Genomic DNA, 130,002 nt, shown 5'->3' on the forward strand with positions numbered 1-130,002 from the left:
TAACAGGTCAGAAGTTTGAGCCTGTGTGAGGGAGTGAGCCTGCCAAATGCAGATGCTTTGTTGCATCAATATGACTTGATATCATTCAGAATTTTCAGTCTCCAGCCGTTCTGTGCTTTTCAGATTTCTGCTTAAGCAAGTAGCAGTAGACAAAATTGTTCCTCTGAGTGTGAAGAAGCTGGGCTTGTTCACCCTGGAGAAGGCTAAGGGGCAAATGTCTAGTGGAGGATCAGTAGAGAGAGCAGAGACAGACACATCTCCGTGGTACACAGCAAAGGAACAACAGGTTGTGGGATCAAGTTGCAACAGGGAAAAATCCAAGTAGATAGAAGGAAAAAATACTTAATGTAGGAGTGGCTGGACACTGGCACAAGTTCCCAGAGAGGTGGTGGAGCACTGATTCTTGGAGATGCTCAAAACTAACATAGCCTTGAGCAACCTCCTGTAACACTGGGCAGGGGCTTGGACTAGAGCCCCTCAGAAGTTCCTCCCACCCTCCCTTCTGCTGTGCTTTTATGTTTGAAGGCTTCTCCTGGCTAAAGGTTGGCTCTGGGTTGCTGACAGAGCCATGTGCAGTGAGGTTTCTCCTGGAATCCCCTGCTCAGTTCTGCCTGCAGCCTACTGCTGCCTCTGCTCTTACTCTTCCTGTCACTTCCCTTACTCCTTATAGACAGGAGGCCATGATTTCATTTTGTTCAAGCTTTTTCTCTGGATTCACTCAGGCAAGCTGCTGTGAGATAAATATCTCTGCCCCACAAGAGCTGTTGTTCTAACTCTTGTTTTATTTTACATTCCCTTTAGGCTGAAGTTGATTCCATTGATGCTCTGGAAAAATACAGAGGAAAAAGCGAGCCTGTCTTTCTGCTTTATGCAGTGAGTGGAAATATTGTTACAGTAGTTGCAGTGCAGTAAATATCACTTGACAGTGGGAACAACTGTCCTTTGAGGGATATTCTTTTTCTTTCATATATGACTGCAGAATTCAGTTTGCTCTGTATCTGCTGGTGATCAAGTGCTTATCATGGATAAGAATATACAGCCAGACTTTAAATATCAGCTTTGCCACCAAGAAACAAGACAATGTAGTTTGAGTTTTTTATAACCAAAGAAAAAAGATTGAGAGATTAAGATGTGACTGAAGTCAAACAGTTCAAACTGCACAGGTGGGTGAAAGGCAGACATTGTACACAGTGACAGGAACTGCTCTAGCTAGGGATTAGCAAGCTTTTTCTTTTACTTGGAGGGAGGCTGATGGCCCTTTCTTCCTGCATGGGAGAGTATCATTTACACCAGGCATCTCTGTAACTTACTGAAAGATGTATGTGTCTGCATGGCCTTTTGGCTGTCTGAGCCCCTGTGAGCAGTGTTTATACTGTGTTACCACCTGGACATGTGTGTTGCTCTCTGGGGTCTCCACATTCAGCCTCCTGCTACTGCAGGACCTCACTCCTCTCATAAACTTACTGATTTGCTCTTTGCACCTTTTAGGGAGGAAAATTAGTAGCTGTTGTAAGAGGAGCAAATGCACCACTGCTACAGAAGACCATCCTGGAACAGCTGGCAATGGAAAAGAAGGTTTTAGAACATGGAGGAGAGCGTGTGGTGGTAATCTGTCACTAAACCCTTAAATACCTGTAGATGTGTGTGCTGGAGGAAAGCTTCAGCTCCCCAGTGCCAGCTCTAAAGCAGAGTTAATTCCTCACAAAAATCCTGTCCTTCTGTCTGCACTGGCTCTGAGATGTGATTATTGTGCTGCTTGAGTGTCCACAAACCTGTGGAGCCTGCCTAGTTGGAAGAAGCTGAAAAGGGCGATTGTGGTTCTCAGAACTTACCCAGCTCTGCAGGATGAAATGAAAACTCTACTGTTGACTACTGTGGCATTTCTCAGGCTGTGGTGGGAGATGGTTTGTTGCAGTCTTAGTCATTTGTGTTTCTTGGTGAGACTCATCCTGTGGATTTCTTCTTGGAGCCTCTCTGGAGCTCTGTTCATCTTTATCACTAATCTATAGCTGCAAGGACCTGCTGCCTGTACTCACAGGGATCAGGCATTCTGCCTTTCAGCAGCTCTGTAGTACACTGGTGGTGCAGCCTGTATTGCCTGCTGTAAAGCCCATGGCTATGGCATGACAAATGGAATTAAAATGACTTTTTCTGTTTGTAACCTGCTAATCTTAAAGCATCTTCCAAGCACAGATGATGGTGTATTGGTAGCTGCAAACTGCCTCCACTGAACAGCTCTCTCTGGTGATGTTGGCTGCCTGTTTCTGTGAATGCTTTTTCCTCGGCTTCTGCTAGCCAACTGTTTCACTGCTCAGAAAGTGACCCCGGACAGGTGAATCCTCTGCTCTCGTGGCTGGGCTGAGTCTGGCCCTCAAGACAGCAGTTCTGGCTCCTGCTCAGGGGAAAGTAGGCACCTGCCTGGCTGGCAGATGCTCACCTACAGGGTAAGAGGATGCTCATTGCTCATCCCCTTGCTCTTGCTGCTAGGTACAAGACAGAGTCTTCAAAGAGGAGGGAAACATGGCTGCTCTTCAGGAAGAACAACAGAAAGGCCAAACAGGTAAGGCAGGCACAGCTCTTTGTGCCCTTAGTATGTGCTTCTGCTGAAGCTGGAGCCCTGAACGATTCAGCTGCTGCTAGTTGGACACCCAATGAGGCTGTTCCTCCCCATGGGCTCTTCCCAGTCTGTGACAGGACAGTGTCACCCTGAACCTCTGTATGTAAACACAAACTCTTGTCTTGAATAACTGAAATAGCTGCAACTACCATCCACTTTTCCAGGTGGTTTTCAAAAGAGACTGCAGACACTTGGGCACCAAACCTTATTACACCAGCTCTTGCCTTGCCTAAAATTAGCCATGTATTACCCATTCTAACCTACAGTGCCACTTTTTCACGGCTTCGCTGGGATGCAGCTGCAGCCTGGCACTGGACAGCCCAAACCCCCCCGGGCTGGGCATCGCACCGACCCGCACTGGGCTTCAACTCAGGCGCGGTGGGTCAGGGAGGGCGGTGCTGCGCGTGATCTGCCCGTCTCATTTCTTTACCCGTATCCTCCCCCGGAGGCTGAGGCACGCGGCGGTCTCCGGCTGCCCCTCGCAGATGCATCTCCCGTTAACCACGAGCCGCTTGGCCCCGCGCTCTCGCTGTCCCTCGGCGCGCCGCGGCCCCTTTAAGGCCGGCGCGGGGGCGTGGCCGCGGCGCGCCTGCGCGAGGCAGCCAGCGGTGCCCGCGGGTTCGAGTCCCGGCGCTGCCGGCCCGTGCGGCCCAGCGGCGCGGCCATGGAGCTCGAGCCCGAGCCGGGAGCCGAGCCCGAGCCGTGCCCGGAGCCGCCCGCACACCACTTGAGCGTGGCGGAACTCGACCGTGAGCTGGACTCCCGCAGCGAGCTGGTGCGTCGCCCCTTTCCGCGCGGGCGCGGCCGCCTCCGGCCCCGGGGCGGCGGGCAGGGCCGGGCCGGGCTGGGCCGCTCCGCTCCGGGGTGCGAGCCCCCGGTGCAGTGGTGAGGGAGGAGCAGCGCGACTCCGCCGTGCCCCGGCACTTGGGGCACGGGGGTTGCCGGGCCGGGCCCGCGCCGTGCTGAACTCTTGCCCAAGTGGCGCGTAGGCAGGTGCTGAGGGCGGGCACAGGCAGGCAGCGGGCACGGCTGTGCGGTGCGCTTGCAGAGCAGGGGCTGCAGAGTGTAAAGCAGCCCCTGCCGCAGCCGAGCCCGGCTGCCCAGCGGTGTCTGTGGGGGCGGACGCGGTGGGCTGTGCGGCAGGGGCTGGGCCGCCTGGCCTCAGCGGCCGGCGCTCGGCAGCGCGAGTCGCGGTAAAAGTATCTGTTTCCAAATAAAACCCGTTTTGTTTCCCAGTTAGTAAGCATTCAGAAAAACAGTTGTTGTGCATTGACCATTTTACTTAGAGAAGTGTGGGCAGCAGGTCCACAAAGGGTCTCCTTCCCTTCTGCTCTGCCCTGTGAGGCCTCAGCTGGAGTCCTGTGTCCAGGTCTGGGCTGCCCAGCTCCAGAGGGACAGGGAGCTGCTGCAGAGAGGCCAGGGCAGGGCCACCGCCATGCTGAGGGGATGGATCGTGTGTGTGAGGGGAAAGGCTGCAGAACCTGAGGGGGGACTTCACTTACAAGTGCCTAAACAGTGTGGGTGTCAGGAGGATGGGGTGCCACTTGTTTCTGTAGCGTCCAGTGACAGGACTGGGGGTAATGGACATAAGGTGACACACAAACAGTTCTACTGGAACACAAGGAGAAGCGCCTTTGGTGCTGAGGTGAGGGAGCCCTGGCCCAGGCTGCCCAGGGAGGCTGTGGAGGTTTCCAAACCCGTTTTGACACATTCCTGTGCCCCCTGATGGAGGGGAACCTGCAGGGGGCTGGGCTCTGCAGGGCCCTTCTACACTCCACCATTCCAGGATCTGTACTTCCATATTGGAAAGGCATCTGGTAGCTTTGGAAGTTAAAAGGTGTATGAAGTTTCAGGTCTGAGTACAGATCAGAGAGCTATTTTATACTGAATGCCTTTTGTGGCTTGCCTTGCTGGATTTCAGAGAACATATTTTCAGTGGGAGAAATTGTATTCTGGGTATGGTGGTATGAAGAGCTGCTGCTTCTTCAGTTAGAAAAGAGTTTGGTAGCTGGCATAGGCAGCTTGAACTCAGTCTATTGTTGTTGATTTACAGATCGATGACAAAGAATTTGATATTCCTCAAGTTGATACTCCTCCGACACTGGAGAGCATCTTAAATGAGGTGAGTGATTCACTGGACATGCAGCCAGCTCCAGTGCAGGGAGGAGCTAAGGTGGGAGGCAGCACATACTACCATGGCCCCTCTCATACTGTGTTTTTCCCAGCATATAAAATGATATAACTTCATAATTTCCTGATACTGATGACTGACAAAGTGTGTGCTCAGTTGAGTAATTGCAGTAGAATCTGTATTATGGTTTCAATCAAGATGTCCACAGCTGAAGCATAAAGAATATAAAGAGTTTCCAACAAATTTAGGCACATTCTCCTGTGGATTTGGACAGTCAGCTGAAGACTGCAGTCACTTAAACATGAGGGCCATCAAACAACTTGCTGAGTTTTTTAGCTAAAAATAAATGCAGAGAATCCTGGGCATCTCTTCAGTTGTCAGAGGAGATGAGGGCTAGATTCTTCACAGCTTAATTTATATTGTCTATTTCATTTAGCTCTCTGGCAGGAGCAGTGAGCTGTCTTGGTGTCTGGTGTTGCCTGTAGTACCTTGCAGGGCAGAACAGACTTTGCCACTCATTCAGTGCATTTTTTACAATGGCCACAGGAGTGCACAGTTCTCAGAAAGAACCAGAAGGACGTGGAAGTAAAGATAAACTTCAAGGAAACAAACTACTTAACAAACTGAGGAAATTGGTGATTGTGCTTCCCAGGAAGACATTATAAAGGGAAAAGGAGCTTGGGAGAGGTGACAGTTGTTTCAAAAAGCTGCATTAAAGATACAGGTGTAAAGTGTCCCAAACAGGTGCAGTCTAGGAACTAGAAGAATAGTTGAAGGGGTGGTGTATAGAGCCATGTCCCTCTTTCTGCTGGTCCTGTGGGTGATAAGGGCAGAGAATTTGGGTGCTACCAAACTGTAAGGACATAATGCAATCACATCCACGTCAGGGGAGCAGAATCCAAGTCTTAAAACTTCAATGGTAACCACCAAGTTCAGTGCAGACAAACACAAAGTCTTACTCCAGGGCTATTTATCTCGGTACCTACAGGATGGGAATGACTGGTAAAGCATATTCTGATGAGGATTTTAGTGGAAAACAGCCTGACTGAGCCAAAAAAGGTGTATAGCTGCACTGGTAAAAGAGCCACTGAATGGGCTCAAATTGCAGCTTGTGACAGGTAAGGAGCACCTGCTGAATCCTCTGCATGTTTGGCATTCAGTATTGTGTTTGTGCTCTTCTGTGCCTCAAGAGCAACATGGACTGTATTGGTTTTGAAAGACATTAGGGAGAAGGGGCGTTTAGAAGATACTGTTAAATTACTTTCAGGTTAAGCCTGAGAGGAGAGAGAGAGAGCTATCACCAGCAGAAGTGCCCAGAGAAGAGCAAAATTAACTCTCACAGCAGCCAGAGGGACTGCTGGACTCTTAGCCACCACTTGCTGAAGTAGGTGATTGCAATTCTAGGCCGTCTCTTGGCAATCAGAGACTTTTGAGAACAGCTTAGCTAAAAGTCTGTTAAAGTTTGATGGAGTAGATAGTATCTGGGAAAGAAAGATTAGTTTGATGGCTTTCTCTCCAGCCCACTTCTGTGGATATTGTGAATTCTGGAAAGTGGTTCTTAGACAGAATCAGTCTGGGAAAAGAATCTGTAGCTGTGTTTTTCACACATGTGACTGTCTTGTCCTCTCCCTCTTGATTCTCCTGCTATATTGATGCTGTTTTGCAAACTTTTCAGTTCCAGTGTTGTGTGTTTGAATGTTTGGTGACTTGTGGTCATTCTCTTCCTTCAGACTGATGATGAAGAAGAGTCTTTTGTTTTGGAGGATCCCTTTCTCTTGAACATCGATAACACAGACACACACTCCTATGACACTTCTTCTGTAGCAAGCTCTGACAGCGGGGACCGGACACACCTGAAAAGGTACTGCAGGACTCGTGCCCTGGGAGGTTAAGTGACTTTTGAAGGTCTGTTAAAAACCAGTTCTGCTCTTTTAAGTGGGTGGAAGGACAATCAGAGCTAAGAACAGTTGAAACTTCATGAGGCACAGTCCTGCTGCCTGGTCTGCAAGCTTTGCTGTGAGCATGCACTTTCACTGTCACTTGGGTAGGAACCTTTTAATTGCATGTGTGGATTTTGTCACCTGCTGTTATATCCCAGTGCTGGAGTCCCAAGGGGATGCTGTGGGGACTCTGGTGAAGCTGCTTTTGATAGAACAGTGTTATTCCTGCCAAATCAAGTAGGCAAAGGTGGGATTTGGTTCTGCACTGGGGTGAGCCTGTTTGAGCAATACACAGATTTTACAGGAGATGGAGCATTGGACATTGCTCTGAATTTTGATGGAATCTTTAAAGCACTGAACCATGATGGTTTTAAAGAAAATCTTTCAAAGGTGTGTCTGATGATTTCTAGAGCCTGCAAGCAGCTGGTGGTTATTTTTAAAAGGCAAGTGAACTGCTGTCCCTCCTGGAAATGGAATGCTAATCTTGACATTTAAAAGCAGCCTGGAATGTGATAATTAGCTGTAATAGTGAAGACTTGGCTCATTACTCATGGATGGACTGATCCAATGTCCTGAGCCACTCCCATGAAGTTGAGATTGTTGAGCAGTTGTATGGGATATAAACATTCTTAGGTGACATGGTTTCTGATGGTGCACTACCTCACTGTTCCTTTTCTTTTCAAGGAAGATGCTTTGTACTAAGGGAAGTGTTACCCAAAATGGCTTTAAAGTCTTCCAGTACAGAGTGGGCAGAAAAACCTGGAAGGGTGTCAGGAGGATGGAGCCAGGCTCTTCTCAGTGATGTCCAGTGATAGGACAAGGGGCAGTAGGTATAAGCTGGAACATAGAAGGTTCCAAAGAGACACAAGGAAAATCTTCTTCCCTGTTGAGGTGAGGGAGCACTGGCAGGGGCTGCCCAGATGGGCTGTGGAGTCTCCCCCTCTGGAGACATTCAACCCCAGCTGGATGAGTCCCTGTGTGCTCTACTCTAGGTGGTCCTGCTCTGGCAGGGTGATCTTTTGAGGCCCCTTCCAACCCTTGAGATTCTGTGACCCTGTGAATTTGTTGGAAGAACTGATTTGTTGGGGTTTTTTTTCTTTCCTGGGACTTGAGTTAAACCCCAGTTTTGCCCTGGCACAGTGATGCACGTCAGGCTTTGCTAATCACCTCCTGCCTGTTTCATTCTGTGTAGGTAGGCCCCAGGTTTAAGAATGGAAGCTGCATGAGTTAAGAGTGCATGCAGAATTTACCTGCTGGTTTAACTGTGGGTTAGGCAAAGTTCCAAACTTTTCTTCTGCTCTAATGCATTTGCTTTGTTTCTTATTTCCTCAGGAAGAAAAAACTTCACGATTCTCTCTCACTCCATGGATCAGTGATACGGCTCTCGCTTCTGAAAGGGATTTCTGCCCAAATAGTATCTGCAGCAGTAAGTTTCTTTATCTCCTAGTTGCATCTATTAAGAACAATTTGAACCTTTTCTGATGTGGAGGAACATGTGTGTGATCTCCTCCCTACCCCTACCATTAGTTCTGGATAATAGTAGCATGTTTGGTACATAAACTACTCTGTAGCCAGTAGTGAATAAAGTATTAACTGACTTAGTGCAGCAGCAGTATGGTGGGTCCTTTTAACCCTGGTTTGTGTTGCTGGGTGCTGTTAAACTTGGTGGCAAATGTTAGCATAAAATGCCAAGCAGTGCTGTTCTGCTTGCTTGAAGATGCTGGAAAGAGGTTTGCTTGGTGCCTGTGGCAGACACAGTACAGAGTCATTGTCCCAAGCTGAGCAAGAAGCAGATTGCAGGTTCCTCAGGCAGAAGTACAATAGAGCTTCTCTGTAGATCCTTCTGCCAGGGTAAAGCTGAGAGTCCAAGATCAGGGCTGAGTTGGTGATGTGTAAAGGGTATGTTTTGTGAAGCATGTGAGGTTGGCTTGTTAGAGGACAAGTGACTCTCCTGGTAGTGCTGTGTGAGGGCTTTGTGTCCAGGGGTGTGTGCAGGCAGCAGAGGGAGCAGGCTCTGCTCTCAGTCTCTGCTTTGCACACAGAATACTGAAAACTAAGATCAGGCCATTTTAAGAAGAAAACAGTAAATTTGGATGAAATTACAGGATATTCTGCTTTCACTCCATTTCTTTCCACTTTCTCATCCCTTCTGAGTATTTCTAGGCAGCGATTCCCCCAGCACTCGCTGTCCTGGTGGGACTACAAACGTGCACCTTGCATCGTTTTTTCTGCCTGTTGTAGTTCCATTTGAGACATGCACAGAGCTGAGAGTTGAGTCTCTCTTACTCATGACTTGTCCTGTTTCTCTAGGATAAAGTGGATGCTGGCTTGCCCACAGCAATTGTAAGTACTCCAACAACTTTCAAGCACTCTGTAGTTAATTTCCATGCAGATTTGTTAAAGCAGTAGTTTACAGCAGCTGATAAATGCATATTTCTTCTCACCTTCACTAAGAATTTTTAAACATGAAGAATGGGAGAAGCAGCAGTAAAGATTTAGCTCCTGGGGGCAGAGTTCAACTTCTCTTTCACTGCCCAGCTGCCCCTCTGCTGATCAAGCCCCCATCTCTTCCCCTTTAATGTCATCAGCAGCACTTGTTAGTTGAGCACCTAACCTTTCCCTCTGAGGTAAGTGTTCAGCTATTGAACACACTGAATTTCCCTAGCTATTTCTTCTTTGCCGGTTATTGCTTTGGCTCCCGACGATTTATCAAAGCAACTCAAACTCAAATGCTGATGAAGTGATGGGTTCAAAATCTCTATGGCTCTGATGTAACTGAAATATGATCTTAAAATACAGCATGTCAGTAAAAGCCTGTCTGAACTCCTGCTTAGCCATTTGCATGAAACTACTTGAAGTCAAGCATGCTGATTAAAGCACATCAGAAATGAAGCTGACTGTAGTTAGAAAAACATTTTAAGGAAGTGAAATAGAGCAAGTGTTTGTTCTGCCCTTGTGAAATGAGTTTCAATGTTTTATGAAGAAACTAAAGATGTACTTGGTCACTTTGGCTGTAGTGGCAGCAATCTGTAAGGAATTGTACCTTTTGTGTGAACAAGAGGGAGGGGAAAAAATGTTGCCACATCTAAGGCAAAATGTTGTACAGCAAAACTGGAAACACACTGTGATTGATGTGCAGATAGGATAAAAAACTCTGCTTACATACCCCAGACATTGTTTATAATTTGACTTACACTTGTTAAGAAACAAAAAGTAGAACACCATTAATGCATCTGCAGCACAGTGTGATTTCCAGTAAGTTTTATTTAACTGGGTGCAGGTTTGCAGGTGCAGCAGAACCTTGCAGCTCTGTTCAGTTCCTCATGGCAGGTCTCTTGGCTGTCTGTGAACTGTCTCTTCAGGGGACCAGTGCTGCCTAACATTGTAGAAGAGTTAAAATGTGAGTGTAGCAGCTCTGTGAGAAAACCCCTCTGAATGTTTATGCTCAGCTGCCACACCAAAAGGATGAGTCTGCGTTTATGGAGAAGAAATTTCACTGTGGGCACCACTCTGAGCATTTGCATTTCAAAGAGCAGGGGAGAAGGCAGCCCTCTGAACTTGAGAAGATCTATGTGATGGTTGTTCAGGTGTAATACTTCTTTAGCTTTCACAGAGGAATTGCTTGTCTCTTATGGTTATCTCCATAAACTTCTAAAGCTTAAGTGATGGGTTTGTGACTGGTGGTGTGACTTTTCAATCTTTCTGCATGACTGTTCCAGGCAGCATCAAATCTGATAGCAGTGGGGACTTCCCATGGGCTAGCACTGATATTTGGTAAGTTAAAAATGAAGTTTTGATTATTTTTTGCATCTTAGTGATCTTAAAAAAACCCCAAACACAAGCAAAAAAACCCCAGTTTGAATGAGAACATCTTCTGCATTAGAACTAATTGGAATTAATTCTGAATTAGAATTTCTTCTAATGTGTTTTGTTTGGCTAAAGGTGATTTCCTTTCAGTAAATAAAGCATAAGTAATACTTCAGTTGCACTTATTCATGTATTTCATGTACTTTGTTGGGAGTTGGCACATTGATGTTGAGAAACTCAGCTACATGGCAATTGTCTGAGGAGTTTAAATCTAAAATACTGGCTTTTTTCATTGAGAAGAAACCAGAACAACCAATACACCCATCATGTCTAGCTGCAGGCTTGCATCATAGGTTTTTCCTTCCCTTACACCAGTCACCTTTGTGTCTCCTCATTCTGTTATTCTTTCTTTCCCCTTATCACCAGACTTCCTTCCAAGTGTATCTATGGTTGTGCCTGTGTTTATCCAGTTCACCAGCAGGGTGAGAACAGATCTTGAACTGTTCCCACACACGTTGAGTTTTTGTGCATTTTGTCTGTGCAGCACTAAATTCTTTCCAACTGGAGACATTTCATTATATTCTCTCCTTTTCTTTTGAAGTTGACTGAAATGATTCATGAGAACAAACATTACAGGGGACAGGGTACAGCTGAAAGGTGGGAGAGAACGAGGCAGCTTAAGACTCACCTCCCTGATTATTTAGACATTAAATTACTTGATGCTATTTGCTTCATTCAGTATTGAAACCATTACAGATTGTGCCTGATTTGACTCTAAATAACTTCTCAGCTGCTACTGTCAACACAGGATCTTACTGAGTTTTTGGTAGTAGATCTTGGTGGGTCTTCTGAAGTTTGCCTGCTGTGTGGAGATCTCCAGTATCACTGCCATGGAACATGTTTTTACTCTGATTTTTCTGTTGCTTAGCTTGTACACTGACACCATGAAGTCAGTAAGCTTTTAAACAAGAAGCTATTCTCTGCAGGCATTGTCATAGAGATTATTTCTAGCATTTTCTGCTCCAGAAGGGGCTCTAGGACTTTCTATAAACATGCAGAGAAGGACAGTCATTCTTACCTCTGTTGTGGTTATTTTTACATCAAGTCCCACTTAGGAGGATGGACCACTGAATGTCCAAGGTGCTCTGGTGTTTCAACTGCTGTGTTTTGTAAGGTTTGTTTGCTTGTTTTGCTCAGTGTAAGTGTGTTTAAGCAAAGTTTTCTTTGTTACACTATTGATTCCTTTGGACCAACACGTTTACTTTTACCTTGGCCGTGGTCTTTGCAAAGCTGTGTGGTCTGTAGTGATTCAGCTCACAGGAGGCTTAGCACACCACCAGCTTTCCACTCTTTGGCCTTTATTAAGATAAATGTCAGTGCTTTGAAGAACTTAGTGGTGAAAAGAGCCTTTAAAGCTTTGTGATCTATTGAAACATATAAAGTAATTGCTTATAGAGCCACGTACTGGCCTGTATTATCACAAGCACATTCAGGTTGAGTCAATTTATTACTCCTCTCTTTATTGCTTTATTACTGTGATTACTCAATTGTGCTCTGCTGAGGTGACATCTGAAGTACTGTGTCTGGTTTGGGGCTGCTCAGTACAAGATAGACATCCATGTACTTCAGTGAGCTCAGTGGAGGGCAGTCACCAGGATGATTACAGGGCTGAGGGAAGTGATACATGAGGAGAGGTTGAGAGAACTGAGTTCTCCTCTGTATGGAGAGAAGGTGGCTAAGGGGAAATAATGTTGCTATCTCATACTACCCAATGGAAAGGAGCAGTGCAGAGAGACTGGAACCCTTCACCAAGCTCTGTGGCATTAGGTAAAAGGCAGTGGACCCAGGTTGCAACATGGGAAGCTCTGATTAAATTTTTCCCTATGAGGGTGCTGAAGCATTAGATGAGGGTTGAAAGAAGTGGTGTAATCTCTCTTCTTGGGGATATTACAAACCCAGCAAGGCACTGAGCAAGCAGATCTTGTTGACCTTGTTTACAGCAGCAGAACTGGGCCAGGGACCTCCACAGCTCACACAAAACTTATTGAGTGAGTCTGTGCTGTAATTTAAAGGTGAGGAGGAATGTCTGCTGACTTTGTGTAAAGATAGGGGCACAAAAGCTTCCTGGACACTGTGCTAAATTCTTTCAGTTCTATAACTTAAACTTGGGTGTTGACCCCAGTGCTCTTGGATCTGTCTGCAAAGAGAGAAATCCTGTGGGTTATGGCTGTATAAGGCCTTCTTGTGTGCAGAGAGAGGATTAGTGTTCTGGCTTCGCTTGATTCTGTAATTGAAACCAGTTTATGTCTGTAGACTGATCCATTTCTATACTTTTATGAAAGCATTTTTCTGCTAGCTGTGTTAATTAGGATGAGCAGTTCTGTAAGCTCTGTGCATGGTTCATACCGTGCAAGGGAAACATCACCTTTTGTAGCCTACAACAACGTAGATCCATTTTCTCTTTGAATGTTGCTTATGTTCAGTTTTCTCTGAATACCTGTATGTCACTAGCAAGTTTTTTAACCCTTAGTTTTCATATTATAACTCTATGTTACTGTTTTGTTTGTCTCTTCTCATGAAGTCCACCCATACCTCTTGACTTGTGTGCTTTGTATTTTTAGGGAAGCCTTGGGTAGCTTTGATTCTGCTTTTCTTGAATACTTCTGTTGGCTCTTGACAAATTATCTGGGCACAATTCTTCTTTTTCTCATGGATTAGAGTTGGATTAGATGCTAACCCTTTGACATCCTGCAAGTATTGCAGAAACACTGGTAGGAAGGGATGTCTGGAGGCCTCTCGTCACCCTGTTTGGTGCAGGACTGTCACCAACAGCTGTGTCAGGGCAGCCTTGGCATTGTCTAACTGGCTGAAGATGAGCCAGCAGTGTGCTCAGGTGGCCAAGAAGGCCAATGGCATCCTGGCTTGTATCAGGAATAGTGTGACCAGCAGGGCCAAGGAAGTGATTGTCCCAATATACTCAACACTGGTGAGGCTGCAGCTCGAGGGCTGTGTTCAGTGCTGGGCCCCTCACTCACTGCCAGAGGGACACTGAGGGGCTGGAGTGCGGCCAGAGCTGGGGAAGGGGCTGGAGCACAAGGGTGCTGAGGGAATGAAGATGTTAAGCTTGGAGAAGAGGAGGCTGAGGGGAGACATGAGCACTGTCTGACACTCCCTGACGGGAGGCTGCAGTGAGGTGGGGGTCAGTCTCTTGTCCCGAGTAAGGAGTGGCAGGACAAGAGGGAACAGCCTCAAGCCCAGGGGAGGTTTAGATTGGAGCTGAGGAAGAACTTTTTCCCTGAGAGGGTTCTTAAGCACTGGAATGGGCTGCCCAGGGAGGTGGTGGAGTCCCCATCCCTGGAGATATTTAAAAGATGCATGGCTGAGGTGCTGAGGTGTACAGTTTAGTTTAGGTGGACTTGCCAGTGAGAGGGGAGGGGTTGAACTCGATAAGCTTAAAGGTCTTTTCCAACCATAATGATTCTATGAAATCTTGAAGGACCCTCCCAGATGGAAAATACAGCCCAACAGCAACCATGCCTGCCCACACTGGTCTGGTAACCTGCTCCAAGCTACATGATCCTGCAGGGGGAACAAAAAATTCCTAACAGCCCATCTGAAGCCCTCAGTCTGCTATTTCTGCTGTGTGCCACTTGTTACATGATCTGATGTTACTGAGAGGAGTTTGGTGCTTTCATTTTTTTTACCTATCTTTCAGGTAGTTTGTCTTCTATTTGATGCTTTGTTACCACAATTTTTGTGCCTTGGGAATACACCCCTTAGCTTGTTTCTAATGAAACTTATGGCTAGGGTCCTGAGTCTTTGTTGAGGTGTGCAGGTAGTATGATACCTTGAGAGAACAGGTACCTAAAGACAACTTTACAACTAGATTTTGGAGACCATTGTCCTTGGTTGATTTTTGAAATCAGATGGGAGTTGATTGGCTGGCTGGAGGCAACTGTTGAGAACAGTTTTACCAGTTGTGTCACTGGCAACTTCCAGTTTTATTTTCTTCCAGATTCCTTTTTCTTTTGTCTTCATTGCAATGAAGTCCAAATTCATGAACTTGTTTCTCTTCAGTGATTCCATATACTTTTTAAACCACTTGGTTCTAAGGCACAAGCAATCACAGCATCACTTGACTGAGGAAGGGGAAATGTTAACAAGAGGAAACACTGTCAGCAAAATCTGAAAGACTTCTCTGTCTTTGAAGATTGTCACATGTATGCTGTCCATTATTCCACTCCTTTCTTTTATATTGATTTCTGCCTTTTTCTTTCCTCTTTTGGCCCTTTCTGTGTGGACTGAAAAGGAAAAGGTACAGTAACACTGCATTGTGCATGTACCCTGCATGAACAACTCCTGCCTTGCCCAGTTTGCATGTTTCCTATGACAGGTTTAAGATGCTAGAGTAAGGCAGCACGTGCTGCAGTACCCAGACAGTGGATGATGCTACTGGCCAGTCTGGGAACTGGGTATTGGTACTGAATGCATGTGCCTACCACACTTCCTCATTCTTCAGGCAAGAACAGCAGAGGAACAGGGAAATGTACTATATCTAATGTTTTAGGGCAGCAGGTCTATAGCTGTTTGCAAAAGCATCCTTTCGGGGCATCTTCCATGAGATAACCATCTATTTCTGCTTGAGAGCTGTCAGGTGGGAGCACTATGAGGAAGGAACCCAGTTCAAAGACCCACAACCCTGAAACTCTGTAAACCCCATGCAAGCAGACAGCATCTTCTGAAAGCCCTGCTCCTGCACTAGTTTGTGCAGCTGAGGAGTGGGCAGTGGGTCTCTGATGGCATGGCCACAGATCCTCTGACTGAATCTCTGTTTTGAGAAATCATTTTAGTGGCTGAGGGCAGGGGGTGGGGAGGGGCATGGTTCAGCATGCCCTGGTTTAGAGGAGATGGTGTCTGCAGCCTCTCTCAGTAGCTCACCATCTTTTGTCCTGATCCCCAGGCCCAAGAGGGATCTGCCTCTCCTGGGAGAGCCTTTACTGGCACTGTGCCTCATGGAGGTGGGAGGAAAGACCTCTTTGTAATTGAGTAATCCTGCAGGGAAGAAAGCAGACCTTTCAAACTCAGGAAAATCATGGCTTAAGGAAGAGATCTTGATGAAAACCCGGTGATCTGAGAATGAGTAACTTCTGCAGTGCTATGCTTGTTCCTTTGTTCTGGAAAGGGACTTACTTCATATTCACAAACTGGTTTTTGTTTCTCATTTGTAGGGCTGTATTGAAGTGCCATTTCATTTTGAGCTCAGACTTTGAGAGCAACACAAATGGTCACTTACAGATAAAGAATTGCTTTGTGAAAACAGAGAAGTTAAAACCACTTTTTGGACAATTGATGTCCACCTTTGTTTCAGGCATTTGGAGAAAAAGCTTCTTATTCTTAAACCTAAATGTGCCTTAATTCAAAGCTAATAATATCAGTCTGGAAAATCATCAGGTCAGCTTTTAGAACCTTTGGCTTTTACTCTACTAATGGATTAATAGGAACTCATTGATTTGGGCATTTTGCTTTGCTTGGGAAGCAATTTTGTCCATCTTATTCATAGTTAGCTTACAAAAACATAGATCTTACCTAATGATTCCTCCTTATGTGTCATCATCTCACTGGCTAGACAAGTACTGGCATGGGTTCTTCTGGAGTTAGCTTTCCAAGTGATCATTTCTCAACAGTGCATCAGTGGCAAACAATGGGCAGTTCCTTCTTAGGAAGGAATAGCTTGAATCATATAAAGCCTTGAATTTTAGGGTGGGGATCTTGTCTACTTTGAATTGACCTTGTGAGTGAGGGAAGGAGAAAATGGATTTGAAAATTCCTGTGGGTATACAGAGGAAGATGTAAAGCTGGATGGGAAATAGTGATTCTAAAGCTGCTGCCCTTTTCAGAGGAAGCTATGGAAGATTTTCCTTCTCATGTCTTACAGGGAGCATGTTATTGACTGACTTATCGATGGGTTTAAGCTGAAGTGGAAGGAGCAGAATGCAAATTGTCTTTAATAGCAAGAGCTGCAGTATTCACCTTAGATTTAAACATATTTCTATGGTTAGCAGATGGTCTTTGTAAATCAACTGTATTTCCAGACCCCTGGAACAGGACTTATTTCTCTGAGACTCAAAGGACACCATTTGGACAATAGCTTTCTGGGCAGCTTGCTTCCCAGCTGCAGCTCTGTGCTCTCTGAGCTTCCACCAAAACATCCCATGATTGTTCTTCTTTGTCCTGGTCTGATCTGTGCCACATACTCCCCCATCACAGGGATGCAAAGGTGTTTTCTAATAGCATGGCAAAGGAACATTATTTTCATCACATGGCTTCTACTGTCATCTTATCCTGGTAAGGAGAGTTGTGTGCAGAGCAATAGCCTTAGCTGTGAAGTGTTCCCAGTGCCTAGTGCTTGGTAACAGAAGTGGTGGCTGAAGCACCCTGACTGGCACTTGAAGCAGGAGATGCTGTGGAGTCAGACTGACCTTCAGGAAGGCTGTGCCATGTACTTGAGGGACACATGCAATGATTTGCAAGTTGCTTTTCTGATTTCTCACTGGAGTGATACTGAAATAGTTTTGCTTCCACGTTGCCCTCACGCACTGAATGCTGGCAGCCATTCACAGTATAGTCATTGAGTTGTGTACATCCCCTGTTTCAACACCAGTGTCAAGGAACATACAATTCAGAGACCTGTTTGCACAGTAACTTGTGTGACTGGCCTCACTTTCAGAGCTGCTTCTATAAATGTAGGTTCAGCCCCTTCAAACCCTCACATTTTCTTTGGCTTTTAGAAGGTTTCATCCTGAACAATGTCCCATTGATTTGGAAAGCCAAAGAGAAGTAGTGTTTTACACAGTTTCTGATGATTTCACTGGGAAAAAGAATCTCTGTCTACTGAACATCCCTTCCAGTAGAAAGAGCACCTTTATGAAGGGTTTTTAAGTGTGAATGAGCAAATGTCAGTTCTCATTTGAAAATGCAGCTCCCCGTTTCTGTGTTTGGCATAAGCCAGACTGCAGAGGGAGAACAGGGAGATGCTTCCCTCTTCATGCAGCACCAGGTGGTGTTCTGGCAGGCACAGCAGAGCACAAGTCCATGAAGAACATGGAGCCTTTTCCAGGACTGATTGGGCTGCTGGTCACCTGATAAAGAGGTGGTGGTTTCCACTGATATGGTTAACTGAAGGCACTTTTCCTCCCACAGATTTCGAGAGCAGCACTCTTCAACATTCACAGGAATCCAGCGTCTTTGAGCACCCCTAACATACAGTGTCCTCTTGCCTACTGTTGTCATGGCTTAGATCAAAACTGACAGCTCTCAGTTGTTCTGAGGAGCTGTTCTGAGCTTGCTTTGTGCATTTGCAAGACAGAGCTTGACCTTTCTGTCTCTCTCAGACCTCATTTCAGTTGGTGTGCAGTAAAAATGGTGTTTGTAATGCCTTCTCTGCATCCCTGCCCCTCTGCTACTAGGAAAAGGAGCTTTATCAAGGTAGATGCAGGAAAACAAGGAATGGAGTGGAAAAACTATTAGGCCCTAGCCTCTTTCATCTCACCCTAAACAGCACTTTAGAGTAATCCATGAGTTTGGGTACTCATTTTGTTCCTGTGTGTTTTGTTTTCCCTGTGAGTGTTTATTCACGCCAGTAGAATTTGAAAGGTGACTTCCACTGTGTGTGTGCTCAGGCATCAATCTGTGCAGACTGATGAGTGCATCACTTCCTATTGGAGAAGAAATGAGAGCTGTATCCATGCTCTGTTTCACATCTAGCACATTCCAACTTGGAGAAATGTGTCCCATGCCTTGGGCAGTTCCTCTGGAGGGGTTCTGATGCCCAGCTGCTGTCTGGTCCCCTGGATCCTGTCCTTTCCTTGTTCAAGGTCAAGGTCCTTCCCACAGTGTTATTGTGGTGCTTCTGATGTATTTCAAATCTCTAATCTCTGTTCCAACAGCTCTTTCAAAACATCTTTTCTTCCTCCCCCCACTCAAAAGCAGAGAGAGGTGGAAAAAGCAGATCTATAACACCTGTGTCCTTAGCTTTCAAGAGCAAGGCACCAAAGAGAGGCAGAGGGTTATTATTCATAATGCCTGATGTGTGACATCTTACAAAGCAAGTGTTAGTCTCTCATGGTGGAAATACACAAGAACCTTGCACAGACAGAGGTGCTTGGTGTCTGTGTGGGCAGAGGGGGCATGGCCAGACAGCAGCCCTGACCCCTAGGAGGTTGTGTGGGTATTGGCATCTCTTGTGCAGCAGCCTGAGTCTCAGGAAGGGAAGCTCTGTCAGTGTGGTGATCGTTACTGTCTAAAGTAAGAGCTGGAACTCATCACTGTTAATTTACTTTTACAGGTTCATTTTCCCTTCACCTTCTGAACTTTAGCAACAAACCCAGGGGATAGAAGTTAGGTGAAATTACATTTAGCAAGAAGCCTCTGTTGGAGATTTGTAGTTCATGTTCAGATTGACGTACAGACGTGTGAGGCTCAGAAGACAGAATACGTTTTTTGTCATCCTTGCTGTAACTTAAGCTCTGCTGCACAATAGTGAAAGGAGAGCTAGATACTGCATTGTTTTTTCTAGTAGTTTCTTCTTAAGTTAGTTAGTAATACCTCTGCATTTCCACATTTCCTCTGCCTGTTTTGTACTTTTAAAAATGACTTTGGTATTTCCCTGCAAGACAGTGTCCCACTCTCAATGTTCACCATAGATAACACACGCTCTCATCTTGTAAATTCTTCCAAGAACTGTAAGCCTATCAGTCATTAATGTACCCCAAGTGAATTGTGTATGTAAACAATTGCATGGTGTCAACTTTAATCATTGCTTTTTGATTTCTTTCTAATTGTCCTGCCCTAGATCAAAACCAGGCTCTTCGGCTGTGTCTGGGCAGCACTGCAGTTGGGGCCCAGTATGGGGCAATCTCTGCTCTCAGCATCAACAATGACTGCTCGAGGCTCCTGTGTGGGTTTGCAAAAGGACAGGTAATTCCCATGGGGTGGGGTGGTCCTGTGCCAATAGCTCTGAGCCAAGCACACTCAAATGCCTAGCTGTTTGTTAGTTTGTTTTGTGCTGAGAAGCAGTGTGCATGGCTTCATCTGCCCAGAGCTTTTTTTGGGCAGCCAGTTCCTGCATCCAGGGAGCTCACTGGGATTGTTTGGGGTAGGTTTCTGTGGAGGAAATCAGTAATGCAGAATATGATGAAGGATTTGATTAATCATTGCTCATTGTGACATCAGTCCTGCTTCTGATCAAATGAAATGTGCAACAGGGCACAAGGACCATCTGAGTCTTCCCAGGTCACTTTGTGAGATCTGTGCTTTATGATTAAAGATAGTTTTTGCTGTGGTAATGACTTGAAATTCTTGAAACCCATCTCTGGCCCCAGAGTTCATTTTTGCTAATACCTTGCTAGTGGTGTATGATGGAACCAGTATAGCTTGTCAGTGAAAGGGAAGAAGGGCTTGAGTCTGTTGTTGTAGTTTTACGCTCTTCTCAGAAATCTAAAGTGAACAAACTAAAACTAAACTAACATGGAGAGAAGTTAACTTGGTAAAATTTAGAGGCCCACATGATACAAAGAAAGCTACTTTTTTTCCCAGTTTAATTTCCCTTTGCTCTTTTGGCTTTCACCTTCATTCCAGGTAAAACACACTCCAGTGCCTGTGACAGGGCTAAATGACAGGCTGCTCCAGACCATGCTTCAGCTTAAATACAGATTCTATCCATACAGAGCAGTGGCTGTTTTTAAGTGGTAACTCAGATAAAATATTTTGGAGCAGCAGTTCATAGAATTATGTAATGGTAGGGTTGGAAGGGACCTTTAGAGATCATCTAGTCCAACCCCCCTGCAGAAGCAGGGTCACCTAGATCAGGTCACACAGGAACGTGTCCAGGTGGGTCCTGAAGAGCTCCAAGGAAGGAGCCTCCACACCCTCCCTGTGCAGCCTGTGCCAGGGCTCCCTCACTCCAACACTGAAGGAGTTTTTTCTGATGTTTAAATGGAACTTTTTGTGCTCCAGCTTCATCCCATCACCCCTTGTCCTGTTGCTGGATACTGTAAAGTGCTGCCCCAACCTCCTGACACCCACCATTTAGATATTTGTAAATGTTAATAAGATCTCCCCTCAGTCTCCTCTTCTCCAGACTAAACAGCCCCAGTTCCCGCAGCCTTTCCTCGTATGAAAGATGTTCCATCCCCTGATCATCTTGGTGGCCCTGTGCTGACTCTCTCCAGCAGTTCCCTGTCCCTCTTGAGCTGGGGAGCCCAGAACTGGACATAGGACTCCAGATGAGGCCTCAGCAGGGCAGAGTAGAGGAGCAGAACCTCCCTTGACCTGCTGCCCACAGTCTTCTTGATGCATCCCAGGATGCCATTGGCTTCTTGGCCACGAGGGCACGTTGCTGGCTCATGGCCAGTTCATTATCAACCAGAACTCCCAGGTCTGTCTCTGCAGAGCTGCTTTCCAGCAGGTCAATCCCCAGCCTGTCCTGGTGCAACTTCTGAAGCATCTGCCCTACAGAGCTTTGATAGATGAATTATGGAACCATAGAAAACAGTATTTCCAATAAAAAGTTGGTAATATCAGCTCTTCTGGGTTAAATGTTGCTGAGTTATGCAGTAAGTACTCTGGGGCTTCCTGCTGCTCATTTGAGAAATTGCCTGAACCGAATATCCACGCACAAGCCAAGCTCTGTGTTCCTACCTGGCCTTTCACGCTGAGCAAACACGGGAAGAGTGGCAAGGGTCATGGTAGCTGTGGAGGTACTTGAGTTTTGCTAACAGGGATTAGTCAACTTTTCACTGATTCTATGAGAAAATCATCGAACCACTTGGAACAGTGTTGTGAAGTAGCAGAGTTGGCTGATGATCTTCCACTGTGTCATCAGGCAGGTAGCTGTGAGGTGAGGAGGTTCAGGCACGTGGTGTGAGCTTGCCAACAGGATGATTCAGAGTTGTGAAGGTAACACTGATGCTGTCAGTGAGAATGTAAGCAAAGGAGTCAACTCTAAGAACAGCGCAGGAACAAATTTCACATGTCTTTGATACAAAGGCACTACTAACCCAGGATGGTATGGGAATATAGAAGTGTATTGATGTACTACAACACAAGGTGATGGAGGCAACCCCTTGGCAGCACATGAGTACTGAGAACAGTCTCCTTGCAGATCACAATGTGGGACCTGGCCAGTGGGAAACTGCTCCGATCAATAACAGATGCTCACCCACCAGGAACAGCCATTTTGCACATCAAGGTAACAAACACTACTTGTGTACTACTTTTGTTTGTGTCTTTAAAACACACTTGTGTTCAGTCAGCTGTGTTGACTCTCCTTGTGTAGTACTGGTAGACACACAGGTGAGGGCAGCAGCCTAGAAGCTGGATGGTGATGGTGTCCAGAGGTGTGGAAAAGGAGCAGAAATTCTATTTAAAAAAGGAACTGAGTATTTGGAGAGCTGAACTAACAGTATCAGCTAGGAACTGTACTATAGCAAACAGCAGTTGTCTCTTATAACTCCTCTCTCTGGTGTCTATGAGTAACTGGTTGCTAGAATACGTCTCAAACTTGCAGTGCCTCGAGCTGAATGTGTGACTTGCCAGCTTGAAAAGACTCTGAAGTGTGGAAGGTGGCTTCCATCAGCAGTTTTTCAAACAAACTTTTTGGAACTGTTTGGGTTGAGAGAGAAATAACCTGTGGGTTCTCACTCAGCATAGTGGTGTTGTCACAGAGAAACTTGCATGTCATTTTGTGGATGCTTTTGTTTTATGTGGATGTATCCTGTCAGAGCATAATGCTCCTTGGCAGCCTGGTCAGAGCAGTGACTTTGCATCACCCAAACTCTTTCTTCTCCTTTCTCAGACGTTGCTGAGGCATCCCAGACCCCTACAGTGTCACACATGGAACTAGTGTAGCAAGTCTGATGGGATGTGTTGCTCAAGGACAGGTTTTCATGTACTGGTTGGTCTAACCAAAACTGTTCTGTGGGCATGAAAATGTCCCCTTGTGCTTCATCTTCCACACTGTCGTGGTTTGGCCCAGCTAGCACAGCAGCACCACAGTCTCTCACTCAGTGCCCCCATTCACCCCCACCCTTGTTAGGATGGCAGAGGCCCCAGGGAAATGGCAGTAAAAAGATAAGCAAGGTTGTTGTGGATTGAGACAAGGGCAGGGAGGGCTGGCTGCCAATTACAGTTCTGGGCAAAACAGACTCCAGTGCTCGACTTAGAGAGGAAAGTAGGAAAGGTTATTCCATTACCTACAAGAAACAGAATAGAATAAAAGCAAAAGAGAGCACGATGATGAGAAAATTACACCCAGCACTTTAAGATCTCCCTCCCCCATCCCTCCTTTCTTCCCAGGCCCAGCTCACTGCTCCCCAGATCTCTCCCTCCTCCCCCCTCAGCAGCTGAGGAGGGCAGGGAATGGGGGATGTGGTCAGTCTCTCACAGATGGGCTCTGCCACTGGCATTCTTCCCCTGCTCCAACATGGGGTTCCTCCCCCAGGACACAGTCCTTAATAAACGTCTCTGGTGTGGGTTGTTCCCAGCAGCTGCAGCTTCTGCCCATACAGGGTCCCTCACACAGGACAGTCCTTGGTGAATATCTCTGGCAGTTTCTGTGAATATGGATCCCTCCCATGAGACACAACCTCCTCTGGCCATAGTCACTGCCCCTGATGCAGGGTCTTTAGCAAAATGCAAACAAATCTCAGCTTCACCAGTTCTCTCCATAGAATGCAGGGGAGTCTGCTCCAGCACACCTCCTCCTCACTGACCTTGGAGTCCACATGGTTGCTTGTCTCTCTCTTCCCACTCCTTGCACCACCAACAACCAGAGAAGAAGGAAGAAACAGGAAGAAACCTCCTCTTCTGGCTTCTTCTTACAAAGTGATGGTGGAGGCGTCTCATTGGCTCAGCCCCAGCAGTGGGTCTGGCTCAGAGCTGGGGACAGTTTTGAGCAGCTTCTTACAGGAGCCATCTTTACAGCCCCTTCCCCCTTACCAGAAATGGCTCTCATGTCAAGCTATGACACACACTCCTTGTCTCCCTTCTTTGCCTTGTGCATAAAGATGAGTATTCCCCTAGGCCAGGCCTTCTGCTCCTGGTGGCTCCCTTCTCTAGCTAGCACATAACCCCATGGCAGTACCAGCACTGACTAGTACTCAGACACTGCTATACAGCCCATGTGCTTGTGCTGCTAGATTCTGAACTGTGAATTCCTCCAGAAGGTACCTGAGCTGTGGCTGTCACCCTTTCTTATCTGAACTGTTTGGTATCAGTAGTAGTTCTGGATGTTTCTGATTTTGGGACTGCAGCCCGTTCACTAGCCCTGACTTCATCTCACGGGCTTGAGGAGACTGTGGACTGTTCTTGTGGGAACAGGTTTTTGTATGCTGCAGTTCTGAGGTGGAATGGAAAGGGATTTTATAATGTAATAGAACTTTGGTAACAAAAGTCTAGCAACAGGGTTTACAGGAGGGGTGAAGATGAGACACAAACCCCTGCTCTTCTTACACATCATAAAAAAGCAGTAAATGTCTCAACTCTGTTTAAGATGTCTTTCTGGTGGGTACAATGCTTGTACTTTTATGTGCTGTCAGCAATGCTGTAGCATACATTTTTCTGGCTTTTTTTTTTGGTAGCTTATCTCTTAGTGCCCCTTCTAATCTAATTTTCTGCTCAGTTTACAGATGACCCAACGCTTGCAATTTGCAACGACAGCGGAGGCTCCGTGTTTGAACTGTCATTTAAGTAAGGCAATAACTCTTAAGTGCTCATAGAAAGTACAAGAAGCTAATGCTGAGTCCTAGTTTCTAAAACCTATAAGCAAAAAAACCCCTCATTGGAACCAATAAAGCTCTCATTTGATGTTATGATGTAATTTAGGGCTTCTGTACAATTTCACAGCTGAAGCAAGATGCTGTCGGGCAGCCTAATAGTCAAAGAAGAGCCTGAGTTATCAGTGAGGAACACTGAGGGATCATTGTATTGTCCAGCATCTTGGCATTCCTCCTGGGCTCTTGAGACTTGTCATAAAAGTGCTGCCTCTTGGTTTTCCTTGTTTAATTAGTGAGAGCTGCCCTGCAGTAACTGCTCATTTTCTTCTTGACCTCTTCCAGAGGAGGAAGAGCTGACAGTCCGAGTCTGATCACTTTACTGTTAGATAAGTTCTTGAGGGATTCTTGTCTGTATCTGAGCAGCTGCATGGAACTGCTTCCATTGACACCCTAGAAGTGATACCTGGAGCTGTGCAAGGGACTTTTTGAAAGCAGTGTTTAGGAAGGATCGTTCTTGAGGTTTCATAAGCTTGTTGGGCTTGTCTCTTCTTGCTGGCTGGCCACCAAGCTGCTTTCTTTTCACAGGAGGGTTATGGGAGTGAGAACGTGTGAATCTCGATGTCTCTTCAGTGGGTCAAAGGGGGAAGTTTGCTGTATTGAACCATTACATGCAAAAGTTGAGCTGAGAGACCATCCTATCACCCAGTATTCACTGCTGGCCATGGCCTCCTTAACAAAGGTAACTCAGTGCTTGCAGAAGGCTTTGTGTGACAAGTCACAGAGAAGTCTTCTGGTATGCACTCTTACATTTCATTTTGCCTCTTTGTTTTTTCTTGAAGATACTGGTTATTGGCCTGAAGCCATCTCTGAAAGTGTGGATGACCTTCCCTTATGGTCGTGTGAGTAATGAAGCTCAAGAGCTGCTTTTTGGGTAATGGCTACAAACAGTTCCTAGTGTGAAGGGAATGAGATTAGGACTGAGTGTTTGGCTATCAGCATGCAGCACACTCTGCATCGTGGCACTGCAGTGGTAATCTGTTGGTCTGATGTGTGCAGAGTGTGGGCTGAGAGAATGTGGAAAGACTGCTTTCAGCTGTACCTGTGTGAAGATACTGAGCTTCTCCAATAAGCAGGAGGAAGGGAGGAATGCAGGAGCCTCTCAGCTTCTTGTCTTCTCTGCTGGAGCCTGGACGAAACCACAGATGGGATGCTGATCAGGGTGGGGCCATTGCTTTACATAAGGACCATATAATAGAACCCTTAATTGTAGGAACAGAAGGAAAGTAGAATTAGAGCACTAAGCAGCAGTCTCCTAAACACTTAAGTGTTCACTTTCACTAGTCTTGGAAAAGCAGCTGGGGGAAGATGTGGGAAATGTTGGACTAGAAGGCTGGAGATAAGGCTGCTAGCAAACTACACTTTATGGTAGTCCATCAATCCATGTGAGGCTGGATCTGTGTTAGGAAGAGAATGTTAGGACATGTTAGGACACAGGTTTTTATCTCACTGGCCATCTGCTTTGCCAGGAGACACAAGTTGCCCCTAAAGAGCACAAGCACCAAAGACCACAAGCTGCTGCTCAGCTGCCAGCAGACCAGGAAATTGCTCCACAGCCTGTGTGTACATGGCAAAGTCCATGAGCAGCAGCTGATATATGTCCTGGAACTGAGGTTCTGCCTTGTATGCCTTAAATATGGGCTGTGTTTTTCGTCTAACAGATGGACCCTTCTAGTGTCCCTCTTCTGGCCTGGCACTTTGTGGCTGTACAGAACTCTGTGAACCCCATGCTCGCATTTTGCCGAGGAGACGTCGTTCATTTTCTTCTGGTAAGCCTTGGATGGTTCCTGCTGCTTTTCAGATAGTCATGTCTGATTGGCATGTTCAGTTGTCTGAGCCTTTGTCTCGGTGGGAGTATGATATCTGTGCATGCTGGGGATTCTGCAGCCAGCTTGGGAAAACAAACCTTCAGCAAGCAGTGAGTGCCCTTCCTGAGAATCTGGAGGCATGAGCTTTATGTCTTCCAGAAGTGTGGATTTGCAGCTTGTCTCATTTCTGATGGAGGCAGAAGAATGTGGATTGTTTTCAGGGAGATGACATGAATTTGAGGCACTATTTTATTTTTTGCTTCAAATCTGGAAGATGCTGGTGATGCCCTCAGGGAAGAGAGAGGTTGAGCTAAGGAAAGACCGTGAGTTTTTAAGTCAGCCTTGTCCAATTTCTTTTTTAGGTGAAGAGAGATGATAGTGGTGCAATACATGTCACTAAGCAGAGACAGCTTCATCTGCACTATGACCTCATCAACTTTACTGTAAGTCTCAATACTATAGAATGGTGAATTATTCTTTCTCTTTCTTGTAAATGTATCTCAATAGCTCTTAGTTCTATACTACTGTCTATACCATAAGAAGTGGTTGTGTTTATCTGGGGCTAACTAACTGCAAGTGGCCTTAAACTTGGGTCTCTGTGGAAAACCACCACAAGTGAAGCAGCAGATAGTAGCTAAAGGATAAAAAATGAGTAGTATGGGTGCAACAATACTGCCCTTATTGGGGAAGGAGGAGTAGCCTTGATGAGGAAATATTTTCAAGAGCCAGAAACATCTAACAGGGAAGATTTTTATTCTGTATCCTCACTAAAGATAATGCAAACTGTAATTGGCTCAGTAAAATTCCAGCATTTCCATGAGTGCTTGGTAAAGCACCATCATTGTTTGGTGCTTTCAAAACCCAAGAGGTTGTCTGGCTCTAAAACACACTTCCAGAATACAGTGACTAAAACATGAAAGGCCAAAATAGCAAGATGGATATCCACATCAGCTGGAGCTTGAAGTTTGTGAACAAAGGTGCTTGGCTGTTCAAAAACAAACAAACCCAAAAGATAGTGTACAAATAGCCATAAAAAAGACTTTTTGTTTGCAGGGTTTTGGACGTAAAAATAGAAGAATATGAAGAACAGGCTTTGAGTTAGACTTAATTCTCTCTTTTAATGCCCATATTTACCTAAGAGATTTGAGAAGAGCTGTTATAGTAGTCTTGTTTTTGAGACCTTTAGGTAGAAAGTGCCAGAGCATAAATAATGCACTAAGAGGACAGAAACTTTGGAGCATTGCCATTTGTCTACAGGGATTTCCTGTCAAGAAGGCTCCTTGTATTTTTCTCAGTGTTAAAGCTGGTATTCCAGAAGAAGCCTTCTTACCTTCACATGGGTGCTGTTGTGAAGTGACTGTGACAGAGCTACCCAAGAATTGGTAGCTGGGGGTCTGGCCAAAGCCTGTTTAGTTGGCCTCTCATGGCATATGCACTGCTGAAATCTTTTTCAGTGGATAAACTCCCGGACAGCAGTGCTTCTGGACAGTGTGGAGAAGCTGCATGTTATAGATCGTCAGACTCAGGAGGAGCTGGAGACAATAGAGATCTCAGAAGTGCAGCTGGTCTACAACAGCAGCCACTTCAAGTCCTTGGCTACGGGAGGCAACGTCAGCGAAGCCCTGGTAGGCACAAATGACCTGCTGTGTTACCTGACTCTTTCAGCTCTGCTGGAGCTTTGGAAAAAAGCCTTTTTGAAGCATCTCAGACACTTTACGTGGGGTTGATGCAACCACCTAACAAACAGCTCATGTTTCCTTCCATGCACTGATGTTTTTAGGAGCTGCTATTGAATTGCCAAGCTCTGTACAAGAAAAAGGCTGATTGAGAGATTCCTGTAGGCTTTTCTCCTGTGCCACAAATAGACTGCTGTAGCAGTGCCTGGGCAGTACATGCATTCCCTGTCCTCATTTCATAGACTGTCATGCAAGGTTAGATAGGTTGAAGGTGTTGAGGTGAAGAGCTTAAGGTACCTATGCTTGCAGGTGCTACACTTCCTTCTTATTTGAAGTGAAAAACCCAAGCCATTCATGCTAGTGGAAGTCCCAACACTTCCAACATGTCTCCTGCTTTTTCCTCTTTGGATTGTTTGGCTTTTCTTAAATGTTGACTTTGATGCTTATTATTGGATGGGCCCAAATAAGTGCTGCCTGTTGAAGTGCTGTTGTGAGTCTAGAATAAGGACCCCTGCTTAACCCCCAGACTGTGAGATGTGAAGTCTGTAATGCCTCTTTGAAGCACTGAGCATATGAAACAGGCTGTCTCTGTCCCTGCATTTCAGTAGGACTTCCAAGACAACCTATTCCAGAGCAGTTCAGTCAATGACGGCTTCTGATGGGAAGCTTGCTTTCTTTTTCCGTGGCTCAGAAATACACCTTTGGCTGTGTTAGTTCTGCAGACACTCAGGAAGGCAAATCTTAGGTAAGGCTGCTGCTGCCATAAGAGATACTCTGGTTTCAGAGATGCCTGGGTTTGTGGATGAAGGCTGTCAGGCTTCATTCTTCTACTGCACCTTCTAAAGAAAGATGCAGGAAATACCTGCTGCTTCAGCCTTAGGTTCTGTGCTCAGCAGCCTTAAGTGTTACTACAGCAGTCCCTAGAATGGACACACTTTTCAGCAGTGGGATGAAATCCAGAAGCTTCCCTACTTGACCAGGCTGAGAAAAGTACAAGACAAACAGCTTTTGCCTGTGTAACTCTGCAGCAGAGTGGGAAGCAAGCACTGCCCATGCACTGTGTAATTTTGGTGTGACCCTCCATTTCTCATGTTGTAAATGTTCCCAAATACAACCTTTTGGCTTCTACTTACTGACATTCAAACTTCTGTTGTATGAACTCTCACTTGAACAATATTATTTCCCTCTGTGTCTCCTACACATTTGCTCTCGAGGAAGATTTGTGAAGGAGCAGATGGCAAGGAAGGAGCCCCCCATAACTGTTCTTGTATCTGAGGGCACACACAGAGCACTGCTTGTTGAATCCTGATGACTCCATCATATTTCCTGGGCAGCCAGAGCTCAGGAGCATTTTAAGCTGCATTCACAAGCAGGAAGGAGTGACAGTAGAACTTTTTCACTCACTACTGCCCAGCAGTCTGTGATGTTCTCTCCCAGTCCTCATTTGGGTTTCTGAATTACAAAGTGTCTTCAAAGTTCAAGTGTAGTTCAAGTGTATATATGTTTCTTAGGTAATTTTACAAAAAGCAGTTTTACTTGCATGTAATTTTTCTCCCTGTAGGCACTGGTTGGAGAGAAAGCTTGTTATCAGTCCATCAGCAGCTGTGGTGGCCAGATCTTTTACCTTGGAACTAAGGTAAACCTGGAGAGCTTTTAATAAAGACACAGAGCACTCACTGTTAATGGTAGTTCATCTTCTGGAGAAGGACAATCTTTTATTTTTTGGAAGTGGGTTATTTGTGCATTTGTGTTGTGGAATTCATGTGCATTCATTTGGTCTTAGCCAAAGTATGGACTAAGCAAGACATTGTCATAGCTTTACAGGATCCTGGTTCGTGCTGCTTCAGAGTAGACTTAGTGCTGCTTTACTGGCATCTCCTCTGTCCCAACCTTCAGTTTTCTGTCCTAAATGTGCTAGTGAGCAAACAGAAGGAAATAAGGCAGAAGGGAAAACAGCACTATTGCAAGGAATGATGAAAGGAGTATCCTATTCCCTTTCCTGTCCTGCAGTGCAGGCTGTCCTTGAGAAGGCCAAGGGAGGTGAGCCTGTAGGATGGCACGTGGAAGCAGGGCAAGAAGTGAGGGATGGTCTCGGGGAGCAGAAGGGTTATCAGGCCACATAAAGGATGTTAATATAAACATCCAACTTGTTCCTGCTGTGCCAGACTTGAGGGTTGCTTTCCTTAGCTTCATCTGTACCAGCATGCTGTGGTGGGTCTGTGAGAAGCCACAGGCCACATGAAAAACTCACTTTTCTTTCTTTTCTAGTCTGTTCACGTCATGACGCTGAGAAGCTGGAGAGAGGTATGATGAGAGGAAAACTGTACAGCTTTGTAGGTTTGAATTGCTTAAATGTAGCTTGAGAGGAATGGGGGGTGGCATTTGTGAAGCATATTCAGGCTGCCTTGTTCTCCCAAGCAAGACATACTGCCTTGCTATGTTTCAGCTCTCATTAACATGACAGTGCCATGTATGACTTTGGAGGACTGTAAGTGTAAGCCTGTCTGCCAGATAAGCACACAGGAGTTGGAGGAAAGCTATATTTTGTTACCAGCTACAACAGGAAACAAATCCATCAGAGACTACCTAGAAAGTTCATTGGATTTTAGGTCCTTTTTTCTATTGGTAGAAGATATTTCTGGAACATAATTTTTCTGACAGCTGAAACCTGTCGATTTCCACACTGAAGTTCTTAGTGATGTATCTGTATCTGGTTTTTCTTGTGTTGTTCTTTTCCCTTGAGTTAATCAGCAGTTTTTCCTTTCTGGATCATCACTTGGCAGTATGTTTATGCAGTGTATGCATGTGCTCTCTCAGGCTTTGTTTTGCAAGGCTAAACAAAGCTCTTTCATGATCCTTTTGTAATAGTATCTTCCTATTCCTTTGCAATCACTGTTCTCTGCACCTCCTTTGTGCTCAGTTTCTTGAACATAGGTGAACACTTTGGCACATATTTCTCTGTTAGGGTCTTAGAAGTGCTATGCACAATGTCACTTGCTCTTCACTGCCTCTACTCCTCATGCATCCTTGGGTCTCATTTTGCTGTTCCTTTGACTACATGATGTCAGTGGCTTGTGGCACTCTGGAGATCCACCTGTACCCCATAGCCACACTCATTTCTGCAGTAAGTTGCTCATACCACTGAATTGCATTATATTTCTATTACCCAGCTTTAGGGGCAGTCCTGTTGTGTCTGTCTTTCTGGCCTGCTGTGTCCCATCACAAGCTGGGTCATCAGCAAACTTCATGAGTAAATTCAGCTTACACCAAGTTAGTTGACTGTGTTGTGATGTAGAAGGGAACTTTAAGGCTTATTCTGAAGGAAGTGCAAGAGGCATTTCTTTTGCAGTCTCACTTTACTTCTTTAAGCAGCAACCTGCACCATTTTTCCTCTTACCTGCTTTACAGCTCTTGTACTTAGCTGTAATTACAAGCTCCTCCATGTGACATTGTATCAGGACCTTTAATAAAATAAGAACAGTTTAACTCTGTTGAACTTTCAGGCAGTTGCTGCTTTTAGTTATCAAAATCACTTTCCTGTGCTAGTTTTTCCTCCAGCCTTTCACTAACCACTTTAGTAACCTCATAAGGGCCTTTATTCTTTGTGGTTGCAGACACTTGCTGATGCTGTGGGTCTCCATCCATCGAGCACCTGACCTAAACTGTAGACCACAGGGACTTGGTGTACTGGAACCTGACATTTCTGAGTCTTTTCTAACTCTCCAGTAGATGTACATATGAGAGAATCTTTTTCAGATACTGACCTTTACTGCCATGTGTTGAGAGTTTCTGAGACAACCTGTCACCTTACTGTCAGGAATCATGACCCACTGCTGGGAGATGCTGGTTGTAAGTGAGAGGGGATTATCTGTTCTCCAATACTAAGGTCCAATATTACTTGTTGTAGAGAGTTGACCACCTTCTGAAACAAGAGCGTCTCACTGATGCCCTGGCTCTAGCTTGGTCTTTTCATGAAGGTAAAGCAAAGGCTGTAGTAGGTAAGTTTGGGGTTCTTTGGGCTTAACTGAAACACTAGGGAAAGTTTGAAACTTATACATGTATAGAAATCACTTTTTTCAGGGAAAAAAAGAGAGGAGGGGAATTGAATTGAAGAAAATAGGGCACTCTGCTTTGGGTTTGGCAGAAACATCAGCTTTATATGGATTAGTTTGGTTGTGTTTGAGAATAATAGGCCCTTTAGCAGCCTGGTGTTTCCAAATCAAAATCAGACTCATTCTGTGTTACGACTCCTGTCGTGTTGCCATGAAGAAGATGGATCCAGGTGTTGAGCATCTAGCCTCCTAAAATATACCTGAAGGTCCCACATGATCTGTAGGTAACTTTGAGTGGGATGTTCTGCCAAGCAGACACTTTCATTCAGGTCTTCTCTCAACTATTCCACTGACTGAACCAACTGCTGGGTTTTGGCACTGTGTTTTCCATGAAGGAGGGTGCTTTCAGAGCACTGAGCTTGTTATGACAACCCTGTTAATTATGCCAGAAACTGCCACTTGAATGGTCTGATTTGGACCAGACACATTGACTTTTGAGCAAATAACTTCTGATGGTTTTGACAGATGTTCAGTCCTCAGGATAAGATCCCCCTGCTGTGAAACTGCTGGTATGTGAGGATGTGTCTTGTTTTAATGCATGGATATAATACAGTTAAGCAGATAGTTTTCCTCTGTTAGTTCCCTCGATGTTAAGCAGCACTTGGATCTGTTCTTGCCATTCCTATGCTGGAACAGTCTCTACACTGATAGAATAAGCTCTTCAGAAGATGAGTAGGCTAAAAACAGAGCCCTACATTGTGTGTTGAGGTATTCTGGCCTCTGCATCTCAAGAGTAATGGTGTTACCAACTAAACTGTGAGATTTTTATGTTTCCACTGGTAACTTAGATGAGAGAACCTTCATTTTTTTTCCTCCCCCCCCCATTCTTTCTAGGCTTGTCTGGGGACACAAGCAAGAGGAAAGCAGTCATAGCAGACAGAGTGAGTCACTGATCTCTCCCTAACTGGTTCTTCATGTGTGCTGATGTGATAGTAACTGTATTCCTAGAAGGAATGAATGGCTTCTGTCCTCCAAAAGTTCATCCAACTCGCTCTAAAACGTGCCTCTCTAAAATGGTGACCAGGATTTTAGAAGAGGCTTGGAAATACTTTTTGGGTAAAGGTGGGAATAAAATCTGCAGCATTAGCAAGTCAAATGTGACATTATCTTCCAGGCCTTGGGATCAGCAGAGACAAACCTTTTTTGTTGGTAACCCCAGCATTTCCTTGACCTTTGGTTGGCAAGTGTCCATCAGTATGTCACTTGCTGACTCTCAGGATGGAAGTTTTGCTCCATCTGTGCCTGGACATGAATAAACCCTTCAACTGAACCTGTTCAGCTGTTACAGGAACCTTTTGCTGGGAAGGGTATATTTAAAATACACAATTATTAGAATAATCCTTCAGCCATACTTTGTTCCTTGTGTGTTGTATTCACAGGTGAGTAGGTTTTGCTGTTTATGACACTATAACTTAAGCTTTGTGTATAAATATGGCCCAGATGAGCCTTGTGCTTCAGGATGTGTTCATCTGCCTGAAAAATTGCTGGCAAGCTGGCTGCCCAATGTCTTGGGCAATTAAAGTTAGTGTAGGCCTTCAGTATCCCATTGGGCCACTTCCATGCCATGTCATGCTATTGACTCTTGGCAGCTTTGTCCCTTTTTTGCTACCTGCCCACAGTAATTCATACCCAAAATGAGAAGCAGAGCTACAGTGCTGCCAACTCCCAAGTCAGTATATTAAATTTGCTACCAAATAGGGCTGCTAGTGTAGGTTTTGAATGAATTTTCTTCTTGATTGTGATTCAGATGGTTGAAGTCCTTCTCCACTACGCTGATCGGACCTTGAAGAAATGTCCTGACCAAGGGAAAATCCAGGTTATGGAGCAACATTTTCAGGTGTGCTGCTCCAGAGGACTCTCTTATCTGTAGCTTCTGAATTTCTTAAGCAGACTTTGCTTTGCTGCATAAATTAATTGTTTCCTTTTGAAAAATATTGCCTGACACCTCACTTGTGTGTGCAACAATGAAATGAGGCCCTAGTTATGGCTGCATGGCAGAGCAGAGCCTGTACCCACCCTCTGTTCCCTGCACAAGTGTCACTGGAGTTCTCCTCCATGTGAACCCCCACACAGAGAAAACCTGTAACTCTGCCAGCCTCCACCTGCTTCAAATAACTCATTGATTCTTCTCTGTGCTGGCCAGACTTCATTTTGTGCTCTGCAGGATGTTTGGCAGGATGTTTGCCAATCCCTTCAGCCTTTTTGTGTTTCCCCCACAGGACGTGGTGCCTGTCATAGTTGATTACTGTCTCCTACTGCAGCGCACGTAAGTCTCACTTTGCAAGCCTGTCTCCCAAGGCAGACCACCAACCCCCATAGTCCTCAGAGCTTTCTCCTTTAATATCACTTGCTTTAGAGGAATTGTGTCTCATCACAGTTTAGAGGAATGCTTAAAACCTGATACTGAAGTCAGCATGCTCACTATTCAAAGAAAAGCGTGTCTCAGATGTTTTGAGGAAGACAAGTTTGGTTTAAACTCTTTGCCCCCCACCATCCCCTTTATCAAGGCAGCTTTTTTCTTGATTTTTCTGTTCTCATCATTCCCCTTCTAACAGCAGGGTTTAGGGGTTTTTTTCCTGCAGCTTTCACGGTTAATTTGTTATGTGCAGCTGCCTGTAAGTTGCAGCAGTATAGAAGCTGAACAGGGCATCCATCCCCTTCATTTGAGAAATGCAGAGAAAATGGAGTTGAATTTGTAGTCCTCAGAAAGTAGATGAGGAGGTTTTATTAAAATTCTTTGGTAACTGAACACTTCTTTCTTCCTAGGGATCTGTTATTTAACCAGATATATGATAAGATGAGCGAGAATTCTGTAGCTAAAGGCATCTTTCTGGAGTGCTTGGAGCCGTATATCTTAAGTGATAAGCTGATGGGAATCACAGCTCAAGTGATGAAAGACTTGCTGCTTCATTTCCAAGACAAGAACAGGTTGGAAAATTTGGAAGCCTGCATTGTACATATGGATATCACCAGCTTAGACATACAGCAGGTGAGCTGTGCTGAGGAAGTGACAACATCCCCTAGTCACTGATGCCAGTGTCTTGTGCTCTTAAGTACGGGGTAGCATGTGGAAAACAAGGTGTCACCTTTCAACAGACAGCACTTCTATAGTCCAGACCATTCATGCCTTTTGGTCACTGATTTGTAGCAGGACTTGGCCCTGTGTTCCTGGGGTCAAATTCAATGAGTGTGACACTTGAGTGTGGCTGTGTCCATCCCATAACACACATGCTCCTATAAACATGTTTTGTTCCCTCAGTTTGTGTCCTGCCAGAGGTTAATGCATCAGCAGCTGCATGTGTTGGAAACTGCTGGTCCATCAGGATTAGGCTGATATTTACAATCAGTCTTTCCTGATTTGAGTGCCTTACCTAACATCAAAGGCTGCAAGGGCTCATAAAACTGGATTAGTGCCAGCTAGTGCCTGCCAGCCAGCTCTGCTCCATTCCTTGCTCTTACATCACAGTGACATAAGGAGGTGTTCCTGCTGGGTAATCCTGTTTTCCTTGGGCAATTCTTATTCCACAGCATGACTTCCCATTCCAAGGAGGGAACAGCTTCACAGACTGATTCACTAACCCAACCAAAAGGCAAACTAATGCAATCTGTGTTTCTGAAGAACTGATTTTTTAAGGTTCCTTAACCTCATGCAGGTTATGAATGTTAGAATCTGGTCAGTTAGATTCCGTGTTTGCTGCATGAGCAATAAGGTGGATACTCCCTTTTTGGATCCTGGGGTCCTTGCAAAAAGCAGTTCTAGAAATGGAAGTTCTCATTCTCCTTTATATCATGCTGTCAGATGTGAGGATGGAGATGGGATCTGGGACACTGGGGAATGAGAAAACTGGGAGCTAAGAGCAGGTTTGCTTTGTTTGCCTTGCAGGTAGTTCAACTATGCTGGGAAAACCGTCTCTATGATGCCATGATCTATGTCTACAACAGTGGGATGAATGACTTCATTAGTCCCATGGAGGTAGGAAAGGTGCTCAGTGCTGTGGTTGTTATTTGTGTGTTCAGCACAGAGTCTTTCAGAGAAGCTGCATGTCAAACCCAATCTATTCTCTTCCTTTTCAGTCTCTATATGTTGTTATTTTTCATTTCAAGGGAGAAATCATGTTATCATATGCTACATGCAGTTGATTTGACTAGATGCAGTAGAGGAGAAAAGTAATGCATAATTACTGTGCTTTAGGACACAAAGGTAGCAATGCTCTGCTAAGTTAGAGCAGGAGATTTTGTTGTGTTAATAAGTATAAAACAGAAGTGTCAGAAGAAAACAATGTGATGACTTAGGGAGACTGCACAAGTAAAACTGTCTGCTGACAGCTTTGCTGCTGGTGGTGAGGCTGGTCTGTGTGGTGTGATGTGCTGAGAAAGCATCAACTTCTGCCCAGTGGGACTAATGGGGATGTGAGAGGCTCTGAGCACCTCAAGCCTTTTGTCTTTCACACTGTTCTTACTCTGCTGACACAATGGTAAATCCATGTGTGTGAAAGAGCAATGGAAGCAAAGGGTGAACTTCCCTGTGTACAGAAATGAGAAAAAAGCCTGGCAGTGGTCGTTGCCCTGAGGCAGGCTTTGCTCTTGGCACTTGAGTGTGATCTCTCAGCAGTGAGCACAGGCCTCCATCTGAGGCTGCAACAGAAAGCCCAGTTGATGCTGCCCCTGGTAATCCTGAAGATGTGCCTGAGACACTCTTCCAAAGCAATTGGTACAGCTGTAATGTCAAGGTGTTTCATTATGAAAACATCCTGGTACTTTCTCAGTAATGCTGAGATAGAGCTGGGTCCATTGGAGGGTGAAAATCTTAAAGTGCCCAATCTTTAGCAGTTACAATCTCATTTGATTTTGCTCAGAAATGAGACTCTTTGGGTGTTTATGGTTTTAAAAAGGACTTCTGGAAACCTAGCACTAGCTGTACCAGTACAAATAACTTCTGCTTTCTAGATCTAAATATTTAGACAAATCCTGATCCAACAAACCCAAACTAAAGGTTGGTGCAATCTCTGGTGGCAAAAGGTTCAGGAGTGGGAAGCAGGGGCTGGTCAGCTGTGTGCTCTGCCTCTTACTTTGGGACTCCTGAGTGTTGGCTTGCTAAGTGAGGCCTGTGCTGAGGGTTTGATCTCATTGCATGAAGGCTGTTTTTTTCATATGTCATAACATCAACTGGGAAAAACATGTTTCACCACATCTTGGTGTCTTCTGCACCTTTTAATCATAAGACATGGTGAGAAAGCAGAGTTTCTGTGGGGAAGACACCCCACTGATCTCTGCTTCAAAAACCACACAGATTCTTTACTTTAAGCTTTTCCAGCTGCTTGAGCACCACCTTCCTTCTTATTACAGAAGCTGTTTAAAGTCATTGCTCCGCCACTGAATGCTGGGAAGTCTCTCACAGGTACAGAATTCTTTCCTTTTAAAGGTTTCCAGTTTTGATATTAAGACACTTTGAATATCTCTAGTCACTTCCAACAGGGGGATGCAAAAGGAAATACCCAGTAGTCGGTCTTGGAGAACAGAAAAGTGTGTAAAACTGCTCAGCTTCCTTTGTGTAAAACTCTGCATGTGTCTCAGATGTTTCTCTAACACCTGGGAAAAAGAATGATGTCTCTGTTGTTTTGTGAAGAAAAGGTGACAAATAGCCTTTTGTTTTGTAGATGAGCAGGTGGTGATGGGCAACAAGCTGCTTGTGTATATAAGGTAAGGTCCTTTCCAAAGTGTTTGTTGTTGCCTAGTAGCAGCACCACATTTTTAACTCATTATAGTTGCATAATCTTGTAGTGTGTTTCAAAGTCTGAGAGACTGTGTAAAATAGCAATAGCTACTTCATCCACCTGATTGACATTGCAATGGCTTCTGGTTGCACATTGTGTGAGTGGACAGGTAGGACTGAGTTGGAGACTTTAGAGCTGATGTGCCAAGACCATGTCTTGTATCTGCAGAATTTGGTGTGAGTTTGTTAGTTGTCCTGTGTGTGACAGTGCTGCTTGGACTTCATAGCCTGAAAAGCTGAATTTTAGCCCATTCTGCTTGTCTTTTGGGCTAGTTGTGCCTAGTTGCTGCTTACTGGGTTGCCTGTCATTTGCAGGAGCTCATTCTAAGGTCACTTAGTAAACACCTCTTTCTGGAATCTATTCAAGAGTGTGAGCATGAGATTCTGCATTACTCCTGCTTCCTAAAATGCAAGAATAAAGATTTCTGGAAGAAGTACTGAGTTTCCCCTGTCAGTGTTTCTGCTATGGAATGGCACAACTCAGATGCAAATTCCTCCAGTGCAGTGGCTTGTTGTTTCTTCACAGCAGTGCTGCCTGCAGTGCTTGCTTTCAGGAGTTACAAACCAAATTTGTCTTGTTTTCAGAGCATCCTGAAAACTGACTCAAAAAATAAACTGTTCTCTTCAATCTTTTTAATGTCAGGATATGTTGAAAATGCCTTTTCCCCTCTTTTTGTGTAGCTGCTGTCTGGCAGGCCGGGCATATCCATTGGGTGATATTCCTGAAGATTTGGTACCTCTGGTTAAAAATCAGGTGAGCAACCTTTCAGAGGGAAGTGATCCCATATGGAATTGTTAGAAGAAGCTGCATATGTCTTATTTCATGGATTTCTGGTAGGAAACTCTACTCAATGTGTTAGCTGTATCCTTGTGATATGAGTATGTACCTCTGTGAACACCAAATTCCTTTTCAAAGAAGGAAATCAAACAGTTGTTGCAGTCTGAAAGTTTGAACTTTATTTCTCTTTCAACTGTAAATTGGGATGTGCCACCAAAGAGGTCTCAATGGTGCTAATTATGATTGTGCTTGTTCCTTATTCCTTACCACAGTTACCAGAAATTTTGTAGCCATCTCTTCTTTTTAAGCTTTACTGTGATATTTCAGGTAAGGGAGGATCTTCCCTGTTTTCAAATGCATATGACATGGTATTGACAGGAGTAGAAAGTGAGATAACATCAAAGAACACTTAACTGAACAGTCCTTCCTCTGTTTGGCTGTTGCTAAAACTTGGGTTTGTGTTGGAGTTTTCCTGACTCAGATATTACACCTCTGGCCTCTTTGCACAGACAAGTGTGAAATTCAGCACAGTCATTTCCCATGATGAAGGTCCCATTAGGTGCACTTCTGTCAGTCTTTGCCCTGTTATCCTGTCACTGCATCTTCACCTCTGAGGCTTGCCCAGCCTCAGGTGCTCAGGACAATAGGAATAAATGAGAGAAGATGGCATCTCCTGAGCTTGGCAGAGAGAGGGTGTATTGCTTGTCAGTTCTGTATGGGATCCCAGACTGTATCTGTACAGATACCCAGGAGCACTAGCCACTTTGCAGCAATCTGCTCTTTTTCAGCTGTAGCCAGGTCTGTTGTGAGCGTGTCTGAGACAACTGGAGCTGCTGCCACCCTGTTCCTTCCCTGGGATGGTCTAGACACCTCTGTCAGTGATTCAGTAGAGGGAGTTGCCTTCATTTTGAAGAACACATATCAGGAGCTAGAAAGTCAGTGGAAGAAACAGAGTTGAATAGTACCTAAGTTAAGTCTTTGCAGTGCCAGAAGGTTTGTGTCTCCAAGTGAGGGAACAGATTGACTGGCTCTTCCCAAGGGAACTGCTGAGAAGGAGCTGTGCCCTGGACTCCTAACGTGCTTTTAAAGCTGAAGTGCAACACAAGTGAAGGATGCTGCTTTCCTGTGTGCTTGTGCTGTCAGTGGTCTGAAATCCACAGGAAACCTGCCATGTTTGTTGGAACTGTCATTGCAGGTCTTTGAATTCCTCATCCGTCTGCATTCAGCTGAGGGGTCTGTGGATGAAGAGGTTTACCCTTACATTTGTACCTTGCTGCACTTTGACACTCGAGAGTTCCTTAATGTTCTTGCTCTGGTAAGAGGTCACTGATCCTGTTAAATAGGTCATGCTTTAGCTAAACCAGAAGTTACTGGCCTGATGCAGAAAGAGTTTTGATGTGTGGTCTCTGTCAGAGGAGATCATCATAGCCCTTTATGTCCTTAAATGTAAATTGATGGATGTGACATTATACAGGACAGAGTGTGGTAGCAGAGGCCATGTTTAAAGCACAGGTAAACCAGAAGTAATACATTTGTAAAGAGTGACTTAGGACTTAAATCTTTCTCCTTCCTTCCTTTCCACATTACTTGAATTTCTTCTCTCTGTTTGGATCTGTTCATTTTCACTTAAGAACCATTTGGATAGTTAAACAAATTGTATCTTGGAACCTGCTGCACAGAAAGTACTTAAAGGCATTGTGAGCTTTGTGATAAGGCTGTTTCTTTGTGTTTGCATTTCTGGGATTGGCAGTGGAGAACTCCCTTCTCAAGGTGTCACTGTTTTGCCTCATGCAGACTTTTGAAGACTTTAAGAATGACAAGCAAGCTGTGGAATATCAACAGAGAATTGTGGACATACTTTTGAAAGTGAGTGTGCCTAAAATATTAACCTCCTGTGTCTTTGTCTGGCTGTGCAGCAAAGCCTGTAATTTGGATGAGGTGTTTCCAGTCCTGCCCTGGATGACACCTGAGAAGGTGGTGGGCTGGATATTTGTGGTGGTTGGATACTTGGAAGTGGTGCTTCATGCACATGAAGTATGGTGACAGAGAGGTTGCCTTTGCTGTCTGTGATTTCCCCTGGGTTGTACTTTTTGTTGTCAAATCTCTCCTCCACTGTTAAGTTGATTTTCATCTGCTTCTCCCAGATTCCTTCTGAGCAGGGAAAAAAGTCCCAGGAATCCTGTGCTTGGCAGAGTGCCAATACTCTTCTGCATCTGTAATTGCTGTGTTTGGGATGTAACACACCTGGAATGACAGGCTTATCTTTAGTAAATGGGAGAGAAGAGGAATGTCAGAGTTAGCAGCCTGGCACTCTAGAAATCAGTTGTCATGTGCAGCCCGTGTTCCTCAACAATGAGCCTTCTTATTAAAAGCTCTTGCTGCCAAATGCCATTTGCTTTCCCCTTCAAAGCTGTCAACATTAATAATGAGTAACTCAGCTTGGAAGCTGTTTATGTATCAACAGAAGTAGAGTTTCCCTGTCACTGTCATCACTGACAGATGAGAACAAGGGCACCTGTGAGTGAGTTTGGTGACAATGCTGCTGCAGTGGCCTGTGTTGGAGGGGCTGAGACAATGCCAGCGTGGGGGAGCTCTGTGAGCCTGCCTGAGCAGGACATTGCTGTGAGGCTGTTAGTTGTGCTGGCTTAGACTGTGCTTTTTTGAGTCTTGAGCTACTGTCAGCAGGAGGTGGCACACTACAGCTGTGTTCTGGAGCTACCATGGGATGTGTTCCTGGGCAAGGCTGGAGGATCCAGCTGTTGACAGCCCTGCTCTGTGCTGCTGGCCACGTAGCAAATGTCCACCCCAGCAGGATTCAACCCTGCTCTTGGAGGGGAAAAGCAGGGCAATTATGAGAAGCACTGCAGGATTAAATGCATCTGCAGGCAAACAGTTTGCTGTTATGAGAACTCTCGTTCCCTTGCTCTGGAATTTGCTCTCCTTTTTGGGTTAAAAAACCAAGAAATCTTAGAACTCTTCAGTTACATTTGTCACTATCAACAAAGCCGACTTAGGAAATTACTTAGGAAATGACTCACCTATTTCAGCAGTGCAGGTACCACGGATGTTCCACTGAGGCTCATCTAAACTTTGCCAAACAGATCATTTTTTAGCAAGTCTCCATGGCTGGCCTGCAGCCTCTGTAGGGATGCTCTGGCTCAGAGTACAGTGTTCTCACTTTTGTGTGGACTGACAAGGATCCAGATTGTGAAAAACAAAGCCAAACTGGATAAACCACTGCTGTTGTTTCATGTTTTTAATGCTGTAGCTAACACTGTTCTGACCAGGCTCCTGTGTGAAATGGTCTTTTCTCAACAGAAAATGAAAAGAGAATGATAGCATCAGCAGATGTTTAAAGCAGGAGTCTGCTGGATTCCTTAGTGTGCCTTACTTGTCTCTCCACTTGTGTAAGATAACCACTAGCACCTCAGGGGGATCTGGAACTCCACATCACTTCAGGAAATCAATTGTCTCTCCTAAGCTTAGACTGAATGAGGTTGTAAACTGTGAGATGCTCCTTGTCTGGGCTTTGCTGGAGCAGTTCAGGTGATGGATTTCCTCCTGACTAGACTCACTGCTCTGAGAGGGGAACTTTCCAAGCAGGAGTGTGTCAGTGTGTCAGTTTCCCTCGGTGTTTAGGATGTCTGTTAGAAGCGTGAGACCCCGGGGCAGGACACACCACGCTCATGTTTTATGTGCCAGACAGGTGACAAGCACTTCTCAGGTTTCAAGTCCCTTTTGCAATGACTCTTGGATATTCCATTTCTCTGTAATTTCAAGTCAGCACAGTAACAAGCTTATATTTATAGACTAATAGCTAATTTAGTGTGGAAAACCCCCATCTCCTCAATCCTGCAGTCACCTCTTAGTTGTCTGATCAGTTCTTCTGCATACCACAGCTGAACTGGTGAGTGCCTGGGGCTTGAAGTCATGTTGGATTTCTACCTTGTGTGCCTTGTGTGCCTCTGTTACCTGTCCAGTGATCAGCACAGACTACAGAGATGGAAATAAACATGGGCTTGGAGCCTCTTCACACCTGAAAATCAGGGACATGCAGTCCCTTGAGTACACATCAAAGAGGTTAAGGCTCTTCAGCTTTAGGACAGAGGTGATTCAGGGATTACATGCACTGACTGTGTCTATCTGACACAGTTAGATGCCATGGAAGGTGGCTTACCTTTTGACCTTCAGGGCGGACTAACACCAGGAGGTGATGTAGATGTCTGGGGTAGGAAGAGCCATGATGGCTGGTACAGGGATTTTTGTGTTGTGGTTGCCTTCCCAAAGGCCACTGCAGAATCAATCACTTGTGGTTTTATTTTCTTTTCTCTCCAATGCTGCTCAGGTCATGGTAGAGAATTCTGACTTCACCCCATCCCAGGTTGGCTGTCTCTTCACCTTCCTGGCCCGTCAGCTTGCCAAGCCAAACAACACCCTGTTTGTGAACAGGACACTCTTTGACCAGGCAAGTGTTCCTTTGTCAGGGGTGGTAAAACATCCAAGCAGGGTGCAGCACTGCAGAAAGCACAGCTAGTGCTGGGGAAGGAAGCAATTCTGGAAGTGCTGGTGCATTATCAAACAGGTGGCATCTTAGAGCAGGCTGGGAGAGGCCACAAAAGCACAGTATGTCCAGATGTCAGCTTGCCTGCTGGAATTGCATGGGGAAGAGAGTCAGGTCCTAGGAGGTGGAACAGCCTCTGCTCCACAGAATGGCAGATTCCTGTGGTCACCAGTGTGTCAGGAGAGGGAAAGCAAAGCCCCATAAGGGCAGGAGCTAAGCTGTTCATTTTTAAGCCCCAGTGGGCACGTTGGTGGCTCTGTTGTCACTTGTGCACATGAAGATGACAAAGTAAGGAGATAAAGGGTGCCAACTAAAATGCCATTAGTGAGCTTATAGAGCAGGTCTGTGGAGCTGGTAATTTGTAATTCCTGTGGCTGCTGTCCTCTGCTGTTTGATAATAGGCTGAGGCAACAATACATGCCTGAAGCTTGCACAGGTTAAGTTTTAAGTTGCCCAGCTTAAGCCCTGTGGCTGAGGAAGAGGCTTCAATGGTTCAATATGTTTTGAACATAATGTGGATACATGAATGCTGATAAAAAGTGAGTTAGAAAATACATGTCCTTCATCATAATTTAAGACCAAAGAACTCTGTGGAAGCTCAGTGGGTTTGGATTCATTACAGATATATTAAATCTTATGGATTCAAATATTTCCTCTGTTTCTGGGAGAGGTGTCACACGCAGGAGAGAGGTTGAGAAGGTCAACATTGTGGTGCCAGCTGTTTAGTGAGTAGTCCAAAGCAAGATGACAGGGGTCCCCTGAGCTCTTTTATCATCCCTGTGTTCCTCAAAGTTTGGTTTTAGATCCTGCTACAGAGCCATTGGTTTTCCCTCCATGGAGTCTTTCAGCAGTCTTCATTACTCCAGTATTCCTACATAACTAGAGGAGTTATACAGTCAAGTGGCACCGTTTGCTGTTGCCATCATTGGTGCTCACAGTCTGCTTGCTGGGTTTGTGCTAAGAGCTGTGAGAACTGGGCCCAGCTCATGCTGATCTCTCCACCCTTGCACAGGTCCTTGAGTTCCTGTGCAGTCCAGATGACGACTCGCGCCATTCGGAGAGGCAGCAGGTAACGGCCGTCACGGGAGCGGTTCTTGAAGCACGGGGTAGCACCAGGCTGTAGAGCAGACTCCAGCCTCACAGGGGTGTGGACTGAAGGGCATATCATAGAATCAGAGTCACAGGGCCCTGCAGAGCTCATCCAGCCCAACCCCTGCTACAGCAGGTTCCCCTTGATCAAGGGGCACAGGAACGTGTCCAGGGGGGTTGGGAACCTCCCGAGAAGGAGCCTCCACACTCTCCCTGGGCAGCCTGGGCCAGGGCTCCCTCAGCTCAGCACCAAAGGAGTTTCTCCTTGTGTTCCAGTGGAACTGTTTGTGTTCCAGCTGATGTCCATTACCCCCAGTCCTGTCACTGGACACTACAGAAACAAGTGGCACCCCATCCCCCTGACACCCACCCTTTGGGTACTTACAAGTGTTGATGGGGTCCTGCAGCCTTTCCTCCTCAGAGATGTTCCCATCCCTTCAGCATCTCTGTAGCCCTGCACTGGCCTCTCTCCAGCAGTTCCCTGTCCCTCTTGAGCTGAGGAGCCCAGAACTGGACACAGGACTCCAGATGAGGCCTCACCAGGGCAAAGTAGAGGGAGAAAAGAACCTCCCTTGACCTGCTGCCCACACTCTGCTTGATACCCAGGATATCATTGGCTTCTTGGCTATGAGGGCACGTTGCTGGCTCATGTTTATTTGCTGCCCACCAGCACTCCCAGGTCCCTCTCCCTGCTCTCCAGCAGGTCACCCCCAGCCTGTCCTGGTGCAGGGAGGTGTTCCTCCCCAGGTGCAGGACTCTGTACTTGCCCTCAGTGAACCTCAGGAGGTGCCTCAAAGCAGAAGCACGTGAAATACGCCAAAGCAGACACCTAACCATAGGAATGGTGACCAGCATGGAAGAGTCAGGCAGTGAAGTGAGGTGAAGGAGGATCCTACACCAGCATTGCCTGCAGAAGCAGAAGTCCTGGATCAGCACATCACCTTTGCAGTTAATGCACTCTAAAATAAGCCCTGCATTGATACAAAGTTTAGTGGAGCAGGAGCAGTGTACTTTTAACAGCACTGGCTGTCCAGCTGCTGCTGCAGCATCTAACTGGTCTTCAATATCTGCAGGTCCTTTTGGAGTTGCTGCAGGCAGGAGGGATAGTGCAGTTTGAAGAGAACCGACTTATCCAGATGGCAGAGAAGGCAGAATTGTGAGTTGCCTCCATGTTTCTCCATTTGGGATTCTTTTCCCTGTGCATTCACACATGCTTCATTTCATATATTCATAAGGGTGTTTTTACAGAAAGCATTGTTAAGATAAGAGAGTTTAGAGCTGTGGAAATCTTTTGGCATGAAACCCTTGATGAGTTTTGGCACCATGTATCCTCGGGCCCAGGCTTTGTTCAAAGGTACCGTTGTATATTTGAATGCTCTGTCACTGACAGATGGAGATGACTCGTTAGGGTGAGACCCACAGGTGGATTTAAAAGCACAAAGGGGTCTGGAGCCACCCCCATGGTGCTCATTTTAGAATTGAGTAGGAGCAACAAACAGTGTCTGGAAAAGCTAAAAATTGCCACCATCTCCTTTAGATGGTTTGCTCTTCCAGAGAGAGTCTGGCATCCCTGAACAGAGCCAGCCAGGGAGGGCATCTTCATCCAGGTCTTGAATTTGGATGCTGTATGAATTAATCCACCATACTGCAGAGAACCAGAGAGCTAAGTGCAGTGCTGGGATGTGCCATGCCTGTGTTCCTCTTGATCCTAGAAGGAGTTAACCAACCACATTTTTCAGACTTGAGAAATACTTACTATTCTCCTTCCTTCAGAGAGTTTGACTGCCAGAGCCAGCGGCTCAGCCGCTTCCATCAGACCTAAAAAGACCTGCAGTGTTGTGTTATTTATCAGACTTTGGGTTTGTTTTGCCTCAGTTGCATATTGTTTAAAGTGTCAAAACATTGAGGATGTTTATGGAACTGTGGAGGCAGGAAACTGTGTCAGAACACATCACTGAGTTGTGTCTAACCCAGTTCTGCACATTAGTGTTGCACATTGGCCTCAAGGCCGAGTGTGTTCTGGAAATAAGATGATCTATGAACAGAAAAACTCATGAAACCCAATTTCTTTAAGGATTTTTGTCCTCTGCCCTTTGCCTCTCACCTTAGTACCTCCAGTTTTCTCTGTTCTATATGACAATATCCCCAGAGGGAGGTTGAGAGGCTGGTTGATACCAAAGAGCATACGTAAACTGGAGCCACCCAAGCTGGGTGCCTGACAACCTTCCTGGCAGGTACTTCCACTGTTTTCTTCTGAGTGCTGCCAAACCATGCTGCATCTGAGCTCCCACCCTGTATTCTGCTGACTGAGCTGAGTGTTTTTCCTAACTTGGAGAGCCTTTTTGCCTTCTAGCTATCAGATTTGTGAGTTCATGTACGAGCGAGAGCTTCGCTATGACAAAATCATCGGCTGTTACCTGCGGGATCCGGTGCGAAAGGTGAGTAAATCTGGAGCTTCTGGCTTCTCCTCGGGTCAGCACAGCCTGTCCTGCTGGCCAGAGTGTGAAGGGCACAACAACCCTGCTCTTCTGTCCTACTTCTCTGTCTTAAAAAGCGTCCTTCTTTCCAGTTGAGTTGTTTCAGTCACAGCCAAGGCTTGTTTGGGTTTGTGAGTGTGTTGAAGAACAGCTGATTTCCTAAAAGCTTCAGAGTTTTTTGTTCTCTTCTTAAACGTAAAATACATAAAACCTGGCTGCAAGGCAGGATTTCTTGCAAACACTGCTAACTGCAATGCTTAATTTGTGCCATCAGTCTCCTCCCCCTGGACAGAGCCTCCCTGCCCTTATGGCTTTGCAGTCAGCTTCTGCATATCTACAAGTTGTGTATCTGCCACAGATTTTGAGGTGTTCTCCTTCCTACCACCAGCAGAAACTGGGAGGAGAGTCTGGCAAACATGATCTCACCCAGCTCCCTGTGAAACTGCCATGCCAAAGGTTGTGTGGGTGAAGGACTCAGAGGTTGTGGTAGTGAGATGGTTAAAAAATACAGTACAGGAGAGCATGTGAACTGAGGACAGGGCAGGAGAAGGGCATGGGAAGGCTAAGGTTGAAGAGGAGCTCAGGAGTACGCTGGGAAAACTGACCTGCTCTCTGCTGGAGTGTTCATTTCTCTGCCTATGCTCCTAGCTAAAAGGTGATGTGAGCAAGAGGAAGATGTTTCTAATAGTGGAAGAGCAATTTTCTTTGTCCTCAGTGCTCACCACGTTTAGCATCCATTCCATTCCCTTTTGTGTGGTGTTTTTTCTGGCAGTTCTTCAGGAATTGTTTAAGGATGTACAATCTCACCTGCAAATAACATACCTTGACATACTAAGGGAGGACTAGCCCTGAGGTCATCCTAAAACTGCTTGAAATGCTCTCCCTTACCAAAAGCTAATGCTATTAGGAGTGCTGCAGAACACACTGTACCATTTATGGGTTTATGCTTCACAGGAAGAAGTTTTCAACTACATTCACAACATCCTGTCCATGCCTGGCTACAGTGCTGAGGAGAAGCAGCTGGTGTGGCACAAAGCTTTGGAACACATAGAGGTACAGTGTCTCCTAAATTCATGGTTGATATCATGGTTGATAATGAACTGACCATGAGCCAGCAATGTGCCCTCGTGGCCAAGAAGCCAATGGCAGCCTGGGATGCATCAAGAAGAGTGTGGGCAGCAGGTCAAGGGAGGTTCTTGTCTACTCTGCCCTGGTGAGGCCTCATCTGGAGTCCTGTGTCCAGTTCTGGGCTCCTCAGCTCAAGAGGGACAGGGAACTGCTGGAGAGAGGCCAGTGCACGGACATCAAGATGATCAGGAGACTGGAACATCTTTCTTATGAGGAAAGGCTGCGGGAACTGGGGCTGTTTAGTCTGGAGAAGAGGAGACTGAGGGGAGATCTCATTAATGTTTACAAATATCTAAATGGCAGGTGTCAGGAGGTTGGGACATCCCTTTTTTCTATGGTATCTAGCAACAGGACAAGGGGTGATGGGATGAAGCTGGAACACAAAAAGTTCCATTTAAACATCAGAAAAACCTATTTCAGTGTTTGAGTGAGGGAGCCCTGGCCCAGGCTGCACAGGGAGGGTGTGGAGGCTCCTTCCTTGGAGGTGTTCAAGACCCACCTGGACACATTCCTGTGTGACCTGATCTAGGTGACCCTGCTTCTGCAGGGGGTTGGATTAGATGATCTCTAAAGGTCCCTTCCAACCCCTACCATTCTATGATCATAGTACAGCCAGCTGCTTCTAACTCCTCTTGGATCTATCTGGTGCTATCCTGTAAGGAAAGTGTCACCATGTTGAATCACAACTGTTTAGAGAGCTCTGACTTGAAGATTTAGTATTCTCATCCATTAATGTAAGTGCATCTCTTAGATTCAAGCTGGCTTCCTTGGTCTCCTGGTTTCCAGTATTGCTCTGTTTCCATTCAGTTTAAGCTACTTAAACATCCTTTCCATTTGACTGAGAAATTCCTTCGAGTCAGCTGAGGGCTTGCTTTCCTCTCTGCTGCTGGCTCACAGTTGGCACTAGGAGTGTCTTGGCAGAGGGTAAGAAGCAGTTGTCAGAAAACCTGATGAAGAATTTCCTTGCCTCAGGACTGAGATATGGTCTTGTTCCTACAAGTCCTGCTGTGTAGGAAAATCATCTGCTTTCAAAAAATGCCTTTTTAAAAACTACTCTTCCTCCTAATTGTTTTTTCAGCATCACTTTTAGTGTGATGGCATTCATTGAAGCCCAGGTGAAAGCTTTGCAGTAAAGATGCAGTTACAGCGTGAATGGACTTGGTGGCATTGCATAATCACACTGCCTACAAAATGAGAAGTAATTCTCTGTGCTGTGTTTCCCTCTCCAAAGGAGCTGCTGTTGCTGAGCCCCTGTAAAGCAGCTGACCTGGTGGCCATTCACTTCAACGAGCAGATCGAGAGCATCATCACAAACCTTCAGGTAAAGCGTCCAACTCGAGTGCCGCTGCTGCTTCGTTACAGTGGGCTTGTCATTCTTGTAAGTGATTGCTGAGGGGAGTGCTTAGTTGTTACTGGGTCATAAACAGAAGAAAAATAGCTCCTCAGCTGCAGGAATTGCTACATTTAAAGTGTTTGGCCTGTTTGTGGAGTTCTGGCCTTAAAAATACACCGTCTGTGAGTTGCTGATGCATCACCTGCTAATGCAGTTCTAGCTTGGAGTTCAGTGCTCTGTGCTCACCCACCAGACAGAGCTGTGGGCAGCAAAGGCATCCTCTGAGTATTGACACAAGTGCCTAAACAAATGTCTTCAGCAGGCACCAGCTGTGAACAGTGTTTTCTCCAGTGGATGTAGTTCAGGAATCACTGGTTTACAGCACATTCTTTAAAATAGTAACAGTATGTCTCCTCCTGTTGTCCAGGACCCATTCTTACTTTTCCAGTTTCTGAAGAGTCTCCTTGATCCCAGGTATGTAAGAAAATGGGACCATTTCCAAACTGTGTCTGGAAAACATGGGTTAAAATAAATCCCCTTGAAGCAGTGTGTCAACAGGCAGCCTGCAGCCAAGCCCAGGGCTTAGAAAAGGTCACTTGCTCTTCAAACTGCCCAAAACTGAGAAGGAGAGCCCAGAAATAACAGTGTTCTGGGAAGCCCTTGCCAGCTTCCTAACTGGGAAGTGGTGTGGGATCCAAGATGTGCAATGCAATGCCTCCCCCACGCTGGTGTGGGAGTTTGGGCATTGCTGTGGCAGCTGCTTGGGGAAGTCTGTGAAATGCTTACCCTGAGACTGAAATGGCAGCTTCTGTTCCCAGCCCACTGGCCTGATTACTTGACCAGGGTGCACAAGTTTAACATAAGCAGACAAATGTTTTGGTCTGTTGGAGTATTTGATTTCTCTCTGGTTTCAGAGTTGCTGCCATATTTCACTGCAAACTTCTAAGTGCTTGCTTGCTCCATCTGCTCTGGTTCTTGTGGCATTTCAGCACTGAGTGTTCTCTTTCTGCTGAATCAGTTTCAAATGCTACAAGACCTTGCTTTTATTTATTTATTTAGTAAGATTTTATATATATACACGCCTCCAGTTGCCTTCAAGCAATTGTTAATGCAATTGAAGGAGAGATCTTGTTTCATCAACCAGCTACAAATTAATTGTGCTTTATGAGGAGGAGGAGGAGTGGTACAAAAAGGTAATGTTATCTGAAGTCAAGTGTCAGTGTTTCAGTTCTCATGGAAGTGGAATAAAAAGCATGTTGTGGAAGCAGGAACCTGGAATGAATCACTTGTTGTGTTTTGTAAGGATGTAAGTTAAAAAAGAAAGACACATTTTGCTGTTTCCTCGGTTTTACAGCCATGTTGAGGTGGAAGGAGTTAACTTGATAGAATCACAGAATGGTAGGGGTTGGAAGGGACCTTTAGAGATCATCTAGTGTAACCCCTCTGCAGAAGCAGGGTCACCTGGATCAGGTTGCATAGGAACGTGTCCAGGCAGGTCTTGCAGACCCCCAAGGAAGGAGCCTCCACACCCTCCCTGGGCAGCCTGTGCCAGGGCTCCCTCACTCAAACACTCAAACAGCTTTTTCTTATGTTTAAGTGGAACTTTTTGTGCTCCAGCTTCATCCCATCACCCCTTGTCCTGTTGCTAGATACTGTAGAAAAAAGTGCTGCCCCAACCTCCTGACACCCACCCTTTAGATATTTGTAAATATTAATAAGATCTCCCCTCAGTCTCCTCTTCTCCAGACTAAACAGCCTCAGTTCCCACAGCCTTTCCTTGTATGAAAGGAAAATCCACACTGCCTGAGCTTTCTGATGAGGATGCTGTGGGAGACAGTGTCAAAAGCCTTGCTGAAGTCAAGGTAGATGCCATCTGCTGCTCTCCCCTCATCCATCTATGAGTGATGCACTCATAGAAGGCATCAGGCAGGTCAAATAGGATTTCCCCTTGGTGAATCCATGTTGACCCCCCCTGATAACCACCTTTTCCTTCACATGTTTAGTGATGACAGGATGAGTCAATCCATCACCTTTCCAGGGATGGAGGTGAGACTGACTGGCCTGGGGTTCCCTGGGTCGTTCTTCCTGCCCTTTTTGAAGACGAGTGACTTTGGCCTTTCTCCAGTCCAAGTTCTGTTTTGTCGACAAATAACAACTATCACTGCTGTGACCTCTCTAAAGAGGGCAGTTTGCTTCCATAAATCAGTCTAGACTCCTTCAAATCCCCTGTAACCACAGAGCTGTGTGCATTTTCTAGCTGACTGGCAGACGTTAACACACCCTCAGGTTCTAGGGAAGGGTTTGGTTGTAACTTCCAAACATTGTTTTCATAGAGGTTAAAGTGAGAATTATTGCCCAGAGAATATCTTGATTGGGTTTTACAGAAGAGAAATTAGATTATATAGTTAATAAATGAATAATTGTGTAAAAAAGATGGACTAGTTAAACAGAGATGATACCCAGCTGAATGTTAAGTGGGACTTTGTTTATGCTGTGAGATCACTTGCAGCAAGCGAGACCCAATGAAGGCAGCAATTAACCTGGCTGTTCATCTTCAGCATCGAGTGGCTGCCACAGTCTCTGAGTAATAAACAGATCCAATTTAACTCCACCATAATTAGAGCTGAACACAACCCTTTCTCCTGCAGTTATCTTCTAATCAGTGCAACACGTGATGTGTTCAAACCAGCGATAAGAAGCAACTTTCTGCATCTGATCTTTAGAAGATCTCTGCTTTTCCCTCCAAGGCTGATGTTCAGCAAAGTGCATGAGCCCACATGGCTTGTCTCCTCATGCCTTCTGTCCCTTGGAGTGGTTTATGTACAGTTCCTTTCCCCCTTGTGTTCCAAAGTCTGCTAATTCTGTGCAGTGAGGTGCACCTCAGGTAATGGACATAAACCACAGACAGAATACTCACTAAGCATGGGTTGCAGGGGCTTCTCTGCTCTAACACACCTCCTCCTCTCTTCACTGACCTTGGGGTCTATATGGTCTCTCATCCACCTCCTTCCACCACCACCAACCCCTCCTCTTCCAGCTTCTTCACCTCAAAAAGTGATCCCAGTGCCAACTAGCTTAGTCCCAGAAGTGAGCCTGACCTAGAGCCTGGGAAAGCTTTGAAGAGCTTCTTACAGGAGCCACCACTGCAGCTCCTTCCCCATTACCAGAAAGGGCTCCAGACAAACCCAGCACACACAGTTACACAGAGAAAAATGACCAAAATACCACTGAGTGCTTTGGATTCACGTGTGACAGCAACTGACTGTACAGCAGGATGTCTGGAAGCCCCAGGGCTTAACCTATTGTTATGAAACTACATTGTCAGTGGGAAGGATTCTGTAGAGATCCCAGATTGCTGGAGGCACTTTTTAAATCATGCTCAAGGTCTTACAGTCTGTTTTCCAGTGCTCTGAGGTTGTCTGCTTCTAAGGCATATTGAAATGAGCTGAATTATATCCTGAGAGAGGTGAGGAAGGAGGGAGAGATCTTGCTCTGAAGACCTAATCTGCAGATACACCACTACTCTTTAGTACATCTATCCATACACCAGTGCTTAGGTGCTTCTGAAAGCATCTGTCTCTCTTCAGTGAGTCTAAATGTTTATATGCCTTTTTTTTGAGCAAAATTCTTATTAAAATAAATACTCTTAGAGCAGTAAACGAGCTTTTAATGTCTCAAATACAAATGATTGCTTGGTCATGTGGGGCCAGGACTCATCGTGCTAGTATAACAATCCTAGTTGGTGGAATTGCATTAGGGATTAATTTGGCCCATTTAATTTAGCTAGAGATTTATTTTAAAGGAGGTGGGAGGGGGAAGAGAAGAAACAGGGTTAACAGAAATTGCCCAGGGAAATGAAAGCCAAATGTCCTTATGTTTGTGTTTTACAAGCAGCCACAGAAAACAGTGTAGCTGTGCCTTGCTCAGCTGTCACAGCCTTTGCTACACTGCCATTTTAAAGGGTTTTTTCCTCTAAAAACCCCAATGCAGTGAAGCACATCTGTTTGCAGTATGTGTTTGTGTCTTATACCAACAATATTATCTAGCAACACAGTGTTTGGGGCCTGTAAGTGTATTGACAGGTATCTGAGGGTCTGTTTCAGTCTTGCTGACCACCTCTCTGTAATGCTTGCAAGGCTCACTTATGCCAGGTTTCATGAGAGACCAGTGGTTCTCCCTTCCTTTTAGGAAGGAGCATGTGGAGTGTGACAGAGGAGATGTCTGGTATGCTCATAGTGAAGATGGACATAATCCCATGGAGCTGAGCAGGACCTGCAAGTCTCAAGACTGTTGCTTGGTTGTTGACATGATCAGCTGCTTTTCCATTCTCTCTTCCCACTTCTTGAGTGAAATGGTTAAGGAAAAAGTTGGTTTGCTCATGAAGTCATGAATACTGTGTGTCAGAGTTATTTCCAAACTAGAAGTTTGTTCTTGTACTAAAAATGTATCAGAAGTGCTGCTTTATTTTAGTCTAGTCACAAATGAGTAGAATACTCACTCCCTTACAGGCACTGGGGGAGTTTATAGGGAGTGTGTTGTGGGAGGGGAGGATGGTGAGTGCAGACAGGCAGAATTTAAGGTTCTTGATTGGTCCTTCAAAAGTCTGTTCCTTATTTGATGTCACAGGAGTTTGCATAGCAGTTCTTGTACCACTGTGTCCATTCTCTGGTGCTGTGAGCAGCACCCATCTGAGGATTTCATTTCTGCACAAATCATCATTTATAATCAAGTGATTGACATTAATCACAGTAAGCTGCTTTGGGCTTACTGGGGGCACAGTGTTCTCCTGGCCTTTCTTGGATGATAACAATCCTGTTAGCTCTTGCAGCTCCCAGGAAATACAGGATGGTACTGTAGATCAGACCTTTTCCATGTGATGGCCATGGGCTTTGCACATCAGCACGTCTTCCCCTGATTAGGAATTTCTGTTCAGAAAGGTAACAAAGCTGAAAACCTCCTTGGATCTGTTTTCTTTCCTAGCAGGAGCTTCAGAACAGGTTTAAGAGCCTATTTCCTAGACAGGATAAACTTGTTTCTTTGCATGATGCTTCAATCCTAGAACTGCCACGTGAAGTTTAATCTTGGTGCTGACCTGTTGTTCATTTGAAAGGGTTGCAGGTTCTAGAAGTGTCTCTAGGAATCATCCTTTCTGCCTGACTCTTTGAAATCTCCTGCTTCATGTTGCTCTTTAACAAGATCAATAGAAAACAGTCAGGACTTGGGGATGGTTCTGGGCACTGAATGTAGTTCTGTTCTCTGTTTTCTTTCCTCCACATTAGAAGAATTTACTTAATAATAAGACAAGGGATCAGAAAATGGCCACTGCAGGATCCACTGCAGTGCTGGCAGCTGCTTCTGGAGAAATCCTTTGTACAGGGACATCTTTATTAAATGAGTTTAACTGTACTCTGAGCTTCACCTGCAGAAGTTACCTTGGCTAGAATCAGAAGGGAAGCCCTGGGCCAGGCTGCCCCATCTGGGTGTCTCCTACCCAGAGGAGGGGACGTGTCCAGTCTGCACTGCTGAGTGTTGCCTGTGACAGGTCAGAGAGGCAACAAGGGCAGGAAGCACAGCAGAGGGTGGAGACTTCACCTCCCTTCATGGATTGAGCTGACATCTTTAGTTCCAGCTGAATGTGATTCTGTAGTGTGGCTGCTTGTCAAACCCTTGAGCAAGAGGATGCAGCCTTTGGCTGAACAACACGCAGGGTCTGGTTCAAAACCTTCCAGCTGACCAACTGCTCTACCAATGACTATAAATTGCACAGAGTTATTGCCTCTGCAAGAGCAAAACCCAATTCACCAGTTCTGAGAAGAGGAACTACATAAAAATGGGGATGTTTCCCTACAGGGAGCATGAGCTCATGTCTCAGAGAGGTAGGTGAAAGGGTCCCACTGTAGCAGGTGAAACATTAAAATGCAATGAAGGAAACCAAAGCTGAATTTCAGGAGTAATAAGCAAAAAGCCACCAAGTATTTTTCAAACACATGCAGAGATCTGTAGGACAAATGGGTAATCAGCACCTAGAAAGATCACTCAGACACCATAAGGTTTCATGGGAGAAATTGGGTGAGTTCATTACACCTCTTTGCCACAGAGCAGTGGAAGATGTGTCTGTGCTGATACCTTTCTTCACAGAGGTCTTTTATTCTGAGCCATCAGTAGAATATGTTGTGGGACAAATGAAATGTCTACTAACAGATCTCCAGCACCAGAAACTAGGAGAAACAGCATCATTTTCTTTAGTCTTAGAACCATTTTTTTAGCTTCTATGTGAAGGATATTACACAGTTCTGGGCTGGAGTTTGACTTAGGTCTCCTGTCCCTTTTATATTCCAGAGAAGGTGTTAACCAAGACCTGATACACTTACCACCCTGCATCACTGAGCAGTTCATTGAGCTGTTGTGTCAGTACAACCCAGAACAGGTTTTGGACACACTTAAAGTTCTGGAATGCTGCAGACTGGAAGAAACCATCCAGGTAGGAAAGACCTGTGTAAGGATAGGGGAAGCATTCACATCAGCTCCTGCCTCTTGTAAAGTACTGTAAAACTGCTTCTCTCTTGGTTATGGGTTAGGTCCTGTGTACTCTGTCAATCCATTTCCAACACTGTCCCCTTGAGCTGCAGACCTGCTCTGCTGCAGCATGATTAGCTGTTATTAACATACTGAGTGTGGGTTTAGTCTCAGGGTTCAAAAGGAAAACATTGTCAGTGCTCTGAGGCTACTGAGTAGCTGCAGAATAGAGATTGGCTGTGCTCTTGTTGATTAATGCCTTGAAGGTAGGTGAAATCATGGGCCTGGGGATTTTAGACAGCAACACTGCCAAAATTTGACTGGCACTGGGAGAGACACTGTTCCCTTTGTGAAAATGTAAACAATCTGGCCTTGCTCTTTGTTTATACATTGATTGGGGGTTTTAAGAAGACTTTAATGCTGATGATGGCAATACTAGAAGCTGTTGAGAAATAAACACAACGTAGCCAGTAGTAGGGGAAAGTAAGAGCACTGCTCAGATGGGGGAGCACCTGGAGACACAGTCCTGTCTGACCTGCTAGGGCTCGTTTTGCTGTGGAGGAAACAAACCCTGGCACATTTCCTAAGACAGGTGATGCCTCTTTTTTCCCTTTTAACTCAGATAACCCAGAAACATCAGCTTCATGAAGCTTCTTTGTATCTGCTGGAGAAGAAGGGAGATATCCACGGTGCCTTCTTGGTTATGCTTGAGGTACAGTACACTGGAATCCTGAATGTGGCATGATGGCTCGTGTTAAGGGTTGGTACTGGCATTGGCTTCTCAGTTTGTTTCCCACTAGGAGCCATGGAAGCATTTACCTTCTGTCAAATACCAATCTGTTGAGTTGTCTGCAGGCTCAGACAACCACTGTATTTTTCTGGCATATCTTCCAATAGCCAGCAGACAGCAGATGCTGAAATTCAGTTCTCTTAATCAAAGATTGTCTTTCAATTCCCCTTTTCCATATTTGGAAAGACACTTACACTATGTTAGTCACACTGGAGGAGAAAATGAGGAGAAGCCTTTGTAACCATACCTTTTCAAACCACTTCTGTTGGGATCCTGCAAGTTGACTGTTCTGAGTTGTCTCTTCTGTTTCAGCGGTTGCAGAGCAAGTTGCTGATGCTGACGCAGGAGGATGAAAGTAAGAGTTAGCGAGTTCAATTCCATTTTCTATTAAAAGGAGAGAAACACAAAGATGTGAAGTGCACATCTGCCTGACCCCTGGCATCATGAGATCCTGGTTCAGGTCTCTAGGCACTGCAGTGGCACTTTTCACGTTGGTACTCCTGTGACTGTGACAGTTGTGCTGATGACACCTCCTCACTCTGTCACTCTGACCTCTAGCAAGATCAGAGTAAACAAAATGCCATGGATTTTCATGTGTGGTCAGCTGCCCTGATAGCTTGTTCTGATTGCAACTCTTACTGGCGTAGAGTAAGGAAAGGGAGAGGAAACTTAGACACAAACCACATCTAAACCTATCCATTCAAACTCATTGCTGACCTCCAGCTGGGATTATATATAAACAGTGATCAGAGACATCTGCAAGTAGCTTTTTTGGAAGCAAACTTCTCAGAGAAATAAGAATGTTCTGCTTCAAGAAGATGACTAGATGCACAGGTGCACTGTTCACTAGCCAAGGGGTTCACAGGCACCTCATTAAATGCACTGCCTGTATTTGTTACTTAATTGTACCCTAAAGCACAGCTTAGGACTTCCTTATTTGATTACATGAATTGTTCTGTATGCCCAATTTATTGTGGTATTCACAAAAGGTGCCAAAAAATCTCACCCTGTTTATAGAATGGAATTGCTTACTGTAGAGAACAGACTGTAGATGAACAGCATGATTTTAATTTTGGGGAATGGTTGGGAGTTAACATATCTAATAGCTTTTATAATTGCTATTTGGTTTTTCTTCCCCAAAACCTTAGGCTTATCTGACCTCTCCTTGCTAGAAAATATTGAGGATACCTTAATGAAAACAATTGCCCTTTGCCAGAGAAATTCACACAATTTGGACCAGCAACAGCAAGAGGTAAGGCAATGAAAAAAACATTCATTAAAATCAACAAAGGCCTCTGATTCTCCTGAAGGTTCCTCTTCACATGCTTCTGTTTTTTCCCCAATCTATTGGATACTGATATGTCTTGAGCAGTCATTGGTTTCTTCTGCCTTGTGCTCTTCTTGCAGTGGTACGAGTTTTAGACCCACAAGACAGGAATCCTCAGTTGTAAGGGTGAGGCACCAAACAAAGTGCACAGCAGTAGTGGAGAACCATTTTTAGCTCCAGTTGAAATTTTGGCTTGAATGGCAATCAGACACTAACAAAGGGACAGTAAGATCTGAGACAGTTTATGGTGGCACAAAGGTGATGCTGCAGAAGATTGCTGCTCTGAATATATTCACACATCCTAAATTTCATGTCAGCCTGGTCTGTGAGGAGTGGAGACAGTACAGCTTGCTTGAGCTCTTGCAGAGATAACTGGATTTGCTTGTGCTGAGGTTGCATTTCCATTTGGCCCATGTCAGTGGCATGGAAGGCATCTTTACTCCTGAGATTAGGCACAACTTGGGTTATCTGAACTCAAAACTGAGAACGTTCATCCCTTGTCTGAAGAGGTGGCCTGTCTGGAAGTCAGGAGTTTTGTAACTGCTTCCAAGCACTGTCCAGTGTATGGCATGGCCTGCTTGGTTTCTTCCCTTAAATGATTTTATTGTGCCACAGGTGGCTGCTGTGTGTGACTGAAGGAGGGTCTCCATGCACACCCTGAGTGCTTAAGGCCCTAATAGGGGCATTTCAATTACAGCTTCCCAGGTACAATATGATGTGAATTTTCCTAGCTCCTGTATCCTACCTGGAGAATTTGGATGCCTCTTTCCAGCTAGGATGTGATTACTGTGCTGCCCATTCAGGAAGCAGCTGCTACACAGCGCGTTTGCATCTTACGTGGAGAGGCAGTTGTGAAATGAATGAAGGAGAAGTAGATGCTTGTCACAGATGAAAGCAGAGAATGGGTAGCAACAGGAGCCAAAGGTCTTCTAAGAGCCCAGTTGGTCTCAGGTACAAGCAATCTAGGCTGAGGGCAGATCCCATAGTGCTTTGCTCAGGGGTTATGCTTCAGTTTTGTCCCATTGCAATCCTGAGGAACGTAGTTCTGTTCTTCAGAATGTGGAAGCAAGTCTTTGGGAATGGGCTCTGACGTTAGTCACAACTCATTTTTAGTACTGCTGAGTTCTTAACTGATTTTTCCTGCCTTACTGTTTCAGGCCCTCTGGTTTCCCTTGCTGGAAGCTATGATGTCCCCACAGAAATCGTCTGGTTCTTCACAGTGTCCATACTCCGAATGTGAGTATTTGCCTCCTCTAATGAATGAAGAGAAGAAAAGCAGATTTGTTACTCTAAACTGCAGTGGCTGTAGGACTGAGCTCAGGTTTGGTAGGCTGCAGCTGTCAGGTGCTTGTTGTTCTTTCAGTCCTGAGGGGAAGGAGACCCTACCACAGCCCTCACTAATAAGCTGGTGCCATTGAGGATGGTCTGTTTGAAAAAACCAAGGTGCACAGCCTACAAAGGCTTTCTAGGTTGTAAGTAGGTTGCAGTCTGCACTTTGGGAACTTCTGACAGTCCACTGTCATCATCCATGCCTTGCCTTTTTGTACACTTGCACCTGGCTTTGGTGTATGAAGTCAGTAGAACCTGAACACAGCAGCTAACTCTCTGCTCCAGTTCGGGTGCCCTGAGGCTGTTGTGGGTGTCAGCAGCACATCCTGAGGCTCCTCTCTTTATGGGAGACTTGAAACTAGTTACAAAGGGGTCTAGACACTGTGGTTTTGGGAGAGAATAATATCCTTTGGTCTGTTCCAGCCCTGTGCTCCACAGTGATTGTGGTTGTGTATGGTTAAAGGATCACAGCAGATTACAGAGAACTGTGGTGGTGATCATGCTGTCCATCCTCACTCTGTTTCCTTCCAGTGACCATTATTACCTATATCTAGACTCTCTCCTGCAAAGATCAGTAACCCAAAACCAAAACTCACCCCTCTTCCCTCCACTCAGCTTTTCCAGAATGTCCACTCCATTTTTGGGCCTAATGCCTGTAGAGAAGTAGTCACGTGAAGTGACACCAGAAGTGATGAAAGGATGATACACTTGGATCCTGCACAACACTTTTGGGTTTGTTCTTGATGTGCATACTTTCCAGACTGCTTTAACTAGCACAGAGAAGCTGAATTGCTGTGTCTGTGCATTCTCAGCAGTGGCTCTCGCTGTGGGGAACTGGAGATCTAGGAACAATTTCATGCAAAGTTTAATGCTGGGAAGTCTTAAGAGTCTGTGGGACAGACAAGGCAATCAAACTGAGGTTTGGAAGTGGTTGGACAAGTGAATGACAGTGCTACAAATAAGTCTCAGAATGTGAATGTTTCCTGCAGGTAGGCTGTGGGAGGGGCAGGGAGAGGCAGCACCTACCAAAAACTTGTCAGCATCCACTCTCATACAAAAAGCTGCGTGTGCTTAGTGCAAAACATGTGCAGAAGCCAACACATAAAAGCCATTTTCCAAGTGTAAGACATGAACTGAAATAGAACTCTCTCCATCTGAAAGACTGATCTTTGTTCCTTGAGTCCTGACGAGCTTGCTGGTGGCCCTTGTGTTTGGTGTTTCAGCTTTGAAGAGCCTGACAATGCAAGTGCTCAACAGCATGGCTGCATTTATCGCTCTTCCTTCGATCCTGCAGAGGATTCTACAGGTGAGTTCCTGAAGAGAAGCAGCTTTTACCAGGCTGTGTAACTTCTGCTCAGTCATTGAGAACTGCTGAACGTGTTCCTGATGTGACAGAAGTTTCCAGGTCGTTGGAGATCAGAGTACCTGATTAATTACCTGCTGCAGAGTGTTTCAGTTGAGCTGGTGAGACAGAGGTTGGAAGAGCTGATGGAATGGCCTGAGAGACTTGATGTTGTAGGAACATGCAGACCTGTGAGAAGATAATGGAGCTAATTTCTGCCAACCAAAGGAAGTATTTTCTCAAGGCTGCAGTTCCTTTGAGCTGGAACTTGGCAGATTTAGGGCCAAAGCCACTATGAATTTCTCAAACTAGGAACTAAATGTGTTGAAGGCTAATTATCTAAGGCCCTGGGGTGGACAGCTGTGGAAACACTAGAGCAAAGTTCATAGGCTTTGGAGAAAGAGATCACAACTGGGCCACTCAGACTGACAGTGAGGTGTTATTTCAGAGATGTTTCTCAGTTAGCAGCAAACCTTCTTGTAGAAGAGCTGATTTCAAACCAGGACCTTGGGTTGGGTGGTCACAGCAGATACTGAGTTGTTAATTTGCAAAACAGATGAAAGATGAATTTGGGATTTAATAGCCAACCTTGAGAAACACAGCAAATGAGTTGGAAAAGTTGTCTGTGATGGGGGTGGGATGACTGAAGGGTTGAGAAGGTGCTGAATTACACTTCAGGGTTCCTGTTCCAGATGAAGAAGAAAACACAGGGAGGGGCTCTCAGGTTTCACAGGGTGAGCACACACCCCTGGCAACTCACTTGTTTGATCTTAACATTATGCACAGTCTTGGATTTTGGACAAAATGATAATTAAAGACAGTGAAAGATGTTGTAGGGGAGTGGATAGGAAGCATGGTCAAATGAATTGTGGTCTTATCAAAGGCAGAAAGTGTGGAGCAGACGTGATGGCTCTTCAATAACTCACTTTGCCTAGTTTTAGCTGGGGCATTATATATAGTTTCCAATCAGCCTTTGATGTGTCATGTGGGCAGGAAATGATAGAGAAGCTGTGACTGAACAAGTAGGGAGGCTGACAGGGAGGCTTTCCTGGGTTATGTTGAGAATTACCAGGATGGGGTGAGAGGCAAAGCACTGACCACTGTGAAGGTGACAGAGCTGGCTGGTGTTAGTGTGAAGACACTCTTCTCCCATAAGATGCACAGAAATTCTTGCTGCAGTCTTCAGATGCTTTATCCCATTTCTGTTCTCAGCAGAAATAGAAACCCCCTCTTCTAGAGGCTGACATTCACATCCTGAAGGCAACAGATAAGTGAAAAGTATTTGCCAGTTGTACAGGGAAGTGGTTGGTGTGATGGCACCCTTGCAAAGGGCAATGGGATGCTTACAGTGCATCAGGTGAAGCACTTTCACTGGGGACAGAAAGGTGTAAGGCATTATTTAAAGCTGGGTCACTGGGTTTGGAGGCAGGGGAAAATTGTTCCTGCTCATCCTGACCATTTCCCTGGTCAGCTTGCCAGACCCAAGCTGACAAAATAGATATTTTAACAGGCATATTTTACAACTGGGGCACAAAAGGGGGAGAGATGAGGACTCCTCAGAGAGAAGGACTGAAACCCAGGTAAAGAACATGAGTATCAGAACTTCATAAAATAGAGGTAGCAATTGTACTTGTTAGATGAAAGAGGTGTGGGGAAAAATAGTGTCATGAAACTCATTAGAAGATCCTAGGGAAGGGAAAGTGGTATTTGTTTACAGGATCCCTTAAGTTTGCCTCAGCACTCCTCCTGTTACAGATTCCATTCCCTTGCTCACAGTCACGTGTTTGCAAACACTGGTGATGTGTGGGAGTGAGTGATCTGGCCTGGATCGTTTGTGAGCAGTGGGGAGGCTGTCAGCCCCTCACTGCATCTCAAGGGGTCCTCTGATGAATGAAGACACCTTGGCTTTGGACAGCTTAGTCGTGTCCTTCAGAAGCAGTTGGTTGTTACAAGGTGGATTTTCAGCTCAGAATCTCCCTTAAGCTCCCAGTCAATCATAGGCCAGATTGCTGCACATGTGTATTTCACACAGAGGTTCCAATCAAGAGAAAACAAGTCCACAAGGCCTTCAGTGCTTGACACACTCCCCAGCTTTGCAGCTGTCCTTTGTTACCAAGACAGATCAGACCTTTCACTTAACCCTTTGTTCCTGTGCTCAAACCCCCACTTTTCCATCCACACTGCCTTCACACCAGCTTTTATTTCTAGATTCCTGAGATTGCACTGCTCTGGGTCACTTTGGCTTGTGTGTTTGTAGCTGTTCAACTGTTGCTTCAGGGCTGCCATGAGATGCCTGTGGGAGATCTTTGGGTTTTGTTTTGGTGCACAGCTTGGCCCCTGCAAGAGTCTTGCTCTGAATTGAGCTGGGAAGATGGTGCTGAGTGTGTCTGGCTGCGTGGCCACGTCCTCGGTGCCCAGCTCAAACGTTCAGGGCTTGTGAACCCTTGCTGTGTTGGGGATCAGGAAAGAACTCCCCCTGTGTTAGACAGCAGGAGACACTGGATTTTTTGCTTCCACATGTAGTGTGACCTGTCATCTGCTTTCTTGGATGATCTGGGAGTGCCATTTAGGTGCCCTCTTGGAAAGAATAACACCAGGCACGGATTCATGGTGTTTCCCCAGACGCTCTGTCTCAACAGCCTTCTCAGCTGGAGAGCTGTTTGTTGCCCTTCAGTGGGTGCTCCCTTTGCAAAGCTGTGTCGTTGCTCCTTGAAGCCATGCAAAACTCCAGGCCCTGGTGACCAGCCATTCCGCTTTGGCTCTGAGCAGTGTGTGGCACCTTGTTCAAAGTGTCACTCACGTGCTGCTTTAACTGTGACCATAAGCGAATTCCTAAACGAGCCCAGGAGAACACAGAGCCTTTCCCAAGCCCTCACAACACTTGTGTGAAACCCAGGATTGTCTGAAAAGGCCCTCAAAAGCTGTTCCAAAGGAGGTCAAGTCTTGGTGGTAGAGCATTGATGTACTGGAGCCGCAGGTCTGAAAGGTAGAACAGCTGCCCAGGAATTAACTGGGGGATGTTTTGTGAAGTGGGATGACATCAGTAGACTGAGGTAGATTATCTTGCCTTTTATGAAAAGGAATTAGAGCATTCCAATTTTAGTGGACTGTTTGTCTTCCTCTTCTGGGCTTAACTGCTTATAGATTATACCTCGTGCAAATGTGAACTTTACAAGCAAAACGCTTCGCTGAAGGGCACCTTGGAGAGGGCTGTGACCTGACTCCTCAGCTTCTCCTAGCAAATAGGTGGCTTCCTGGCATCTGCCTCCCAGAGCACATGGACTCAGCTTTGTAACTGAAGTCACATGAAATAATGTTGAATGTATTTATGGTCTTTCTCAGCCTCAATAATGCTGTGAAGTTATTTAGTAAATAGGAAGTCTGGAGCAACTGTATGAGGAGAGATACTCAGGGGCATTGAGAAAAATTCCATGTCATTAAGGATGTGAATGCTGCCTGAAGAGGGCTGAAAGGCTGAGTGTTTATTCCCTTCCAAAGCTGAAATCCTTCAGGAATGCTTTGTAAGTAGATGGCAGCTGATGCCTCTTACAAAATGGAGAAGCCAGAAATTGACAATGTACCTGTAGGAACCCCAGCGTGGGGAAGGGAAGAACCTCTAAAATCTGTTACACAGTGGAAACAGAAAGACCCAAAAAGCCTTTGCTTCAGGTTTTGCCATTCCTGCTTAGGACCCTGACTGGTTTGGGGTTTTATTTTCCAGTCCTGAAGGTCAGTGCTGGGATTTCTGTCCAATGGTTGCTCTGTTCCCTTGCAGATGGGCCAAGCTGCAAATGAATGCAGTTTTCTGAGTTCACAGAGCATTGATTAGCACAGCTCTGTGAATGCTGCTAGCAAAGGGAATGCTGCTTCCCAGAGCTGGGAAGAAACTGGAAATGGAGGAGAAAGAACTGGCTGAAAGGCTGCATGAGCACCTCTGCCTTGCACCTGGACACCTGCCAGCTTTTCCTGATCCGCGTGCTGGTAGCAGCACGGGGCACTGAGTTCATCTTTGCCTTCCCATGCTGATTGCTGCCATGTCCCCAGGGAAATGCCAGTGTGGAAGCTGTAGCTGGCATCTGTTTCTGGCCTGGTGCAACCTACTGTGATTAATGTGCCGTCCCATGCAGTGGATTTGGAGCGTGCATCAATTCCAAACACAGGCAAAATCTATAAGGTGGAATCCATGAAACTATTCCTCCATTACAGTGATCCCACGAGGCTCTCGGACTGTAAATGTACTGGGGGCTGAAACCAGCAAATTGGAAGAAAGCTGGGAAGGTGAAATTCCAGCTCTGGATTTGATGCTCAAGACAGGCAGAGCTGCAGCCCAGGAGTGTGAAGCGCTGGCCTCAGTGGCTCTGGCAGGACATGTGCATGGAATTCACCACTGGTACTTGCCTGCCAGGCTCAGTATAAGGCTTTGCTAGACCTCTTCAGAGGAAAGTCTGTTCTCTTCTCACCTGCCATTCTTCTAGAGCATGACTTGAAAAAAAATGCATGACTTGAGGAGAGCTAAGCAACTGCAAGCTGGCCTTCACATTCATGTTCCCTCCCTGGAAAGCTGCAGGTGGCTCTTTCATTCCTCCCTCTTCATATCTCTTCTTCCTCTATCCAGACAATGAACAAGTTGCTTTGAAGGTCTCTACTTGCAGCTTGTGGAGTCTGATTTGCTTTATGTAAACAGCTGCATTTGTGCAGCTTGTGAGTTGCTTACCTGCTTGAATGTCTCAGCCATACACTTGAGTGCTTTAGAAAAGTAATGTGGTGGGTACAGGAATAACTTGCTGGATGTTATGGATCACATAGATGCTGCACTGGAAGTCCCAAGTGCCCTGCTGCCCTCCATAATTCATGTGGTGACTCAGTGTAGTGTACTTTCTACACTGATGCTTTTAAATTATGTATGCAGAAAGAAAACTTGGGGTTGTTTGAGGTACCAAAGAAACACAAGGAAGTTCTTCCCTGTTGAGGTGAGGGAGCACTGGCAGGGGCTGCCCAGATGGGCTGTGGAGGCTCCTTCTCTGGAGACATTCCAACCCACCTGGATGAGCTCCTGTGTGCCCTGCTCTAGGTGGTCTTACTGCAGCAGTGGGGTTGGACTGGATGAGCTTTCAAGGTCCTTTCCAACCCTTAAGATTCTGTGGCTCTGTGATTCCATTTGTGATGCCAATCTGGAGGAAAAAAAAAGAAGGAAATGGTCATGTCCTGTGGTTCATCTCCAGCTTTTCATTTCTTCATCCAGGATCCAGTTTATGGGAAAGGAAAACTTGGAGAGATTCAAGGACTTGTCCTGGGAATGCTGGACACCTTTAACTACGAACAAGTAAGTCAGGTGCATTGCTGTCCTGTCTGCTGCTGTGCACAGGGATTACTTTGAGCTGTCTTAGCCTGCTGCTCTCTCATTTGCCATTGCTCCCTGCAACACAAAGGAAATGGACAGGCAAGTGATTTCTGTTCATGTGTCTGGGGAAGGGGAATGAGTTTGTGTTGTGCACAGACAGATGGCAAGTGAAGGCGCTGGTAGCTGCACAGAGAACACCTCTGTAGTTCTGTTCTATGTTAAATGTACTGGAAGGATCAACATCTGCTTTTTCTCCAGCTCATCCTGCAGTCAGGGATTCAAAGGCACAAACCCAGTATGTTTGTGCAGTTTTAGAGAAAGCTTTTTCAGCTAGGCTGTTTTGACACTTACAGTGGAGAGATTTCAGCTTTCTCTCACTCCTGCTTTTCTCTGTCCAGTCTCAAATCCCAGACAGTCTCCAAACTTCAAACACCCCTCTTTTCCCCCAAAACAGAATGTGTAGTCTTCCTCCAAACACACCCTCCCTCATGCTGCCTACAAGGTGGCGTGACCATCCTAATGCTGCTCAGGCCTCCATGCAGCAGCATCCAATTGGAAAGGAGGTGGGCAGCAGCTTTAGTGCAGAGAGCTGGACACAAAGAACCATTATCTGTGAGTTCTTGGTGCAGGTCTGCCCTGAGCAGCATTAGGTTCTCTGCCATTGCCTGGCAGCTGTCTGGGCCAGGCTGTGCTAAGGGCAGAGGTGAACCACTGGTGCAACCTCTGCAGCCTTTTGTGAGCTGCTGCTACAGAGCACTGATAGATCAGGGACCAGAGCAGCCAGGCCTCGTACCTGTTGTTGCTCAAAGAAGCACTGACTGCTAAAAAACAAGGGTATTTTGCTTTTGGCTCTTCAGAAATGGAATCTCTGTTGGGAAGAACCAGCAGATGAGAAGTTCAGTGGGTTTTTTTCTTCACATTTTAATTGCAGTAGTGCATTTTGGCTTTGATTTTTATCAGCATGTTTCTCCTAAAATGGGGAATGTAAGGAGTAGCTTAGGAGGTAGAGGGGAAAAAAGGGGGGTCTGGTGTGGAAGGTGACAAAATGAGCCTACCATGGCCCTTTGAATGCTCTTAGACAAAAAGCAATAAAGGACTTATCCATTGAAGAGTGAAAGGGTTTTGCATCCAGTAACACTCGATGAAAACAGAGAGAGAGAAGCAGTTTTGTTGGGTTGGTTTTGCTCTTAGTAATCTGCTAAGCTGCTTGTTATGAGGGATGGATCAGTCTGCAGTTTCTGCAGCCTGGAGATGACAAAATTGACCTAGTTCTTCTGTATATTGTCTTCCACACAGACCCTTTTAGAGACAACTACGAATCTTCTAAACCATGATCTGCACTGGTCCCTGTGTAACCTCAGAGCTTCTGTCACTAGAGGGCTTACCCCAAAGCAGGATTACTGCTGCATTTGTCTACAGCAGTACAAAAGAAGGCAAGAAACTGATGATGAAATCATTGTTTTCAGGTACAGTTAAGGAGTAGTTGATCATATTGGTCATTTTCAAAAGAAAATAACGGGGGGGGCAAACCCACCCCCCAAAGCTGCTGGTCCCTGACTGGCACGAGTAATGGTGTATCTTCCTGTGAGCATGGATCCCTGCTCCCTTGCACTGTTAAAAGGGCTGGCTAACCAAACCCATCCAAGCCAGCCTTCTTTGCATGCAGCCATCTCTTTCTCAGCTGGAAAGAATTGCTTTACAGCTCCACGAGAGCTGCTCAGTGAGCTCAGCAGATCTGTCATCTCTCCCAGCAGTGCAGGTTGTGCAGCTGCAGCAGGCTGGATTCATTTGCCTGTATTTGCACACCTCAGATCTGCTGCAGGCCTGACTGTGTGCTCTGACATCTCTGATACTCCTACCTGTGACCAGGTGGCTGTAAAATAAGACAAGGTTGTGATTACCTTAGTGCTATGCTCTGCAGCTGTGGCAGGACACAGGTGTCTGCTGTGAGTTTTGCCAGTCTGGAAGTGCTACAGGAGGGTCTAGGGGTACACACACCCTGCTGATGTGTGTTTAAGCAGCCTTGTTGTCCACTGACCCCTCCAAAGGGTAGAGCTGTCAGGCTGCATTACTCTGCTTTCAAAGCACTAAAAGAACTCTCCTTTTTGCAGCTGTGGCCACTTATATCACTCACTGTGTCTGCTGAGTAAAGAGTGTGGGACGGTAACAAAAGGCCTGATGAGGTGGATGTGCTATAAATGCAACTCAAGTAACAAGGGAGGAAAACTGAGTGAGAACTTCTCAGAGCTGAAAAAAGGAAGCGGACCATCCTTGGCACAGGTAAGGTTTGTGAGGTGGTTCCTTTTCCAGTTAACTTTGAGCAGTGCTTATGGACTTCATCACTTCATCTTCATGTCTGCCCCTGCTTCCAGACGAGCCTGTGATCAGGAACTGTCAAACAGCATCAGCAGCTCACATTTCTGAATGGCATTTTGCTTTGTCCATACCAGTTTGTGGGTATATAGAGCTGTGGAAGTAGTACAAATTTGTTCATGCAGAAGACCTGGGCACTCCTAGCCAGCCTGGGGGGAAGCTGGATGCCTGCAGCTGGTTGTCTGATAGGTGCACCCACCTCTCTGTCTTGTTTCTGAGAGCCACTGATGGGCCACAGGGTCCAGTTCCCTTCAGACTCTTTGTAGGTGTCTTGCACTAAAAGCTGGTATGTGGTTGTGGCTGGATCATGGAGCCCTCATTCTACCTTCCTAACAGATAACCTGGCTCTGGGTAAAAGATCTAGAACTGATTTGACTCACTAAGTGCTTGCACAGTGTTGTAAGAAGCTTGTGTGTGAACAAGACCCATGCACCTAGATTTGGGTGAGCAATCAGATAACAACTCTGTATTTATCATCAGTATTTGTGTGCAAGGGGTTTCACCATCCCAAATCCAAACAGCCCAGTCTCAGTGTGCATGTTTCTGTCTCTTCCCTGGCATGGTACTATGGATTGTATCCAGAAAGATGGCAGGTAGCTTGTTGGCACGTGGCATTGTGAGGTGATGAGCCCCTCTGCCCTGCTGATAGGCTTTGTTCCTGAATGCCTCCAGGTACTTTATGTGTTTGTGACTGCACAGATGCATGTGAAGCAATGTTTTCCCACTTTGGAAACCAAAGTAATTCAATCTTGGAGTAGTTGAGCTTTCTTCTAGCAGATTATTTCAATTTCTGCCAAATCAATTCTGATCAAAAGATAGCTAACAGCATTAGTCAGCTGCCATCAGCTTCTCTGTTAGCAAGAAAAGAGAAGCTTCCTGCTTGAAGGGAGTCTTGGGGGGAAAAAATCATCTCTGAGGGATGTATAGAGCACAACACAATCTCTGCAGTCAAACTGTGTTAGTTTCTTATATGGTGACAGAAAGAAAAGCTTTCCCAGGAGACTGTAAATCAACTGTGGTCTCCTTGCAATGGATTCAGCAGCCCCAGAGTTTACCCTGAACACTTCCAGTCCCAAGGAAGGTGTGCAAATGGGTGGGACAGGCCAGGTTTGACTTCAATGATGAATGTAGTTTTAGTAGTTCATTTTGCCTTTAAAGTGCCTGATATTTTATACCAATGCCTTATAATCAAAGGGTGTCTTGTGGGCTAGTCAGTCATAGAAGCTCTGTGTCTCCCCTTTAATGCCAGTCTGGACGTACCTCAGAGCAGAACGAAGCAGAAAATGCTCCAGATGACACAGGGATGGTCAGGACAGGGAGGAGATGTGATCTGTGTGTAAAAGTGAGGGGCTGCCTGGGACTCGTGGCTTAAAGGGAGGTGTGCAGGAGCTGGATGGGGAAGAGAAGGGGTTACAGCACAGATCATCCAGCACTAGCTAGAAAATGACCATTCCAGACCATCTGAGAGTGCTGATGCTTCCCTGCTGTCTGTCATGTGCTCTTGGCAGAGGAGCCCATGCCTTCCTGCTCCACACACACACAGTCAGCTCTCAGAGCTTGGCTCTGGCTCATCAGAGCCCCAGTGTTGCTTCAAGCCCCCCACCCTCCTCCTCCTGATGTCCCATATCCTCTGCAGGTTGGTGATGTTCCTCATATATCTGAATGACAATATTGAACTGTTGTACTTGCATGTGATTAAACTGTTGCATAGCCAGATCTTTAAAAAGCTGAATATATTTAGACTTGGCATCAGCCTGCAGTCTCCAGCTTCTCCAGGAAGTTTGTTCATTAACAATTGCCACTCAGTAGGGTTACTTAACCCTGTGAGGTGAGAATTCATCTGGCCAGGCAGCAGTCTGGGATACAGACCAGGCTCTTTCTCCAGGGAGAAGTGCTGGGAGTGTGGTGTGGAGGAGATGGATGTGTGCACTGCCTGGCCCCACTGGACCCAGGAGCAGGAGGGTCAGGAGAGTGACCTGAGGCACAGAAGCGTGTGCTGGAAGCAGCCTGGTATGCCAGGGCTTGGTCTTGAGCAGCCTCAAGTAAATGTAAGCAGAGGATTAAGCATGAAATCAGTTCCACTCCAAGTGCTGGTTTTGACATAGAATCACCAATCATTTGGGTTGGAAAAGCCCTGTAAGCTGCTGCAGTGCCAGCCCTGCCCTCACCCTGCCCAGCCCAGCACTGACCCTCAGCACCTCATCCCACAGCTTTGGGATCCCTCCAGGGCTGGGCACTGCCCCAGCTCCCTGGGCAGCCTGGCACAGGGCTGACACCCCTCTCAGGGAAACAGTTCTGCCTCAGCTCCAGCCTCAACCTCCCTTGGTGCAATCTGAAGCCATAATGGCCCTGGCCTGCACAGAACTGAGGTGTGTTTGAAAGGTGCATTTTGTGCAGCAGCTGGTGGATGGTGCCTGGGAGAGGACGTGTGGGCAAGTCACACAGCTGAGGGGAGAGGAGATCTGCAGACCTCCCCTGACCCAGGCCCTGCTCTGCTGCTTCCCTGACATCTTCCCCAGAGATCTGTGGGGAGAGTATTGCTTTGCAACCACTGTGAAGACCCAGAAAGCTCAGTGTGTCTCTTGGCAAAACCTAACGTGTTCTCTTCTTTGTTTGGGTGGGTTTTTTTCTTCATAGTGAAATCTTCAGTTTACATATTTATTTTCTTAGCAAGCCTTGAATTGGGAATAGCTTCATACTGAGAAATGCCACTGAGCATCTGGAGTGCATTTCACAGTACCAGTTCTGCTCTGCTGAAACAAAGACTGTCAGTTTGAATTTTGCAGCGCTGGTGAGATTTAGATGTGCAATGACAGTCCAACAGGCAGTGTTTTCTCTGTCCCTGCTTTGCATGCCTGGCTTCAGTAGCAATTGCCTTGAATTCAGGGCAGGTGGAGAGATGCCACGAGCCAGCACTGAGCCGTAATTAAATCTGCTGATAGCACTTCAAGTGGAGCCTTCCTGTGATGGAGGAATTAGACATTCTGCCCCAGCAAAGGGGAAGAGCAAGAGAAAGGCAAAAGGGCCTTTTATCTGTTCTTATTACCAAAGGTTTGTGCTGTCTGTGCTATCCCTTAAACATTGCTGTCTTCCCTTGAGAGCTGGGCAGAGAGGAACCTCCTGAGGTTCAACAAGGACAAGTGCAGAGTCCTGCATGAGGGAAGGAACAACCCCCTGCACCAGGACAGGCTGGGGATTGACCTGCTGGAATGCAGCTCTGCAGAGACAGACCTGGGAGTCCTGATTGATAATAAACTAACCATGAGCCAGCAATGGGCCCTCGTGGCCAAGAAGGCCAATGGCAGCCTGGGATGCATCCAGAAGAGTGTGGGCAGCAGGTCAAGGGAGGTTCTTCTCTACTCTGCCCTGGTGAGGCCTCATCTGGAGTCCTGTGTCCAGTTCTGGGCTCCTCAGCTCAAGAGGGACAGGGAACTGCTGGAGAGAGTCCAGTGCAGGGCCACCAAGATTATCAGGGGATGGAACATCTTTCATACGAGGAAAGGCTGCGGGAACTGGGGCTGTTTGGTCTGGAGAAGAGGTGACAGGGGAGATCTTATTAACATTTACAAATATCTAAATGGTGGATGTCAGGAGGTTGGGACATCCCTTTTTCTATGGTATTTAGCAACAGGACAAGGGGTGATGGGATGAAGCTGGAACACAAAAAGTTCCATTTAAACATAAGAAAAATCTGTTTCAGTGTTTGAGTGAGGGAGCCCTGGCACAGGCTGCCCAGGGAGGGTGTGGAGGCTCCTTCCTTGGAGCTCTTCAAGACCCACCTGGACACGTTCCTGTGTGACCTGATCTAGGTGAACCTGCATCTGCAGGGGGTTGGACTGGATGATCTCTAAAGGTCCCTTCCAACCCCGCCATTCTGTGATTCCTGAAGCTCTTCTTGGGCGTAAACTGATTGTCTCTCCTGGCCTCCTTGCCTTATATCATAGCATAAATGAGTGTTAAGGGAAATGCAAGCTTGTGGTGTGTTTGTGGTGGTTTTTCAATCTAATTTGAAGCTTGCAGTGCATTTCTTTTTGCACTGTGCTGTTTGAAAATTGGCTGAGGCATATCAGGCAAGAGCTGGGCTTCTGCCTAAATACCTGAGTGAAATGCTCCTGGCATCTCAGTCATTGATCTCCCAAATTCATTTGCCTTGTTTCAGTGAGCTAGTTGTGTTTATTCTGCCAGCCTACACGCTAGGGATCAGGGAGGAGAACAGTTGTGGTTCTTGGGCTGTAAGTGCTGCACCAAATGCCATGACCCCCTGAGCTCTGGTTATTCCATGCTTGAGGATGGGCCTGAGTTCCAAAGACACCATTGTCAGTGCTGGCCAGATGGCAAGTATGTTTTATTCAGGACTTTAATCCTGTCAAATGACACCAGGGTGGACAGTAAATGTGTTCTCTAGTTAATCCAGTTTGTCAGGCTCTACCTTTGAGCTGTCCTACACAGCCTTCTGTCCAACCTGGAGCTTCTCAACCAACATCCACCTGTGAGGTGTTGCTACCACACTGTATCACTTAACTGCAATGTTAAACATCCCTCTATGTGTGTCTGCTTTCTGTTGGATGAGAGTGAAGGCTGAGGACACATTGCTTTTCACCAATGCTTCTTTTAGAGTGGAACAAATGTTCCATGATCTCTGTCAACCAGCAGACAAAGATGATTTTAATGTTTTCAGACTGAACTGTAACTCTTTCCCTTTGCTGTCTACAATGCAAAGTCTTGTGCTGTGGGACTTGTGAGAGGTGAATGTGAAGCAGAAGCAGTGGACTTTGGACCTGCCTAAAGCAGAGACCAGTGAGACTGGCTGCCCTGTGCTGCTGGTGTTGCTTGGGGAAGAGCTGTGTCCTGGTTTCAGCTGGGATAGAGTTACTTTTCTTCCTAGTAGCTGTTCTTGGGCTGTATTTTGGGTTTATGCTGAAGAGAATGTTGATCACACAGTGATCCCTCTTAATAAAACCTTTCATATCTGGAAGGATCTGTAGAACAGCCTCATTTAAACCTGGTGACAGGTTCCCACAGACTGCACCAGTGTGTGTTGCCAGTAGTTCTGTGCAGTGTAGCGTGGTGCTTGACAGCCCTGTATCTGCTCTCCAAGGAGCTGGCACAGCTCATTATCATTGTGAAATTGCAAGCTTTGTCTCTGCAGATCTGCCTTGGAGCACAGGCAGGAAAGCAAGTGTAGGCTTTTCCATCTGGTAGGAATGGCTGTAACCTCACTGCCACTTCTGGAGGGGCCACTGCTGCTCCCCTCCCTGCTTTGTACCCATTCCAAGCTGAGGAATAACCAAGGGGCCAACATTTGAAGAAGGGTACAGATGACTAGTTTCTGCTGATGTTGCTCTGAAGGATAGCAGCAAAAGAAATAGAAGTGGAGGTTTTGCATTCAGTTCGCAGTCCCCTGATGGGAGAGTATGAGAGAGAGTTCTGGCTGGTTCAGGGGTGAGTGCTGGAGCTGAGGACATTGCTGGCTCTTCTGGAGGGTGGCTTTCAGAAAGGCAGGTGGCAGGTGAACATCTGTCTCTTGTAAGTCAGTAGGGATATGGTTTTTATAGTTCAGTGTAGGGATGTGGTTTGGTTTAGTGATGGGCTTGTCAGGGTAAGATGACTGGTTGGACTCAGTCTTTTCCAACTGTAATGGTTCTAAATCCCAAACACTGCACCTCTTGAGTCTCTTGTGGTTGACTTGTGTGTGATGCTGGTTAACAGCCTCTTAGCTCGTGGTTGGAAAATGCCTTTGTGCTTGACACATCCATCCTCTTGGGCTCAGGCACTGAGCTGAGATCAGCTGGAGCACAGGGCTGTTGTGCATCATCCTTGTGTGGTGTTTAATCCATGTGCTGCTGTGCTTCCCTCAAAACCTACTACAGCATAAATACATACCTGACCTGCTGGGCCATAGTGTCCAAGGAGGATATGTGTGGTTTGTGTTTATCTTGTTAATCACAAACAGTGTTGTTATTGCTCCTTTGGCTGAAGGCATCAGCAGAAGTCCAAGGGAATGTTCCAGTAGTGCCTGGTGTAGGCACGAGCTGCTAAACAGATCAGCTAGCAGAGGGACAGTGGAGTTATGCCAGTGTGCCTCTGGGTAATTAACAGACAGATCTCCTTCCAGTCACTACACTATCCCACGTTGAAGCAGCAGTGAGTCAATTAGAGCACAAATAAGCCTGTCTGCTCCCTTGCCTGGAGTGGCAGGTTTGCTCCTGAAGTTCAGCAAAGTTCAACTGGAAATCAGAGACATCTGCCTCCCCTGTTCTGCTCCTGCAGAGATCACAGGACAGAGTCCTAGTGACAAGACTGCTGCTGCTGTAGCAGTCCTGAGGAGAGGCTGCTCTGCCACGGGCTCTGGGGAGGCAGTGTGCCCCTTTCCTTGCAGACAGCAATGGGCACAGGCAGGGCTGGGGCTGCTGCCAGGGGTTTTGCTTCCAGCTGTGCTCACAGGGGGATGTGGGGACACACTGTGGACACTGGTCTTGAAGCAGCATATTCTGCTGCCATAGCACAGTGGCAGTGGCTTTGGGACTTCTCCCACTGGAGGTCTGCCCACTTGCCACGTTGCCCAGACTGTCCTTAGTCTGACTGTACTCAGTGACAGTACACTGCTCCTCAGTGCTGGTGAGGCCACAGTTTGAATACTGTGTTCAGTTTTGGGCCTCTCTCTACAAGAAAGACACTGAGGGGCTGGAGCACCAGAGCTGGGGAAGGGTCTGGAGCACCAGTCTGACAGGGAGCAGCTGAGGGAGCTGGGGATATTTAATCTGCAGGAGTCAGAGGGGAGACATGATCACACTCTATACAACTCCCTGCCAGGAGGCTGCAGTGAGATGGGGGCTGGTCTCTTCTCCCCAGTAATGAATGACAGGACAAAGGGAAATGGGCTCAAGCTGCCCCAGGGGAGATTGAGATTGAAGATAGGGAAGAACTCTTTCACCAAGAGGGTTCTTAAGCAGATTCCCCAGGAGTCCCCATCCCTGGAGGGATCCCAAAGCCCTGGAGCTGAGGTGCTGAGGGCTGTGGGTCAGTGCTGGGCTGGGCAGGGTGAGGGGAGGGCTGGGACTGCAGCAGCTCCAAGGGCTTTTCCAACCATCATGATTCTGTGATTTGTGAGACTCTGCTTCCACAGGCCCAGCAATGTCTGGTAGCAGTGGTGTGTGTGACTCTGCAGCAGATCAGCTGCAGCACACTCTGTGCTCTTCGAGGGATGTTGTTCATTGACAAGTTTGGTATGTTAGTGTCATTGTAGTGCCTTTGGGTCAGAGCAGCTGCCTGCCTTGCTCTTTGTTGATTGTTCCATGTTCCTGGGAATACCAGGAAAACAGCAGGTCCTTATCCTGCAGAAGGGAAGTAGGTTTACTTAGTTTTACACTAATTGGCTCATCCCTCATTAAAAGCATGAATTTGGGTACCTTTTTGTCAGGCTGCTTGACCCCCCAGTGAAATAAGCTCCCAGCTGCAGGGGAGAAATAGCAGAAGGTGGATGTGGTGTCCATTGCCAGTGGGTTCAGCTCTGAAACGAGGGAGGTGCATATTGCTTTTGTCCCTAGGAATCCCAAACCCTTCCTTAGGATTTCTGGCTGCATCTGCCTTCTGTTTTGGAGCAGCCCCTGGGGTGACGTGGTGCTCTGATGCTCTAATTGACACATCAGTGTCATCTGTGGAAGGTACAGCTCTGTGAGGCAGCGCTCAGGTGGATCTCTTGGCATGACTATTAACAGCACCTCTGCTTACAACTGCTGCATGATCTGCTTTGCTTAGGCACTAGCTGATGATGGATTTTGTAGCTGTTGAATTAAAGATAATTGCAGGCTTAGGAAGGCTGTGTGGTGACTACCAGAGGGGGCTGGAATATGTGCAAGCAACACGTGCAGCAGAGATTTGCATTAGTGGTGGCATCTGAGAGCTGTGAAGCACAGAAAAAGGAACCTTTCTTCTCCTTGCTGGCCTCAGGGGGGACAGTTGTGCCTCTTGGGTTCTGTGTCTGAGCCCTTTCCAATGGGGCATCGGGGTTTGGCTGGAAGTGGCCTGGAGGGGACAGAGTGCATTGTACTGATGTAAACAACGAGGAGCTGGCTCAGCCCTGTGGCAGCACGAGAGGCCAAAGCTCTCTTGTGGGCTGAGTGAGTGAGCAGAGTGCATTCCACTAATGCCTGAGTGCTGATGCTGGACTGCCAGAGCCTCCCTGTAGCTCTTGAATGAAAACATGCCTTTAGTGACACGGTTAAAAAAGGAAAAGACCTGACAGCAGTTGTTTCCATGACGACAGAAAGAATTGCCTGCAATATTTCAGCTCATCAGCCTGGGGAACAGTCTGATTGATAGTTACAAACGCATGGTAGAGAGAGAGAGCAGAAGAGGAGAGGCCAATTACAGTGCCTTTTCCTTGTCCTTGAGTGCCTGTGGCCACAGCAAATGTGGAGGGCAGCTTTTCCTTCTTTTTGTTGTCTTTTTTCCAAGTGAGAAGGACCTGCTCATACCTTGGAAGCACCTGTCCAACCTGCCAGCTGTGGGTACGTGGCCCTCGCTGCCATAGGCTCTGTGGATCAAAAGCTGCTCCTGTGTGCAGGGATGTGGACATTTGGCTCCTTGCTTGGTGATGAGCAAAGGATTATTTACAGTAGAATATGCTGGAAGGGGAAAAAGTGAGTTTGAGCATGTGCTTTGAGCTAAGTGCTCTGCACACCAACATTCTTCTCGAGCTGTCTGATTAACACCTCCAAGACAAGATGTGGCTTCAGGAAACCCATGGTGGGTTCAGTGCATCTTCTCTGCCCACACTGTTAGGTACTTAACTAGTACAACCTTAACTCCTGTTGACTGTACTACTTGAAGGCAGTGATTGTGCTGCTTCAGGTTGGGCTTGAGCCTTTACCAAAGAGAGTTTAAAGTAAGGGCACCTTCAGTCAGTCCCTGCTTGTGGGACTGTCACATTTTGGGTTAACAACCCTTGGGAAATGTGTTTTGGAGACATATTTGAGACTGAACATTGAATGTTCCCTTAAAAGTAGATTCCCCAGAGACAACAGATGCCAGATTGCTGCTCATCAGGGAGGCTGTTCTCCCTGGCTCCTGTTGTAGTTTCTTGATGATGCTCTTGCTTTGGAACATGGGCAGAAACATTCAAAATAGAAACACTGTGATGTGATAAAATGGAGCAAACCTCCAAGAATCTGTGATGCTCTGCCATCTCTCCCCAGGATATGTAAATGATGCCTTTTCTAAAGCAGTTTGAGTATGCATGCAGCCCTCCTTGTGCTAACGCTCCTCTTGCAGTCTGTGGGCCCTCTGTTTGCAACTCTCCTTTGCCCTCACCTAAACCCTGAAGCTGCCCTGGCTGACACGAGCCTTTGGGCCTTGCTGCTTGGGTGACATCCCTTTCTGCCTCTCATCTGCCTTCCCATCCCATCTCTTTTATGTCTATTTTTCTTTCTCTCTTTCCCCGAAAGGTAACAGCCCTGTGTGCCAGCCAGCAGCTGCAGGCCCCAGCAGGAAGGCACTGCTGATGGAAAGGTCTCTCTGTCTTTTGTGCAATGGGGGTATTGTTGTTTTCCCCCCAAACTAAGGTGCACACAGTGGCTTCAAGTAAGAGCAAAGCTGACTAAACCCCACCTTGAGCAGGCTGCAGAGCAAGGGGAGGAGCAGGGAGGAATTTCTGTGTCCATGAGCTTGACACCTTGTGTGTTGTTTCTGCAACCTTCTCTCTCCCCATCAGACAGGTTCAGAGTCTCTGCTGGACCCTCAGCAAATCCAGGCTTTTGACCAGCTCTGCCGACTCAACCGAGGAGCCTCCAGAGTACGTATCCCCCCCCCTCCTTCTGCCTTCCAGTCACTGAAGGGTGTTTTGCATGTTGTCAAGCCAGATACCAGCACTGGCAGCGTGGGCTTTGGCTTTTCTCTTGGGTTTAGTCTAGTGCTGGCGAGTGACTGTGCGTAGAGCTGGCTGTCTCACATCACGAGGCAGCCATTCTGCCTCTGACAGAGCTGGGGAATTCACTGGCAGGGAAACCATCTGGAAATGCCTCTGCCTTTGGGACTGGGCCTGAGAGTGTCTGTAGTGTGAGGTTCCTCAGATTCTTTAGATTGGCAAATAACTCCCCTTCAGACGTGTGGCTCCCATGGTTGCACTCGAAGGGCCTCTCCTGCCCCCCACGCTGTCCCAAGGAAAGCACAGCTCCCCCGTCCTTTGCATTTTCCTTGCTCAGCCTGGGTCCAAGACAGCACAGTGCTCACTGATCTCTGGGTGCACAAGTCATCACAAGGTTTATTCAGCCTTTTGGCACTGCAATTTCCTGGTGAAGAGCTTCTCTGCACTCCCCCCAACTCCTCTGACCCTGGGCAGCCTTTGAGCTCTGTGTTGGCCGAGCTGCTGTTGCTTCCCCTGGGATGAGCAGACAAACCCAGGGACAGGCCGTGGTGACAAGGCCCTGCTTCGGCCCCAGGCCCTGCCCTGGTGCTTCCCTGACATCTTCCCCAGAGATCTGTGGGGAGATTATTGCTTTGCCACCACTTTGAAGACCCAGAAAGCTTAGTGTGTCTCTTGCAAAATCTAATGAGTTTTGGCTGTGGTTGTTGGTATTTTCTGCACTATCTGGGATTGATTTTCAGTTATGGAACTTGAAAACAACCCAAAGACACCTGGAAAGCTGTTGTTCAGGAGTGCTGTCCTGCCCTGAGCTCTCTAGGCTCCCTGCATGTCACACTTACCCCTTCCTTGGTACATGTTAAGGCTTTCCTAATTGCTGCAGGAAAAGGGGAGGCCTCATGAGCACTCTGTCTTCCTGCACCTTGCCTGAGTGCTCCTAGGCCTCTGGGCAGTGATCTGACTGGGTTTTGCCTTGCAGCTGGCTCTCCTGACCGAACTGTCTCGTGGCCACGGCAGTGAGAAGCACGGGCTGCTCAGCCTGTCCCACGGCGACCCGGCCGCCACCAGTGTGTTCCAGGATGAGAACTTCCAGCTCCACCTCGCGCCACCACCGCTGCCTGAGGACTAGAGCTCCTGCCTCCAGCCCTGCCTGAGCCCAGGCCACGCTTGGTCGCAGGTCTTGGTGCTGGGGGGGCCCTTTCCATCACAGCACGGGACTGTCTCTTGCCTGCCGTCTCCCTGCTGCACTCTGCCGTGTGGAGCGCTGCTGGGACTGCAGTGAGCCATCTGCCTCTTCTGCTGCTTCTCACTGCACTGAGGCAGCCACAGGGCAGCTGGGCTGGAAGCTGTGAGCTCTGGAAATGAAACTACATGTGTTGGAGCACTGCACAGTGCTGTGCTGCCTGAGCTCACCTGAGAGCTCAGGGACTGGCCAAAACTCTGCCGAATAACTCCGTCAACTTCACTCCAGCACAGCAGCGTGGCCTGTCCTGTGCCCACAGCCTGTTTCAGTGCTGAGCTGCTTTTGTGCATGGGTACCACACCCAAGTTTTAATTGCAGTACAAGTAAAAGCAGTCATTTTGCTCAGGCAGAGCCCACTCCCACACTCTGATGGCAGCAGCCACAGGGGCTGAGGGCACAGAATGGGCACGGGGGCTGGAAGGGGCTGAAGAGTGCAGACACCGATCCATGTGTGAGCAACTGAACCTTGCACATGGGGTGTTCCTGCAAAAAAAGCTGAATGGTCAAGTCCTCTGTGTGAGCTGCTGGTCTGGCAGAGCTGCTGCCTGCTGATTCCTCACTGCAATTGCCACTGAACTCTGGCAGAGAAACCTACAGCAGAAACCTCCCCTCTGATCGCCTTGTGCCTGGTGGGGGGTGGGGAGCATGTGTGAGTAGAAGGGTTCTGCAGGCCCTTGGGGGCTGTAAGGGGAGAGGATCAATGTGATGAGTTGTGCTGGTCAGAGAGGTTTGTCACTACTGAGCTCAAGCCCCTGTTTTGCAATACCAAACTGGTCAGGGCCCCTTCCCAGGAGAACTTTTATCGTCCCACTCACATGGCTGCGACCCAACACCAGTTGTGCTCCTACACTGTCACCTCTGGCTTGTAAAAGATAGCCCAGATCCTACCCTAATCCTGACTGGTCTGGTGATCATTATCTCTCCTCTTCCCCCTTTTCACTTTGTCACCAGCACTTGGGTGGTTTGGGGTACTGTACTCGCAGGGGCTCATGGGCTTCTGCACCAGAGCCCAGGTGGCTGTGGGGAGCAGCACCATTGTCATGCCCCAGGGCCTGGCACACTCACCTTCTTCCCACTAGCATTAAGACCTACCAAATGCTGCCCCAGCCTGATGTTTCCAGCCTGCAGCCACATGTGAACCTGCTCAGAGGTAAGTCAGGATGGCTACAGCCCTCTGAATTCTGCCAGACACCAGCCTGGACTTGCAGCTCTCCTCCTCGCTGTCCTTCCCAGGACAGGCAGGTGAGGACTGGGCTGTGAGGTTGCCCACCAGCCCCAGCACTTACAGGTGCCCATGGGGGGGAGGCTAACACTGGGTGTGCATTTCAGGTGCTGCCATCTGAAGCCCTAAGTGACCCTTCCTTTGCTGGAAATGTCAGACTGTTTTGCTCCAGGAAGGAGAAAGGAGAAGACACAGTTAATTAGGACAGGCAGAACTTGAGTTGTTTAGTGTTTATTAAAGAGGGAATATACACACCTCTCCCTGGCAGAGTGGAGCAACGAGCCCAGGGCATGTCTCTTACAGCAACATCTACACCAGTGTTTGTGCAAAGGAAAGAACCAGCGTGTTTCTGAGCTGGGGGTGTGACGGAGCACAGCGAGAAACCCGCCCCTGTGCTGCTGCAACACCTTCCAGGACAAGCCCTGGCCCACACCAGGCTGCTCCACTGACATGTACAACAGAAGGAAGAGGCAGCTTTATTGTGCTTAAGACAGCTGAACAAATCCCGGGTAGGACACACTCACAGCTCGTAAATATTGCTAATTACTTACAGTTAAGAAAGAATGTATCCTGACAGTGACAGAACCTGCCAGGCCACAGGATCTCAGGGTCAGCCTTGGTCATAAAGACCCAACTGCAGGTGGTTGTGAGCACAGCCCCTGTCTGCAGCCCACAGCAGGAGGAGGCAGCTCCTGCTTGTTTGCCAACAAGGTGAGCTCACACCGAGTCAGAGGGTCCTGCTGACCTTCCCTGTGCTTGGCACCCGCAGTAAGAGCTGGCGAGGAGCACCCTGGCCAGGCAGCCCAGCACTAGCCCCTTGGGAGGATGCGTCTGCCAGCCCACCCCGTCCTCCCGGCAAGGAGAAGCTGCCCCTGGGAAGGAGAAGCTGCCCCTGGGAAGGAGAAGCTGCCCCTGGGAAGACAGCTCAGACAGGTCAGGCACAGGGGTGAGCTGCTCCAGCTCTCCACTCAGATGACAGCTGAAAGGTTAAATGTGGATAAATGCGGTGGGGTTATATATAATGCTCCTGACTACCTATGGGATGTGTCTGAATGGTCAAAAGACACTCAAGTGTTGTTAGAAACCTCGAGTTAACCAAGAAGGACGACCTGGCCCTTAGGGAATCGACTCCTGGTTCGTGTTACTGCGGCCTTCGTGGAAGCGCCCTCAGCAAACCAGAGTGTCCTCAGGTGCCTCGTGGGAACGTGGCCCCAGTTCCTCGTTTCACAAGCACTGCACTTCTTCAGTCATCAAAGCTAGAAAACCTGGTTTTGTCTGAAAAGTGTCAAGTCTGAGAAGGACAGTTATTCCTCGGTGACCACTGTGTGTGCACACACACTGCTGCCCAAACGGCTCCTACGGACGTGGATTACAAAGAGTTATAAATCAGTAATACATTGTCAGGATACAGTGAGAGAGGGATGAGCCACCCTATAGCACAGACTATAATCTAGCATCAGTCACTACAACTGTACACATCTATACAGCCTCATATTCACCAGGGACTTCTGAGACAGGAACGGCAAGTACACGAATGCAGTAACGCTGTTCTAATCAGTTATCACTGACTCCAGCTGATGGGGGCCAACCGAGAGCCGGGACCGACGGGTTGCTTTTGTCACGCAGGGCTGAAGCTGAACCCATCGGCTCCTTCTTACCAGCCCTTGAAGGAAACTGCTGTTGAGAATTGCTCTGGAACCAGGCGCAAAGCGGGGGGAGCCGAGGCTGCCCCGTGCCCCGTGCCCGGCCTCGAGCTGTGTTTGACACCTCCACGCTGTCCCCAGGCTCTGCTGACACAGTGGTGTGGCTGAGAAAACTTCTCTTTTTAAAAGTGGTTTTCTACAAGGGTGTTGCTCCTCAGGCAGACTGCAGGCCCCGAGGCCCTTCGGTCCTGAGTGCGTGTGGCCGGCACCGAGCAGCCCAGGAGGAGACAGCAGGCAAAGGTGAGGGAGGATGGTGTCAGTGTGTTTGGAGGTAGTCGCTTCCTCTCACAGCCCGCTCTGGCGTGGCTTTGGGTAGACCACCACGTTCATCTCTGCCTGCTCCCCCTCCTGCTGAGCTGCAGATGCCACGTCCCCTTCCCGAGATGCACCGAGAGAAGGGGCCGGCTGGATCCGGGCAGCTGGCGCCGCTCCCGGGAGGTCTCAGAGCCTGACCTAAGCACCCGTGGCTCGGGGCACAGCCTGGACCAAAGCTGGAGGCACTTTGTGCGTTCTCGAGCCAAGCTGCTGGCCCGTGGCCTTCACTGAGGGTGGCACCAGCACGAGAGAAAAGGCCGGGGAAGGCGCAAGGACAGCCAGAGGCACAGGGCCCCTCAGCACACACCTCGTGTAGCTGTCTGGGAAGGAGCAAGGGCAACTCGCTTGTGCTGCACTGACTCCCCTCTGTGCTTTGAAGGCCCCCTGCAAACATCCTGACAGATGGAAACACCTCACTGGGACGTAACCCAGACGAGAAAAAGGGCCTGTTTCAGCCAGGAAAGTTGAAGGTGTATCACAGCCTTAGTGCAGGCGTGAGAGATCAGATCAGGCTGGGAACGTGGTAAGAATCACTCAGGCTGCTGCGAGTTCACCACTCTGCAAGTCCAGGGGCTGCACTCCCGTGAGGAGTCTGAAACAGCGAGTACAGCGGGGAAGGGGGAAGGAGATTGTCAGGAAAAAACCCAAAACCCCAGAAAATAGAAATCCTACAAAAGCAACATTACTGAGTGGGAGCTGCACCGAGCCGCTGCCCGCTGCTCGCCTCACACCGTGGTTTCTATAGTCTCGATCACTTCCAGCTCGCACTGGGAGGGTGACAGGAGCGGGCACTCATCTGGTTCCCAGCTGCTATCCGGGCTGTAGTCGTCTTCTGAGCTGAGCTCAGCCACCCCCTCCGTGTCCTCGTCACACGACTCCACGTAGTGAACCCCCACCGCATTGATCCCGGAGTCCTCGGAGCTGGAAGGCGACGAGCAGTGAGCCGGTTTTGGTGTATTGCTCTCTTTTGTGAGTAAGGCATTGCCAACAGGGGCTTCCTCGGGCTTGACCTTGTGGGGCAGGGCTGGGGGCTGCCTCTGCACGTAGCACATCTTGCCGTTGATGCATTTCACTCGGTAATTGTCAATGAAGAGGTCTGTGATGGTGCAGAACTGGGGGGAGTCGGGGGGCAGGGGGGGCTGGAAGACGGGAGCGAACTTGAGGAAGTGTTCGGTGAGCGAAACGGAGATCTGGATGGTGTTGGTGGACTCCCGGGGGTGCACAGGGATCTCGGTGCTGGGAAGCTGCTCCACGGGGGTCATGGGCTGATACACGTATTTACCTGTGGGGGAAGCACAGAGGCAGCACAGGAAGCTTGTTATCTTGGAAGTCAGGGAACAAAGCCCTGGCAGGACGCTTGGCCTTGGCTGTTGTCACTGCCAGGCAACACCTGCTCTAGCTGCAGTGGCCTCAAGATGTTTTGTCCTCTCCTGATGTACAAGGAAGAATTTCTTCCCTGTTGAGGTGATGGAGTGATGGGAGAGGCTGCCCAGATGGGCTGTGGAGGCTCCTTCTCTGGAGACATTCAACCCCAGCTGGATGAGTTCCTGTGTGCCCTGCTCTAGGTGTCCCTGCTCTGGCAGGGGGGTTGGACTCAGATGAACTTTCAAGGTCCCTCCCAGCCCTTGAGATTCTGATTCTGTGATGCTAATACTGCAGAGGTAAGCATAACCATACCCCAGTCCCACTCCTCTCCCTGCCCCTTCTTCCAACACATCACTAACTCTAGAACTAAACAAGCTCCCAGGAGCACAACTGCATCACAGAGTGGGACAGACAGCAAGCCTGCCCACACCTCTTTCTAAGCGAGAGAGGACCAAAAAGATGCTGGGAGACTTCAGAGCTCCACTGAGCACACACACAGCAGTTCTAGCTTACAGTGGTTTTGCCACAGTAATTTATTCCAGATTGTCACGAGTCTCCCTGGATGCATTTCCATGTTGGTTTTTTTCTTCTGGGGGCTACATCATGAGGTGTTTCTCAGTCTTCAAACAAGAGGTTTGCACGTGACTGCAACTGGAATTTTAAGGCAGAAAAATCAGGGGATTCCCAAACCACAGAAGTGCTTCTGGCATCTTGATTATCTGGTTAAGTAGTAAGAAAACAGGATTATGTTGGTTACATAGAGCTGAACCAAGGGTGAACTTAAAATCTTTAATGAAATAAATAAGAGGGCAGAAAATCAGTGTTTTGTTAGGAATAATGAGAAACCTGAGGCTATGCCCAAGACTAAAAGGCTGCATTTGATTTGCATGAAGCCTCTGAAAGATTCATGTCTCCCTGGGGGCTTGTACGCTCTGAAAGCACAAACTTCCAGCAGACTTGGAGGTTGGGAGGCTCTCACAAGAGTTTTGATGCACGAGTTGCAAGCACTGCTTTTGCAAAGGCAGAAGCATGAAAGCACTGAAGGGCTGTTTGGATGCTTGAAGCTCTCCAGTAAGGAGCAGAAAGGCAGTAATGTCTTAATGAAGCCAGCTGGGCTCTGAGGAGACCTGCCACACGTCTGTAGCTCCCAGGGAGGTGCTGGTGTGGAAAAGCAGGCAAAGCAGGAGAGAACTGATACCAAAGATACAAAGCATGGAAGAACAGACCCCCTTTGAGAGGTAAGATCAGCAAGTGTTTGTAAGGAAGAAACCCCCTTTGTGCAGTCAGCACACAGAGAGCAGAATGAAAGAGCCCTCCATGTAAACTTTGCAAAGCAGGATGAATGAGGCTGAGTGCTCAGGGGCTGTTTGGGTGCCAGTCAGAGCTGAGCATCCAGCTTCTGCTGACTGAATGACAAAAGCAGACAGTGAAAAGTGGCGAGTTGTGACCACACGTGGACAAAACAAAGTCTGAGCTACCACCAGAGACCTTCTCCACATTCACTACCCATGCAGGAGGCAGTTACACAACCACACAAGGTCAGAATCAAATAGTGGGGGCTGGAAGGGCCCTGCAGAGCTCATCCAGCCCAGCCCCTGCTCCAGCAGGTTCCCCTGGCTCAGGGGGCACAGGAACGTGTCCAGGTGGGTTTGGGAACCTCCTGAGAAGGAGCCTCCACAGCCTCCCTGGGCAGCCTGGGCCAGGGCTCCCTCAGCTCAGCACCAAAGGAGCTTCTCCTTGTGTTCCAGTGGAGCTGTTTGTGTCCCAGCTGATGTCCAGCCCAGTCCTGTCACTGGACACTACAGAACCAAGTGTCAGCTCATCCTCCCGACACCCACCCTTTGGGTACTGAGACATGAGATCCTTACAAGTATTTAAAAGTAGTAGATGGATGTATTACATTTCTATGAGTCTCCATGTATCTAATGAGTGTGCTTTGGTCACTGGGTGTGCATGCCAGAAGAATCCTCCCCTGCACCCTAATAAACCAGTGTCAGCTTTCTGGTGTCATTTGCTTGGGAGGGTTTTCTTGGTTACGATTTTTGGTGGCAGAGGGTCAAGGACCAGCCACCCTGAAGAGAAAAACCCAGTCCTCTGGTGCCATGGGAGAGAACAACCTCCTGAGTCACACTGAGCAGCAGGGGAAAAGAACATTTTGTGACTAGGTTTGACCAGCTCCCCTCAGATATCTGGTTTGGTTTTTACTGTGCTCTGAGGAAGGATAATGACCCCTGGAAAGCTCTGTGTAAACAAGACAGGCCTTCTCCCCTCCTGTTTGATGATGGCTGGATGGCAGAAAATACAAAGCCATCTTCTCTGCCTGCCACCCTTTTAATATAGCATGGTCTGTTTCTAAGGTTGCTGTGCCTCAGAGGAGTTAAGTGCTGGCATCAAACAAGGAACCCTTCAGCCACGGGCAGAGCAGAGCTCGTAATCCTGCAGTGCCCTTTGGGGCAGCAGCACAGGTATTTTGGTTCTGGCAGTCACTGAGGGATGAGGGCTCATGGGCATTTTTTCAGCTCTTGCTGACACGTCTCTGGGAAGCTCCCTGGGGTAGGAGGGCAGCCCTCCCCATCACAACCCCCTCTAACAGCAGCAGCCCACATCTTCCCCCATCTGCTCTCCTCCTCTGTTCTCTCTTGAAAGGAGAGGACATGAAATATGCTGCTGTCTTACAAAGCAACACAGGTGACCAGTGGCTGGAGCTGTGGTGTCTGATAAAACCCAGCTCCCAGCACGTGAAACGCAGCTCACCATAGCCTGAAACCACACAGCTGGATTTATTCAGTGTGCTGGGAGTGCTGCTGTGTGGGCTCCTGTTCCCTTCTGTTGCCAACCAGATACCAACACACACACAAAATAATCCCTCAACTCAGTTTCGTGCCACCTCTATTTGAAGTGTCTGAGAAAGTGGTGAAGATCTTAACAGGATCAAAGAAAAGGTGTGTGCACAACTGGAGGAGACTGTTACTTCAGCCAGCCAGCACGTGCTGGCAGAGCACAGGAGGCTGCTGGGAGAAGCAAGCAGGGGATTCAAGGCAGGGCAGCTCACAGCACAGCCACTGAACGATGGGGCTTTGAGTCACCAGTTGCACTTTTTAATCCTTTTTCCCCAAAAGTGGCAGGAGGGACAGGTGAGGTGTTACCCAGGAGCTCAGCTGGATGATTTCCCATTGCAGCAGCATGGGGTAAGTCTCTGCATGTTTCAAAACTGCCCCACTGGCACTAATTTCAGGGTAGAACAGTGACTATTCTGTTACCAGGATTTTCAGATCCCATTTGGGTGACCTCCCAGCACCTGAAACAGTTTCCTCCTGTTCCAAGGACAAGCTTTGCCAAGGTAAAGCAGGAATCACCCAAGAGGGGAAAAAAAGAGACTTCTTCTACCTGAACTGATTTCTGCTTTTCTTTAGCATGATGGCACCAGGCTTGTTAAGTTCCAGGTAGTTTTAGGGCCAAGTTTGTTTATTCTAGATGAAACTTGTAGTTTAAAATATGACCAGGTACCTCTTCAAGGGGTGCTGGTGCTCACTGCTGGGGCTGGCAGCTGACTCACAGTCAAAGCTGTGCTTCAGTTACAACTCCTCACCTTGTGTAATGCCTGTAAATGCATCAGCCAGGGTGAGAAATAAATGCAGGGATGTAAAAATAATATCATCCCCCCACACAGCCCTGCAGCTTGCAGGATTGGTAAGGATGGCCTTCTCACAGAAAGTCAGCCCAAAAGCACAAGTCCCTGAGTTCTCTCATAATACCTCTTGGTCTCAAAGAACTGCCTCTGAAACAAACAGCAGTATTTTTTGCTGCCTTTAACCAGCTGGCAGAAGTCTCTGATAAAAGTGTGTTTCCAGCACCTATTCTTTCCACATTCTCTCACATTCCTTTCCATATGCTGGCACGACATTTATTGCCTATTTATTCCAACTGAGTCAGTTGAAGAACGTCTGTGCTGATGAATGCTCCTGTAAATGACAGTGTTTTGCACAAATACAGATGCCAGACCAGACACTGCAGTGCAAGTTGTTTCCTGGGTCACTTGACACTGCTGCCCATGTGGAAGGCAGGGGCTTGGGGAAGGAAAAATACTGCACGTGCCAAACATGTGCCTGAAAATCCAGCTCCAGAGGCTGGGAACAGCAGTTTGCTGCTTGTACACAAGTTGGGGAAGCTCTCAAGCACTGTAATAGCCTCTGTGGAGAAACATCTCAGTTCTGGTTCTGCAGCATCCATTTCTATGGCAAGAGTGCTCAGGGGAATCACAGAATCCTTTTGGTTGGAAAAGCCCTGTAAGCTGCTGCAGTCCCAGCCCTGCCCTCAGCCTGCCCAGCCCAGCACTGACCCACAGCCCTCAGCACCTCACCCCACGGCTTTGGGATCCCTCCAGGGCTGGGCACTGCCCCAGCTCCCTGGGCAGCCTGGCACAGGGGCTGACACCCCTCTCAGGGAAACAGTTCTGCCTCAGCTCCAGCCTCAACCTCACCTGGGGAAACTTGAGCCCATTGCCTCTTGTCATTTATTACTGTCATTTATTACAGCAGAGACAGACCCCCACCTCACCACAACCTCCTGTAGAGATGGATCATGTCTCCCCACAGCCTCCTCTCCTCAAGGAGATTAAGAGCCTGATCCTCTCCTGGATGTTTTAACTGGGGAGATGTGAAACTAGGCTCTGCCAAAAGTAGTGTCAGGGTAAGTCTCAGCTATCCATGAGAGCTTGCAAAGCCTTATCCCCCATAACCACTGCACCTCTTTGTCTGATCCCAGTCACACACAGACAGCAGCTGGTGCACAACTAAGGACTGGTTGGTTTTGCATTTCTTCTGTATTCAGCTGACCCTTGTGAAAGTCTAAAGAACACGAATCCTCCAGAGAATGAGCACATGCCACAGCTCACACTCAACTGCAAAACAGCTATTCCAAACATCTCCAAGGAGGCCAATAAGTACTGGGCAGTGCTCATCTCCCTGCTTCTCTCTTCACAGACGTATGATTTTGATTGCCGAGTGGGATGGATGCTGTTTGCCAAAGCCTTGGTTGGCTCCAGGCCTCAGGGACACCTGCCAGCAGGTAAGGCAGCATCCAGCAGGGCAGTGAGCTCTACCATGACCTGAACATCTCCTGCAAACTCAGGCAGCTTGCACAATTTATATATATATAAAGTCAGTTTGTGGTAGTGATTACCAGAACTATGGGGTTGACTGATTGCTTGGAAGCTGTATTATAGTGCCTCTGGCTTACCAAAAAGAACCCCAAAGACAAGCCTTTTAGGAGTAAGCCCTGAGGTAATTTCTCTGTGGCTTTTTGCTAATTGAGCAGTCTGCATGCATCCTCACCAAACAGACACAGCAGCAGTTTCCATGGCTAATACAAAACAACTTAAGCATGAAATAAGCAGAGGTGCTGCTTAAATATTTGATTCTCTGCTTCCCTTGGTCCCAGCTTTACCTCTGACACTCATTAACGTGCTTGGCATGTTAGAAAGGAGTAAATAAATCCATCTTTCAGTGATGAGGTTTCTCACAACAGCCTCAACTTTCAGTGTCTCACAGTGTTACCTTGAAAGGCTGTTTATTGCCAATAACCAGCCCTGTAAGTTGCAATGTCCTTCAGAGTCCAAGTCAGGGATAGGTGCTGTGTATATTTGTTTGTGTGCAAGACGTTCAGACAACTTGTAACTGAAACTTGAAAGTAGTTTTTAGTGTGTTATTCTTTCCCCTACAGCTGCTTGGACAAAGATTTCTGCCCCAGCCCATCTGCCAGCTCATGATGTACTGAGTAAAAGGCAGGCTTAGGGAAGACCTACAAACCACACACTAGCCATGCCACCAAGGAGACACACACAAAGAGCTGACTGGATACACACCCCTCTGATGCCTAAATGAAGTTGTTTTACAGGTGATGACAGCCACAGGCTGGAGCAGTGTGTTGCTGCCTGGATTGGCACAGTAGCCCAAGGACAATGTGTAAACTGTCACTCAGCTGGTTCTTTCAGATCCCTGGGGCAGAGGGTGGCATGGAAAGGAAACAGGTATCATCTCACCACTGACAGCAGAAAGTCGGGGCAGGTGAAGGGTTTCTGTCCTCTCTAGGCTAAAGCAAAGCTCACTGCTCTTAACCTGGAAGATGACACTACCCTGAGCCTGCCTGAGGTTCCCACCATACCTTTATTTTTTGCAGAGTATGCAGCAGAGCAGAAGGGGCACCTGAAAGTGTGATACCAGTCTGAGCACCTCCACTGGGATGCTGCCTTTCAGCCCCACAGGCTGCAACAGCAGACACAGTGCCTGCCCCTGCCGTCCCTGTGCTTTGTCTCTCCAGTGATACACCCAGCTTGGGACAACAAACCTTTGCAAAGGTTGCCCTAGCCCTCAACATTCACCAAGGACTACAGGTAGCTTCTGTTTACAGCTGGCACATGTAAAACAACAAGATCAAGAACAAATGGAAGCAGAAACTTGGGAGCACATTTACAGCTGGCACACGTAAAACAATCACTGCACACCCATTTTCCACTCCTTGTATTGTATGGAGGGAGCTATTGGATCACATCTAGCAAAACATGGGCTGTGCTGGGAACTTGAGACCTGGAATAAGCCACCAGAGGAAAGGAAAAGTATTTCAGGATGCTGGGGCACTGTCAGATTTACAGTACAAACCCAATTAGAGCTGAACTGTGCTATTGGTGGTTATAATGAGGCATAACTAAAATGCTGGTTGATGGTGAGGGAGCTTCATAGAGAAAGAGATGCAACACCTTAATGCAAGTGGTACTTTCAGCCTATGCACCTTCCAAATGACTTTGATAAAGCACTGAGAGTATTCAGATGAATTTCTAGTATGGGGAATGCCATCAGAGCATCCTGCACTTTTCCAGTACTTCTGGATAGCTAGAAGGAACAGTAAGGGATCAGAAAAGAGACTCTTAAGGACAAAAGCCAACTCTGCAAAGCAGCACCAGTTAGCTACCCCCCAAAAGAAAAAGCCATGATGCAACAGGACCTTAGCAGCCTGGAAATGCACCAGGGAAGATGAACAGGCTGTGACCTAACACAAGTGTGTCATTACAAACAGAAGCACCTACATCAGAGCACTAACAGATCCATCCTGGTCCAAGCCTCATCCAGGCACAGGAAAGAGCCAGTACAGTGGTGGTTCTGCAGTGGCTGCCCCAGCAGTGATTCAGCACGGTGAGAGGGCTTCCCTCTCCCTGCTGTACAGCACGAGACAGCTGTGACAGCCCTTGACTTGATGAGCTACAAGCTTTTCACAGGAAACCAAGAAAGAGGCAGGTAAAAGAAACATCAGCAACTTTTTCTTCATCAAATTTGTATTTTAATGCTCTTTTGTCTTGAATTGGTTTAGATACAAAAAGGATCGTGATCACACATGCTGTGAGCTGTCAAAGCCATGCAGGCTTCTCTGTGCACTTAAGAGCAGGTAACTTTTAAATGCAAACAGACCCTGGAGCTTCCTTCTATCATCCCTGCTCTTTCCTCTCATTTCTTACATGGATTTACCAGACTTAAAGAAAAAGCAACCCCGGGAGCCTGAGAAATGTTTCACACTTCCATAAACCCTCTTAAAGGGGCCACATTTGCTTACCAAGCATTGTAAGGGAGTACCTCCAAATGCAATGAGCAACTCTGCACCCCATGTGCCTTCTGAAAGCAACTTGCTCTTTTCAGTCCCTGTGAGGTGTAACACCCCAATGCTGCTCCCCCCAGCCCCAGCACAGCCCCAGGCCACGTTACAAGAACCTCCCCCTGCCCCAAGCACAGGACTTTTACAAGGCCATCCCCAAAGGAGAGAACAGCCACTCTGTGTGCATCTCCCTGAAAAAAATTTATCCCCAACTCACACTGGGTAATTTTAAAATTCAGTAGGGAAGATAGGAAAAAAAACCCACCCAGCTTAGTGCTAAATATTTATTGTACAGAAGCATCCCTGTGCACCATCTGCTCAAGCTTCAGCATCCCGGCGCTTTCGTGCAGCCAGCCAGCCTGCTGATATGGTAACAAAGGAGGATAAGGACAGATCAGTGTCAGAAGCTACCTAGAAAAGGAAGGCATTTCCTGGTACAGACTTATCACAGGCACCAGAGAGACAAGTCAGAGTCATCTCCTGGGTGTGCAGGACACACTGCACCCGTGAGCCCCCCGATGCGGTGGGGATATCAGCCTGGGAATTCTCCAGTCAGCAGAACAGCTCTTGGGTGAATAGAAAGTCCTCTCCAAAGGACTCTACTGTGCAAGAAAGACCCTCAGGAGACAGTCCAGAGGGACAGCTGTGGCAGGAGGTTGGATTTTGCAGCTTGGAATAGATGCCTCTGTATGGCCACGGCTGCTTTCCTGGTGGGCTGAGAGCAGCAGCAATGGTTTATGTGACAGTCTGTGCCCATGCTGCTCCCTCCCTGTCCTCGAGAGTCCAGGGTCTCCCCCTGATGAGTCATCTGTGTTGTGGCCTTATCAGAGCACAAGCCTTCTGGGCTTGACAACCACCACATTCTTAACTTCCTTGCTGGGAACAGTGTCCTGAATCATCAATACAGGCCATTCTTTTAACTTCCACTCCTCTTGTTTCTTCTGGTGCCTGTCTATGCAAGTTTCCATTCATACTTCACTCACACCACTCTTCATGTTTCTATTACAGGCCCCTGCTGAACCCATTTCTGGAGAATTTAAAGGACTATTCTGTGTGTCTACAGTCAGAATACATCACCACACGGAGCTGATGTGTGCAGCTATAGGTGTCAGCCCTTCCCTCAGGGGTTGTGGGATCCAGCAATGCTCTGTGCATGAACAAATGGAGCTCAAGTACCACCCTTGGAGGCAGAGAGGTGGGCTGGCAGGTCCCACGGTGCCCCTGCAGGCAAATGGCTCTGAGCACCTGCACCACACAGGTGAGAGCAAACTCAGCACTGCCAGGGTAAGTGAATACTGGCAGAGAGCCGAAAGCTCAGCTTCCCACTGAGAGGACTGAGATCCCACAGCACCGTGTGGGGAACGTCAAGGTCTGGTGGTGCAGGAAGGAAAAACAACAACCAATGTGAGTGCCTCGTCCTGCCTGCCCTGCCAGCAGTGGGGGTAATGCAAGAGGACTGCAAGAGCTGATCAGCTTACTGTAACTGAACTGCTGGTGTCCAAACCTTTCCCCAGGGACCAGAGGCGCTGGTGAGTGCAGCCATTTGGAATGTGGCTCAGGATGAACAAAGCACAGGAAGGCAAAGGCCACTGCAGGCTGACAGCAGGAAGATGAGGCAGCCTGAAGGAGCAGTGAGGGGACCACAGCAGAGTGTAAGTACCCACCCAAAACAAGCAGTTCTGAGAGCACATATGTGGGCTCTCCAGCTCCACAGCCACCAGAGAGAACGAGAACACAAATGCATGCCTCATTGAAATTGTTTTGCAACACAGATGATGTATCAATTCCAACTGACTAAAGTGAGGGGCTATTAGAAAGAAGGCCCAGTTGCCAAGCAATCAGTTTTTACTTTCCCAGTGGGTTTTGGGTTTTTTCTGCTTCCATCTATTGGCAAAGAAACCCATCTCTAAATTGCACCAAGGGCGTTTCTTGAATTCAGTGATCAGGCACTCCATAAAAATTGATTAGTGGAAGAATCAAAGCCATTATGAGAAAGCACTCTGTATCCTGTGGACAGAGAAATGCATGGAATAAAAACCACAACCCAATAAAACAAGGTCACATGCACATAGAGACATATATATATGTACTACCTGGAATCCAATCTACTGTCAGCCAGCTTTTTACATTAGTATATGCTTGTGCCATCCCTCAACAGCTAAGCCCACACTGTCCCAGCTATCATTCTGGAACACCTCACAATGTTTGTGAGTAAAGCATTTAGCTTTTTGTCTCTTATAGAAACAAGAGTTTCTAGTGTAGCCTCACCAGTGTGCAGCACTGAGTTACCAGCCTGGGACTGAGTCAGGAAGCGTGGGGCAGCTGGTTACATTGAGAGCCATCACCTAAAACACACCCCGGGACGTCCATTATCTACAAGCCCAGCTCTGCTGGTTGCATCAACAAGAGTGGCAAGAAAACAAATCCTTGATGAGCACACAGGTGCTGCCAGGAAATGTGAGGTACCTGAAAGCCCTCTGCAGAGCATGCAGCGAGCCTTGAGCGTGTGGGCAGCTCTGCAGACCCGTGGGACAGGGACTGCGACGGTGACACTCTCATGGCTCAGGTTGTCTCTGAGGCAATGCAAGGATGTGACCATGGGCTGCAATTTAAGACATTCAAAACATCCATCAGCAACCACAAGAGTAAGGATGATGTGTTAGAAGGCACTGCAGCCATACACTTCTGCATTTAGAGGCTTGGAGTAAGCACCCTCACAGATTCGAGCTGGCAAACGGGTTTCCTCACATGCAGAGTCAGGAAGGGAGCCACACGTGCCACGGGCACTGTACTCCCACACAGGTTTCATCTTTGAGCTGAAGCCAGAAGCTTTTTGCCAGAGTGAAGACCTCTGAGCAGGGACAGAGGCTCAGCCTGCATCAAGAAGCTGTTCACTACACACTGGATTCACAGACAACCCCACCAGCTGATGGGACAAAAAGTTAATGAACTGTCCACAGCTTCTTTCATTTCAGCTGGTCCTGAGCAGACTTCATGAAAACGGGAGGTTAACCCTTCAAGCAGCTCTAGAGATGTCATTTACCTGCAACTCTCAGAGGCAGCAGTCATTAAGTTTTGAGCAAGCAGACACAATTATTTGTGAACCACAGACCTCAGATGGATGGACAGCTTATGGAATCCCAGCCTCAGAGCCACACGTGACAAACAAGGGCTTTAGGCTGGCAGTGTTTCCATGCACAAGGCCCCCTTTTCCCAGGGCTTTTGGATGGAGAAACAGACTTCTGGGCAGTGCACTGATCTCTGTTCAATCCTGGACGAGGCACAGATGAGTTGGCCCTACAAGATGGACTTGAATCCACGCTCTATTTCTCTTAAGTGATATGAGGAGGTTTGCTAAGAACAACGGAACATGCACGTCTCTAAACATTAACTGCATTATAGTAAGGACTTCAAAATGAATGCCAGCAGGTTCTCTCAAAGGCACTGATGCTCCCACAGAGGATGATGAATCTACACATGTGGGTTGTCTTTCTGCAGCACAGCATCAAGAGGACATTCATCCTGTGGTTTGTGGATTAGAACTAAGACCAGAGCGACAAAATACAGTCGAGGCCCAGAACGGTGTCTCCATAAAACCTGGCAGGTAAGTGTTTTCCCTTAGAGTTCCACTTCAGAATGTATTAAGCTGACATTCTTCATTCTGTACAGCTTAGTAAAACGAAGCTAGAATATCAGAGCTCTTCAAAATATGGGTGAAGAGGAGCCCCCACCCAGCCACAGGCAGCAAATCCTCACTCAAGGTCTTTTCCCATGACAAGCTGAAAAAAACCCACCCTTCTGCTGCTCTTGCCTGGTGCTCAGCATAATGCCTTGCTTGGGCACATCTTGCCCAGATGCATAGACTTAAACTGGGTGGATGTTCAAATCCTTTTCATAGCAAAAGGCCTGTTTCTCCTAGGATTTGTCATCGTCTTCCCACCAAGACAAGCACGTACTGAGAGACCTCCCAGCTCGAGTCCCCAGCCCCACGGCTCTGCTCCTGTTTAGTCAAGAGTTTTCCACAAAGACAAATGGATGAGCTGCTCCAAATAGTTTCAGGTTTTAAAACATCACCATGTTACAGCTCCCTTTTCTTTTTTGCCCAGCAATTCAATCATCAGGGTGGAGTTTTGCCCTGTGGAAGAGCACAAGCTGCCATTGCTAGTGCCACGCTGGCTTCTTCTGGCAAGCTCCAGTCTACGTCCCCCTTGGCAGCCAGAGATGGACATAAAGCACTGGTACACTGCTGCCCTTTGGTGCTCTCCTGGATGCAGCAGATTTGCAGCTACCAAAAACAGACACAAAGAAAACTCACCAGCACAAAACCCAAGGCTTTTGGAGATCCACAGTGTGTGCAATGCTGAAGAGCAACCCAGGGCTTATTTTAGGATCCCTACCAGGGCTGTAGCTGCTTCTCTAACGTGGAGGGATGGCTGAAGCAGGCTGATGGGGAGGCACAACTCCTTTTTAGACCCCCCCAGTTCTGTCACAGTGCGCTTGAATACCTTCAATAACCATTTTAGCTCACTTGCCAGTGGTCTGACACAGGAAAGAAAGGCTGCCTTGCTGATTCTCTGCTTACAGCTCCTGCAGGCAGACTGGGATCTGAATAATTACACGTGCTTCAAAGATTGTCAGAGCCCCTGCTGATAGCTTCTGTCGCTCAAGAGGTGGGAGAGACGCCACGGAAATGCTGCTTGTGTGCACAGAGCTATTTCTATGCTGCACACATCCCTGTGTAGCAGGGGAAAACACCAGCACATGAGGCCTGGAGCCAGATGCTGCCAGGACACAGGCAGGAGGTGTGATGTGAACCAAGGTGGGAAGGGGGCTGGAGGATGAGTCTGAGGTGCAGGGGGCTGAGGGAGCTGGGGATGTTCAGCCTGGAGGAGGCTGAAAGGAGACACAAGCACCCTCTGCAACTCCTTGCCAGTGAGGTGGGGGATCAGTCGTTACTCCCAAGTAATGATTGACAGGACAAGAGGAAACGGCCTCAAGTTGCACCAAGGGAGGCTGAGGCTGGAGCTGAGGCAGAACTGTTTCCCTGAGAGGGGTGTGAGCCCCTGTGCCAGGCTGCCCAGGGAGCTGGGGCAGTGCCCAGCCCTGGAGGGATCCCAAAGCCGTGGGGTGAGGTGCTGAGGCCGTGGGTCAGTGCTGGGCTGGGCAGGGTGAGGGCAGGGCTGGGACTGCAGCAGCTCCAAGGGCTTTTCCAACCATCATGATTCCGTGATTCTATGACACACAACACCACATCTTTCTGGCAGGGGCTGATTAGCAAGGGTGGCCTCAGCAGAGTGCTTTCACCAGTTTAGTGGCACAGAAAACGAATGGTTTCATTTAAAAATTGTTATAAAATAAACCCACTGGTGTTTCAAGTAGGGAAAACCAGAAGAAACAAATATCTGCTTGGAGTGCACACAGGTGCAGTGACTGCACACATTTGTTTCCTTCCCTGACAGCAGCTGTGGGAGATGCATGTTTGCCTCTCCCTGCCCGAGCCCCAAAGCAGAGCCTGCCCACAGCCCCAGCACAGGACGGGCTGGTGCAGCACCAGGAGACCTGCAGATGCCCAGAAAACAGCCGCAGCGAGGAAGTGCTGGAGCTTGCTCCGACAGCAAGGAGAGAGCCTCGTCTCCCTGTTCAGCCAGCGGGTCAACAAGAAACGTAAATATACTCTGCTTCTCCATCCCCAGAAGCAGCTCTGGCACAGCCAAAACCAGAGAAGTGTTCCTCCCCAAAGCCGCTTGCCAAGCTTGCCTGAGCCCATGCAGAACCCGCCAGGCCGGGCTCTAAACTCCGGGGTGACAGTGCCCCAGCCCCGTGACGCACCCCAGGGAGCAGGAAGCTATTTTAAAGCTCACCTGCAAGTGTCACACACCACAGCACAGCTCAGGGCCGGGGGGAGCGGCTCCTTGGGTTTAAAACCTCGACTGCTACCACCATCTTCCAGCTCTGAGCCTAGCAACTGCTTTTCCCCCTTGTGAGCACCAGGAGACCTCTCAGCTTTCACCTGGGCTCTGTTTTCTTCTAACTGGTCGGAACGGCTGAGTCAGGCGGAGCTGGGATGTACTTGCTGCATTTGTTTTTCAACATTAAGATATGCAAGAGGCTGCAAGTGAGTAAAAGGCTGCTTTTTATGATGCTGATCTGGGGGGGAATAAAGGGAAATCCCAGCAAGGCTAACAGAAGGTAGCACAATTACTTGCTATTGATGCAACTGCTGTGAAAGGAGTATTGTGGAACCATTGTTCATATCTTTGACAAGAGGGGTTCTGCAAAGTGTTTAACATAATGCAAGACATTCAGATGAAGTCAATGAACACAGTTGCAGCAGAACACCCTGGTTTTGCATCGGCCAGGGGCGAAGCTGATCTTCTGATCGTACCAGGCTGATGCTTTCTCCAGTGAGATAACTCTCAGCAAGCAGAATTATCAAAACACGGCCCAAGTCCTGCTGTCAGGACAGATGTAGCCCCAAGGATCTGATCCCTTCTGACAGAAGCAGGTACCACCACACAACCAGAAGCCTTGCAACAGCATCAGTGCAAATCAGAGCCCCAGTGGGAATCCAGAGGTGAGGAAAGGAAGGCAGACACCTTGCTGTAGACCTGTGTCTGGCACATGTTCCCTGGCTCTGGAAAAATCAGACCTGAATGATTCAGGGCTCTCAACTTGCATCTAGTAAACAAAACCCCTCAAAGCTGTGAGAGGGGAGGAAGGTTAACAGGGGGCTGTCACCCTGACAAGGGGAATGCACGCAGGGATAGGCTGAAAGGACATAGAGCAAGCAAGAGAAACGTGTAAGGGGACAAACTCTGGGGCTGAAGTCAAAACACCTCTTGGGCCAAGACCACCTTCCCTGCAGGGAAGAGGACCCCGAAGGCTTGAGCCCTCTTCCCACCTACATGGAGACAGTTGACTCCTGGGGAGGAGGGTGTTGTAGACACCTGACACAGTGGAATCTGAAGTGCTGCCTGGGCTCCTGATGCCCACAGAGCAGTGAACTCAGTGCACCCTGCCAGCCCTCCCCAAGCCCACCACCGCTGCACATGTTGCCTGCTTACGGAGGTTTTGGCCACGCTCAGAGCTCCCCAAGCACAGGGGCACATTAGAGAACCACCTCCCATCTCATAGGGACATCTGCTCCCCACCAAGCCTGAAACGGACTGGAAATGACCTGAAATAAACTGCCAGGCTTAGACACAGAAGTCAAAGAAATACCCACGACACTTGAAGGGGTCTGGGTACACTACCCAGTCTCTGTGATCTTGCCTGCCAGCTATTCTTGCCATTTCACAGACCCGGGAACACAGGAGGTAAGGAGGAGGCTTAAAGCACCGCTCACTTCAGAGCATGCCAACAAAAATGGCTTTGGGGAATTCACACTGGCTTCTTTCTCAATTATTACTTCTGTAGCCAAGTGGCTCTGCAGTACTAAATTGCTTCTACTGCTGAAGTAAGCAGATACGATCCTGAGTACAGGTGAAGAGACAATCTCCTCATGGCAGCAGCGGTGAGCCTTTGTAATTTTTCAGGCTAAGTACACTTTAACTGAGCTGATGTTCCCCAGGACCTCAGACACTGATGGAAAACAATACTTCAAAGGCCACGTTAATTGATGTTGAGCTCCCTGTACCCCAATACAGCTCTTAAGAGCCACAAAAAACTGCTTTCAAGAACCTTCGAAGGATTCCCAAGTCAGCATCACGGCATCACTTTTCTAGAAGATAACACCCAACACTGTTTAGTTACATCTCTGACCTCTACACAGTTTTCCATTCTAGGCCTTACTCTTCCCCCTTTTAAGTCCCACTCACTCTGCAGGAGCAGGGTACAAAGAGATCCTTAGCTCTGAAATTTGCATGAGGAAATAGAGGGCAAGAAGGGAGCGCATTTCCTCACAGCTTTTGGAACGTCAAGCAAGACAATGAGGCATGTGACTTCCTTCACTGCCAGTGTGGTTTCAAGGAGCAAAGTTTCCTTTAGCTGCAAAGGAGGAATTAAGAAGGAAGCCTGTGCTGCTTGTAAAAGCTGCTGTTATTTTTAAACCTTAGGATCGCCCCAGGAAAGCTGAGGCTTGCACAGGATCCCAAGCGGTCCTTCCAAGAAGGCTCCACGTAACTCCTAACAAACAGCAGTCTAAGCCTTCCTCAGAGGCCTCCAAGGTCCACAGTTCTTCACCTCCTCAAGTACTCCGTTCCTGTGTTTCATTTCTCTTCCTATTTAAAATGTTTTCAGATAGCCAAACCCAAACTTTCCCTGCCACAAGGAAATAACCAAGTCCGTGTAGAGGGTGAGAACACAGCTTGCTTTGCAGGGCTACCTTTATACTTTGCAAAGCACACCTCCCCTCTCTTCATCAATCTTTCCCAGTCCAAGCAACCCCTTTCAGCTCCTTGAGCAACTCCTGGTAAATCGTATTTTCGAATCTGATCACTGTGGCCTCCTGCAGAACCTCCCCACTTCTCCTCCAGCTTTTTCAAGTGCGACACTCAAAACCAAGCCCTTTGGTCTGGTTTCATCGTTACTGAGCTGAAGGGACTGATTCAATTGCATGCTGGCACTACTCCTGTTAATGCATCCCCCAGTGAAGGCTCGGGTTCTGGGCTTGGATTTCCCACCACAACAGCCTGCTGCTGACGCACTCTGGCTTCACGACCATCTTAATCCCCAGATGCTTCTCCACAATGCCAATTCTCCAGGTGTCCCCAGCTCAGTATTTGACTTCCCAGGAGCAGCCTCAGCTGATTTCAGGTAACGTCTCAAGTTTGTAACACCATTTTGAGCTCTGGTCCTACAAGTCTCTGGTAGTCTTAGTCTCTGAGTGCCTATAAACTCATACACATCTGGATGGCGACCACAAGTAACCGAGGCTAGGGAAATTTTGGAAGTCTATCTAGGTTATAACTTGAGGGCCTTTGTGTCATCGATGAAATGCCGCTGAGACATCCCTGTCCCCCTGCAGAAGGTGACTGGCGAGTTGTGCCACCGCCCAGTACTCCCTTCAGGGCACTGATGGAAAAGAATCCCATTGTTCTGAAGCTATTTCAAATGAACCCCAAATCGAGGTGCAATTCCTCGGGGGTGTGTTTGGTTCAGACAGAAGCTCTCCTCCAAATCAGAGGTGGCTTTTTAGGCAGGTCCTGTTACCTGTTAAGCAAAACGTGCACAAAATGCACACGAGGGGGAATCCTTGTGGGAGATTAAATCACAAGGAGAGATGGTGAGAGACTTAAAAGGGGAACAGGACGTCATGAATCAAGAGACGTTTTCAGCAGCACCCAGCGACCCTCAAGTAAGGGTCCAACTGTAGTTAACGCCGAGCATCCAGGCTGTAAGCTCCACAGCACACCCCGAGTGCCATCTCCAGCACCATTTGCTGCCCTCACACCCACACGCCGCTGGAAAGGCCCTTCTTCGGGGCGATACGTGATTAATTATTTATCCGAGGATGTTTGGGCATCCAGAGCTCAGCCCCAGCGCCCATGACCAGACACAGCGCTCTCCTGAACGCGGGCATCACACTGGCCGGGCGCCTTTGCAGCAAGAGTTGGATGGACGCTTGATTTTGAAACAGTAACTGCCATTTAGATCCCGAAGCGCTTAGTTGTCTGCTCAAAAGATTTTTAAAGCCTAAAGCTGTAAAGGGAAAACAATCCGAAGCGGAGCCGGTGCCCGCGTCCGCGGGGGCAGCCGAAGGCGCCGGCCAGCGCCACGACCCGCTCGCTCGGCTGCCGGCGGCCCCGAGGGGCGTTTGGGCGTCAGGCCCCGAGGCGGCTCGCCCCAGCACCGCCCCGAAGTTTGGGGTCCCGCGGCCGGGGGAGCCGCCGAGCCGGCCGTGCCCGCGCTCACCCGCCCGCCCGCCCGCCCGCTCACTCACAGTGGCACCATCCGAGGTGGCAGCACCAGTGCAGGCGGAAGCAGCGGCCGTGGCTGTGCGTGGCGCAGAGCGACAGCCCGTCGCACGGCTGGAAGTCGGGTCTGCCCGCGCAGCTGCGGGCCAGCGCCTGAGCCTCGTCCAGCTTCTCGCTCTTCCCCGCCGCCGCCCCGCTCATGGCGCCGCCGCTCCGCCCGCAGCCCCCGCGCCGCAGCGGCCGCGAGGAGGAGGAGGCGGCGGAGGGAGGAGGAGGAGGAGGAGGAGAAGGCGCCGAGCCGCAGCGGGGACCGCCCGCTCGCCCGCCCGGAGCCGCGGGGGCCGGAGCCGCGGGCAGGGCCCGGCGCCCGCCCCGCACCGCTCCGCCCCGCACCGCCCCGCCCGGCGCCGGGACGGGGCTGCGCAGCGCCGGGGTGCGGCGGTGAGCTGGGGGCAGAGCCGGCCACCCCGCGGGCTGCGCTGCCCGGCCCTGACACCAGCGCTGCCCCCCGGGCTCCTGCCGTAAATTTTGACCCGTTCTGAGGTGTAGCCGATTGTCGGCGGCAGCTTGTGCACACGTGCACGAGCAGCGACCAGTCCTGGCCAAGCCTGGGATGAGCAGTCACGGTGCCAGGCGCTCCCTGGCCAGCGCCTCCCTGGAGCATCCCCGAGGAAGGGCTGCGGGACCTGGGGCTGTTCAGCCGGGAGAAGGGAAGGCTGAGAGGGACACCTCAACACTCGTAAGTACCTAAACGGTGGGTGTCAGCAGGATGGGGTGACACTTCTTTCTGTTGTCTCCAGTGACAGGGCTGGAGGTAATGGACATAAGCTGGAACACACAGAGTTCCACTTAAACACAGGAGAAGCTTGTTTGGTGTTGGCCTCTTCTCCAATCTGAACATCCCCCAAGGTCCTGCAGCCTTTCCTCCCCACACAGACGCTGCAGTCCTGTCGGCATCTTGGTAGCCCTGCGCTGGCCTCTCTCCATCAGTCCCCCCTCTCCCTCGAGCTGGGGAGCCCAGAGCTGGATGTAGGACTCACTTCATCTGGCTGTGTACTTTAGGGGTAAAAGCAAAGGATATGGGCATGACTGCAGAGGATTGTACTGAGACTTCAGACAGCCTCTGACCATCATCCCTGATGTGCAGCACAGAGCAGCTCCCTGCAGCACTGCTGGCCCTGGGATGTTTCACGGCTCACAATGATGCAGAGCCAGGCACAAGGCTGAGTCCCTCCTAAACAGCACATACAGGTAAGCAGCTCCTACCCCATGTACCGGCCCATCCCCTGGCCAGGCTGCTAAACCCATTGCCATGCACATTCCCACAATACTCCCCACCTGCACACCCACAGCACCCTTTCCCCACAAAGCAAAGGTGCAGGAGGGTGGAATTTAACCACCTGGATGGTGAGGGGCTCACTGGGGGAAGCCTCTGGCCTGTGTTAGAATGGAGGCTGCAGTAAATGATCCTGCTGGTCCCTTCTGAACTGAAGCCTGTTTTGTTGCTAGGAGTGGGGGCGAGTGGCTGCCTCAGCAGATGGGCCAGATGCCAGAGTGGGAGGGCTGAACACTCACCCGCTGTACCCCGGCGCCACTCAAGGCAACACACAGAGGCAGCCAGCACATGCCTGCTCTGACACTGCCTTTCCACCATCCTGGGCAGTCTTTCACTCCCTCCTGCAGCATCTCTGTGCCAGGGAAGCCCTGAGCACACATGACATTTCACCTCGAATGTTGTGTTCAGTGCTGGGTCCCTCACTCACTGCCACAGGGACACTGAGGGGCTGCAGCGTGGCCAGAGCCGGGCACAGAGCTGGGGAAGGGGCTGGAGCACAAGGGGCTGGGGAGGGGCTGAGGGAATGGGGGTGTTGAGCCTGGAGAAGAGGAGGCTGAGGTGAGACAGCAGCACTCTCTGACCCTCCCTGACAGGAGGTTGCAGTGAGGTGGGGGTCAATCTTTGCTCCCCAGTAATGAATAACAGGACATGACTAAACAGGCTCAAGTTGCCCCAGGGCAGGTTGAGGTTGGAGCTGAGGCAGAACTGTTTCCCTGAGAGGGGTGTCAGCCGCTGTGCCAGGCTGCCCAGGGAGCTGGGGCAGTGCCCAGCCCTGGAGGGATCCCAAAGCCGTGGGGTGAGGTGCTGAGGCTGTGGGTCAGTGCTGGGCTGGGCAGGGTGAGGGGATGGCTGGGACTGCAGCAGCTTACAGGGCTTTTCCAACCATAATGATTCTGTGATTCTATGCCTGTGTCCCAGCTTATGCCCTCAGCTCCTGGGATGTGCAAGTAGGGGCTACAGTCTCTCCCTGTCAGCATGCTGGTTGCCTGCAGCTCGAGGGAGAGCTTCTTAGCACTCCAAAGGGATGTTACTGAGGTTGGTTTTGATTGCTGGGACAAAAGTCATGGAGGTTGCTGAAGGTGGCAGGGAGGTCTGCAGTGTCACTCAGGGATGGGACCCATGAAACTCAGCCTAACTGGGCAGGAGGCTTTGAACCTTCCTCAGCACTGCTCATCAGGACTAAGGGAGCTTCACAGGCTCCTGGGTTAATTGCACTGGAAAGTGAGTTTTCTGAGTCACTCTTCAAACTTTACCTGCCTTCACTTTTCTGAACTCTTGCTACAGTCTGCCAACATTCAGGGCCTTGCTCAGCTGTTTACAAGCAGAGGAGAAACTGACTGCAAAACCAGCTGTTTCTATAACACTGCCCTGTTGTCCTTCTGTTCCCTGGAGCCCACCAGCAGCTAACAGGGGATGCAGCTCAGCTCCCAGGAGACACCCTGGCCCTAGGAGAACTGCTTCTTCTACCTGCTGGCATGAAGCCCTCCCTGTCCACTGCTGTTTCACCTGCAGAGCTGCTCTCAGACCCAGCCTGGGCTGTAAGATCCCTTTTTGTTAAAAATAAGGTGAAGAAAGGTGGACAGTGAGTTACAGAAGCGGGTGTAAGTGCTTCTGACCAGACTCAAGCGTCCTGTCCAGTGCTTCTCAGCATAGGAGGGAGCTTCTTGCCTCCCTTTGAAGGTTCAGTGCTGCAGGGGACACTGATCAAAGCTCCAGCAATTCTCTCCTTTGCTTCACTCCCATTCTTTACTGTTTCAAAAAATGCCTGTGGCTGAGTAGTTAATGGAGGCATCTGCTGCACTGGCAGAGTTCACCGACTTAATTAAAGAGATCTAACAATTCTGCAGCTGCATGAGGACCCTGGGTACTCACAGGGCTGAAACCAAACACCCTCAGCCCTGAAAGCAAGCGTCCCCACAGTGCAGGCAGCACAGATCTGCAGCCAGACACTCGTGTGAAAGTAGGAGCAGGGTGCAGAGATTAAGGATGGACTGGAGACAGCTTGCAATGTGTGTCAAGGCCTCACTGCTGGAGAACTGTGCAACCTCATCTCACACACACAGAGCTTAGAAGGGTCACACTTGCAGCAGGTGAGTGGAGCCAGGGACGTTTCTCACTAGGTGGGATGTTTTGACCTGGAAAACATTTTTAACAAGTATTTTCTCACTGAGTGAAATGAGTTACAGAATGCCAGAATCCAAGAGTGGTGGGGGTTGGGAGGGCCTTGCAGAGCTCATCCAGCCCAACCCCTGCTACAGCAGGTTCCCCTTGATCAAGGGACACAGGAACGTGTCCAGGTGGGTTTGGGAACCTCCCAAGAAGGAGCCTCCACAGCCTCCCTGGGCATCCTGGGCCAGGGCTTCCTCACCTCAGCACCAAAGGAGTTTCTCCTTGTGTTCCAGTAGAACTGTTTGTGTTCCAGCTGATGTCCATTACCCCCAGTCCTGTCACTGGACGCTACAGAAACAAGTGGCACCCCATCCTCCTGACACCCACCCTTTGGGTACTTACAAGTGTTGATGAGGTCGCCCCTCAGCCTCTTCTTGTAGCCTTTCCTCAGCTGGTTTAAAAAGCCAGGTGGGAGAACTAATCCTGTACCAAGTGGTTATCAAGTTCTCCTTTGCGTGGGGCCATGTTCTCTCCCTGTTAAATGAAGAAACATTTCACTCATGGGCATATTTCTGGTATCACCCCACATTCGAGCTCGGGGGTTTTGCAAGGCTGTTGTTTTAACAACTTACAAGGAGGCTCACAGGAACAGGCTCGTGCTTTCTGGTGAGATTGCATGGCAACAGACACCAAGGGCTTCTATCAGGCTGCAGCACACAGGGAACTGTGGCTGCCCTCATCCTGGTGGGAGCAGAGCAGTGGGGGGGCAGGGACCCCCAGGCAGTCCTGCCAGCTGCAGGCAGCAATGTCACCCATGGGACAGAGAGCAAACTGATCGATGCTGTGCTGCTTTGGTCAGTGGGAATTCACACATCAGGAGAGATGTTACTAGTATGAGCAGCCTTTGTTCTCACAGAATCCCAGAGTGGTAAATGGGGGTTGGAAGGGCCCTGCAGAGCTCATCCAGCCCAACCTCCAGCTAAAGCAGGTTCCCCTGGCTCAGGGGGCACAGGAACGTGTCCAGGTGAGTTTGGGAACCTCCAGAGAAGGAGCCTCCACAGCCTCCCTGGGCAGCCTGGGCCAGGGCTCCCTCAGCACCAAAGGAGTTTCTCCTTGTGTTCCAGTAGAACTTTTTATGTTCCAGCTTGTGCCCATTACCCCTTGTCCTGTCACCGGCCATCACAGAAGACACTGTCCCCATCCTCTTGACACCCACCCTTTAGGTATTTATCAGCATTGACAAGGCTCCCCCTCAGCTCCTCCAGATTAAACAGCCTCAGTTCCCACAGCCTTTGCTCATAAGGAAGATGCTCCAGTCCCCTCAGCATCTTGGTGGCCCTGCACTGGTCTCTCTCCAGCAGTTCCCTGTGCCTCTTGAGCCCAGAACTGGACACAGGACTCCAGATGAGGGAGACCAGGGCAGAATAGAGGGGGAGGAGACCCTGCCTTGAGCTGCTGCCCACACTCTTCTCAATACACTCCAGGACGCCATTGGCCTCCCTGCCCATGAGAGCACATTGCTGCTTAGGTTTGTCATCAACCAGAACTCCCAGGTCCCTCTCTGCAGAGATTCTCAGGGAATGAGAAGGGAAATGGACATATCAGATGTAACAGCACAAAAGTGCTGCAGGTGAGGAGAGGGACTTTTTCAAAGGGTAAAAGCCAGTGGGTCTTGATATTCTGAGACAGCAACTCTCCTTCATAGCAAGCACATGCCCTCTCCTCTGTGGCCCCTCTCCTGCTCCAAGGGGCATTGCCCTTTCCCAGCTCACCTCCAGGATGGGAGAACACCATGGCCTGGGGCACCAGAGGGAGGGTGTTTGCCTGGGCAGTGCACTGTGCCCAGAGCTGCCCTGCAGATGCCATGGCAGCTGCCGGCACAACCAGTGCTGTTGTGTAACACGTCACACAGAGGCTGCTGGCGTGGAAGCAGCACTTCACAAACGCTGGGCTCCTCTCAGCTGGGGCACACAAGGGATTCAGAGGAGGAGGGGGAACTGAAGTGGTTTGCAGGGCCTAGAGTTAGCTCTTTGGTCCTGGAGAGAAACCCTTCCTGGGACCAAGCACTTGGGTTGGCTTGTGACTTCCAAAAGGTTTCCCCACCCTCGGTTTTGCACCCTCACCCACTGAAGGACAGGGGTAGATAAAGGGCAAAATAAGACATATTTAGGAGAAGCAGCAGCCTGCAGCCTTTTCACATCCAAACTCCTCCACAAACAGGAAAATTATTCTACCACGTACAGAAGTGATGGAGAAAAAACAAAGATGAAGCACATGCTTTCTGCTGTCCTGTGTGATCCCAGAAAACCTGTCACGAGACAATCAAAGCAGTTTTATTAAAATAAAGAGTTGGCCATCCAATATCCCTGAGAGTTGAACCCAAACCAACCTGTTCCCCACACCACGCTGGAAGACACATTCACTGGACACCAGAAATGGGATGCCTTGCCCCAAAGCATCGAGCCTACTGCAAGTTTTGGCTCATTCTCCCCTTGTTCTGCTCTCTGCCAGAGATCTGCCACCCCCCTGCCTGCCTGCAGCAATGTTTCTGCCTTCTCACTGTGACTTATGCCTGTAGGGGCATACAGTAAGTGCCAGGCCGTGTTTCATTCTGGTCAGTTAGAACACATTGAGCCCCAAGACTCAGTAGCTGTAAGGAAACTAGTTAGCAGGGGTGATGGCAACACATACCCACACTAGAGATGCCAGGAGATGTTTCTGCTTGGACAAAGCCAGGTGGGGATAATGATAACAGAGGATGCAGTCTGGCTGCAGAGGGCCAGTGATGAGCCAACACCACAGGCCAGGTGAGATGTTGAAGCATTCATTTATGAGAGACTCCTCTGCAGCAGGGAGGGGTGCTATCAGCCATTCCCCTTGTTCTCTGCCCAAACCTGCTCTCTCCAGTTCCTGGGACTCTTGCTATGCCCTTTGTGCCATCTCATTCATATTTACAAAAGTCTAAATGGTGGGTGTCAGGAGCTTGGGGCAGCACTTTTTTTCTATGGTATTTAGCAACAGGACAAGGGGTGATGGGATGAAGCTGGAGCACAAGAAGTTCCATTTAAACATAAGAAAGAACTATTTCATTGTGAGTTGAGGGAGCCCTGGCCCAGGCTGCCCAGGGAGGGTGTGGAGGCTCCTTCCTTCATGGTCTTCAAGACCAGCCTGGACATGTTCCTGTGTGACCTGATGTAGGTGAACCCGCTTCTGCAGGGGGGTTGGACTGGATGATCTCTAAAGGTCCCTTCCAACCCTACCATTCTGTGATTCTATGATCTCTCCTCTGGCAGCAGGAAGAGGAGAGGCTCCAGCTGGCTGTCTTTGGGAGAGCCAGGAATCCAGTCGAGGTGGGCTGCACAGGAAGGACCTGAACAAGCTGGGTTTAGAGTGGGATTTGGTAGATTCAGCCAGTCTTGGGTGAACTGTAATCAACTCTCATTTGCCTTCCACTATGGTTTAACTGACGGTCTGTGGATGCTGATCCCTCCCTTCCACAAGGACAGACTGGAAGAGACGTGCAACTGTGAAGACCTGAAGGCTGGGTAGAATGAACCCAGCCTTTACATAGCAATGTGGAAAGAAGGTGGCTGAGGCTGGTGGGTGATGGCAGCAGTTACCTGCAGCAGGAGGGGGATTCAGAACAATCACTAGTCAAAGTGAATCTCTGCAAGGGACCAGGAAAGGCAGTGACATTGTTTACAAACCTGTGGCACTTTGGTTTTGATTGGAACTGACAATGAAATTCCATTACCTGCTTCCTGAGATCAGCCTCCACTCAATGTATCAAGGAGGCATCAACGAAATCACAGCTTGTGCTTGCTCTGCCAGCCAAGGTGGCCCATCCACTCCTTGAGGGGAGGGTTCCCCACAGCCACCAGCTTCCTCAGAAAGGCACTGGGCTGTAGCCCAGGCACGTCGGGGTGGGCTCTGGAGTACTGCTGCAGCTTAGCCAGGACACGAGGGAGCCCGACGGTGGAGGCGTAGAACATGGGCCCACCCTTGTGCTTTGGCCACCCGTAGCCACTGGTATAAACTACATCCAGGTGCTCTGGGCCTGATGCTATCCCCTCAGCCAGGATGTCAAACCCTTCATTGATGAGGGAAAACAAGCAGCGCTCCAGGATCTCCTCCTGGTCTATGACACGGCTCTGGATGCGGTGGGTGTCTCTGTAGCGGGCCAGGAAACTATGAAGCCACGGATCGGGCTTGGCCATCCTGCCCCCAGCCTTCTCATACTGGTACCAGCCCTTCCCAGTTTTCTGGCCAAACCTGCCATGCTCACAGAGCAGGTCGGGCAGCGGGCTGTAGCGATGGCCGTGCCGCTGGTGCGTGGGTGTTCCCGCGGGCAGCGAGGCCCCGGTGAGACCCTGCTCCTGCCTAGACCTCCAGCCCACATCCAGCCCAGCGAGGTCAGACATTCGGAAAGGCCCCAACTTCAACCCAAAATCTTCCAGCACCCCATCCACTGCTTCAGGTGTACTGCCTTCCTCTAAAAGGAAAACCGCCTGTTGTACGTAGGGAAACATCATTCGGTTCCCAACGAACCCAAAACAGTTCCCTACCACCACTCCGACTTTGGCTAGCCTCTTGGCCAGCTGCACAGCAGTGGCGATGGTGGTGGGGGATGTGTGGTGGCCATAGATGATTTCCAACAGCCTCATGACGTGAGCAGGGGAGAAGAAGTGTGTGCCAACGACCTGCTGCGGGCGGCTCGTGGCAGAAGCGATTTCGTCGATGTTCAGGGCCGAGGTGTTTGTACACAGCAAGGCCCCTGGCTTGCAGATCCTTGACAGCTTGTGGAAGATTTCCTTCTTGAGTGCCATGTTCTCAAACACAGCCTCAATGACCAGATCTACAGCACGCAACACGTCAAAGTCCACGGTGAACTGGAGTCGTGCGGGGTTATGGAAATCCAGAGTTTGGCCCCCCTGTTGCATTTTCTGAGCCTCCCGTTCTAAAAGAAGCATCACAGCTTTTCTTCCTGTGTTCAGATGCTCCACATCCTGCTCCAGGGCTACCACAGGTATGTTGGCCTTAACCAGAGAAGTCACAATGCCTCGGCCCATTGTTCCCAGCCCTAGGGAGAAAAGTGAGACAGAATCAGAGACTGGGAATAGATGATGTTACAATTAATCACTTGAGAGCAGCATCTCCTCTGCAGCATTTCCTTTGCATGTCCAGGATCAAAAGTGGAAGCCTGTGCAAAATGAGTAGAGCAGAGAGACAAAAACAAATGAAGACTGGGAAAAAGGAAGGTGAATTTTCCCTTTCAGCCTAAACATTTGAAAAGCAGAAGCATGAAGGCAAGGCAACGTCCTATCAAGCTTAAAAATAGCAGTGGGGTTCACTCCAGTGTGTGCTGATGTGTGATGCATGTCCTCTCCCTGCAAAGTTTTATACCCATGGAAAACAGCATCAGTGAGGAGTCAGGGCCTGGGGATCAAAGACAGATCTGAGTTTCAGTTTGAACCCTGTTACCAACTTCTAGCAGGCAGTTTCACAAGCAAGCTTCAACATGAGCATCTCATGTTCTTTATCCAGACCTCAACACCTTCTCTCTCCTTTGGCACAGCCTTTTGCTTGTTGTTTGCACTTTCTTACCAGGTATCTCTGCCCACTGGGAGCTCTCCAAGTCCTCCAACACAGGCCATTCCTAACTTTGAAGTCTCCCAAAAAGGCTTCCTTGTCCACCCACGCAGTTGAAGCGCTTGCCCAGAATTCCTGCAGCTCTGCACCCATTCAAGATGTATTTTGTTTTTTCTCCACATAAATGTGCTACTCCCAGCCCATACCCCCAGAACACTGGTGTAGAGACTGCTGGCTTGATCCCTTCTCCCCTTCTGAGCCCTTCCACCAGCTCTGCCCTCTCTTACAATAAATGAAGCTGCAGGCTTACACTTTCCCATGAGACACAACTCACACTATTTACCCTGCAGTCCCACGGTGGAGGCTTCTCATACTAAATTAACACAAACCAGTAAGAGAAGGGCAGCACAACTTTACCAGCTTTACAAGTGCAAAACATCTGAATGAGAGGATTATTCATGTCCTAAATGAAGCAACAACCAAAGTACAGGCTTGTTACAATTCTGTACAAATGATTATTTTAATCCCAGGTTTACAAATGAAATTCAGCAAAACAAATACACTGAAACAAGGGGATTAACAAATTTGGCTAAAGCATCTTTGTAAACAAGAGCTGAAATTATGCCATCATTTAAACAAGTTCCAACAACCAAGGTCAACCAAGGTAGCATGTTTTCCCTGCAAGCTACACGCCCTTGGCTTAGTTCTGTCCACCTTCAGCTTGTGTACACAAGGCATTTAAAACACTCCCTGCTTAGCCACAAGAAGAGGGCTTTTAGAGACATCACTACCTGGCAGCCTGCTCATAAACTATTACACTCCCAAGCAAATGGTGAAGTTCCCTTCTAGGAAATTAGATTTGCTACTTCCTAATCAAGTGCTACCAAAACCTAATTTGAAATTAAAGGTAGAATAACATGAGTCAGTATTTCAGCCTCTCTGGTTTGCTGCCTGCAAAAACCCAAAGACAAATAGCTCCTCCCACCATGCTCAGTGCTCAGGAGCCTTGACTGTGGCAGCAGCTACAGTTAGGGACAGCTTTTCCCCTCTCTTTGGTGAGCTACCTGAACTGCTTTCTTCTCAGGCAGTGCAGGAGGGGAACTCGCCACCTCATGCGTACCCACCAAGCCCAGCTCCATCTTTAAGGCTGTCTTCAGACATCAAGCAAAAGTGTTTGCAGTTCAACATGGTTCCCTCTTGAAGCCTCTTCCTTTGCAGATGGAGAAACCTGGGGTTTCTCCTTAGAATTCCCAAGCTCTACTGAAGAAACACCACACACATCATTTGCCTTATTAACTCCTGCCCCCTCCCTGCTTCAGTCTCGTGACTGAAACCTTTCCAGTTCCCTCAACAACATGAACATGCTGCTTCTTCCCAAACCAAAACCTCTTCCATGAACAGAGGTTCTCCAGCCTTCTTTTCAAGGGGAGTTTCACAGTAGTTAGCTGATACTCCTCTTTCACACATAATATGAATACTCTCTGCTAGGTTTTACCCATCCCACTACAGACAGGCACACATGCTTGTAGTACTACTCCACTTTCTAGGCCATGGCTTATAGATAAGCAATGAGCTTGCCAGGCTTGTTTCTGAGCTAGAAGATCTGCTTCCCAACTTCCTGCATAACTCTTCAGTGGCCTGTGTGGTGAGATGATGTTTAATGAAGCTGTCAAGAGAGTAATGAAAGCCCCAAGGGCTTTGTTACATTAAAGCTTGCACAGCATGACTCCCCTGGAAACCTTTTTCTAAAACTGGGTTATAAAACTAAGGAGAGATTTGGTTGTCTAGCAGGGAAAGAAGCATTGCTGAGGATTCCTCTTGTCCATTTAATAAAGCCAAGTGTTCTTGGAGAAGAATATATTAGAGCAGAAAAAAAATGGCAGGGAATCATTGGGCCTTAGGTGTGTAGAAGGCTGTAGAAGAAAGGGAAATGTCACATATTCAGCTCTGATCACACAGACCAAGCTAGGAATGACTTCAGAATTTCTACTCTGTGTTTGTTTTCTTCCTCAGTAGTGCCCCCACTTCCCCCTGCAAACCACGAAAAAACACCCTGCTTTCTTATTTTCCATGCAGAGGACAGTTTTCAGAGCTGTGTTATCATCTTTCATGTCCAGAGCACATGTTTCAAAAGAAGACTGGGATCTGTTTCAGGGAAAAGAACAGTCTCTAACCACCCTGCTTCTGGTCTTCTGTTGTGAAATGTGCCTTCTAAATAAAACCACACTCGAAATGACGTAATTTCAGGCCAAATATGGGTATGACAAATCCATTTGCTGTGGGCAAGCTGAGTGAATAATGATGGTTAATTACTGATCTGTCACATGAGGTACTTGGAATACGGAAAAAATCATGCAAAGTTAATTGAAGGACTTAGAAAACTCACCTCAAAACAAATGAGCTCAAGTAAACAACTCATGTCCAGTCACATACACTAGAGAAACACAGATCAGAGGAAAATGTCCTGAACTATGATGAATAGTTGACTTGAGAGTGGAAAGAATGGAAAGAATACTTTATAGATGAGTAGAAATGTGCAGACTGTTCTAGTTTTCCTGTCAAACACAACAATGAGCAATTGGCAGTGGTGGATTGCTGCAGATTGGAGCTGCTGCTTTCCCTGTTTCAGGGTATTAATTTCAAGCTGAAGTCATGGGATACTCAAGGCAAGCAGGGAGCTGAGGGACAGAAAAGAACCCTCTTTCTGGGTGACAAAGAACCAAAGGAAAATGGACAGAGACAGGAGCCAAGAGTCCAGAACAAGCAGAAGCAAATGAAATAAGTGCCATTGCATGTGGCTGAAGACCATTAAGGACAGCTAGACTAAGAGCAGGAGGGATGCCACATAGCTGCATGCTTGTCAGCCTTCCAGTGAGCAAACAGAGAAAGGCAGCTGATGGGAAGCCAGGGCTGCAAAGGGCTGGTTGCCAGTTCAACAGAATGCCCCCAGCCTCTGTGGCAAGGCTTCCATACCTCAAAGGTCCTCTCTTGCCCACAGAAAAGACAGAGGAAGTCAAGGGGATCTCCTCAGTTGCTTCACATTGTGCAGCAATAAAAGACAGATGCAGCAGCCTCATGTAACATGGTCCTCCATAGAGGAAAATAAGGTCTGCGTGACTTCTAACCATCCAAAATGGACACAACATCTTACTCTAACTGCCCTCTTACCCAAAAGGAAAACAGAGAGGCCATGGATCACCAAGGCAGATGCAATACTTAAATGGATGAACATATTTAAAAGGTGGCAGTCCCTCAAAAATCATCCCTAACATTTTGATTTCTGGTGCTGCAAGACTGTAGTGAAGATCAAGAATGTGGAATTAGGAGATACTGGACAGCATGGTACTGTTTGGGGAGTGACTTTTTGTTACAGCAGCCCGGAAGAAAAAGTACAATTGGCGTGTGCTACACCTGTCTCTAATAGCCTTGCCATTTCACTGATATCAGAAGGAAAAATGGGAGGAAAACCTTCCAGGGGAAGGAGAAAAAGCACAGTGGGTGGTAGAAGGAAGTGATGGACAGCAGTGACACTTAAAATGGTGTAGGACTCAGAGCTAAAAGGAGGTGATCGATAACCTCCAAAATAGGAGATGCACTTATCAAGTGAAGTATGACCCTTACAAGTAGCATAAACAAAGCAAGCTGTAACTGGGGGCTATGGGGGCTATACTGATAGCAGTGATTCACAAAAGGCATTAGGAGCCTTAGTGGTAAAGTCCTGAGTGCACTGATCAGCTTTAAGGACCCTGACAAGTAACACCTGGAGCCTCCACCCACATGCACTGCCCATGGGCCTTGGAGCCCTACTTAAGCTCAAGCCCTGGCCTTCTAGTTTTTCCTAAGCTGTGTTGGAGGAGTTCTGGCATCCTGCTGTCCACAGTCCTCTGCCAGACTGTGGATGCTGCTAATCCAAGACCTCAGCCTTCAGACTGGCTTCCCGACTTTATCTTGGACCTGCATCATCATGTGAACTTTGCTTGATCTACTTCTGGTAGGTCCTGGCTGCCATGTCTGGCTCTGCCCTGCTTGCCTTGCTCAGCCACTATGAATAATTGATAGAGCAGTGTGTTGTGCTGCCATCCAGAGGGAGAAATGGGCTGACAGGGATTTCATGAGGCTCAGCAAGGGGAAGTGTCTGGGGAGAGAAGCAGTCCTGTGTACTGGTATGTGCTGAGGGCTGACTGGCTGGAAAGCAGCTTGGCAGAAAAGAGTCTGGGGATGTGAAGGTGACCATCAGCAGCAACAGGACCTTGTGGCAAAGACAGCTCAGGGTATGCTGGGCTGCATCAGGAGGAGTCTTGCTGGCAGGCTGAAGGAAGCAATCCTTCCTCTCTCCTTGGCACCAGTGAGACCATCCCTGGAGCACTGTGTCCAGTTCTGGGCCCGCCAGTACAAGAGAGATATGGAGCTGTTGGAATGAGTTCAGTGAAGGGCCACTGAGCTGGTTAAGGTGCTGTGGTGTGTCTCATGAGGACAGGCTGTGACTCCAGCCTAACAAAGTCCTGGGGGCATCTCACCAATGTATATAAATAGCTGAGGGGAAGCTGTAAAGAAGACTGAGACAGACTCTTAGTGACCCCTGGTGACAGGACCAGAGGCACAAATGGAAACACTTTTCAGGTTCCATCTAAACATAAGAAAACATGGTTTTTTTTTTTTCCTGTGGAGGTGATTGAGCACTGACACATGTTGTCCAGAGAAGTTGTAAAGTTTCATCCTTGGTGATATTAAAAACCTGACTGGATATGGTCCTGGCTCTAGGTGGCCCTGTTTGAGAAGGGAGGTTGGACAGGGTGGCATTCAGATCCTCAAAGATTCTGTGGCTTTGTCCCCCAGGAGGTGTGATTTGCCATTGGCTCCCCATCCCTGAGGTGCAGCTGCTCCACCACAGCAGATAATTAACAGGATGGGCTGCACAGGGCTAAATTGCCTTGAGCATACTAAGTAGGAGCAAGGAAGAAACATCTTGGTACCTCAGCCTAGTGTAGTTACTCCTGGAATACTGTTCCCCCTTTGGCTGTGTGTGTTTTAGGGAGTGCTGAAAATCTAGGGGAAGCTGAGAGTCGTGGAAAGGGCCAGAGTGTGACAGAGAGTGCTCTGCAGCAAAAGCATCAAAGCACTTTGTTTATTCTGTAAACAGTGTGGGTGAACTTGAGCAATCTCTGCAAAAAGCTACAAAACCCATTGAAACTTGAGGGTAGAAGTTGGGGCAATTTCAGACCAGAATTCAGGAACTTGCCTGGAGGTAAGATGCAAATACTTGATCCAATGGATGGGAGATGGAGCCCAGCCAGTTCAATTGGGAAATAAGATACTGAGTATGTTTCTATGATGAACTTTCAGAGATTGCATTTGTCCTTTGAATTCCCTCTAACTCAGTTAACAGCACTTAAAAGAAGTGGTTTGGATCTAAACCAGCCCTTCTGGCTAAACTGTCATTGCAACTGGGACTCTGCAGTTCTGTTATTCTGGTGTCATTTACCAGGATGGAGCAGAGAATCCTATTCTAGTCACCTGAGCTTTCCTACAACACTTCACCACAAGCCCTCCCTGCTAAAGCCCACGTTGCAAGACTGACCTGTCTGGGATTGCATGTGCCTCAAGTCTACAGGACAAACTTAGCACCAATTCATGCCTCTTCACCTGAATGCTCCAACAGTCACAGATCCTCCTCACAAGGTTTGTGGACCAATGTTTAAAAGTCACTTTCATTAAAAATATGGCATGGCAGCTCAGGAAGGGAAGGGAACTTCAAAACATAACAGTCTTTCTACAGCTTTCAGAAAGCTCAGACTGTGGAAAACAGGAGGCCTGGGAAGTACCCAGGAAAGCAGTGTTGATCTGAGGAGCTTTCTCTGAAACAGAATGGCTGTTTTCCAAGTGCTCCATGACTTGCCTAACAGCTTTCTGAGTGCTGCTATCAACAGGCAGAGCTGAAAGATCTCAGTGGGCTGCATCAAATGCTTTATTTAAATTGCTCTTATAAAAAAAATTAATGAAGGCATTATCTTGCTGGGCTACAAAATGGCAGCAGTGGATCCCAGTGAGACGAAATCTTAAAATACAGCTGTCAAAACATTTGTGTATTAATATATCCCTGAGTGACTCTGTGCACATGCACTTGCAGTACAGACCTAGACCAGGAGGAGGAGAATTTTAAGGGAACCTGCTTACAACATGGAATAAAGTCAGGATGCTGCACAGCAATGTTTAAAAGGGAACTGACTGCTTATGGAACACAGAGGAAGCTCCCTGAAGCCAGAGGAAGTTATTCTTCCAAAGAGGTGTCATGAGGTAACAATCTAGCAGGATGTTACTTGCCACCTGAGTTTCTGAGCTCACCAGTGCAGTGACAACCTCTCTTTGCATGTCTCCTATGGATGTGGAGTGTCTTTGCCTGTGATGGGTGTCAGTGACTTTGTGAGTGACTGCCAGGGAATCCCACTTCAGCCTTCTGTCATGAGTAAAGCCACATTATACTCATCCCCTTTGGTGCTGCTACCTGTGCAGTTAGCAGCCTTAACAGCTCTTTCATTCCCTTACCTATCACAGCTGCTTTGTGGATGGGCTGAGGGGAAGCACTTTTCCACGAAGCTCCATGGGGTGTTGTCCACTTCTGCACTGCTCTCTCTGCAAAGAAGGCATACTGCAGTGCTTGGGCCTGGCCTGAGGTCAGCAGGAGGTTAAACAGCTCTCGCTCCTTCCGGACACCATCTGCAAAGGGCTTCTCGGTGGCAGCTTTGACTGCCTGGAAACACAGCTCTGGAGCCAGCCAGCCACGGGCTTGTTTCTTCACCTTCACAAGAGCCTCACTGAGAAATGCTTCCAAGTTGGGCACTTTTGGAACTGGCTTCAGGCTGAGCCTGCGGTGTCCCAGTGGCTGGCCTGGGGGTAGAAAAACAGAGTTACAGAACAAAGGCTACACATTTTTTCACCCCTTTCTACAAGGACCAGGAATGCAGCCTACCTCTTTTCCCATTATATTCACTACATTAGGGCTGTCATGGCATAGTGATCTCAGTGATGGCCAATGATAGGACAAGGAGCAATGGGCATAAGCTGGAACACAAGAGGTTCCAAAGAAACACAGAAATTTGTTCCCTGTTGAGGTGAGGGAGCACTGGCAGGGGCTGCCCAGATGGGCTGTGGAGGCTCCTTCTTTGGAGGTATCCCAAACCCACCTGGACAAGTTCTTGTGACCTACTCTAGGTGGCCCTGCTCTGGCAGGGGGATTGGATTAGATGATGTTTCAAGGTCCCTTCAACCCTTAAGATTCTGTGATGCTGTGCTCTGGGTCCGGAACTGAAGTGTCTGATGTTTCCCTTCAGCTTTTCGTATGCTCTGATAATTGCAATTTTTCAAGTCTCTTCTCAGACTTCAAAAAGGCAAGATTTCACTTTCAAAGAAGCAATTATCTCCCTTTTCTCAGCTTCAGAAAGGGCTCTGACTTCTCCAGTTCTCTTGCTCCACAGTCCCAGCTGCCACTGGGACTGTGGCACTGCCATATGTCTCTTTCTATAACCTTCAGTGCTCGGGTTTTCTTCTGGTATTGTTTAGCACTCAGTGCCCAACTGACTTTGCTAGTCAGATGCTTTGCAGACAGGGTCCTGACCCAGCCATAAGAGAGACACCCTGACTTCAGTTCTGCCCTGACAGCAGGAGTCCCTCTAATCACTTTAGGCCTAATCAAGAGGACAGCTCACACAGCAGCAGTTGGGGAACAAATTAGTAACAAGGTAGAGTTTGTGCTTCTGTGTCAGCAAGGAGTGAATCAAGCAGCCACACAACACATAAAGCTCATTAGCCAGAGGTTGCTATGGTGATACTTAGAAAGGATTTTCATTGAGAGAAGTCAGTTACATTTCAGATGCAAAAAAACCTCTCCATCCTCTTCAGAGGTGCAACCCTTGGTGCCTGCCAGGTGTCTGGCCATATTCAGGCTGCTCTTGTGCTCTTAATGGCAGCTTGTCTCAGCAGGAGGAACAAGATCAGAAATTCAAGATGTGTTCCCTTAATATTCCAACACTTTGACAAAGACCCATTTGTCCTCTTGGCTATATCACAGAATCATAGAATCTTAAGGGCTGGAAGGGACCTTGAAAGATCAGCTAGTCCAACCCCATCCAAATTGTTAAACTGTGTAGCAACGCAACTGCTGCAGTGCTGCACCCAGGACTGCCATTGCTATGTAATGAGAGCATCCTGCTGAGCTCCTTGTTGCTCTGGCTTCTCTTCCATGAGCTCTGCCACAGGAGCACACTTTCTTCAGAGGTGGCATATTGCATCCAGCTCCCCTTTTTCTTCCTGCTGTCTGAGTTACAGTGCCAATGCATCAGCAGGAGACTCGGGAGCAGAGAATCACACACAGGATGCTGAAGAGCAGGAACAATGGCAGCGCTGCAATCACAGGTGCCCAAAGGACTCTGGCTCTTCCTCCCAAGACCAAGCAATGTTTAAGAGAAACAGAAATGACACACTAGAGATGACACATTAAAGGCCTTTCCAACTGGAACTGAAAGCCTTTTCTCCAACAATCTCCATTTAAAGCCTGCAATTACCTAACAGCAGTATCTGTAACTTCTCTGGGTTCTATGGGGCTGGGAAGAAACATGTGCTTCCTTCACAGTTACTCCCACTGGCTTAAGATCAAACTCATAAACCTCCTTTCCACACAATGCCTGTGGGACCTGAGCTAGTCTGGACTGAACTGGCTTTCATTGTCTCTTTGGTGCAAGCCATTGCTACTTTTGTCCTCTGAGAAGATGACAAAGGTCAACCAGCAGATGTGGTCAGAAAGCAAGGGATGATTATATATGAAGGGAGAGCCTCGAAGTCGTCTGCTGTGCAAAGGATCAGTAGCCATTTCCTTGTGCAACTGAGGACCGAGGCAGGCCAGCAGGAGATGGGCAGTGCAAACTGCAAGCTTCTGGCTGCCACGAGCAGTTGCAGCAGTTCTCCTGTTCCGTGATGCCATCACGTGGACAAATGCTGTTACTGCGGCTTTGAATCAGACCACCAAACACACGGAATGAAATTACATCTCCTGGAGGTTAGCTCCTGCTTACTCCTAAAAAACGCCTTCAAAAGTGCAGATGTTTTCTTTTGCATGAAGGAGGCCAGGAATATGTGCTCACTTCCTATCTGAAATATAGAATTGCTGCTTTGCAATTAAAAAGTTAGCTTCAAATCAGTAACTGTCTGTGTATTCCTACAACCATTTATTCAGCGCTGTTGGAGTTCAACGCTGCTCCTCATTAGGAACAATCCATACGAATGTATGGATGAATATGCTTTCTCATAAAGGTAACTGTCAACTGCACACTGAGGCAATAATGAAGGACTCTTGCTTCAGTAAGGTCAGTCATTTTGAGATTGATCTCTTCACATAAGATACAGCAGCTCCAGCACTGAGAAAGCTTTAGATGAAAACAACTTTTGAATGAATGTTTTGAGACTTGCAGTGCAGCCTTCCCAGGAATAGAAATTTTATCAGTGCCAAAACTAGTTATTTAGCCCAACTGCTCTGCAAGAAGCCAGCCAGGGGCTGTTCACCTCACGCTTAAAAAAGAACCTCCTCAGAAACAAAGGCAGTGGACTCATGTGGAAACAAATTCTGTGATTGCTTTTATCTTTTATGGATGCCAAAACTCAATGAATGGAGCATATAAATTGGGACAAACTGGTGAGCTTTGTTCTGACTCTCTCCAGCTCTGAAATGTCACCAATTATTTGCTGTCATTGGCACAGTTCTTTCCTCACCAATCACTCTGTTTGCCAAGCGAATCGCTGCCTCAACTGTGTCTTCTTCCACAACTTCATCAACCAAGCCCAGCTTCAGTGCTTCAGTTGCTGGAACATGTCTTCCTGTGATGAAAACAGAAATGAGGTGTCTACAAGGGGGCATGGTAGGCAGTTTCATTCTTTTTCATCTGATCAAATGAGAGATGTGCTCAGTATCAGGTACATAAGGTGCATTGCTAAGTACATGCCTCGGAGGCACATATGTCCTGTTCTTAGCTCATCATTAGTACAATCAAGCTGAGTTCTAACTCAAGAGACTATATAGGTAAAACAAATTAATGTTTCTTGGACCAAGCTGGTGATATGACTCAAGATGCCATATTCTCACATACAGTACTTTACCTGTAGTGATTATATCCAGGGCAGCTGGTACCCCAATCAGTCTGGGAAGTCGCTGAGTGCCTTCAGCACCTGGAAGTAACCCAATGGTGACCTCTGGTAAACCCAGCCGTGCCTAAAGTGAAGTAAAATTCAACAAATCTGATTAGAAAGAGTGATAATTACAGAGCAGAATAGGGGAAAGACACGCAGACCTGGTTTACATATTGCTTTTCTAGAAAGCCTCAAAACTTCTACATGGAAACTTCATACTTGCTTTTTGTCACATAAGGCATTTAAGACAAAAGCCCACTCAACCATCTCAAGATCTTGTATACAAATGCACAGGAAAAACATCACTCTTCAGTGAGTTGTAGCGCTGGAGGAGAGTTGTGATGCCAACAGCAGCTGCCAGATTTAGAATAGAGTTTGCAAATTTCCCATTCAGCTCTTAAAGAGATGTGGAGTCCCTTTAAGACCACAGCACCCACTTTAGGTGGCACATAGGGTGATGTAGAATGCCCCTCTATGCTGTTACAGCAACCTATGCTGTTATGTACAAGTGTTGTTTTGCACTCAAAAGCAAGGGGATGGCCCTATCAGTGAAGAGTCTCTGCAGGGAGGCCAGGGAGAGCTAAAAGGTAGTTCAGCATTCCTGAATCTTGAAGGAAGAGATTCAAGAAAAAAAAATCAGATGGCTCCTTAAAAGACTCTTAAAGCTATCTCTTGGTCAGAGTGCTCCTTGGGGACCAAGCCATAAATGCTCTTAGACAGCTGAGTTTCAACTACCTGTTGAAACCAGGCTAGTAGCAGAAAGGCAGGCAAAATTCACAGGGCTGAGGGGCAAAAACAAAACAAGAGAAAGTCATAATAATCACTACTGAGACCTAGGGCAAAGTAATGCTCCTTTGCTGAAGTTTCTCTGCAGCCATCTTATTCTACCAGTTACAAATCATTTGTCTCTTTAGAAATGACTTGAATTGAGTTATTTAAGAAAGCCTTATGAAAGCAGAGGATGCCAGGGAAGGCTTGCTGTTCTACTGCTCTTCAGGAGCAGTCTTCCACCCTGTCCAGAGCCATATGTACATGGCTCTTGATGCCCTCCCCAGCATCTATCTCCCATTTGTGTGTTACCTTCAGATGTGCAATGCGATAGTGACAGCCAAGGGCTACCTCCAGGCCTCCTCCCAAGGCAATGCCTTCTATGGCAGCCACCACAGGCTTCTCACTCCTTTCTATAAGAGACACGATGGGACCCAAGGAAATGCCATGTCTCTTCATGGAGGAAAACCCTTGAATGTCAGCTCCTGAGTTGGCACAAAGAGATGAGGAGGAATTAGTGGGCACAGCAGTGAATGGTCCTTCGCTCTGTGCCACTGAACAGAGCTGCTCACAGATGATCAAGACCTTGCAAGGCGTGCTGGTGACAGGAGAGTGGTGAACAGAAATCAAGCCCTTTTGGGACCACCTTCAAGAAATCCTGTCACTTTGAGCCTATTCAGAGAGGTCAGGGGAAGGCTCAGTACAAAAACACACGTTAACTGTAACAATCATGCAGTTACTACAGGAAGGTGCAGACCTCCTTTGTATATATAAAAACCCCAGGTGAGTCTGGAATAGGTAAGTGCAAGTTAGCACTAACAAACAATCCCCTGGCTTCTTACAAGTGGGTAAAACCTGTTTTCACTACTGCACCACCTCAGGTAGATTCCATACTCTGGACCAGTTGACAGTCCAGAGGTTTTACATAAAGCAACCTATGAAAAAGGAGGAGGCACCAATAGATGAGGGAGATGAGTGGCTGTTTCTCATTTCAGCATGAACATAGCTGTTTATTTCTGGCCTGGAGAGTCCAGCTTGTCTTGTGCCACATGTCAGTTGTGGCACAGTAGAACAGAAACAGCTTGCTGTCTTCTGGCCTCTTTCAGCCAAACTGAGATTTCTATCAGTAGCGATAAAAGCAGAGTAGAAGTGATAGAAGCAGAGAATCTTCAGATACGGTGGGTGGAGTGTTTCTTCTTTTTCCCAGACCATGTCTAATGAAAGATGTCTTACCTGCACTGAATTTCCCATTTTCACCACAAATCATAACAGCTTTGACTGAAGGATCTGCATCTGCTCTCTTCAGTCCATCCTCTAATGCCTGGAGAACTGACAAGCTGAAATAAATTAGAGATTCAGTGAGTAACAATCAACTATGTTACTTTTCCAACATGTCAGCTATAAACACTAAGCATCCCAGTGAAAATGTGCCACATGCACAAGCAGGTCTCTCCCCAGCCTGTCTTCTGCCACAACCTCTCTGGGCAAATCCTTCTGGCATGTGACATTGGCATTGCACATTCTGGCATCACCTTCTGGCTATGACATTGCTATTTCCAAAGCAAGCAGCACAGGGAGATGTTCTTTTGGAAAGTGGCTTTATGAATTAAACATTCAGATTTTCAGGAAAAGAGTTTAGCATAATTCAAAAGGAATTAGTGCTAAACCACTGCAAATCTAAGGGATTTCTAAAAAAGAAAGGAGCTCCAGGGATAAAAAGCTGTCTGCCAAACACCTGACACGGAGCTGGTGCTGTGCTGACAACGGCAAAGAACTATGTGTAAGTCCAGACTTTAAATGGTGTAGGATCCTGTCAAAGTGTTTGAGACTGGGGCCTTTCTTGCCTACAATCAGTATTCAGAGGTCAATTCCTTAATCATTTTTAAAAGGCTAATGAATTTTTAACAGCCCTGGTTGTGTTTTAATCCTGGTACTAGCTCCTCTTGCTGAACCACATTGCTACCTACTAAGCAAGCCCTTTGCCCTAACCCCTGCACACACTTGGCTAGTGCAGGGACTTGCCAAGCGAGCCCTATGGTGCCTATAGTGACCCCAGCAGCACAGGAAAAGCTGCTTTTGCTCGGAATGGGCTCCAGGGTGGGACAGCTGAACTGATAATGCCGCCGCTGTGCCACTGGAAGCATTAAGGTGGGGAGGCAGTGAGAAATAACGCAGTTTTTAAACTGCTTCCGAGGGCGATGAGAGCAAGTACGGACTGATCAGCCTGACAGCTCTTCTGCGAAAAACACACCCAATAGGAATACTAACGAACAGCCTAAGCGTGGGAAAAGTTCTCGCGAAGGGAAAAGGGCTCCCTGAAGGAGCTGCCCGGGCTGGGGCAGGTCCCTCGGCAGCAGCACGCACCAGGCAGCCCGTCCCGGGCCAGGAGCTGCCCCACACGGGCAACGAGCGGCGGGAGAGGAAGTGAAAAGGAGAGAAATGAGTTGAAAGGGACAGAGATGAGAGAATGTGCCCCCGCTCCTCACGGGAAAGCGAGCGCCAGTGACGCAGCCGGCCGCCGCGGCGACTCTCCCGGCCCCGGCGCGGCCGCCTCAGGAAGGGGCGGCGGGGCCGGGCGGCGCGGCGCGGTTACCTCAGCGCGTTGACGGGCGGGTTGCGGAGCCGGATGATGGCGACGGCCCCTGCGTGCAGCGCCATGCCCGGAGCCCAGTGCTCTGCTCCCTTCTGCCGGCTCCCGGCCCGGGCCGCCCCCGCTGCGCTCCGCCCCGAGGAACAGCCTGGGCCCGGCAGCGGGTTGGTGCCCGGAGTGCAGTGAGCCAGTGCACGGCACAGAGTCCAGATCGGCCTTGATTTCGCGTCTGCACGCACACGGGTGGCTCCCGGGGCAGCACACCCCGCAGGCCATCCTGTGCTGTGTTTGTACAGACTCTTGTTCTGTTATTTAGCCAGTCCTCTGCCTACGGTGGATCTTGAGGCAGGTGCTCCTGGGGCACCGCTGGGACACTCTGGAGGCCAGAAGGTTCAGATCCCCAGAAGTCCTGGCTTTTTTACAGGGTCTCCAGGCAAGCTTTCAGCCAGCAAAAGCTTGCCTTCCTAGTCTCTGTCAGAGAAATATTCAGATGGTCAGGTCGCTGTGAAAGCCAAAGGTGAAAATCAGAGTGCTGTGGAGGTTTTGAGTGGCCATTTTTGGATAGCGGAGGGCTACAGAGGTGGCTTCTTTAAAGAAAGAGCTGCCAGAACCTTCTCCAGTATCTGATAAGGCTAATGGCATATCTGCCTCAGACCAAGGCCAAGCTAATTAGTGAGTGAGGTAACACTTCTGTGAGTATGAATGATAGAATGTTCAAGAATGATAGTTCAAGAATGATAGAGGACTTCCAGAGAGAGTCTGGTGGAGGTCTACAAAGATGATCAGGGAACTGGAACATCTCTCCTACGAGGAAAGGCTGTGAGACCTGGGTCTGTTTAGCCTTGAGAAGACTGAAGGGAGAATCTTACCAACACTTACAAGTACCTAAAGGGTGGATGTCAATTTCTGTAGCACCCAGCGACAGGACAAGGACACCATCTGGAACACAGGAAGTTCCATTTGAACATGAGGTAATACTTCTTTACTATGAGAGTGAGGGAGCCCTGGCACAGCCAGAGGGTGTGGAGGCTCCTCTGGAGGTTTTCAAAACTTGCCTGAACATCTTCCCGTGTAACCTGCTTTAGGTTAAGGTGCTTTAGCTGGGGGTTGGGCTGGATGATCTCTGGAGGTCCCTTCCAACCCTACCATTCTGTGATTCTGTGAACTTTGTGGCTATCTCCTCTGGCTTTACTGCCAGGAGCCCGTGGGCAGAGTGGGTGGCTGCAGGGCCAGAGTGTAAATAACGGTGCCTTATTCCTGATACTTTTATAGTAGTCAGAGGAAATGGTGTGGAATCAGGAAAAGTTACTTTCGATTGCAGTTGTTCCTTGCTTTTAAATCACCAGCAGCCTTCTAGAAATTAAAGCAGCCTGATGAATTCTTGAATTACCCCAAATGCTGACAGTGTCCCTTCATGCCTGCTCTCCAGTTTACCTCACTCTGTCCTTCCTGATGCAGAGCAGGGCAGGGCACACCGAGTGGTCAATGGCTCTGCCTGACTCTCCTACCCGAGGAGCACAAAACCCCCGCAGTGGGACACAGCCTCAAACTGTGTTGGCTCCCTAGCCCAAGCTTTCAGTAAAAATGCTTCATATGGCCTGGACATGTTCCTATGTGACCTGATCTAGGAGGACCTGCTTCTGCAGGGGGCTTGGACTAGATGATCTCTAAAGGTCCCCTCCAACCCTCCCATTCTATGATTCGGATTCTACGATATCATGTAATCTGCAATATTTATGGGTTCTTTAGGTCTTTACCAGGAATCCATAGCCTTGCCATCCTGGCCCTGTTAAATATCAGCCCACCTCGTTTGGTAGCTGCAGGGATCACGAGGATAATTCGCAGCCACGCCTCTTGCTAGGTCGTAGTGTCGTGTCATTAGACCTCGACCGCCTGGGCGCCATTTTCCCCGCCTCACGCTTCTGCCGGCGGGTACGAGGGCGCCGCCATTTTGCCGCCCTGGTCGCCATGGCAACGGCGGGGCCCCGCCCCCGGGGCAACCAGCCAATCGCTGGGAGCCGCTGCAGAGCGGAAGTGGGCGGCGCGCGCGCACGAGTGACGTCGGTGGTGAGGGCCGGGCCGCCATGAAGCCGGCGGTGGATGAGATGTTCCCTGAGGGAGCTGGGCCTTACGTGGATCTCGATGAGGTGAGCGGGGGAAGCGCCTGCCGCCACGGGGGTGGTGGGATCCTAGGCGCGGCGGGGCCGTGTTGCACGGTCGCGACCCGGCGTGGCTGAGAGCCTGCTTTCCCAGGCAGGGGGAAGCACGGGGCTGCTGATGGACCTGGCCGCCAACGAGAAAGCGGTGCACGCCGACTTCTTTAACGGTAAGGGCCACGGCGCTCTAGGGATGGGGGCGTAGGGACTCACCTCCTCACCGTCTCGCCCGGCGGTGCTCGTAGCTCTTGGGGCCACCCAGGTAACACCCAAGTAACAGCTGCAAACAAACGTCGTTTGGTTCCTCTCTTGCATGTCTTTGGTTCTGGATAGTTGCTGAAGTTCTCGCTAACCACCTTTCCAGCAAGCAGGATCTTTAATGTGTTAAACACTGCAGGGCAAAATGCATAACAGCTTATATTAGTGCAAGTACGTGTAAAAACGTAAATAGAACTTTATGAAGCTCTTTCTGGGGTGTTTACTTTATAGACTTAATCTTAATCTTTTGAGGTATGTGTACATATGTATCCAAAGCAAAATGAAGCTTTTGGGTTTATGCACTTTCTACATTTTAAAGCAGACAGTATGAGCACATGCAGCTCCTTATAGAGGGAGAACAGCTCTGTATCTGGCCACTTAGTGGCTGAGTGTACACCATCTTACATTTGATTACCAAGGTGGGGCTTTTAATGTTTCTTGAGAATCACATTTAGACATTTCAACAGTGAATTTCAGATGTTATTAAATCTGGTTGCTGTGGTGGTGTTGATGTCACAAACTGGTATTTATATAGAAACAAAGAGGGTTTCATATATTACTCAAGGCTTAGAATACAAGAGAAAAAGGAAAGTTCAGCTGTGATATACTCTCAACAATTCTGAGGGACCTAACTCTTTGTTGGAGCCAACACATTTGGGAGTAGGTATTTCCATAAAATCCTATCATCAAGTTGTGTTATTATCCTCTGTTGGTAGTTCTGGGCTCTTCTGCATGAGGGTTAAATGTATAGCAGACTACTTTATGGCAATTTTACATTGCCTTTTGCAAGAATAAGGACTTAATTTTAAGTGATGTTGTTCATGCTGAAGATACAAAGCCAAGAGTCCTTCCTAAAGCTGACTAGAAACAGTTGTGGTTAGTTCTCCACACTTCACTAGGGAAGAGATTTTTAATGGCAAATCACAAATGCCAATGACAGTCTGCAAAGTTTACAGTGTGGGGCCTGGATACTATGACCTAAAGCCAGAATTCTGCAGCAGTGTCTACATCTGAGCCTTGCTGCATGCATCAAACCTCAAAATGTGGCTACTTAATGCATTTATAAAAGTCCCTCTTTTGAAGCTTTACTCTCATGAATTTAATTGGAAAGCTTGTATTGTGCATGAGAAGCAGTTCAATTTGTGTATGTTGGAGAACATGCATGTGACTCTGCCTCCTGCCTTTCTTCTCTCTTCCCACCCTAATGTCCCGTTTCTGGTAACTGAAGGTGCAGTAACTCTCATCTGCTTAATTCACCTTTATTTCTTTCTTTAGTCCAAATAGTGAAAAAATGTGCTTTAGTATGTGCATGTGTAACAATTGAGACTGTTCATTTCACCTTCTTTTATTTTTTTTACTAGATTTTGAAGATCTCTTTGATGACGATGATGTCCAGTGACCTTGGTTGTCCAGCATACAGTGCTGAGAGGCCAATTGCCTGTGGTGGCTGTTAATTATTTAAGTAATCAAAACAGGAAAATCGCCAGGGGGTGGAAGGGGAGAAGCTGTATGAGCTCTTTGGGAAATAAGAAAAGCAGTTCCTTAAAGACAACCCAGGAGGGAATTGTGGACTGTTGTTTCTAGAAAGCTGTGTGTAGGTTTTCTGTTAAATTCTTGCTTACTGACATGCTCATTCAATAAAATATTAAAAAGCCTCTCTCTCTCTGGGATGTACTTCGAAAGGAGATATTGCTGTGCTCAGAGGTACTTTCACTAATGGTTTGAGGGGTTTTTTAAATCATTCACTGTTACTTTTGGATATTATATGAAGGATACATGGCAGAGCATGTTGCTGCCTAAAAGAGCTTTGTTCATCCTACAATGCAGGGGCCAAGAGTTGCTTGTTCTGAATGGTCTGACTCACTTGCCAGTCACACTAAGAGGGCTGCATTGTCTTCTGTTTCAAGATAAATACTCAACTGCCATCAGTATTTAACTTTTCATTTAAGAAGCACAGGAATAAAGCGTAGTCCTTTTGTCTTGGTTTATTCTGGCTGTGGGCCATGGGAATGCTTGGCTTTAGAAACAAAGTCTTAAAATGGTACTCACAGAAAACAGAGTTCTTTCCTCCTGCAGCAGGTAATGTAGTTACTCATACTTAGAGGTATGGTGTATACAAAGCAGTCTGTTGGATAGTAATTCCTATTTTGACTCAAGTTTTCAGAACATTTTGATTTTGTGCCCTTCAGTGACCAAAGTGAATCTCTGAATGAGAAATAAACAGTTATATTGGTATTATGTTATTTCAGAGTCAAGAGTTTAATCTGATCTAATCTGAAGTGCAGTCTGTACCTCATAAATTGACCACAAAAACAATACTGCAACTGATCTTTGTTTAAAGACTCCACGCTACTTAAATTTCACCTGGAGTGAAATTCTTCCTCTCATCCTATTTTCACTTTTTTTCTTGGTGTTGCCTCAAAGGAAGTCTTAAATGTAACAGTGAATATACTGCCCCTGACCTTTAAAATGTAAGTACAATAAAGGCAGTAGGATTTAAGTGTCTTTTTGTTATGTTCTTGTGGATTTCTTGACACTCTGTTCATTGTGTGGTATATGTTAAGTTGGTGTTGACATTTACTCTGCTTAGCAAGTGCCATTACAGCATGTCCCTGAAGAAGCAACCTTGCTGAGGCATAGTCTCCCTTTTCTTTGTAGTGCTTGCTTAGATCAAAGAGGTAGGGGTTTCAAGCTTTCCTCACTGAAACCAAGATAAACATTTTGACTGGGTGGTAGCAACTGTGCTTGGACTGTTTCTAGCTTTGGTGCTGTGCTTTCTCCTAACTGGGTTTTGAGAGATGAGCTGCTGGCAGTGAATGAATGAAACAGGTTTCTGAAGCAACTCTCCTTCTCTACTGTTTTAGCTACTTGCTTTTGCTTATGCCAAGATTCCTCAAGATGGTCACCTTGGGTTTGGTATCCTTCCTTGTCTGTGTTTTGTTCAGACTTCTGCTTTGTTTTTCATTTGCCTTCCTTAAGTTGTAAGAAACTTGAGCCTCATAAGAAACAGCAGCAGAGTATATTCTGTGAAACGAATCTGTGTTGAACAGTTGCTCTTTCATGTGAATAATGTTCTCTGAGATGGCCAAAACTTCACTGAAGCGTTCATTTGAAAGTGCTAAGAATGAATAGTTCAAGCTCTGTAACATCATCTCTCTTGATCAAAACATGGAACCTGTCTTCATGAAAGTGTGTAGATGGCAAATAATGCTCATGGGTCAAGCACAGCCTAGAACTCTACAGTAGAGTTTTCATCCTGGTAGGATATAGCTACCCATTCAGGGAAGGCATAGCTTTTTGTGACAGTTTCCAGAATCTCTGTGTTACACAGCAGTGTAAATAATACTGCTGGCAACCAGGATGTAATATGCCTCTAAGGGAAGGAGCTTTCCTCTGTGTGGTGTATGAAAGTATTTTGAGTTAGTAAAATTCCTTCTGGAGGAAGCTGCTGAATTTCATCAGCTTGGTGTGCAGCTGATGTCACTGGCTGTAGCTGCATTGAGTAGCACATGATATTTCTACAGTGCCTCATCTGAGCTGGCTACCAGGTTAGCTGGAGAACTCAGTGCTCTGCTGCTGTTTGTGTGAGCAGAACCAAGCAAGCTCAGACCTGGTGTGGTGGTAGAGGCTTCTCCTTGGTTGGTTGGGAGTGTTTTTCTTGGCTGACTTCCAGGAAATGTAGAGGTTTTCCTATTGACATTTTACTTCAGTAATTGAGGTGGAAGAAACTTTTTTCAAGAA

General features: G+C 47.7%; 4 protein-coding genes across 9 annotated transcripts; 2 read left to right on the forward strand and 2 right to left on the reverse strand.

Annotated features, from left to right (window-relative positions):
* Positions 1 to 3,233: 3,233 nt before the first annotated feature.
* VPS8 (VPS8 subunit of CORVET complex) lies at positions 3,234 to 80,075 on the forward strand. Of its 5 annotated transcripts, XM_062005771.1 has the most exons (45): positions 3,234 to 3,392; positions 4,671 to 4,739; positions 6,479 to 6,609; positions 8,021 to 8,114; positions 8,999 to 9,031; positions 10,408 to 10,462; positions 19,347 to 19,471; positions 21,657 to 21,743; positions 24,174 to 24,241; positions 24,853 to 25,006; positions 25,107 to 25,166; positions 25,986 to 26,093; positions 26,495 to 26,575; positions 27,587 to 27,757; positions 29,370 to 29,444; positions 30,077 to 30,112; positions 31,716 to 31,806; positions 32,755 to 32,801; positions 33,668 to 33,757; positions 34,140 to 34,186; positions 34,687 to 34,909; positions 35,804 to 35,893; positions 37,267 to 37,318; positions 37,578 to 37,620; positions 38,375 to 38,447; positions 39,667 to 39,786; positions 40,266 to 40,337; positions 42,817 to 42,936; positions 44,045 to 44,101; positions 45,195 to 45,277; positions 46,475 to 46,559; positions 47,553 to 47,651; positions 48,958 to 49,047; positions 49,487 to 49,533; positions 55,399 to 55,540; positions 56,198 to 56,287; positions 56,678 to 56,720; positions 57,514 to 57,617; positions 58,850 to 58,928; positions 60,245 to 60,327; positions 65,606 to 65,686; positions 67,001 to 67,170; positions 67,816 to 67,984; positions 77,790 to 77,870; positions 78,919 to 80,075. In XM_062005771.1, the coding sequence occupies exons 1-45, from the start codon at positions 3,282 to 3,284 to the stop codon at positions 79,066 to 79,068; spliced, it is 4,179 nt and encodes a 1,392-aa protein (XP_061861755.1). In that variant the 5' UTR covers positions 3,234 to 3,281; the 3' UTR covers positions 79,069 to 80,075. The 5 variants fall into 5 exon arrangements, with proteins under 5 accessions (XP_061861755.1, XP_061861759.1, XP_061861758.1 ...); XM_062005775.1 differs by lacking the exons at positions 60,245 to 60,327; positions 67,001 to 67,170; positions 67,816 to 67,984; positions 77,790 to 77,870; positions 78,919 to 80,075; XM_062005774.1 differs by lacking the exons at positions 60,245 to 60,327; positions 65,606 to 65,686; positions 67,001 to 67,170; ... (1 more) ...; positions 77,790 to 77,870; positions 78,919 to 80,075 and adding an exon at positions 60,183 to 60,226.
* Positions 80,076 to 80,619: 544 nt separating this feature from the next.
* C12H3orf70 (chromosome 12 C3orf70 homolog) lies at positions 80,620 to 101,623 on the reverse strand. Its single transcript, XM_062005978.1, has 2 exons — positions 101,309 to 101,623; positions 80,620 to 83,704 (listed from the first exon to the last, which is right to left on the reverse strand). The coding sequence occupies exons 1-2, from the start codon at positions 101,481 to 101,483 to the stop codon at positions 83,148 to 83,150; spliced, it is 732 nt and encodes a 243-aa protein (XP_061861962.1). The 5' UTR covers positions 101,484 to 101,623; the 3' UTR covers positions 80,620 to 83,147.
* Positions 101,624 to 105,180: 3,557 nt separating this feature from the next.
* EHHADH (enoyl-CoA hydratase and 3-hydroxyacyl CoA dehydrogenase) lies at positions 105,181 to 124,009 on the reverse strand. 2 transcript variants are annotated; one of them, XR_009819518.1, is made up of 8 exons: positions 123,851 to 124,009; positions 122,491 to 122,594; positions 121,570 to 121,742; positions 120,460 to 120,571; positions 120,076 to 120,180; positions 116,860 to 117,201; positions 108,482 to 109,807; positions 105,181 to 105,261 (listed from the first exon to the last, which is right to left on the reverse strand). XR_009819518.1 is itself a non-coding variant. In XM_062005718.1 (7 exons), the coding sequence occupies exons 1-7, from the start codon at positions 123,913 to 123,915 to the stop codon at positions 108,534 to 108,536; spliced, it is 2,175 nt and encodes a 724-aa protein (XP_061861702.1). In that variant the 5' UTR covers positions 123,916 to 124,009; the 3' UTR covers positions 106,928 to 108,533. The 2 variants fall into 2 exon arrangements, 1 of the variants encoding a protein (XP_061861702.1); XM_062005718.1 differs by lacking the exon at positions 105,181 to 105,261 and having other exon boundaries at positions 106,928 to 109,807.
* A 1,877-nt stretch (positions 124,010 to 125,886) lies between these two features.
* COPS9 (COP9 signalosome subunit 9) lies at positions 125,887 to 127,916 on the forward strand. The gene is made up of 3 exons (XM_062005788.1): positions 125,887 to 125,994; positions 126,101 to 126,173; positions 127,623 to 127,916. Exons 1-3 carry the CDS (start codon positions 125,932 to 125,934, stop codon positions 127,658 to 127,660), a joined length of 174 nt encoding a protein of 57 aa, XP_061861772.1. The 5' UTR covers positions 125,887 to 125,931; the 3' UTR covers positions 127,661 to 127,916.
* Positions 127,917 to 130,002: the final 2,086 nt, after the last annotated feature.

The sequence above is a fragment of the Colius striatus genome, chromosome 12, assembly GCF_028858725.1.
Source record: "Colius striatus isolate bColStr4 chromosome 12, bColStr4.1.hap1, whole genome shotgun sequence".
In the NCBI taxonomy this organism is placed as follows: domain Eukaryota; kingdom Metazoa; phylum Chordata; class Aves; order Coliiformes; family Coliidae; genus Colius; species Colius striatus.

Bases quoted from the DNA above. Each gene is read 5' to 3' on its own strand.
- VPS8 (XM_062005771.1), top strand. From the start codon at position 3,282: ATGGAGCTCGAGCCCGAGCCGGGAGCCGAGCCCGAGCCGTGCCCGGAG. The intron at 37,319-37,577 runs GTACAGAATTCT...TTTGTTTTGTAG, and splicing joins TGCTGGGAAGTCTCTCACAG to ATGAGCAGGTGGTGATGGGC. The intron at 47,652-48,957 runs GTACAGTGTCTC...CCCTCTCCAAAG, and splicing joins AAGCTTTGGAACACATAGAG to GAGCTGCTGTTGCTGAGCCC.
- C12H3orf70 (XM_062005978.1), bottom strand. From the start codon at position 101,483: ATGAGCGGGGCGGCGGCGGGGAAGAGCGAGAAGCTGGACGAGGCTCAG. The intron at 83,705-101,308 runs GTGAGTGAGCGG...CTTCCCCCACAG, and splicing joins CCACCTCGGATGGTGCCACT to GTAAATACGTGTATCAGCCC.
- EHHADH (XM_062005718.1), bottom strand. From the start codon at position 123,915: ATGGCGCTGCACGCAGGGGCCGTCGCCATCATCCGGCTCCGCAACCCG. The intron at 120,572-121,569 runs GTAACACACAAA...ACTTCACTTTAG, and splicing joins ATCGCATTGCACATCTGAAG to GCACGGCTGGGTTTACCAGA. The intron at 117,202-120,075 runs GTGAGGAAAGAA...TTCTACCCCCAG, and splicing joins CTTGGCAAACAGAGTGATTG to GCCAGCCACTGGGACACCGC.
- COPS9 (XM_062005788.1), top strand. From the start codon at position 125,932: ATGAAGCCGGCGGTGGATGAGATGTTCCCTGAGGGAGCTGGGCCTTAC. The intron at 125,995-126,100 runs GTGAGCGGGGGA...CTGCTTTCCCAG, and splicing joins CTTACGTGGATCTCGATGAG to GCAGGGGGAAGCACGGGGCT. The intron at 126,174-127,622 runs GTAAGGGCCACG...TTTTTTTACTAG, and splicing joins GCACGCCGACTTCTTTAACG to ATTTTGAAGATCTCTTTGAT.